The sequence below is a fragment of the Miniopterus schreibersii genome (genome assembly GCF_964146895.1).
Source record: "Miniopterus schreibersii genome assembly, chromosome: 5".
In the NCBI taxonomy this organism is placed as follows: Eukaryota; Metazoa; Chordata; class Mammalia; order Chiroptera; family Miniopteridae; genus Miniopterus; species Miniopterus schreibersii.
The window spans coordinates 38078260-38222438 of NC_138106.1; the positions used below are offsets into that span (position 1 = coordinate 38078260).

General features: G+C 43.3%; 2 protein-coding genes and 1 long non-coding RNA gene across 3 annotated transcripts; 2 read left to right on the forward strand and 1 right to left on the reverse strand.

The window, feature by feature from the left end:
• Nucleotides 1-26046: 26046 nt before the first annotated feature.
• RTP1 (receptor transporter protein 1) lies at nt 26047-29999 on the forward strand. Its single transcript, XM_081138730.1, has 2 exons — nt 26047-26328; nt 28114-29999. Exons 1-2 carry the CDS (start codon nt 26057-26059, stop codon nt 28631-28633), a joined length of 792 nt encoding a protein of 263 aa, XP_080994856.1. The 5' UTR covers nt 26047-26056; the 3' UTR covers nt 28634-29999.
• Nucleotides 30000-38806: 8807 nt separating this feature from the next.
• MASP1 (MBL associated serine protease 1) lies at nt 38807-97066 on the reverse strand. Its single transcript, XM_081138729.1, is given in 17 exon segments — nt 38807-41930; nt 42375-42474; nt 44414-44481; nt 46246-46431; nt 47287-47400; nt 49144-49287; nt 58012-58086; nt 58922-59059; nt 65282-65360; nt 66342-66460; nt 67733-67880; nt 69290-69486; nt 71614-71745; nt 72527-72704; nt 91324-91512; nt 96901-97021; nt 97023-97066. Coding segments are annotated over 17 exon segments (2208 nt in total). The 5' UTR covers nt 97052-97066; the 3' UTR covers nt 38807-41739.
• LOC308557853 lies at nt 96510-106361 on the forward strand. Its single transcript, XR_013998906.1, has 5 exons — nt 96510-96822; nt 97482-97521; nt 100549-100708; nt 104034-104123; nt 105852-106361. It is a non-coding gene; the product is annotated as an uncharacterized lncRNA (long non-coding RNA).
• Nucleotides 106362-144179: the final 37818 nt, after the last annotated feature.

A 144179-nucleotide genomic window follows, 5' to 3' on the forward strand; every position in this document is an offset into this window, starting at 1 on the left:
TAAATTATGGCAGCACAGTCTTACTGCAAACAATGTTAGAGACATGCAAGCAGTATGAATCTTTTGTGACAAAGGTTTTTTTTTCCAACCCTAAAGTGGCAGGGGTGGTGATAGTGTGCAAAAATTATAGCAAGAAGCCGGCAGCCTGGCAAGTCTCATGATCAAGAAAACGGTTAACTGCATGCTGGCTGAGTGCTGAGCAGTGCGTGGCTCCTGCTGTTTCCGCTTTAAAACCCTTCTGCTTGGTCTGCAACTTCAGAGGTGGTCTTTGGACATTAGTCCACCATCCTCCCAAGCTGCCGGTTTCCTGAGTAAAGCGACCTTTCCTTTCCACCCCATATGTGTTTCTCGAGTAATGGTTTTGGAGGAGTAAACAGCTGAACTTGAGTGTTTCAATAACAATATTATCCATCAAATGCTTAGAACTTGACAGTAAATAAAGTTTGGGCATTCCATATGCTATCCCAGGGAGAGACCTTCCTAGGGATAAGAGTACAAGCTGTCTGTGCTTCCAGAATGTGGTGTTAAAGCCATGGAACATTTAAATTTCATAGAAAGTGCCACGAACTGTGAAACAGATTCTGTTCCAGGCACACCTCTGCATTCTGTGAGGCTTTCTGCGGTTGTGGGAGGCATTCCTTGGAGCCCACTAGTAAATATCAGAGCGCTCTGGCGTGGTTAAAGGTCCTAAATATGCAGCCCTGGGAATCTTCTCACAAGGAGAGGTTTTATACAAAAACCCTCCTGTGTGTCCAATGTCTGGGTAAAGTTGTAAGCTAAAAACAGAAGTTTTTTTCAAGGATATACTAGACATCCATGGATTCTTAATGTTTTGAAAAAAACCACAGTATATTGAGAAAAATGCTATGCATTAATCATTTATTTTTCAGATTTCCCATTTCTGGTAATTATGGCTCAGGTTGTTTGCATCAGTCCTACAGCTGAAAACAATTAAAAGACTGAATAAAATGTATTTAAATGAATCCTTTTAAAAGCATCAAAGAGATTATAAAATAGTAAACAATTATCAGGCCAAAAGTAAAGTAGATCAAGAGACGTAAACAGGCCCGAAGCCACCTTTTCCCTGATAGCACTAGCTCATCCCAGAAGAGTGGAACCTCCATTCTGATGGCCTTTCAGGACACAGAAGGGAACAGCAAACAAAACGCTGGGTCTACACAGTGGTGGAGTCTGAGGGGAGATCTTCCCCCCCAACAATCTGGGTTCCAGGATCCCAGAGTGAAGGTGAACAAGAACTGGAATAATCTGAAGAGAATTTTAAAAATAGCAAGAATCCCTTGTGTAATCCAGGACATAGCAAACTTTGAACAGGTGGTACAGGCTGGTCGTGCCTCCAGGTGCCTGGAAGAAGCAAATGCAAATCCAGAACAGTCTGCAGCAAAGCGTTTTCATCACAGGCCTCACAATTGCTCTTACAAAATAACATTTCAAATGGAATAACTAGCACAGAGTCAAATATACCCAGAAAATTAGAATCAGTGAACAAATTAGACAACAGCAGAAGGTCATCAGAAACTCTAGGTATAGGGCCCAGCATCTTTGTGTTTTCTCTTTTAAAATATATCTTTATTGATTTCAGAGTGAGGAAGGGAGAGGGAGAGAGAGAGATAGAAACATCAATGATGAGAGAGTCGTCATTGATCGGCTGCCTCCTTCATGCCCCTGTCTTGGGATCAAGCCCACAACCCAGGCATGTGCCCTGACTGGGAGTTGAACCTCGATCTCCTGGATCTTAGGTCAGTGCTCATCTGCTGAGCCATGCCCAGCTGGGCAGCATCTGTGTTTTAATAGGTCACCTGGGTCATTCTGATATAAGCTAAAGCTTGAGGAATACTGCTTTATGCTTTAATCACATAAATATTCATCCCACAGAAAAATGTGTAAGTGTATTAAGTTGGGGAAGGGCCCAAGACTTTGCATTTCTGACAAGTTTCCAGATGATGCTCATGCCAGACCATACTTTGAGAAACACTGGTATAAAAAAGGGAATTACTATGCAGGTCAGACTTGTGGTCACCTGTGGGGAGGAAAAGGGCTGCAATTTGGAAGCAACATGCAGAAATTTCCTGTAATGCTGGCAATTTCTGATTACTTAATCTTGGTGGTGATTACACAAGTGTAACCATTAAATTATATGTTTATATTTTAAGGCATAATGAGATCGGTGGTTGTCCTTTTCCCATTCAATCATATAAGTCAAATGCCACTGTACTAATCCCATCCACTATATCCCCCTATCCTCATTTATAAGCAACCCCCAAAGTAAAAAGTGTAAAGGGTTTTAAAGTTCCAAGCTGTAACTTCCTTCACGTCAGTTTCTAGTGTAATTAGCTCGTAAAAATAAACTAGCTTTAAAAGTTAGGACACCAAACTAGCAAGCGCCAGGTAACAACCAGCAGGAGGAAGGGCAAAAGCATGGAGAGAGGTCCCTTTGTGGTGCAGGTTCATAAGGAAGGCTAGACTCTGACAGGGAAACAAACACATTGCGAAAAACCCTCCAGCCCACACTGTAAACACAAGGTAACACAAGAGGGAACTGAAACCAGTGGTGTACTGAAGGTGAAACAAAACACCCAGACCCAGCTTAACTACTGATTAGATTGACTCACTACCCCACATTACTGACCTAGAAGAAGAAACATGCTTATTTTAAGGCATACATTCTCTTTCTCTTTCTCTTTTTTTAATCCTCACCTGAGAATATGTTTTTATTGATTTTAGAGAGAGAGGAAGGGGGAGAGAGATTGATGTGAGAGAGAAAATGTAATGGGTTGCCTCCTGTACGTTCCCAGACTGGGGCTGGAACCTGCAACCTAGGTATGTGCCTTGATTGGGAATCAAACCTGCAACCCTTTGGTGTACAGACCAATGCTCCAACCAACTGAGCCACACTGGCCAAGGCCACTCTCTTTATCTTAATCTCTATTGTGGTACACAAGATGCCTGGCATTTAATGAAAAATTGAGAATCGTAAAAAAGGAAGAAAAATCAACACACTGTCATCAAAATAAAACGCAGTCAACAGAACTGAACTCAGAGATAAGCAAGTGTTCGAAGTAGGAGAGAGGGAATTTAAAATAATTTCTTCCACATCATGTCAAACAATGCAGTCTCCCCTCTCTGCACCCTCTGCACCCACCTTTCCAGGAAGGAAGAAGTCCTGGAGCAGCCAGTACTACATGGCCAGCTGAGCCCTCACCTGCAGGCTCTCTTTAGGCAAGGAGCCAAACATTGTTGCCCTCAGAGGTGTGGCACTTCCACATTCTGCACATTTTTCAAAGGCCCTGAAATATAATGGGTGTGGGAGTGGGGGGTGAGCTCTGGGTCACAAAGGTGTCATAATTTCAACAACTCGGTTTAGTAATAGAATCTTTTCACTGTCTCTTGATGTCTTAACAGCTATTGAGAAGTCCAGAGAAGAAAGAATCCCTTTTAACTACTTTTAAAAAAATAATTGAGTGTCATCAAAGAAGGCCTTTGGGAAAAGATGAGAGTTGGGGCCAGTACCAGGGGCATAATTTACTGGGCCCAGTGAAAAATGAAAATATGAGGCCCTTTGTTTAAAAAAATTAAGAGCTTCCAGATTGCACCCACAGAGCATTAAAGCAAGCACAGAGCTGTCTCAGCACAGTGTCCCCCTGAGCATGCAGGCCCCTGTGATTGCACAGGGTGGACCTTCAGGAGCTGGTCCCCGTTAGGCTGGTGTCTCTGGAGGAAGCAAGGACGTGGTGAGATTCCAGGGCTATCGCAGAAAACCGGCCGTTACAGGGGACTCCACAATCCCATCTACTGGATTCCCCGAGGGAGAGGCTTTGAGCCGGTGAGAACCCCTTGGAAAGAGGCGGCAGGGCTGAGGGGGTGGGAGGGACGCTCGCCTTTGTGATTAAACCGACGGTTAATCGGCGCCGGGTAGTCATCGGGTGAAGCGCCCGTGGGCCGCGCGCGGGCCGGCAGCACGAGACTGACGCCTGCGAAGGGGAACTTGGGGGCCTGAGCAGGAACCCTTCCGAGGCTGCTTGAAGTCAGCTTTCCCCTCCAGCCAGAAACCCGCGGCGACGCAGCGACCCCAGGAGCCGCTGCTGCGGGAGTCGGAGCCGCGGCCTGTTTCCAGCCCCGGCCCGGCCGGGCCAGCCCGGGCACGGCCACAGCGAGGAGCCCAGCGGCGGCCGTCCGCGCTTCTGCTTCCCTCTCCTTAGGGCGACGCAGACCTCGACTGCAGGAGATTGCGGGAGGGGGGGCCGGGGATGGCCGCCAGCAGGGGCGGGGAGCCCGCCCTAACCCACCCTAACCGTACCCATCGTCCCTGGGACCCGCGGCCGCGGCTCCAAGGGAGGCCAGGGCCTCGCTACTGCCCGGCTTTGGCCTTGTCGCGGCCGCACTGTCGTAGGGGCCTCGGTGTCCTTGGGCCACGAAGACCCCATTCCCCCGACCCCGGGGACGATTGCGGGTGCGACGCGCTTTGGGTCCTCCTGGGCCCCGGGTTACCCCTCAGTTCCCTGTGTGGCCGCAGCGCCTGTGGGCCCCTTGGCGAGGACGCTCGGCGCGGGCGGCTTATCTCATGTGCTGGGTCAACAGGGAAAGGTTCGCGAGTAGGGCGGGCAGGGGCGCGCAGGGGCGGGGGGGGGCAGGGGCGGGGGGGCAGGGGCGCGCAGGGGCGGAGGGGGCAGGGGGGCAGGGGCGCGCAGGGGCGGGGGGCGCAGGGAGGCAGGGGCGCGCAGGGGCGGGGGGGGGGCAGAGGGGCAGGGGCGCGCAGGGGAGGGGGGTAGGGGAGGGCGGGGCCTCGAGTCAACCGGGGAGGACCCCCTCCCAAGGCCTCCAGGGGGCGCCCTCTCGTCCATCCTGCGAACGCCGCGCTCTCAGACACGAGGACCAACTACACCTGCTTCTGTCTCTTCATCTCTCACGATTGGCTCCTTTCCCTCCTGGAGTCAAGATGCCGGTCTCACATCAGGTTTCTTAGCGAAATTTTAAATGAATCACTCTGTTTAAAAATATTGACAAAATAAGATTCCTGTTAATACAATGCATTAATTTAGTTCTAAGTTTAAAGGCGTTGCAAACCTCTGTTCCTATTAACAGCTTAGGTGTTGCTCACTTTTGCAGTAGCTGCAATGGTACGTTGAAACCTGTTTCAAACAAATACGTAGTTGGACAGGTTTTTGTAATAAGTGTATTGTCCTTCCAAATAAGTGTATATGAAAGTTTATGTTAGCCCAGCCGGGCGTGGCTGAGCAGTTGAGTGTTGACCCAGGATCCAGTAGATCGGGGTTTGATTCCCGGTCAGGGCACATGCCCGGGTTGCGGGCTCGATCAATGACTCTCTCATCATTGATGTTTCTGTCTCTCTCTCTCCCTCTCCTTTCCTCTCTCTGAAATCAATAAAGATATATTTAAAAAAGAAAGAAAAAAAAAGGAAGTTTATGTTAGATATTTCCAATTACACTGGCTAAATCATGAAATGATAGAACAGGTATCATATCTACCTATGTTATCCAGCAAATACTGACTGAGGTTGTTTTAGACGATCACAACAGGATAAATCGCACAGATCTTAAATCAATGTGATGATTTAATATGTATACATTGTGAAAGTTTCCCTCCATCAAGTTAATTAACAAATCTATCACATATTTACGTGGTTTTTTGTTTGTTTGTTTTTTGGTGAGGACATTTAAGTTCTATTCTCTTAGTAAATTTTAATAATACAACACAGCAGCTAATTTCAACCTGTATGCAGCAAGAATTTTTTAAAAAAAATTTGTCTTTATTGATTTCTGAAAAAGGAAGGGAGAGGGAGAGAGAGAGAGAAACATCAGTGATGAGAGAGTCATTGATTGGCTGCCTCCTGCACGCCCCCTACTGAGGATCAGCCCACAACCCAGACCTGTGCTCGGACTATAATCAAACAGCAGTCTCCTGGATCATAGGTGATGCTCAACCACTGGGCAAGAACTTTGAAAACATGCTGCACCTGACTAGTCAGCGGCACCGACTTCTTTTCCCTTGGATAGGCAAATAAAAAAATGATGCCAGCCAACACCACAATAGCCAGCCAGTGTGAATGAATCAAAATTACACCTATTTTTGTGTGTCAGATGGGCAAAAAATATATTGTTTGGTGTGCCACAGAATTTTGGTAATTAGTTTATGTGCCCTGAGATGACAAAGGTTGAAAATCACTGCAATACAGTGTTAGCAACTATATCCACAGCATTACACGTTAGGTCCTCAGATCTTATTTGTCTTATAATGGAAGTTTCTACTCTTTTACCAACCTCTCCCTATTTAACTGTTGAGTTTTGAGAGTTCTTTATATATTCTAAATACTAGTTCTTTGTCAGATATGTGTTTTGAAAATATTTTCTCCCATCGTGTAGCTTGTCTTTTCATTTTCTTAACAGCATCTTTCACAGAGGAAACATTTTTAACTTTTACAATGTCCAATTTATCAACTTTTCCTTTTAAGGTGGTGCCTGTGGTGTTAAGCCTACAAACTCTTTGCCTAGCCCTACATCTTGAAGATTTTCTTATATTTTTCCTCAAAAAATTGTATAGCTTCACACTTCACATTTAAGTTTTGACCCATTTTGAGTTAATTTTGTGTGAGATGTGAGACTTACGACAGGATTCTTTCCTTCCTTCCTTCCTTCCTTCCTTCCTTCCTTCCTTCCTTCCTTCCTTCCTTCCTTCCTTCCTTCCTTCTTTCTTTCTTTCTTTCTTTCTTTCTTTCTTTCTTTCTTTCTTTTCTTTCTTTTGCCTATGTATGTCCATTTGCTTCAGCACCAATTAAAGTTCTATCATCTTTTTCCCCCAAACTTTGTTTAAAAGAAAAAACTTGTAAATTTAGTGAAACAACAAAATTAGCTGAAGATTTGGAAATTAAATCTTATTAAGAGAACTGTATGTTAGCTATAGAAAAATTAATACTATTTTTGCATTAAGTATGACAATAGGAGAAGGGGAGTTTTTGAACTAGTAGGCCTCATAATGTATCCCGCATAAGTAATCCAAAAGGAAGGGGGTGCTCTATGTAGCATTATTTATACTAGGGAACATGTACATTCTTATTCTTCTATATTCTTATCTTAAAAGTATAACATTTTAAGACCTTCCCTGAATGCTATTTTATGCAGTCATTAAAAGGAATATATATGGGATTATTATAGCAACGTGAGTCACGTAAAAATGTTTATTGAGATATAATTAACATATAACATTGTATTTGTTTTAGGTAATTTATCATTTTTTAAATCCTTAAATAGGTGCACAGCAAAGCTTCACTCTCATACATTATCATTCATGATGCTTTCATGAATAGTAATGCATTAATTTGACTACAGTTTATTTTTGGATATCTCTCACCCTGTCATTGATTTGTCTCAAAAAATATGATTACTCAAGACAATACAAGAAAATACTTAACTTGTATTTCTTTCCATTGTTACCCTGCTACACTGTTGTACAGCTTGTAAAATGAAATTTTATCCAGTACTGTGGGATTTACATTTGTATTTTATTCTTGATTTTAATGAGAATGTTTCTAATCTGTTGTCATTTAGCATACATGCTGCTTTGAGGATTGAGAGAAATATATTTTATTATATTAATAACATACCTACAGTTTACTGTTTGAAAGTTTTTATCCAGAACAGGTATTCAATTTTATCCAATGCTTGTATAAAATTATAATGTCCAGATGGTATAATAATTTTGTTTTCAAATTTTTATTATAAATTTTCAGTTTTTATTCTTAATAAAGTTTATTCAGAGAATGTTGTCTGTAGTATTTATCTATTCAAAAATTTTTTCTTGTGCCTAGTATGTGATCAATTTCCATGACTCTTCTCTTCCATGATTTCTTGGGGGAAAGGTGAGTTGTTTTGTTTATGTTTTTCAGGATGTTTAATTTGATATGAAATATATCAATAAATCATTATGCTAGTTAGTCTTCTATATCCTTATTTACTTTTGTTCACTTGGAATTTCTTGGACTGAGAGTAATGAAATCTTTATTTACTAATGCATTTTTATTCTGTTTCTCCTCATATGTAACTCCTGCAATTTTTGTTTATGATATTGATGTGTGGTGCATACATATTCATAATTGTTATTTGTACGCTTTATCATTATGAAGCACCTTTTGTGGCATCTCATTTGATAATGTTTTCTTTAAATTCATGCTATCTCCTCTCCTTATTTTTTCTTTGCCTTTGCCTAATATACATTTGCCCACCATTTCACTTTCAAAGTTCTCTGACTTTTCTCTCAGTCCCTCTTTTTACGTGTGACTGGCTGGTCAAGATGCTTCTCAATCTTATTTCATCTACATTATTCCAAGTTTCTGGTCCATTGGTGACACTCTTCCCAGCTATTATAGATGATCACTGGGTACTGATATACTTTTCTGTGTTTTCATGAAGTTTGGGTGGAAGGGGTGATAAGAGTATGGACTCCAAAGTGCATCTTGGTGGGGACACACCTTGGCAGGACCCCAGCTCCAGAGGACCAAGGGGGTGGCAGTTGGGTTTATGCTTCCCATAGTTCTGATTCCAACAGAAGCTCCAGTCCCTGCTCAGGGAAGCACATCCTTCTTTGGCTGCCCCCTCACAAAGTTCCTGATGGCCCAACAGAGGACATGGGTTGTCTCCCTGTAGCACCTATGCCCTCACTCCTTGGCCAATGTGACCTGTTATGGCTCAGGCCAAGATTTGAATTTTGGCTAGAATTATTATTAGATTCCTCTAGGAGAAGGTCTCACACAACAAATCAGATAGGGATTCAGGTCCCCAGAGTTGTGTCTTTAGATAAATTTCCTTTGTGGGGAGGGTACAATTTAGACAGGAGAAAGAGGCAGAGTTCATCTAACTCCGATAAGAAGCAAAAATGACAGTTTTTAGATTCTAACTCTTAATAACACTGGGATTTTCCCAAGCCATAGAAACATTTGTTGTAGAGAAAAGTGAGTAGTGATAAGGTGCTGAGGAACGTGACTAAAGTCCCTGCTTAACTGATTAATTTACCTGCTCATGATGTAATTTCGAGTGAACATCTTCCTCTGAGCAATGGGGTGGAACGTGCCTTGACCTGTGCCACCTCTTCCCCCACATGCAGACTGTGGATGTCTCCAGGCATCAGCAGTGTGTCCAGCTTGCCCCTTGAGGCCTAGGGTTCCTGCCAAGTAACCAGTAGTGTGGGGATGGGAGTGGGTAGGAGGAGAGAAAATTATAAACCTGAAAGTAGTCAAGCAAAGAGAGAGCGAATACTGATAGAGTTTACATAAAATTCCCCAGTGAGATTGGAGCTGTGAAGTCTTGTGTCCGGTGCTTTTGATGGATGTTGGGGATCATGATCCTTACTTTGACCCCACCCCTGCCTTTCCCAGCCTTGTCTCATACAGATCTGCAGATAATGAACTCTTTGTTGATACTGAAAGTCTTTGGCATCATCATATTCTAGTTGCAGCCCACTGCGAGACATAGCCTCCCTGAGGGCTCAGGGTGACTGCCCTGATCCTTTGTCCTTCTGGATTCTCTAATTAATATTCCCTCCCAGGAACTGGTTGTCTTCAACCCTCTTCACCATCTGTTTCTCCTGTCATCTTTGATCTCGTCTCTTTATTTTCCTCTTTCTTTCCTGATCTTTGTTACTTATATATTCTCCCTCACAAAGCATTAATGTAAACCTTTAGCAAGTTATTATAAATTAGGCCTTATGTAACTTCTGCAAAGGTGAAAAATAGGTTATTGCAAGACCTGTAGCCTTCAGTCTGTGCCATCCTGACTATGAGCCCCTCGGTCCTCACAAACTTCACTTTTGTGACTATTATTTCTTTGTTTTTCTTTATAGTTTGACCACCTATGTATGCCTCCTAAACAATATAGTGTAGTTTTCTCTGTTGAGTGTTATATACATGCAATTATACCATATATGTTCTTCAGTGTCTTGCTTCTTTCACTAAACATTATGTTTGTAAGATTCATCCATGTTGCTGCTTTCATCTATAGTTCATTCAGTTTTATTGCTGCCCAGTTCTCATTATATGGACAGACTGAAACTTGTCCAATCTATTGAACATCAAATTGTAGTGAGAAGAGTACCTAGTTCACTGTTAAGAATAAGAGTTGGATTTGCTGCCCCCTTGTGTTTTACAAGAACTATAACAATATTATTTATGTATCTTTTCTTACTCCTTACAGGCAAACAAAAGGCTCTAAAACCCAGCTAGAGTTTCACCAAAACAGTTTTCTCAGGTTACATGTAGGGGCTGGGGAGACAACACCTGTCAGTTGCAAAGGGCCCCCTACTGGGGGAGAGGCTTTAATTACTAGCTCCAAGCTCAGCTCTGACTCCGTTGAGGTTTGAGTCACCAGAACAGAAAGGAATTTGGCATAAAGAGGCTTGCCAAGATATACTTGAGAGGTGCTCAGGTACCTAAAAGAATGTTTTTGAAAAACGTATCTTTTACAATATTATTAATTCAGATGCCTAGTCCTACTCTGGAAGTAGGCTGGGGAAATTTATTTCAATGGATCTTCCATTCTTTTATTCAACTGATGTTTGAGTGCCAGACGTTGTTTCTGGGCACTAGGATATAAAACTAAACAAATACAGTACACAAGTAGGCAAATAATTGTTGTAGTATGCTGTTAGTGATAAGTACTAAAAGGAGACAAATTAATAGTAAAGAAATTGAGGGTAATGGGCTAGCCCATGGAAAGCCACTCAGAGAAGATGATTTATAGAAATGTGAATGAAGTAATGGAGCAAGGGGGGTGAAGGTCAAGGGGAAGAGTGTAGGTAAAGGGAACTGCAAGGGCAAATGTGCTGAGGTGGGGAAAAACTTGGTATGCTTGAAGGACAGCAAGAAGTTCAGTGTGACAAGAGTAGCAAGTGAGATGAGATGAAGAGATAAGTAAGACATTGTAAGTATGGTAAGAAAATTGGCTTTGACTCTAAGAGCGATGGAAATCCGCTGGAGAGTTTGAGCAGGGGAGTGATATGATCTAATTTTGAAATTATCACTCTGACTGCTGGGTTAGAAAATTGACTTTAGGAGGACAAAAGTGGAAGCAGAGAGGTAAAGTAGAAAACTCCTACAAAACCTCAGCAAGAAGCAGGATGGCATTGGACTGGGTGAAATGGTGGAGATTGCGAGAAGGAGTCATATTCAGGGTGTAGTTTGAAGATAAAGCCCATAGGACATGATGTATTGGATATGTGGAATGAGGGAAGTAGGAGTTCGGAATGACTCCTAATTTAGGCTTAGTCGGTAGAGGAGGGGTAGAGGTCAGAGTAGTCAGGGGGGGAGCACATCTCAAATTCTATTGTGGTGCATTAACTTTGAGGTGCTCATTACTCATCCAAGTGGACAGGTGTAGTAAACAGGTGCTATGTAAGTCTCGAAAAGAGATTAGAACTAGAAGCATACATGTGGAATAAATGGAACTGACTAGGAGTGAGAGTAGAAGAAAAGAAAGCTGAGGATTGAACTCTGGGGCACTCATCATTTAGACAGCTGGAAGAGAGGGTGGGGCCAGCAAAAGAGACTGAGCAGGAATGGCCAGTGAGGTGGAAGGGAAACTAAGAGATTTTAGTGTTCCAGAAGTCAATTTTTAAAAGTAGTTAAAAAAGAAAAGTAATAAACTGCCCCCAAAATGCTATTGAGAGGTCAAGTAAGATGAGATTTGACAACTGACCGCTGGATTTTCCAAGATGGAAATGATTGATGACTTTGGCAAGAATGATCTTAGTAAGGGGTGATAGAATGGAAGCTTGGTTGGGAAGGATTGAGTTAAGATGAAGAAGAAGAGATGTAGAGATTCTGAAGAAAGTTTTTAAGAAAAGCCTTGCTTTGTGAGCTGGTGAGACGGCTCCTGGACACCACCAGCAAGGCAGATGCCCTGGGTAAGGAGAGGAGTAGGCTTTGAGACAAGGGCTAGGACAGTAGGTGAAGGAGATAACTACCCTCACCTCTTTTTAAAGAAGTATTTTAAGACAAGCAGTTAATCTTGTCCTAAAGCTCCACAAAAAAGAGACTGAAGGAATTAAGGAATGAGAGTGAACTGTAGCTTAGGATGACTTGGAGGAATAAGGTTATTGTCTTCAAATAAATGAAGAACTATTTATTTTTAAAGAGGGATTAAAATTGTTTTGTGAGCCTCTACATATAGGGAAAAACTAAAAAGACGGGTAATATTTACAATTTAAAGCAGGAGAGAAGTTTTTGTCAGTCCTAAGAATAGAGTCGGTTGCCTTGTGAAATGGGCTCCAATTACCAGAAGCATCCAAGCAGAGATGGTAGATGCCTCTTGGTGGATGCCAAACTCCAAGATGGCACCCAATGATTCCTGCCTCCTGATATTCATGCCCTATGGAGTGACCTCTAGCATGAATGGCCCTGACCTATGCAAACAATAGAATATTGTAGAAATGACAGTGTGGTTTCTGATCCTAGACCATAAAACACATTGTGGCTTTCACCTCACTCTCACTTGGATCACTCTTTTGGGAGGATGCCAATCATCTTGTCAAAAGAATGCTTAGTAGCCTCCTGGAGAGGTCTGTGTGACAAGAAACTGAGGCCTCCTGCCAAGAGCCAGCAACATGAACAAGCTATCTTGGAAATGGATCCTCCAACCCCACTCAAACCCTTAGATGACTGCAGTCCTGGTCAACATCTTGACTGCAACCTCTGGGAGACCATGAGCCAGAAGGACTCAGCTGAGCATTTTGTTAATTATATTATCTCACATTAACTGTGTGAGATGATAAGTTTATTGTTGTTAAGCCAAGAACTTTTAGGATAATTTGTTATACAGCAATAGATAACTAATTGAATGCTGTACAAGAAACTCACACATCAGTTGGAACTTAGATCCCTGGCTGTAGAACACAGACAGACTGTAGCTTGCTGAGCAAGATGCTCAATAGCAAAGGGGCCATCCATGTCTGGGAACCATGAAGGAGGGTGTTCCCAGTGTTTGGAGGGAGTGGGAGGGAGTTCTCAGAAAGCCTGGCTGTACTTTTTGGAAAGTAGACAGGGCATATAGAGTTTACCTAGGCTTCTCTCTCCCCTTTCCACCCTCCAGAGCCTTCAGTCTACTTTTAAGGGTAGGAAAGCTCTGGGTGGATTCAATGGAGGTAGATATATCAAAGCTCCAAACCCCTTAACTGAATCAGCCTGTTCACAATGCCAATGACAGGTGGACCCAGAAGCTGACATGGGAAAATGTGGGCAAGGTAGGTAACATTATTGGACTAACTTAAAGAATTGGAGTAGCCTTGTGTTACTCTTCCCTTCAACCCTCTTCCTTCTCTTGCAGGAAGCATCCCTGATCCTGATTCATGAGAATGCTGCTGAGGCTTTTAAATAACTTGGGACTTGGCAAAATATTGAATGCTCTTCAACTCTCTTCAGCCCCTTCTTCTACCTTGTATAGCATTTCTTATCCTCCTGTCCTTCATTTCCCCCCAAGCCCTCTCTTTCCTGAACTGCCTTGGTTCGATGCAAATAACATTGTGCGTAGAGTAGATGATCTAGGGCCTGAACCTTAGTTCTCTCCTTTGTGGTAACTCTGTAATCTTGGGAGTCACTTTACCGGTCAGGATGCCAGTTTCCTTACTTAGGGAAATATCTGAGAAGAAAAGAGCATGATCAAAGACATGCTGTGGGCTTGGAGGTCATGTTCAGAAAGTGAAGAGCTTAGATCTGGCTTACCTCTCTAGTGTTTCTTGGAAACATCATTAATCATCCTGAAATAAATATATCTTTGCTTCCAGATCACTGTTTTCTCTGTGCAGTCTTTGTATGCCATGCTTCTCCAGATTAGTATTCGTCATAGCCTTTCATTGTATTTCTGTTTCAGCCACCCTGAAAGATAACTATTTTGTTCCCTTTGTTACTTAAGGACCTTTGTAATTTTTATATATAACAGTCAGCCTCTAATTTAGATCAGACTGTTCCAAACAGACCATTCAATTTGGTAAAAATTTGTCCACATAGATTTGAATTCCATAGTGACAGATTTTATTTTATTATTATTTTATTTTATTATTATTTTATTTTATTTTATTATCTTATCTTATTTTGTCTTATTTTATTTTATTTTTAAAAATCCTCACCCTAGGGTATTTTTTCCATTGCTTTCCAGAGAGGGTGGAAGGGAAGGGGAGAGAGAGAGGGAGAGAGAAACATTGATGTGAGAGAGATACATCGATTGGTTGACTCCCACACATGACCCGACTGGGGCTGGGGATGGAGCCTGCAACTGTGCTATGTGCCCTTGGCCAGAATTAAACCTGGGACCCTTCAGTCTGCAGACTGAGCAAAACAGGCTAGGTCTTCATTTTCTTTTTAGCTGGACAAATTACTTTAGGTAAAGGGCATGTTCAACATATTTTTAACAGAGTTCAGTCTGGAAACCATTGTAAAATTGAAAGCATGAAGCATTTGAGTCCTTGAATAGTCCCCTTAATAATCCAGTCCACATTTTTTCATTTGGAGAGTATTATGAAGGACCGACTATGGGCTCTGCAAAGAATTCCCAGTGGGGAAGAACAGAGAGCCATCCTCAGTCCCGAGCACTCCAGAGAAAACAAAATGAAATGAGTGGGTGATATGTCTCTGCTGCTTCCCATGGTTGAGCTCTAGGCAGTTCTGAAGGTCACAGCCTCACAGAACTAAGAGCTAGATGGTGAAGTGTGGGCCCGGGAGGTCAGTTACAGCCCCAGGGAAGCCTTGCTGGGTTTGTTGTGAATGTGTTGTTGAGGATAATGCTTTTTGAACACCTCTCAGTGGCTCTCTAATGAAGACCCATAGGAGAGGTTTTGCTTAGGACTTAGCATCAGAAATGGTGCTCTACCCCAAAGTCTTGTTTGTATTTGCTGTATAGTCCCTGAGAACCTTCTCACTATTCCCATCTCATATTTCACATTGGTGGCTACATACGTAGAGCTAGTTTTGTGGTCACCCCTGTAGCACATGTAGAGGAATACATGAAATTCGTTTGTGCACAGACTTCAGTTCTGGATCTGTCTTATTTATAGTTTTACTCTTTTTTACCTTCTGTTTGTTTTTACTAATTGAATTGTTTTTTAGTGTGAAATTTCCAAACATAGTTAAAAGTAAAGAAAATAATACAATAAGCCTCCATATATCCATCCCCCAAGTGAAAGTTATCAAGATTTTGCCATATTTACATCATTCATTCCTCTTTTATCTAATTCAGTCCATATCAAATTTCCCATGTTGTCTCAAGCATGTCTTTTATAGTCCATTTGATTCAATCAGTATTCAAAGAAGGTCCACACATCACATTTGGCTGCACATCTCGATTCTCTTTTAATTTCTAATAGTTCCCCTCTCCCTTATTTTCCTTTTGCTGTTAATTTATTTGAGGGGGGAAAAATCATGTTTCTTGTAGAATTTTCCACATTTCGGACTTTGCTGATAGCATCCTGTGGTGGTGTTTCAGATATTCTCCCCAGATCCTGTATTTCCTTTAGATTATCTAGAGGCTTGATCAGATCCAGACTTAATTTTTTGATATGAATATTACATGGTCAGCATTGTACAATTCCTATAGCACTATATCAGGAGGCACAGAATGTCTGGCTGTCTTTCTATTCATGATTGAGCCACCCTGTTTCCTCCTTTCCTAAGAGGCAAAAATGTTCTTTTTCTTTTTATCCTTCCATTTATTTTTGACATATGTAAATATTTATCTCTGATCCTTAGATAAAAGATAGCAATCTGTATATACAGTTCTGCTCTTTAGCTTTTCCGTTTTCTATTTTTTTAAGTTAAGAGTATACCCTGGCGATTACTCTATAATAGCTTACAGAGACAATCCTCATACCTCTGCTCAGCTCCATAGTTTTCCATTGGGCGGGTGTTCCATATTTTATTCATCTAGCACCCTACTGATCAGCATTTTGATTGTTTTCAATCTTTGGCTACTACAAGTAACATTGCAATGAATAGCTTTTTGTTTACATCATTTATATTGTTGCCAGTGTATTTTAGGCAATAGATTTTTAAACCTGAAACTGCTGTATTGAAGGGAAATGCTATATTATTTCATTACATGTTTTTGGCTGTTTTAAAATATAGCACATATTGTTATATTTTACATATCTATGAAAGATACTTCACACTCTTTTTCAAGAAAGTTAGGGCATAAATTTATTTTTATTATTATGATAATGCCCTGTGAGGCACTAAATAAAATAAATTTATGGTTGCATCTTTATCATTTATAAGCATAAGGCTCTTGTGAAAGTTGATATTAATCAGGAATGATCCATATACTTTCCTCTTGTGGCAGCCAGCCAAAGTGAACACCGTAATGTCAGACCAACCTTCCCCAGCTTTCCCTGTGCTCCCCCCATCCCTTGCACTCTAAACTCACTGCCAGCCCAGTTTCTAGACTTTTGTAAGAAAAGAATTTCACAGCAGAGAAAAATGACCTAGGGAGAAGGATAGGGGGGTGAGAGGTGAGGAAAGTGGCCACAAGGGCTGGAGGGGGCCAACCTGGTGGAGAGGTGGAGGTAGCAAATGAGAGGAACCAGAAGGCACAGAGGTAGAAAGCAGCGGGGAGAAACAGGAATGTGAGAAATGTTGCTGCAGCTTGTGACTTTGAAGCTTTTGTCTTCTTTTGGAGAAGCAAGTGAATATAATTTTCGAATTACTCGTCCAGCTCTTGTAGTACTCATCTTGAACACAAGGCCATCTGGAGTTGGACCTGTGTAGAATATGGCACCAAACCTTCATAGTGCAAACCCCTAATGCCTTACAGACAAACACTAAAGTTTAACTTGGCTGTCACTGTGAAGTCACTTATGCATATGAATTAATATATAGGTACCAACCTAGCTACTAACAGAAGCCCATCCACATACTTACCATGTAGGTATGTCTCTTTCTAATTGTAAGACAAGGCTGAGTCACACCAGATGTCCACTATACCTTAATGTTTAAACCCAGGTTTCCTGAAACAAAACTACATGAGAATCACTGGCAACATTTCTAAAAAAGAAAAAACAACATAGCAGCAGAAAAGTAAAGCCTGACTCTACGCATAGCCAATGTATTAGCTAATCAGAAACTTTGTCAAGTGTGGCTGTCATTTAAAGAGAAACTGAGGTCAGGCTGCCCCTGGTCGAAGCCTGAGGAACAGCCACTTTTACCCTGCACAGGATTCTTTCATAGGAAAGGAGCCTTCTGGGTTTGGTCCCTGATGTCTTGGGGGCTGACTGGAAACCCATTCCCTGAGGGTGATGCTTTGTAGTCCTCTATTTAGTTGATCTCCATCTGTGGAGAACCTGGGGCCTGAATTCAGGATTCTTTCCTCCAGAGAGGTTCTATTTGTGGTAGCTTGGGGAACTTACAGACCTACTTCCCATCAAAATGTGCTAAAACACACCAAGGACACAATTACCACAGCACTGGGGAAATAGAGATGGTGATGGACCCTTTGCCAGTGTCTGGGAAATTTTCTACTAAGTGAAGTGTGGGGAGGCTTAAAATAAACTTTTCACACTGAAACAGAATGGCAAGGTTGGTCATGATGATGTTGGAAAGCAGATTTGACACTCCCCTCCCTCCATTCCTCTCTCCAGGCCATGTCAACACCTCCATCTCTAAGTCACCACATCCACTGGATACAGCGATTCCCTGGGTGGGAGAAAAGAGAGGAAGAGTCTGTGTTAGTTTCTTCCTGGCACAAGATATAAAAATAGCCTGGCGGAGAGGGAGCCTGGGGTGGTGCACTTAGGGGCTTGGTTCTCTGACACAGCGCTGCCCTGCTCCTTCCCTGCACAGGAGTAACGGAGAACTAGTAAGTCAACAGGTTTGGTTGTGGGAGGTACTGAGGAGAGCCAGCAAGGGATGTGTTTTTGTGTGGTTTGGTTTGGTAGAAGAAAAGAAAGATTTTAGAGGGATAGCTGCTATGGTAAGTGGGAAGTGTATAGATGAAAAGGAAATTAAGGACATTTTGTTTTGTGTTATACAATGTAATTTCCCATCCAACACCTCTCTGAAAGATGCCGATAAAAATATAAATTATTTTTCAGTGCCCTCTTGGCTTTTGTTTCTTTTCATTGTGGCTCTGTGTAATGAATGTCCATAAGGTGGCCCAAACTTATCTCCTCTTCATAGTCACACAGTCGGGCAGTGGAAGAAGTGAAGGATTCCTTCTCGGTCTGGGTGAGTTACTCCTGCTGCGTGCCCACAAGACGGTCACCTCGCTCTGGGGTGTCATCTGAATGAGGGGAACCCGGGCCACCTGCCTGCTAGGAAACATTGGGCCTCTATGCATCTTCTTTCAAATGTGAGCAAATAGGAAAACAAACAAAAAACAAACCAAATCAAGCCAAATTAAAATAAAAACCCAATCCAAATGCAAGCTATAAAAAAAAGCTACAGAAAAGCATAGGAATACTCTAAAGATGTAAAGGAAGTACAAACTTAAAAGCGGGCACTATGGGAATTAAAAGCATGCTTTAAAAGAATCTGCTTCCCTTCTTTTCTCTCCAGCTGTTCCTTCCTTCCCTTGGCTCCCTTGTCCCTCTGAGCCTCTCACTATTCCATACCCTTTCTCTCCTCTTTCTTCCCCTCTACTTGCCCTCCCTCCCTTTTTTCCTCCCTTTGCACCTTACTTTCCCTATTTCCCTTTATCCCTTTCAGTCTAGAGCCCCTACTAAGGATGACATGGTTGATGATTTTAAATATCCCCTCCTTCTCCATCCCGTACCATGGCGGGTATGTCGGGGTCTAAAGTTCCAGGTCCTCTCAGCCCCTGGGCCCCCTGAGGAAGTTTCTCCTCTTTGCAGTCCCCTCTCTTTGACTTCATGTCTTACATCAGATTCCCTAGGTTCCATGTTCACTTGTTGAGGCTTGTAGAGGAAGGCAAGATGCACCCGGCGTGTGGCAGTACTGACATCCTATGTAGAGTTTAAGGGTGCCTTTGGGGGTGAGTTTCCTGGAAGCGGACTCCCAGCTGGAGAGTTGCACGCAGAATGTACTGAAAATCACTCTCAGGGGTTGCACCTGTAGGCAGGCGAGGAAGGCAGAATTGGCCAGGCAAGAAACCGTCATGCAATGTAGCTGTCACTGAGACTCGGGTGGTCTTAGGAGGAGCTCTGAAACCGAGATAGCCCTGCAAGTTGTCCGAATTCTGCTGTGAAGGGCAATTCCCAGGGAGCCGTCAGCATTCCCAGTATTCTCGGCTAAGGGATGAGGGCATCTGCAGACAGGAGGAATCTGGGTGGAGATCTGCAGTGATACCAGGAGATGTACACAGCATGGGTGTTCTGTCTTCACCCACTCAATCAACTCCTTCATTCTGCAGCCACAGTGATAAATGGGACAGAGGCGGGTCAGACATGGGCTTGGCCTTCATACAAAGTACAAAGAGATAATGACCAAAATAATAAAGGAGCCAGTAAAATACTTAGGATAGTATTTGGCACATAGTAAATGTCAAGCAGGGGAGATATCCTCAGCAGAGAATCTGGGAGGGCTCCTTGGGGGAGGTGTCTTGAACTGGGCATGAGATGAAGGCCAGGTTTTGATAGGCAGAGATGAGGAGGGCAGCAAGAATGTAGACAGAGGGAGTCATTTTGAACTACTTCAAAGTCTGTCCAGGTCTGCAAGCCCCACAGCATTATGAATAAAGAAGTCCTGATTTCCCAAAGTAAATGTCTTTTACAGACTTGGGATAAAGCATAGAATGAAAACAATGGAGTGGGACAGAAGTCCAAGGGGTCTTACCCTGGAGATGTTTTCATGTATTAATACCTTGAGGATAGCAGGGAGCTGCAGGTGTGGAGCTGTTCCCTGGAGACCTCATGACTTTAGCATTCTGTATTAAATTAAAGTTTAGTCACAGAGCCAATTCAGAGGCTATGTCTTGAAAGAAGGACTGGAAAAGCTCTAAGGATTGTGTTAGCTGCTGCCTTTAAGTATCTGAAGGGTGTTATAAAGTGAAGAGGTAAGTGTGGGTGTGGTATGGCACTTAGTTAAAGTGGGTCCAGAAGACCACTAAGATCACTGTATGAATAAAATAGGAAAACAGATGACTCAACTCATTGAAACAGTTTGATGAAAGACAGTGTTTCTCAAAATCAGACAGGTTATGAAATAATGAGTTAACTGTAAGAGGAGATATCCAAGAAAAAGCTGGAAGTGCAGATAAGGTTAGAGAGAACATTCTTTGTTTGGAATTGGCAGTTGATCTAGATGAAATTTGAAGCGCATTCCAGTCCAGAGATTACATAATAACTAAGTTTACTCAACATTTACTATATGCCAAATACTATCTTAAGTATTTATCTAAGCATATTATCTCATTTAATCCTCAAAAGTATTTTTTGTTCACTTTATAGATAGGAAATTGAGACTTAAGGAGATTAAGTCATTTAGCTAATTGTCACACATCCAGGAAGAGTTGAAGCCAAGATTTAAATGCAGACAGGCTGATTCCAGAATCCAGTCTTCATCTCTTGTAAGACCGAGGTGCCTGAATCTGTGGCATCATTGACAGCAGGTGTGACACTGAGATAGTCAGCAGGAAGAGCCCAGGAGCAACATTGACGCACTCTAATGTGTTAGCAAATGTCCCCTCCACTTGATGAGTTACTTAGCTCAGTAATCTATAAAATGTCTACAGATCTTATTACCCAAGGGACACATCATTGCCTCTTACCTCAGAGTGAAAATGAGATCATCAAGACCTTGACAATCTCTAAGTGGTGGGTTACTCAGCAGGTGGAGAATAAGTTTGCATATGTTTCTTAGCTTCTGTTCTTAGCTTCTGTTGTCAGGGGGACCAAGGATGTGTGACCTCGTTTTCCTATCTGAGTGGAGGTTCCTGAGGGCAAGAAGTGCAGTCAGGTTTCTTGGGGCTCAGAGATCCCTCCTCTCCTGCTGTACATCAGCCTGGGTTCCCAGAGGAGAGAGCACTGGGCCCTTGTGGCTCTGGTAGACACAGTCTTGCCCTTAAGAGACATGTAAACTATTAGAATTGCTATCATAGTCATAGCTCACTCATACTCAAAATAACATGGCAAGTGTACTAGAGGCACCAGAAAGGATTTGTAGTGGCCAATAAGAGAGAGGGAATATTCTCACCAGGAACAGTGGGGGACTCTTCTCAGTACAGGAAGGATTGCAACTCATTCATTCAACACCAACTTTCTTTGATGCTGTACTCAAAGTGCCAGTGAGTAAACCAGAGGAGGAACTTAATCTCAGAGAGATTAAAAAGTTTCTTTTCTTGGAGGAAGGCAGATAATCCTGCCATTACCTGGCACAGTGGTTAAGAGAGTGGGTACTGCCATTAGACTGTCCAGGTTCAAATCCCTCCCTTACCACCTGCTGGCCAAGTGACCCAGGGTAGGCTTATTTGAGTTATCCACAAAAGGTAGAAAAACAAGATCTACCTTATAGGGTTGATGTGAGGATAAAATACGAACCTTTAGCAGGGTGCCTACTTGACATACAGTACGTGCTTACTAATGCTAGCAATTCTTATAAATGTGGTATGGAAAATGTGGGCCACCACAGAGAACATAAGAAATTCCTGCCCCCATCCCAGAATAGGGGACTGCGCATACCAGGTTGGGTAAAATGATGCTCTGTGAAGATGGGAACAAGGCAATTCAGGTGGAAGAAACAGCAAGAAGAAGAAAAAAGTAGGTCTTGTTCTGGGAAAAGAGTCATGGGTAGGTGGGTTAAGAAAAGATAGGTGCTAGGAGCTATGCTTGGCATGTTACACTGAGACCAGATCACGGGGAAACTTGAGTGCCTCACTAAGTAAGTAACCCAGGGTTGTGGCCCCACAGTGTGAGGGCAGGGGTTGATTTCCCTGCCCTCACTTGTGCATCCTTCTTTTGTAGACTCTGTTGAGTTTACTTGAACAGAAAAACTTGGAGGACACATTGATTCAGGTAAAGAGACAACCTTGCATGATGGTGGCACACAGAACTAAGAAAATGGCTCAAACAACAAATTAGAGACATGGCTTCCTTTCTTTTGATTTTTATCACTCTATTTTCTAGTTGGAATTTAGTTTTAAACCATTTTATGAACTTAAATTATTCAAAACTTAAACTTGTAGAAATTGGCCAAGGTGAGGCCATTGGTTTCAAAGATGTCTATCTAGACTGGCAATCTCAAAATTGTAGATTTCAGGGCATCAGAGCTTATTTGATAGAGAGCAAGTTGCAATACCATAGGGTTATTTGTCTTGATTGAAATATTATTTTATTAGATAAAACGTTTTGCTACATGGAAGGATGCATTATATTGGCCTCTGCGTAGCAAGCTCAGGTTCTAAATTAAACTTAATTTGTGCCACTGGGGGTTGCATCAGCTGGTTACACACACACACACACACACACACACACACACACACACACACACACACAACTCTGGTGAGTCTTACTTTCTGTGTTCTTGTTTTTCATCATAATGTTTATTGTAGCAACAAATGCAAAACACTTTTAGAGAATTTGCTCCTGGTGTTGGATAATACACTCTGGCCCCAAGACAAGTTCCTCAGCTACATGCTTTCTGGGAATGTCCCCAGCTTCCATTCTCACCTTAGCCCACGGCTGCAACCTGAGGCATCTCCCATCACACTTCTGCCTGCGGCTGGTTAAATCGCTTTACTTCTCTGGGCTTTGACAGCCTTTATTCAGAGGCAAGGATACTGACTTGAAGGATAAAAAATTTAATAAACTTAAAAATCCTTTCCATTGTTAGCGTTCAGTGGCTCTGATTCCATTTCCATCCTTCTTACTGTGTGCAGTAAAAGCTAGTGGAGTGACCCTCCTCCACTTTTTAGCTACATAGCAGCCCTCAGAGAGACAAACCCCCCTCCTGGCACAGCCTGCAATGCCCCATTAAAAGCTTCCCTCCTCTACTTAGTGGCCTCCACCCTACCGCTTTACCTCCAAGGATTCAGGTTTGTAAGTATAAAGCTCTTTCAAACCACATATGGTTACAGTCAGAAGGGAACTCAGCATCACCATCTACTCTAATTCTTCATTGAACAGCTGGACAAACTGAAGCCAAGAGAAGTGACTTGCTGGAGGTTATAGAGCCAGCCAGTAGCAGAGCCGAGATGTGCATTTATATCTCCTGACTCCCAGTTAAGTGCTCTTTCCACTGAACCAGGGTGCCCATAATCAAATGATTATGGCTTTGCAGGAATGGTGTACCTAGAGATGGCTTTATGTACTATGTTTTCTTTGGTAAGATTTCAAGTTGAATTTTTCTTTCAGCTGTAAAAAGTTTATGCTGGTCATCAGGAGTCTGTGGACACTGTTGCTCCATTAGGTTCAGCAGCAGAGGTGGCCTCCATAGTAGGAACAGGAGCCTGGCTGCTCAAATACACCTCACTCCTCTTCCTGGGGGCCGTGGCCTCAGTGCTGCCTAGTGAACCATTTGCTGAACGAATATGAATTTCAATTCTCGGAGTCTGGAATGACCATATCCAGCTGGTGAGAAAGCAGAAAGACACATTTATTTAGAAAATGTTTTTAGATTCCATGATGGGCAGTTCAGTGATTATGCTGGGGCTTTGGGTCTCCAAAGTTATATAGGTTCAAAGTTCCATTAATTATTAGCTGTTGAATCTCAGGCAAGTTATCTAACCTCTTTGCTTAATTTACATATGTGCAAAATGGAGCTGCAACTGCTGTTACCTACCTGTAGAGGTTATTGGGATAAAATAAAATAATATGTATTGAGCACTTAGGACAATGTCTGATATATAGTATGTACTATATAGTGACTGCTGTTACTATACAAATTTAAAATATATTCATATAAAAAACCAACACACGTTTTCCCAGAATGAAATAATACACATTACATATATTAGCATAGCTACTTAGGAAGATGTAAGGGAATTACAAAAACATACACAACTCCCCAAAAAACCCCCAGGCACATGGTTCCAGAGCTCGTGCTTTTAATCACTCTATATACTGCTTCCTAATTATCCCATTGCTAAGATGAGTAAGCTGAGACTAAAATAAAGGACATCAAGGAGTCAAGCATTCATACAGATGAGCACTTGGAAGATGGTCTCCAGTACCAGACGGGAGATTTAGACCCTTTTATTTCATCACTAAACTTCAGGATCTGTAGGCTGTCCACAGTCACTTCTGCAGAGAGCAAAGAGATATGTTTACCAGCTGCAGGAAGCAGTGTCTCTGATGCCTGGAATGCAGGTCCATGAGCATCATCAGTAAATTTTATACAAATAGGTAGCAAGAGTGTAATTGTGGGGGATTAAAAAAAGTGTATGTCCCCAAACAGAGGACTGGCTAGATAAATTATGCCCAACCATATAACAGAACATAGGCAGCCTGCAAGATGGAATATTATTAAAGGCCTAGAAAAATACTCATGATATATTGTTATTTAAAAAACACATTACAGTGTGGTATGTAGAATGTGTATACATGTACAGACATATATGCCCCCCCACACACATACACACATATATACACACATATATGTACAGGAAATGGCAGGCAAGGTGTACATATCATAATATTAATGGTGATAACCTTGAGCATGGGTATTGGTAAGAGTCTTACTTTTGCCTCATTTTATCTATATTTTACAATTTTTCTATAATAAACCTGTATGACTTTTATAAAGAAAAAACAATTTATTAAAAAATAAATGTTTTAGCCACACCTAATAAGATAAAGATGTCAGTCAATAAATACGCTCCTGTATATGGATCATTGATAAATTACTTTCAGGAATATTCTTCCATACAGATTTTGCTCTGATGGGCTATTCTGTAGCTGACTTGGTTAGATTCCCCCCTCCTTGGCATCTTATCTTCACCCCACGTCCATCCAACCCTCTCAGACATGCAAGAGGAATAGACTTTAAAACATTACACTTTAAGAGCTGCAAAATGCACACGCTAAAGTCTCCATGTGCATCTGAGGCTAACCAGGGATGGAGCTATCATGCTACTGTGGAAAGAGAACTGGATAGGGATACAGATGAACTAGTTAAGTGCTAGTAAATAAGCTATCTAACCACTCTGGATTTCCATTATATAATCTGTAAAATGAGGTTCATAATGTCATATCACAAAGCTGCGGTGAGCACCGAATGCAAAAGGAAAGGTATAGGAACAAGATTAAGGGATTTATTTAAAAAAAAAAAAAATAGCAGGAGAGACACCTGTTGTAAAGGCTGCTTTTTCTGTGGATATTGTGTTCCTCTTCTACAGTGAAGTTGGAAATCATCTTCTGTGCTCCGCCTGGCTGATGCAATGGCTCCCACCTTTGCGCACAGGGTTGCCCTTGTAAATGGCTGTCACGGCACAGATCCTGCTGCATTCAGGCCAGGGGGTATATAACCAGTTACAACCACCAGGCAGAGAGCCCGGCACATGGGTATGTTTGAAATGAATAAAATAATGACTTGGTAGGGGCTTGATAACTTGAATTTGGATAGGAGCTCTACCATTTATAAGCAAGGTGAGTCCCAGGCTCCTAATCTGTACAGTGGAAATAAAAATTGTGGGTCAAGAGACCTCCAATAGTTTCTGTAAATGGCAAAGTGTTGGTCACAAGATAGGCGGGGGTACAAAGAGTTTATTATTATTGCTTCATCTATTAACAGGTATAATCTTCTCATCCCTTATTTCTCCTGGGCTCCCTAAGGCATCGTGGTTGCCATAGCAGACAGAGGCTGATGACGCCCCCAGGGGCAGCAAGGTGAAGCTGAGCGAGCTCCCAGGTCCTCATCTCCGCGTGCCCTTCGCAGGCCAGAGTGAGATGGTCTGAAGCTCAGCCTCCTTTCAGGACCCCCACTCTGTCTTGGGTCACTTAGACACACAAACCCTGCCTCCGCAGCCCCAGGGCCCTGAAGCATTCTTCTGGAGACTTCCTTCTCCCCAAGCTCTGTCTCTGGCGCCCTGCCTGGTTGCCGTGGAAACAGGTTCCACTGCGGACAAAGGAGGGAGTTGGGTCCTGCTTCCTCCTGGTCCTGTAGATGAGGATTTTTAGACCGTGGAGACTGCGCTGCCCTGCCCTGCACCTGCCCTCACTCTCCGTGTTCTCGCTCAGGTGCAGCTTGCCCTCCCTCACCACTGACGAGACCATGTGTAAGAGCGTGACCACAGGTGAGTGGAAGAAAGCCTTCTACGAGAAGATGGAGGTGGCAAAGCCGGCAGACAGCTGGGACCTCATTATAGACCCCAACCTCAAGCACAATGTGCTGGCCCCCGGCTGGAAGCAGTACCTGGAACTGCATGCCTCAGGCAGGTGAGTAGTCCAGTGAGCAGGGGCCCTGCAGGCAGCAGCTGGGACACCTTCCAAGAAGAGAGAGACAGGGAGAACCCAGGCGCTAAGAGTTAGTCTTGCTCTTGGGTCTGTGTCGACTGGAGGCAGAGAAAGGGCCCCTAACTGGGGGTTGGGGCACTTGAAGTTGACTCCCGTTTTTCCACTGAGCACCTGGGTAATCTTCCCCCTCTGAGTCCAAGTTTCCCCTTCTAGAAAAGAGGTTGAATATATTCTTTAGTTCTAAACTCTGACATTTTACATACTTTCAGATATAATCTGAAATGGTGAAGAGAAGGATGGCTTGAGGTCTATTAGAGGTCAAGTGCTCTGGTTCTGGGACAGTTCCATTTCAGTCTATTTAATTCAGCTTGACTTAATATAAAATACTGAACACAAGAAGTGTGCTAGAAACTGGCTCTACTCTTAGCTCCATGGCCCTTGAGCAATTCAATTTCCATCTCGGACCTCACTTTCCCATTTGCAAAAGGAGGGGTTAGCCTAGATCCTTGCTTTGTGCTTTATGGACCAGCAGCAGCAAAATCACCTGGAACTTGTTAAAGATGAAGAACTTGCACCCCATTCTAGACCTTCTGAGTCAGAATCTTCATTTCAATAAAGACCCCTAGGTATGTACAATAATATCTGAGATGACTTTCCATCACTCTTGTCCGTAGGTCTATTATGTAAAAAATTACCTTTGGGACATAAGATAGGGAGGCTGAGTGGGGCTCTCTGAGGATCAGAAGCAAGGCCTTCCTTCCTGCCCTGGTTCAGTCTATTCAACTCAATTCAAGAAACTTCTATTGGGCACCTGCACTGTGCTGGGTACTGGCTCTGCATCTAACTAGCTACATGTATATGGATTGCTTTCTTATTTTCTCTGCCTCAGAGTAAAACAAAGGGTTAATTAGGTAATTTCTAAAGTCTTGATATTTTCTAATCCAAGTTTTGTAGTTTGGTCTGAAAGAGGAGAAATAGTCCTCAAAGGATATGAGTAAAAGAGAAGAGATGAGAATGAAACTGTGAAGCCCTTAAATTGGCTGATGGGAGGAGTGCAAACAGCTGGACACTTGCCGGGGGTGCAAAAGGCTAGACACTTCCTGGCAGGACCCAGGAGCTTCTTCAAGACTTGGAAGGCTTGCTGCTCTAAGTGGAGAGGGCTTGTGGCTCCTCCCGACCGGCTGGTGACCAGTGACCTGTGATCCCCAGCTGGCCCCAGTGAGCTCACTCTGGGCATGGATTGCCTGCACTTCCAGGCCTTGTGATACATTAATCCTGTCTCTGGCTGGAGGCTGAGAGGCTATAATAATATTTTCTCTTGATTTGGGCCTAGCCTTTTCACAGTCAGTGTTGATAGGTAAGAATATGTGGATAGCTCATGAGATTCCTATATGATGCAGGCCATCCCAACTCATCTAGTGCACTTTCCTCATGTTTTACAGATGAGGAAAGTTGCCCAGAGCCAAAGGCCCAGGGGCAACGCCCGAGGGCATTGGGATGGAGGGACCGAGGCCTCTGCAGAGCACAGAGGAGGTGGGCCTGGTGACTGGCAGAGCATTGCTGGATGCCAGGTGTATCGTAAGGCTCGCTCTGGGCCTAGCGGCGCACACACAGGGGCAGGCTGGGCAGCCACCTGGGGAAAGCTAATGAACCCAGGGGACCACAAATACACCGCCTCCACGCCCTGCCTGTTGACCCTCCCCGCTTCCTGAGGCTGTTTCCACTACTTCAGTTCCTTCCTCTCTTCCTCCCCCCGTCCCCCCGCAGGTTCCACTGCTCCTGGTGCTGGCACACCTGGCAGTCGCCGCACGTGGTCATTCTCTTCCACATGCACCTGGACCGCGCCCAGCGCGCGGGCTCCGTGCGCATGCGCGTCTTCAAGCAGCTGTGCTACGAGTGCGGCACGGCACATCTGGACGAGTCCAGCATGCTGGAGGAGAACATCGAGGGCCTGGTGGACAACCTGGTCACCAGCCTGCGCGAGCAGTGCTACGGCGAGCGCGGCGGCCAGTACCGCATCCACGTGGCCGGCCGCCAGGACACCCGGCGGCACCGCGGCGAGTTCTGCGAGGCCTGCCAGGAGGGCATCGTGCACTGGAAGCCCAGCCAGAAGCTGCTGGAGGAGGAGGCGACCACCTACACGTTCAAGCCGGCACCCAGCCCCTCCAAACCGCAAGCTGAGATGGGTTCTGGCTCCAACTTCTGCTCTATCCCCTGGTGCTTGTTTTGGGCCACGGTCCTGCTGCTGATCATCTACCTGCAATTCTCCTTCCGCAGCTCAGTCTAAGATTCCCAAGGCCAGGGACCCAGCCAGCTAGTGGGAGCAGGGGAGAGAGACCTGGGTTGGGTTGGGAGTGGGGTTAAGTTCTAGCACTGGTGTTGCCGCTGACTCTGCGGGTTCCCGGGACAGACCACCCAGCTTTTCCACCTATGATATCTCAGGTTTGGGCTAGACCATTGGTTTTGCAAAGTGAAACCCAGGTCCCCAAATTTCTGCTTAAGAGCCTCAGGGACTTTTGGATTTGGAAGGTAGATTGAGTGAGTGGGTTTTTCATCCTGGTCAAACCACCCATCCCCAACTCCTACCTCCTCCTGCTGCTTTAATCAGAACAGCTCCACCTTAGATGGTGTTCCATTTAAAAATTCATATGAGAAAAAGGTCAACTGCTTTAAATAACATTCGAAAATCACAGGACTAGCTGATCTCAAAAGGCCTTCCCACAGCTAGGCGTGCATCCTTGCTTTCTTGTTAAGCCCCACCCCTACCCCTCACTATCTCCCACATTTGGAGCTGCAGCCTAAATTAGTCTCTGTCTAGTGTATGAGCCTCAGCCACAGCTCTGCCTTGATTCACACAGCAGAGGTTCCTTTTGAAGAGAGAGGCAGGGGCACTAGGCTGTCATTTTGCTGCTGGGTCCACGGGGTCCCCGCTTCCGGCTTCCCTCTGCTTAGGGAGAATTCTGGGGTCTGCCTGGATCAGAGATGTTGCTTGGGGTGGAGTCCCGTAGAGCTAGACTTCCGACCCTGTGTTTTTGAACTGGCAGAGAATTTAGGGGAGGTTTAGAAGGTAGAGTGTTAGAAGCATAACAAAATACCTAAGAAACAAATGTAATGACTTCCCATTATAACAATGCGTCTTCAGAGTTCAGGGACCAAGTGTGATTCTCAGAAGTTCTGATGGCTGGGACACAGGAGCAGGAGCCTGGTCTCCTGGGCTCTTTGCCGAAACCCTCATCGAGAGGTCTTCTCACATGGGCCATGCATGGACCCTCTCACCAAACATGAGCTGTCCACCTAGAACCACAGGGATGGGGGTCATTAGTAAGAGAGGAAGCATTAGAGATGTGCCTATGCACAAGTGCAGAGATATGTGGGAGGACCTTACATCTCTTTAAAATGGGATGCAGTATGGTTTGGAGTGGGAAGAGAGAAGACTTCTGATGGTAGGGGTGTGGGGGGAGGCAGAAAGGAGAAGTGGGATGCTTCCCTGCACTTTTGAGGTTCCTTACCTCATCTCTCTTAATAACTGGACTCCTTTTTCCCTTTCTCCACTGGTCCCCTTTTTAATGGAAAGTCACCACCATCTATGGTGGTGGAGGGTAGAAGTCCACTTATCTAAATATGGGATACGTTAATAAAGATGGGATATCTTCAATCAGGCTTAGTAGTCATTAATGTGTGTCTCAGATTCACCATACTGTTCCTGATCTGTAATGGGCTGCTGGATACCTCTCATCCCCTCGCTCTCTTTTCTGGGGTCCCCACATTAGGCTTTATCTTCCTCCAGCTTCAAAGCTTGGGCCAATTGTGTCCATAGTCAGTTGGGATGCAGGCAGCCCTTGGTCAGGGAACCAGTATAAGGTCAGTCTTAGTCCTGCCCTTGCTCTGATTCTAGTAACGGACTGGTGACTTCCTTTGCTTCAGTCACACAGCATCCATCTCTTTGTTCAGGCCACATATCCTGAGTGCCCTCTATCTGGAAAGCCCTGACTTGGGGTGCTGGGATCCAGTGGGCCCTGTTTTTCAGAGATCTCTACTTAGTGCAAAAGTTCTCAGCCCTGGCTGCATGTGGAAAATCCTGGGGAGCTTTTAAAGAAATATCATTGCCCAGTTTCCACCTCAGACCAATAGAATCAGAATCTCTGGGCGTGGGTCCTGAGCATCTGAATTAGAATAAGACTCCCAGGTGATCCACCTGTGCTGCCTGGTATACTGCCTTCGAACTGAGGAACAGGCTTCTGTCCCCAGCTGGTCTTATAATAACAAGCCCTGAGGTTTTCCCCGCTAACCTGCCTTGGATTCTCTAGGACTAGGGATCAGCTTCCTTACTCACTCTCCCTCCCTCCCCTGGGGACATGACCCTTCCTCAAGCCTTCCAGCTCCTGCCTGCAATGTTGGCTTTATCTTGCTCTGAGAGTCTCCATTTTTGGCTCTACCACCTTGCAGGATGTTTATCAAACTTTGTTATAATTACTTGTCTATGGCTATCCTCCCTGCTGGAACGTGACCCCAGTGTGGACGTGACTTACCCCAGATCCCACTGTCAGAGAGTGTCAGAGCAAGGAGTCCAACACTGACTTAGTTTTAGTTTTAGTCCAGAACTCTTTCCTAAAGCACTAAGTCTCTTCCTGCTCTGTAGGAAGATGTCTACAATCTACGGAGGCCCCTCTGTCTCCCTTGTTGTCCCTTATACTTGCTACAGATGGGGATTCTAGGCTTGCTCACCAGCATAGCCCTGTCTTGGCAAAGACTTCTCTGTGACAGCTCTTTCTTTGCACACATTGCCACATGCCACATCAATGAACTTGTAAGATGTACCCTACGTGCTATAAATGAACTCGGGGACATTCCAGGATCCTAGGCCTCTCCCAGTGGAGCTTCTGTGCACTGGTCTTGATGTTCAAGCCAGGTGGAGACCTACAGGCACTGAATTATAGTTCTGGAGGCTGAAATCCTCAGTGTGAGGTCAGCAAGAAGTGCTGCCTTGATCACTTCTCTCAAACTCATTGGGACCAGAGACCAGCCCAATGGGAGAACTCTTCCTGAGGGTCAGGAGCATTGGGAAAAAAAAAAATCACTAAGGTGAATTCCAAACAGACCTTATACCATCAGAGCTGTAGGACATATTAGAGATTCCTTGATCTTAGGCCCTTATGTCATGGATCAAAACTAAAGCCTAGAGAAAGTAGGAACTAGACCATGGTTGTACAGCATGAAGTAAGGAAAGATCATGAAATCTGGGGTTAGGAAACACTTGATTCCAGGCTCTCCTACTTACCACTTATATGGCCTTAGGCAAGGTAAGTAAGCTCCTCGAGCCCCATTTTCCTCCTCATCAAAATGGAAATAATGCTATCTGCCTTGGAGGGTGATAGTTGGGAATAAATCATACACTGTCTGTGATATTGCTGATAAGAGCACATGCTCCTCCTCTTCTTTTTTCCCCCTTCCCTTTCAATTGACAGCCTCTCTCCATTTTGAGTCCTGAAGGGCTCTTTCTCTTTGTGGTTTAAGCTCTGCTGGTAAATGCTTTAGGAAAAAAAAAAAAAAGGGAAGGCATAAGTTAATTTCCCAGCATAAGGCTGAGACCTGGTCTATTTTAATATACGTAGAGTCTTTTTCCCCCCCTTCATATATATTTCAAAGCAATGACTTCATTTTCTAGCAGCACTGTAGCCCCTATTCATTCTTCAAAGACATATTTAAAAAATCTCCCCAAACAGAAAACACCAGTGATTTCTGGGCTCTACTCCATTGGCTGAAATACCCCAGAAGGAATTTAGTTGTTTTCCAAGTCCCATTCTGGTTCTCAGTAGGACTCCCAGCTAAGGAATTTCCTTTGGAGTCATTTTTGGCATTTGTGGATACTGCCACATGCAGGAGGGAAATGAAATCCTCCTGTTGTATGGTATTTGGTCATAGGGCCTCTTTGTGAGGGTGGGTGAGATTAATATAGGAGCTGGGCAACCTGGGTTTCAGCCCTGGTTTTGCTGTTATGTAGATATCTAGGCTGCTTATCTTGGGTGACTTAGTCTTTTCCCTCCCATGGGTCTCAGTTTCCTCATTTGTAAAGCAAAGAGGGAAGGTGATCTGAAGGATCCCTGCTAGCTCTGACGTTGTCACAGACTGCTGCTTAGCCCTATTTGTCCTTGAGCATTTGAGGTGGTGCCCTGACCCTGACTCCTCTAGCAGGTCATCTAGTACCGTAGGATTTCAGTCTGCTTAAATCGGTTTGGAATTTGACCCTTTTAACCGAGTGGCCATAACATCTTTCTTTCTCCTCCTTCCTGGAAACAAACTTTTATAAATCTTACTCTGATTAGACTTCTCTAAAGTTATTTATATTTTGAAAGGCAGTTACCTTGGGAGGTACTGCGTTATACAAGGACTGGGGTGGTAGTGATGGAATGTCAGTCTTTATTTTATCTCCTGATTTCTAAAATAAGCCCAGCCCATCTGGCTTGGCTCAGTGGTTGAGTGTTGACCTATGAACCAGGAGGTCATGGTTCAATTCCCTGTTAGGGCACATGTCCAGGTTTCTGGCTTGATCCCCAGGGAGGTGGGGAACATGCAGGAGGCAGCTGGTCAATGGCTCTCTCTCATCATTGATGTTTCTATCTCTCTCTCCCTCTTCTTCCTCTCTTTGAAATCAATAAAAACATGTTATAAATTAAACAAACAAACAAACAAACAAACAAATAAATAAATAGAAATAAAATCCAATAGCCCTGGCCGGTTTGGCTTAGTGGTTAGAGCATCAGCCCATGGACTGAAGGGCCTCAGGTTTGATTCTGGTCAAGGGCATGTACCTCATTTGCAGGCCTGATTCCTGTCTCTCCCTCCCTTCCACTCTCTCTGAAGAGCAATGGAAAAAAATATCCTTGGGTGAGGATTAAAATAAAATAAGCCCAATATTTTCACATGTCTTAATAGGGTCATAGTAATATTTTGAGGACATAATATATTACCTATTTCCAAGATTGATTTATTCAACACATGTTTATTGAGTATATATTATGTGCCAGGCATTGTTCTAGGCACTGGGGATATAGTGAAGAGCCACGACTAAATCACTGACTTTATGGAGAGTAGAGGAACTAGACAATAAACAATATAAGTAAGATGTGTGGTATATTAGATGGTGTTAAGTAGTGAGGAGAAAAATAAAGTAGGCAGAAGGAATAGGAAGGGCAGGGGATAGAATTACAATTTTAGATTAGGTAAGTAGGAAAGGTCTTGCTAAGAAAATGACATTTGAAAAAAGATGAAAGAACTGAATAAGAGGAATGATATGTGCAAAGGCCCTGAGGTAAGAGCAGTTGGAATGTTCAACTGTGAGGAGGCCCATCTCGTTGGAGTACAGTTCAGGCTTAGTAGTCATTACTGTGTGGTAATGGGGGTCAGAGCATTGGTTTTTAATTTGAATGAGACAAGAAGCCACAGGAGGGTTTGAACCCTGGAATAATGAAAGAGGTGTATTCCAGGGTGGTGACCTGTACCAGGGTGATAGCAACTGGGATTGAATCTGGATCTATTTTAAAGATAAGCTGAGAAGATGTGCTAATGACTCAGACATGGGGTCAGAGAGAAAGAGAAATCAAAGGCCCCAAGTATTTTTGGCCTGGGCAATTGGAAGAATAAATACAGTTACCACTTTCTGAGATGAGGAAGGCTGTGTAGGAAAAGATCTGGGAGCAATATGAGGAGCTCAGTTTTGGACATGTAAAATTTGAGAAGTGTTTTGGGCATTCTGTTAGGCATTAAATGTGAGAAATGCCAAGGTGACAGTTGACTGCTCACACCTGCAGGTTAGAGGAGAGGCCCAAGCTAGAGATAAAATTGGAGTTATCAACATTTATATAATATTAAATGTTATGAGGTTAGGTAGGATTATTGATTCAGAGCACTGGGGCTCTCCATGTAGAGAGGTTGGGAAGAAGGAGAATCCCACAGGGAAACTGTGGAAACTAAGGCACAGAGAGCATGGTTCACTTGAGCTTTCAGAGCCATTAGGCAGCTGAGCTTGGACTAGAGCCCAGGTCTCCAGTCAGGTTCAGAGCTCTTTCCATTGGACCAAAGCACCTTCTCTCTCATGGTACCAACTTACTGTTTGGATTGGAATTCTGTCCATGTCCCTTGCCTGGGACATGTGGTTTCATCAAGTCTGCAGGACGTGGATTTTTGTTTCCATTTTTCTCAGTGTGTTTGAAGTATTTAATAATTTTTAAATGCATTAAAATTAAAGACTTAGTGGGAGGCCTAGACTGTCAACATGGATTTAGGCATCGGACATGCAAACTGAGACCAAAGGGAGATGTTGTTTGAAGGAAAGATTCTGTTGTCTTGGATCCATCCCGGTGACAGGCCTGGGGCATGTGTGAACATTTAATGAGCAAGATTAAATAAGCCAGACAGTCCCAGGAGATGGGCAAGATGGAATAATGTCACAGGATAAATAGCTCAAGGGGAGACGAGAGTCTTCACTTCCAAAGTAGGTCAGCATCTTCTGAGACTTGGGCCTGGACTGCGTCTATACATACCCCTCAGGTCCCCGGAGCTTGCTCTGGCTGGTGCTGGCCTGTTGGTATGGATTTGGGGTCAGAACCTGTGACTTTGCAGAGGCCTCCACTGGGACTGGCAGATGTTGGTGGGGGAGATATGTCCCCCCCCGCCCCGTCCCCCTACCGATCTGTTCATCATTCAGCATGCTTGCATGGGCATGGTCCAGACCTGACACACCTTCTTGTTGTAACACTGTCTTGTCTTAACACCCCATTCCCCAGAGGGAACTCCCTTGGAGGCTTTGTGATCTGCCTAAGTGTTGAAAGGGTCTTGGCTCTTTTTCCTGTGATCAGAAGCTCATTGCTGGGAATTGAGCCTGTGTTTTTGCATCCAAATGACATTTTCCTTATCTTGAAAAAAAAAGGCCAACACATACCAGATGCGGGAGATGGTTATAAAAGGCCTTGTTTGTCTCCTTCCCTCAAGTTCAGAGAACCCTGTTCCTTCCTTTCTGGAGACAAACAGTGACGCCAGCAGGCCACAGAGAGATCAGGGGCCTGGAAACCATTACCACCTTCAGGTTTGGGTCCCTGTCCTGTTTCCTCTCTACTTCTCTACTAATTCACCCTGAAGTGTTAGCAGAGGTTGGGAATCTGTTAAAACTGGCCTTTTAAGGTCCAGCCCTAGGTTCTCAGAGCCACAGGAAGCAGATTCTTGTGCTCTCTCCCCACAGGCCTGGCCTAGTTCAGGGTCAGCCAAGTCCCTTGCCTGATGTTCACAGGCCATCTTAAGTTTCCCTACTTTGAACCTCTTCGCCTTCAGCTTACTCTGCATGAATGCTTCATTTCATTACATCTCTCCTTGGTCCCCAAACTTCAAATGTCTCCCCATTTCCAAAACCAAGCTGCGCATCCCAGGCTGAGACTTCAGCTCTTCCACATGGTGTTCTTTTTCTCTCCCAATTTGTCTGGCTCTCCAAAGACACCAAGTCATGCAGTTTCTCCCAAACACCACTGTCTTTTTATCTCCTTGCTTTCACAAATGCCATCCCCCCAAGCCTGGAATGCCTTTCCCTTCTTCCGTTTACCACTGCAAAGTGAAAGAGACTCTTTTCAGGAAAACACAAATGTAGAAATTTCTGAGCAGGAGTGTTGCTGAGAGCTACAGGGAAGTTCTGGATCATGGCCTAGAGCAGCAGGGTGCCCACATCATCTCTGCTTCTCACCGACTGTGTGACCTGAGTCAAAGGCCCGAGCTTGGGTAATGGAGGCTACCAACATTCTTTAGGAGTCAGACACCAGCAGGGCAGCCTAGAAACGTGGTTCTCAAAGTGTATGCACCTTAGAATTATCTGGGGAACTTCAACCCTCCAACCTCAATGCTCAGGCCTTGCTCCTAACCGATTATATCTGAATCTCTGGGGGTGGGGCCCAGACATCAGTATTTTTTTAACTTCCCAGGTGACTTTTGTATGTAGCTTACTTTGAGAACCCTTGGTGTAGAACCAATGCAACAAGAGCTGCGGCTCCAGAGCCCATCAAAAGTGGTTTCAAATCCTGGTCCCTCTACCTCCTAGCTGAGAGATCACACTTTTTAAATATAAACTTTTAATTTTAGAATAGTAATAAAGCTCTCATACAACCTGCATCCAGTTTCTCCTATTATTAACATCTTACATTAGTATGGTACATTTGTCACAATCAATAAACCAACATTTGTATATTATTCTTAACCAAAGTCCATACTTTATTCAGATTTCGTTCATTTTTGCCTAATGACCTTTTACTGTTCCAGGATGCCATCTAGGACACCACATTGCATTTAGTCAGCATGCCTCCTTAGGCTTTGCTTTAGTTTCCTAGGGCTGCCATAACAAAGCAGCCCAAACTGGATGGCTTAAAACAATCAAAGGCATTCTCTCACAGTTCTGGAAACTAGAGGTCTGAAATCAAAGTGCTGGCAAGGCCAGGATCCCTCTGAAACCTGTAGGAAAGAATCCTTCCTTGCCTGTTCCTCATGTTTGGAGTTTGTCATCTCTGGCACATGGTGCTCTTCCTCCTGTGTCTGTGTCTCGTGTCTCCTCTTCTTATGGGAACACTAGTCATATTGAATTAAGGGCCCACTCTACTCCAGTATGACCTTGCCTTAACTAATTACATCTGCAAGGACCCTATTTCCAAATAAGGTCACTTTGGGATGTACTGAGGATTCAGACTTCAACATATTTTAAGGGGATACAATTCAGCCTATTAAGCCCCCTTTTGGCTGTGACAGTTTCTCTGACTTTCCTTATTGTTGATGTCCTTAACAATTTTGAGGAACATTGGTCAAATATTTTTAGAATATTCCTCAAATTTTTTTTTCTGATATGTTTCTCATGATTAGACTGGGGTCATGAGATTTGGGAAAGAAGGAAAACACAAAGGTGTAGTGTCACATACTATCAAGGTCACATACTATCAACATGACTCATCAATGTTGATATTAACTGTGGTCACCTGGTTAAAGTAATGTTTAGTCAGGTTTCTCTACTATGAAGTTACTTTCCCCGCTCCCCCACTTTCATATTGTACTCTTTGGAAGGAAGTCATTATGTGCAACCCACACTTAAGGGATGGAGAGTTATTCCAACTTCTTTAGAGCAAAGTATTTACATAAATTATTTTGCACTCTCCATGGGGGTTTATCTATTCTCCCCCATTCATTTATTTATCTAGTGATTTATTCATGTAAGTACGTGCTCATGGATATTTATTTTATGCTATGGGTTATAATCCAATACTATTTTATTTGTTTGTTTTTCAAATTATTCCAGTTTTGGCCATTGGAGCTCTTCCAGTAGGCTCCTGTGTCCCTTTGGCATACCTCTATCAGTGTTTGACTTCCTTACTTTCTAAAACAAGAAGCTCTAAGCTCATCTTGTACCAGAAAAATACCCATACTATTCCTGCTCTAGTCCTAGAATCAGCCATTTCTTCAAGGAGTTTCTTTTATTGGAGAATAGTATTTGACACCAAAATTTGAACGCTAAGTGTGCTTATTGCTACGAGGTGTTGCTCTTTCTAGGCTGGGCCACATTTTTAACTTTGTTGTGCTTCAGTTTGCTCACCTGTAAAATGGGGATAATAAAAGTACTTTCATCACAGGTTATTGTGGGGATTAAATTAGGGAATTGTGTAAGAGCTTAATGTAGTCTCAATCAGATAGTAAATGCTCAAAAATGTTAGTGATAATTTTCCATAGAATTTCTTACATGTGACCTAAGTTTAGTTGCCAAAGTTCTTTCCTATCTGCTCATTTTTCTGAAGCAACAACCCTCAGAGAAGGGCAAGGCAAAGATTTGCCTGCCAATTTTTAGATGGAGGAATTAAGTGGATAAGAAAGTCAACTTATGCTACTTTAGAACCTAAGTGTCTTGGTCTCAAGATCCATTCTAGACCCAGGTTGGCCACCCTCTCTGCCATCTGAGTGGTATGGAATTGCCCTTCCTGATTCTTGCCTACCTTTGCTTGAAGGACTTCCTGGTGGTGTTGATTCTTAGATTCCTGTCACCAGAAATTATTAACTCATGGCAGAAAAGAAGTACTCCAACCCGTAACAGGCCACTTATAGACATGGTGCCATATTTTCTGAACCAAACTACTGAACACATTATCCTGAAAAAAATTTTTTTTTCTATTTTGGGTTTGGATGAAATCAAGAAATGTAATTTGGATGTTGAAAAATTAGCATCCTGAGATATTCTTATAATTTGCAGGAAACTCAGGACAAGGTTTTTAATCAGAATTGACCTGCAAAACTTAAGACATTCTATTGTGTAGATAATGTGATCTTCTCATCATAGTCTCTCTCTTCATGATACAGTGATCTTAATCAGATACAGAGAAATGTTGATAAGTGAAAATACAGCTCACCAGGATCATCAGTGCATGAGAAACATACAAGCCAAACAGGATGCTCTGACTCAATGCAGATGTTTATTGAAACAAATGTGTAGTCACCCACAAGAACAACAGCTTCTGTTGCTAATGAAACTGGCATGCTCGTTATTGATAATAACAACCTTCATGGTATGAAATCATAGCTTTAGATATAAAAACTATCATCTAAAGAGGTGAGTTTTGGTTGAGTAGAAGAGACCTTTGTAAGAGGTGGCTCAATTTGAAGTTGGAATGGGCTACATTTGGAGGTAGTGAGTTTCCCATCTCCAGATACGTTCAAGAAAGAGGTCATGATGTTAGACAAGATGGTCCTAACAGACACTCCAGCCCTCTGCCTTTATGACTGTGAGAGATCTCGGTTTCTTGGACCTGAGCAGCAGCTGATACACCCTTCCATAGCACAGCCAGACATTTCCTTAGAATAGGGGAGAAGCTGTAACTGGGAGAAGGGAAGGGATAAACTGTGTCCAGCTGGAAGTCAGTACTGATATCCCTGCTTTTTGAAAGTTTGCTTTACCTCACTTCACTTTTACAAAAGACCTACATTAGCACCTGTTTCACTAACCAAAAGAAATCAGGAGGATTTTCACTTTTGAGAAAAAAGGTGAAAAGCAAAATTAACAGCTGTTATAGAGGCAACGTGCACCCTGAGTAGCACAGGTGACCCCCCAAGCTCCTTCCAGGAACCGCACTCAGCATCTCCTCATTGAGGTGCCATAGCTTTGAACTGTGTCTGTGAAGATCGATTTATTTTGTGCATCTGTTCGCAAGATGTGTCCTAAGGTAATTGTTTCTTCACTTTACACAATTTTGGCTTATGAGAGGTTCCATAGGAACCCTCTCCTTTTGATTAGCGGAGGGGAAACCCATATTTGTATACAAATCCTGAGGCTAAGTCCAATTGTTGTCTGACTTTAAAGAGAAAGTCCCCTTAATTGTTGGTTCTGATTCCAGAATCAGAACATTGGTCTATGAGACATGTCGTTTTTGTGAGAGAAGATAGTGTAATCTGAGGAAAGCCGGAGGGAACGTTTACTCTGTTCTCCTTCCACCTGGAAGGCCTCCCGCCCTACCTGTGGAAGTGCCCACCCTCCTAAAGGTTCAGCTCCAACATCAGAGTGCCTGGGATGCCTTCCTGATTCCACCTCCAATGCCTGCATGCTGCTCCAATACATGGCAGTGGATGGGGTTCATTCTGATCATGGTGGTCCCTTGTGTGTGTGTCAGTTCCCCTGTTGGAGCTTCTGGAAGGTAGGAGCCGTGCTCCCTTCACCTCGGTAGTCTCCAGAGCACTCAGCACAGCCTGGTACCTGGGGACTCCCAGGCAGTGCTGCGGATCAGGAAGGCATGGCATTTGGAATGTCTTAGGACAATCCCAAGCTTTGCATCACACTTCTTCTTAGGTGTATAAGTAGAGCTCCAGCTTGCTTGATGCTGGAGTTGGGTACCACCATCATCTTCCCTTTACAGAATAAATTGTACGGCACAGAGAGGTAGAATGACTGCCTCACAGAACTCAAAGCAGGCTGTGAACTGCTGTCCCTGAGCACTCAGCCTAGGGCTTAGTGTCCATAAGTTTCATTCCTGTATCTTCTTTCAGCAAGAGACCCCGAGTGACTCTTGCAGCAGCAGTGCAGGTCAAGTACTGAAATCTAATGTGAAGACTAATTTTGATAGAACCAGATAGGGATTTGGGGCTCCTGATCCCTTGAAGGGTTTAAATCTCAGAGGAGATGAGGTCTCTGGGAGCTTCCTGAGAGAGGAGATGGCTCTCCGAGGAAATTCTGTGTGGGAAACACTTATGACTGTTTGGGGCTCAGGTGTGCAGGGTAAGGAACAGGGGTGAGGAACTGGAAGAATGGCTGCATGGGGTCCACTGTGGACACGGGGAGGGAGGGTTCAGGGGCCTGAGTCTAGCCTATCAGGGCTGACCTTGTGCAGCTCAGGTTCTCAGGAAGGGAAGGAGGTTGGGCCTAGAGCAGATGCTCTGCTTAGGAATACGGGAAGATTCCTTGACTAGCACTTCGCCTGGGCTACATCTTTGGGAACTAGGGTGTTGGTGAATGAGGGTGGGTGTTGCTGCAGCAGCAGTATTTTCTCTGCATCAAAACTCTATTGAGCCCTAAGGTAGTTTTTTCCTTTTGGTTGCTTTGGCTTTAACTCATGTCATCAAGGAAAAATGGCTTCACTGGATTCTAGATTGTCAGAACTGGGATGAGGGGAAGGGACTTGCTTAGAGTCACACAGGGAGCTGGGGGAAGAGCTAGTTCTAGAACCTGGTGCCTGGCTTCCCTGTTGGCCATTCCTAGTCTCCTTTCCTGCCCTGTTTTGAGCAGACACTCTCACAGTTTGGTGTCTAGCTCATGCATTGCTGTGGGACATGCTATACGAATAAGAACCTGTCTCTTACTTTTTTATGGGGCACAGGGATTGGGGTTGGGAAAGGTGCATGGTAGCATTTGGGAGCAGATGAAAGAGATGGTCAAGGTTGAGGGGAAGGGTACACACTGATCAGACCTAAGGCCCAGCCAGGATTTGTAAGAGAACTTTACCTGCCTGGTAGACACACTGAGGTTCTCTGCTAAGTCACATTTATTGAGCACTTTCATGCCTGCTCTGTGCTAAGTGCTATGCACATATTAATTAATTTAATCCTCATCAAACTTTATGAGGTAGGTAAGGTATGCCCTTTCTAGAGTATGGGCAAAGGCACTGAGGTTCAACGAGGTGAAGTCACCTGCCCAGTGTTGCAAACCTAGTAAGTGATAGAAGCTGGATTCAGCCTTGTGTTCTGATCACTCACTACTCTGCTTCTTAAAAGAGAATGAAAAGGGGGCTGAGATGCCCCATTATTGGCCGGGCATGGATAGGCTGAATGGCAAGGGTGTCTTGCATCAGATAATTATCCTCTGTTGCTGACAGACCATGGACAGGTCGTGAAAAACTGAATTCAATTTCTCTTACTGGTGACTTTCTGGATCCAGTTCTTGTTTCTGTAGATGTCAGAATATACTCCATAGCGGTCCTTTTTTCCACAGTCATAGCCCCAGGACACCGTGCCCACCAGATACCACTGGCCTCTGTCATTATCCAGGGTCACCATGGGGCCTCCAGAGTCACCTGCACAGGCGTCCTTCCCCCCTAGATGTAAAAAAGAGATGCTGGTTACAGTAACCTGTCCCCTTCCCTAGCCCCAAGTCCAAAGGAGCCTCTTTCTCCCCACCGCTGACTTGTAGTTCAGAGAATTGGGCACAAGGGGGCACAAGCAGATCATTTGACTCAAACATGGGCTCTGCGCAGTTCTAGGTGAGGCTTCCTCAGAGCACAGTGATTTTAGAAAGCGCAGGTTACGGACCCTCTTGTTTCATAGTGAAAAGTCAAAGTTGGAGAAGGGAATAATGGAAATTTCTTAGTACTCTTCTCTCTGATGCAGTTTCTCCAGGAGAATCCTTCCTCTCATGACCTTCCTCCCCCTCCTGCACTGTTCAGCCTAACAGACTCTAAGGTCTCCAGCCCTTCCCTTGCTGGGCCCTGCACCACTTCCTGGCTGGTGGTGTGCTATTATATGTCACCCTCTTGACTTACCTTCCTTCAACCCAGCACAGATCATGTCCCTGGTCACATTCTTCTTTAGTGGGGCATAGGCCTCCTGGCAGGTGTGGTGACCAACAATTGGGATTTCGATCTGAAACACAAGGCCATTATAGGTCACCACTCCTGGCTGAGGAGTCCCTGATGTTCTGACACCCCCGAGGGCTGGCTCCTCCCCATCCCCATTCTGGATGAGCCTGGGACCACATTAGACCGGATCTCAGAAACTGTCCTAGGCTGAAGGTCGAGAAATACTGAATGGAGAACCAGACGATCCATGATCAGGTACAGTCTCAGTCATGAACTTGCCTGTGTGACCTTGGGCAAGTCATTTGCCCTCTTTGCGTTTCAGTTTTCTCATCTTTAAACTGGTGATAATAATACTTGCCTAGCACATGCATTATTTCAAATATGGCAATGTATGCAAAAAACCTATGGTGAGTCTTCTTTCCCCCCATCCCTATCATTACTGGCTATGGGGCCTGAGGCATATGGCTTAATCACTTTTTTTCAGACTTCTGAGACTCTGTTTTCTCATCTGAACAATGGAAATCACAATATTTGACATACTAATCATACAGGCTTGTACAAAGAGCGGATGCTGCCTGTAAACTACAAACACTGCATAAATATTAGGTACTGTAGGGTCACTGGTGCTCGCATTGAGGCAAGCATTAATTTACGTTCTCCCTCACTACAGTCTGAGCTTTCAGACACTGGGTCTGTATCTTGTCCATTTCTATCTTACGTAACATGGAACATAGTCAGTATATACGTGTTTTTACATTGAGGCGATAAATTGATGTATGAAAGTAAGGTATTGTCATTATCATTGCCCTTGATTCAGGTTGGGGCTAAATGTTGGCGCAGATGTCTGAAATAAAACAAGGAAACATATGAGTCTAATTCAGCCAAATCAGTAACTGAATGGGTCATATGGCCCAAAGTACAGCTCCTGTTGGCCTCTGCTGGTAGGGGACCAGAGGACATTCAGGTCCCTCTTAGGCCATGGCCTTCATGGATAAGTGGAGAGAGGAGGTCAGGCCAGAGTGGTTGTAAGCACATATCCTCAGCAAACAATCAAGTGCTTGATTAACCCCTATCTATTGTTCAGGTGTCACTTCCACTGGGAAGCCCTCCTGAACCCCTAATATGAGGTCAGATCCCTGTTATACATTCCAGAGCATTCCACACTTCTCCATTATCACATTTATCACATTGGCAACTACTTTTTGTATCTCCCACTTGACTATCAGCCCAAAGAGGCCAGGGACCAGATCTGTCCTTTTATGCCCCAGCACACCTAGTAGCTAGTACCGTGTCTAGTACATGAGAGGCACCACATAAATGCTTGGGTGTTAATGAATGAAGGATGAATGGTTGTTGCAAATTTGAAATTTGAAAGTACATTAAAATAACATATGTTAAAGGGTTTACAAACTAGCTGTGGCAGCCATGGAACCTGGTAATGTCAGAGCCAGGCAGATCTTGGAGGATGTCGAGTGTTGCCCCTGACTTTGCATCTTGAGACACTATACTATAGTCTAGGTAGGCAAATTGCTTGTTTAAGATCACCCAGCAAGTTGGTAAGAGCCAGGACTTCTTATTTCTAGTTCAGTGTTCTTTTATGTAATGATATGAATGTGAAATCCTAATTGCAACAGTCCAGTTCATTACTGCAAGGACTGCAGCTCTCAAGAGCCTATTTTTTGGCTCACTTTTATTTAATCTGCTATGTGAGTCTTTATCATGTATAGATGGATCTTCCTTTTGGGTGTCCATGAGCTGTCTTTAATAAGCTACAGAAACAGTCAACAATGTTTAGAGATTAGAGACCCATGACATGCAGGACAAAGAGATCAAGCTTATTGGGATTCAAAGTCTCAGTGAACTCTGAGGTGAGTGTGAGCCTCTGGTATCTTTCTCAACCACCCCTTACCCCAGCCTCCAAGTCCCTAAGGGACAATATGGAGCAGGAAGGTCCCACGCAGGGCAGAGGTGTCACTCTCTGTGGGGCATAAGTTGAACTTTACCTCCATCAGGGTCTCTGGGAACCTTTGCAAGAACTGCTTCCCCCAGCCACTGACGATGACCATGGTGCCTGGAAGAGAGAAGACACAGTGAGGGCAAAGAGACTGTCTGGGGGTATTCAGAAGGTTGCATCTTGCAGCCCCTCATCCCCTGCCTGAGGAGGAAGGGCTGATTTTGCCCCCTCAGAGAAAGGCAGCTTGGTGAGGAGGAAGACTGCGGGGTTGGGCGTTACCTGCTGCAGAGGTCTAAGCATTTGTTTCTAAGTATCAGTAGCTGGTTTGTTTAGTTATCTGTTTTCTCCCACTCTCAACTAGCATGGAACCTAGGCTCCGTGAGAGCAGTCATTTCACCTGTCTTGTTCACTGACGTATCCCTACACCTGTAGCAGTGCTGCTGCATGGTAAGTGCTCAGTAAATAATTGTTAAAAAAATTAAAAGTCCAGCTTAGTCCACGATATGCTATGCTGCCTTCAGCAAGCCCTCACTCCTCCCTCCCGTTCTGAGCCTCAATTTTCTTGTCTATAAAATGTAGAGGTTGGACTTGGTACTCTCTAACTCCCCCCTACCCCAGGCTCTGATATTCTAGAAGTCTATGAAATTGGCAAATCTCGGAGTGATGTGGAAGTGGATTGAGCACTGATGGAGTACTTGTTTCTTTATTTGAAAAAAGCCTGGGTTCTGAAAACAGCACTGGGCTTTAAGATGAAAAACCTGGATTCTAGCCCCAGATCTGCTTCTTGAAAGCTATATCTTGGGTAAGTCATTTCAACTTGCTGACCCTCAGTTTTCTCATCTGGAAAACGGGACTACAGTACCACCTCAAAAGGCTTTCATAAGTGGTAAGTAAATTATTGAGTGTGAAGCAACTGTACATGATGAATCAGAGCCACACCCATGCCTTTCCTGTTGGCTTGCTCCATCTAAATATTTCTCAACTTCCATTCAGCCATTTTTTATAAATTCTTTGAACTAAAGGAGTTTAGCTGTGACATGGCACCACTGAACTTCTAACAGAATAAAAGGGAAGCCAACTGCCCTGGTTGGACTCTCACTCTATGTTGGATATATTTTAGTATAGTATTTCATTCAAATATCACAACCACCCCATGGGGTATTATCCTCAGTGTACAGGTAAGGGACTTGAGGTTTGACAGCTTCCTCAAGGTCAACCAGGTAAGAAATGGCAGCATGGGAACTTGAGTCTATGCTGGTGATTAATGTATTGTCCCTCAGCTCCAAACTTATCCTTCTGTACTGTGCTTTGTAACCCTACAGATGAGACTCTGAAATAGCACTTCTGCTGTTTCAAGGAGGATCCTGAAAATAGGGGGCACTTCCAGGAAAGCTTGCCAATACTGTTGGCATCACCCGGCAGTGGCGGTCGGTTCCAGCTGTTTCCCTAGCCCAATCAGCACGGGGCCTCTTCCTCAGGAGCCTGAGTTCTCTCTCCACAGGGTCCCTGTCCAAGTTTCTAGGATCTATAACTCCAACCTCTTCCCTTTGTCCCTTCAGCCCCAGGAGTGGTGGTTTCTTCCTATTATGTCAGCATTCCCCGTTTACTTCTCCAGTCCTCCAATACCCTATGTTCGATTCTCTCTTTTATAATAACTAGTCTGGTTTCTGTTTCCCTATCTGGGCTCTGGCTGATATAGCACTTACAGTGCTGATCAAGCCTGCCCACTTACTATGTGCTGCCTTGGAACCAGTTCTGAAAGCTGTTTTAGGAGGGCAGCTGAGTAATCACGCTGCCCAACCAGCCTCACCAACACTGGAGAAGTCTCTGTGGAGCCACCTGTTGTTGTTCAAAGGTGAGACCAGGGGTGGAGAGAGGTACCTTCCTCTGGGGGCCCCTCTGGCAGACAGATGGGCATCACGAAGTCATTCAGCACTGGGTCTTTCGACAGCTCCACCAGAGCCATGTCATTTTCAAATGTGTTGGGGTTATACAGGGGATGAAGGAAGATTCGTTTGACCCCAAGATGTTGTTCAGTCTCATCTGACCGGTGCCTCCAATGCTTACCTGGGCAAGAAGAAGGCACATGAGCCATGGAGGTATGCAGGCACAGAGGATAAGGTCACATCTTGCTCCCTGTCAGCCCCCTGTCCCATCCGGCCCAGGTTTCCAGCCTTAACTTTTTTACTTCCCTTCACACCTTTTCCCAGCAATCCTTCCCCACATATTTGCATGGGCTTCCACCTCTATCTTTCTTCATGAGCTGATCTCATTGCTAATAATACTCATTCCAATGCCCATTGCCACATGTTCAAATCATGTATCACCCTTTAGTACCTGGATCATGTGTTGCCTCCTCCATGAAGCCTCTCCAATTTTTGAGCTAGAGTCTTTAGTTAGAAGTCTTTTCCCTCTGAACTTCCAAGACAATTTATCTGTTTCTCTCCAGAATTTACTGCCTTTTTTATTATACTAGAGGCCTCTGCACTTATATTTTATTCCTTTATTAGACTCTAAGCTCCTTGTGGGCAGGAATAAGATCTTAATTATACTTGTGTCCTTAAATCCTGGCATAGTGTCAGTAAGAAATTGAATCAGCTGGTGGTCTTGGGGAGGGGAAGCTTGGATTGTATGTGTATGATCCACTTGGGACCATGGATTCATAGAAACTTGAAGCATCTTTGGAAATTATCCAGACTGGCCTCTTTATTTTCCCATTATAAAACTGAGGCCTAGACTTGAATGACTTGCTCATGGTCCTTGCACCTGGAAATCACTGCCTTGGGCTTGGGCTCAGATCCTTGGACTCCAGTCCCAACTGGTTTTTCATCCCAGGTGTCCTGCCCTGATGAATGAGTGAGTGGATACACCCCATTCCCAGAACCACAACCGACTTCAGGAATCAGCTTGCCTCTCACTCACCCACGATGATTTTGAAATCAGAAGGGCTGATCTTGTAAAAGTCCTGGAGGATTGCGTCCTCTGGATCGAGCGAATAGTGGAGGCAGTGAGCCGCGGTCAAAACCCAGTTGGGGCCTGAGAACAGAATTGTGCACACACACTGCTCTGCACTGCCCCACCTGCCTCAAGCTGAAGGCCTCCAGACCACTCTAGGGCACCCTTCTCCACTGCATTTCAAAGCCCCAAGTCAGACACTCATATCCTAATCTGAAGATGAGGAGTGAAATCTGTGGTTTTATCTGCCTATTCCAACCAAAGCCAAGGCTGAGCATCTTAAAGAGGGTTTCAGGGATCCCTTAAACCCATAGGACTGGTGAGCTCCAGACAGCTCAAGGTGGATCCACAAAACACCTAGTGCTCACTGGCCACCCGTCCTCACCACCCCGCTGCCTCTCTTCTGACCCTTCCTTCACCTCTGGTTCCTCTCTGCTTTTCTCTTTCCTGATTTCTCCTCTCTCTTGGCTATCTCGTGCCCTGCCAGTCCCTCTTCCTTTTGTCATCTTTGTTTACTTTTATTTTCTCCTTTATCTCTGTCCAGCCCCCTCTCTCTTACTTTTCAGGACTGTCTCCCTTTCCAGGCCTCTCTCATGTTTTCTGTTTCTCTTTCTGTCCTCTCTATCTTTGTCCTTCTAGCTCTGTCTCGGTCCTTCTCTCCCCTTCTATTCCTTGGTCTTCTCCCTTGTCTACTCCCCACAGGGCTGCCCCTATCACCTGTACTCACTCCCGTGTCCCTTTGGGAGGCTCCATAGGGTGAGAACATTCATCTTTGTGTTTGTGGGAATGTAAGGATCCATTCCTCACAGAGGGGGGCTGACTCCTGGCTGCCATTTCATATATCCCAGGGTGTCCAGCCTGCAGCCCTGGTCCAGGCCTGGTGCCTCCCTTCAGGGATCCCTCATGGAAAGCTGTCCTCACCTGACTGCCCCCTGGAGGTGAGTCAGTGAGAAGCGAGGCCAGCAGCCTCAGGAGCTATCCAGGCAGATGTGGACCCATCCAGAACTTCTTCCTCTGTGATGGGATCAAATCAAGAATTGGCAGCAGACGCCAGGGTGCTATTACTTTTTCTTAGGATGTCAGAGCTGGAATAGACCTTAGACCATCTGGACCCAATCGTGGCAGGAAGGTCTGTCAACCATTCCTGTCCTGCCCTTGCTCCTACTCCCACCATATTTAATCCATTACAAAATTCTGACTATTCTGTTTCCCAATGCTTTAGAATCTGCCTCATTTCCTTCCCTCATCCCCTGTTCTTATTCTGAAGCTAATGACTTCCCTCCCCACTCCTGCAATAGCCACCTCACTAAACTCCTGGCCTCCTGAGTCACCCTTCTTTTCAATTCACATTGCCTGTGGAGAGAACTTTCCAGAACATGCTTATAAACCTGCATTAGTGTTCAGCATAAAATCTAAATTCCTGAGCAGGGCATTCAAGGTCTTTGTAAGTCTCTCTTCCCTAACTTCTCCAAGGTGAATTTCCTGGTTCTCCCTGATCCTACAGCCCTGGCACATCCTGCCTTTGAGCCACGTGTTGTAATCCATATTTGAGGGGCTGACTCTCTGACCCTTCCAAGTGCCAGAGACTGACCAGGATTCAGTGGTGTTTGTTGACTAAAGTAGCCATCTAGAACAGGAACACATGTCTTGTGGCTCCAGCTAAGGACTCTTTCTACAACACTGTACTTCTGGGCCCTGCTTCTAGTGTAGACAGTTGTTCTCAATGGAGAAAACCTGATCAGTCTACAGAAAGAGGGTCAGGTGCCTTCGCTTTCATCCTGGCCCCTAACCCTGGGTTCCCCACCCCTTCTACCTTCTCCTTACCTACAAGGGAGCCTCCACAGAAGGGCTCCCCATTCGGATGTGACAGCATGGCAATCCAGGGGGTAGTGCCCTTCTCGGCTGGGCGTCCATTGAGGATCCTGGCTATCAGTTTCCGGGAGAACTTGGGGAGCCCACACACTCCAGCTAGGGGAAGAAGGGAGGAAGGGAGGAAGACATCAAACTCTTGGATCCATCCTGCCTTTTGCCAGAGCTGCCAGCTCATTGCTCCCTGTTAGGAACATCTGTTATTTTTTGATTTCCCAGCATCCATTGCCCCATTCAGTGACAGCACATCAATTTTCCTCTGGGATCCACTCTTCCCCTGTTCCCAGTCCATATACCCTGAGTTGGAATGACTTTACCTCTGATTTTAGGGGTAGGAATGTGACCCAGACCTGACTAATTAACATCTCTCATCCTCTGGTCAGGGAAATTGCTCAGAGATGGGAATGGAACCCTGGCCAGGCCAATGAAAGCCTGAGTTGGGAGTTTTGCCAAGCATATTAGAGAGAAGGCCTTTTTCTGCTGGGGCTGCTAAACTACTGGCTATAAACCCAGTAAGGAAGACAGAAGGAGGAGGAGAGAGGAAGAGGAGAGAGGGAGGGTTAGCTACTTTAAACACCAGCATGGGGCCAGCTCCCTGGCTATTCTTTCAGAGTTGACAATAGACACCGAGATAGAGACTGGGTCCCTGTCCCTGGGGAATGTCCAGCCTTAGTTCCTCTGGACTATCCTGTGGCATTTGCACTGTTAACCACTTTTCATGTGTCTTGACACTTTCCTTCCTTGACTTCTGAAGCACTTCTCTTTCTATGTTTCTAATACCCCCTTTTGTCTCATTCCTCTTCTCTCTGTGCCTTCCATACTGGTATTTCTCTTGTTTGGTCTTTGCCCCTGGCCCCTCCCCACCTCTTTTCCTGTAAACTTAATGGTAGATAATACCATCTCCTCCCCTGCCATCACACCACTATACCCTGATGAATTTCAAATCAGTGTCTCCAATCTGCCCCTCCTCTGAAATATCCCCTTCCATGTTGCCTGCTGGGTGTGCTCATAAATCCCTTAACCACAGCGAAACCAAGCCCTGGTCTCTACCCTTCACCAGCTTTCTCCTCTTTCTTATTCAGATGTCTGTTAATGTCTGCATTTAATTTCTGCATTGGCCTCATCTTTGTTGCCTTCCTTTTCTTCACCCCCATATTCAGCCACTAAATCAGTAAAAAAATCACCAGTGGAAGCAGAGAGTAATGTGTCTTTCCCACTCCATATCACAGTGTGCTCTCCACATAACCTCATGACCCCTCAGTGTCTCAATATGCCACAACACAGCCCAAATATATAGGAGAAAGTAAAAATCTGAAATGTAATGGAATACAAGACATGGTAATCCTTGAAACCAGCTACATATAAAGTGTAAAACATAATTTAGAATGGTTTCAGTTCTCAATGGTGTAAAAAGCGTGACATTGTCATTACAATGCAAACTCCAAACAAAGGCACAGCATGAGTGCATTTCAGGGCGAGCCCTCACCACCAGGCTAGCTTGTGCTAACCCCATACTCTGCACCTGCACTATTTCTATACTTAGACACCAAGCCCTGCTGAATCCACTACTTTAATGTTTTTAAACTTTCCACCCCCACATCTGTGCTATCATAGCCCTAGGTTTGGTGGGTTTTCATCATCTCCTTCCAGAACGATTGCAGTAGCTTTCCAACCTCTTTTTCTAGGTCAGTTCCTTCCCACAAGCCACTTTCCACACTGTGCTGCCCACTCTCAGATCTGCTGATTCAGAATTTCCCAGGGGAGACCCAAGAATCTGCATTTCTAACAAGCATCCCAGGTGATCATGATATACCTCAAATTAGAGAGTCACTAGTTACAGGACAGGATGCAAAAAGAGGCTTCTAAGACTCTTTCTGCTCTCCCGTAATCCCCGCTGCTCCCACTTTATTCACCCACACTTTCCTGCTTGACCTTTTCCCATTCTGCCCACCCCTTCTATCTCACAGTGCAGCCTTTGCAACCTCTCTGCAAAGCTCCCCAGTCCCCCTTCAGCTGTGTGGATTTCTTGCTCCTTTTAAGTTCCTTTAATACTACTATCTCCACTCCTCTTACGACACTTAACTCCTTTTGCCAGTGTGAGCCCTAGATGCACAGGACCTTGCCTTGCATGCTAGTTTGAATTCTGTGAAGTCAAGGACTTAAATAGCAGACCATGCAATGAAGAAATGCACAGCCTCTGAGAGGGCACATGTCAATAACCAACCCTATTCCTCATTACCTTTTCTTGGATGATGTCTAGGTGACAAATATTGTACTTTTTCTGTAATGGGAAAGGTTTTGGCTTTATGAGGGGAAATTTTGTTTTAAAGAGTCAAAACAAATATCAGCAATAATCAAACCCCCGAATGAAGGCTGTTGATTATCCACAGAGGTTTTATTTCCACTTTAGACCCCTGACAGGAGAAACAGAGTGCAGAGGCACTTTACAAAGTAGTGAGTTTGTGATATAAAATATACAATATATAGCATCCTCTATATGCAGCATTCACAGACACAGGAGTGTGGTTTCATGAATCCATTAGAAAAGTGGGCACTTCCCAATTGTTCTCTTGGAATCCCTCTCAGGGTCTTCTCTGACTGCCTGTCTCTGGTGGGAAATACCAGGAAGACCATCAGCCCTGTGAGGGCCAGGAAAAGACTGCTGGTGATCAGAAGCACTGAGTGCTGGAGCTAGAAGGACCCTAAAGGAGATCTAACTCCTTCCTTTTACAGATGGGAACACAGGCCCAAAAAGGGAAAGTGATTTGTCAAAGGTTATACAGTCAGGGGGCAGAGCTGGGGCTGGAGCCCAGGACTCTTGGCTCTCTGTCTCTTCTCACTGCCTTTCATGGGCAAGTCTCTGCTGCCTTTTACTCTGGCTCCTGGAAGCTGGAGGAGTGCTTCCCTCTGAACATTCACAATGGGTGGGTTTTCTGAAGAACTCAGACCTTGGGCATGTTGGGCAGCCTGGTGGGAAGAGATCACTCCTAATGTCTTTAGCCCACCCTTCCATTTTCCTTCTCAGAAGCACAGCGGGCCATGGCCTGGGCATTCTCTTTTTCCAAGCAATCCAGAAGAGTCTCTATGCCTGGGGCTGGGGCTCAGGTACTCAGGTAGCCTTTTCAGATGATACATTCCAAAGCTAGAAAGTTCCTTCATGCTTGTCTGGAGCATCCCATGTTGTTAGCTGGTATTAGAGAGTGACATGTGGTCTCAAATAACATGTTCTGAGTTGACAATAGGAATCTAACAGGGTTGGGGAGCCTTTCACTGCTATTCTCCTCCCCCAGTCACACAAACATTCCCAGCTTTCTCTTTGTCCCTTGAAATCCCTTTAACAGAACCTAAAGGCTAAGGCTTGGACTGCAAGAAGCTTTTGGAGAGAAACCTCAGGGATAAGAGGACTGTAGGGATTTCACTAGGAGAGGGGGGCCTCAGGGTGTGGCCCCCATCTCCCCAAACCTGAATGGTTTTCTCCTAGAGGACAAACTAGACTTGCCTGTGCCCAGAGGACAGAACTGGGAAAATATATGGACTCGGAGTTCAGCTCAATGCAAGGAAACATTTTCTAACAATCAGGCCCAGTTATACCAACAGTGGATTTGGTAAGTGAATAGAAATGAATAAGGCCCCTGGGGTAAAGTGGTACTGGGGAGGAATGCTAGGACTGGCCCAGACATCCAGCTCCCTTGTATTGCTGAAGAGAGTGAAGCTGGGGAGGGGAAAGAACTTGCCCAGGGCCATGGACCCAGGTCTCTTGTGTAGAGACTTTCCCCTGTACCACTCTGCTGCCTCTCAGGGTCCTGGGCCTGTCTCAGGAGGATGGGAGCAGCATGTTCCATTCCATCTGGTCTGGTGAGTAACATGGAGTGTGCTGTCGGAAGTGCGGGGTCAGCCTCACTTGGGCTGAGGCAGGGTGGCGGGCCCTGAGGAGGTCAGTCAGCTCACCGCTCCACCTGGAGCTCCCCCAGACCTTGTGGAGAGCCCATCTGCTCCCACACCCAGTCCACGTAGTTGGAGACCTTTGTGTAGACCCCATAGACTTGCTTGCTGCCACATTCTTCAGGGCCTCCCCAGGACACCAGGCCTTGGGCCACCCAGGTTTGGCTCAAATCATCAAGGATGACAAACGCCCCGCCGCTATCTCCAAGGCATGTGTCCTTGCCGCCTTCATAGTAGCCGGCACAGAACATGTTCTCTGTGACGCTGTAGTTGCCCAAGCGGGACTCGTAGCTGGTCTTGCACTCAGCGTGTGGTACCACAGGTAACTTGACATACTGCAGGACATCTGACAAGGTCCGTGTACCACTGCTGATGATTTCATCCACTGTCACATTAGGATTGGAGATGCCCCAGCCTGCCACCAGGCCTAGCATGTGGGGTGCTGGGCCTTCGGGTTCTGGCTTTGGCAGGCAGATGGGCATGACATGGGGTCCCAGGGGCACGGGTTCCTGCAGCTGTACCAGAGCTATGTCGTGGTTGTAATTCTGGATGTTGAAGTCTGGGTGGAGCACCACTTGGGCAGCTGAGCTGTTGACAGCCCCAGATTTGTCCCGCATGTCATGGAGGCCTAGGTAGACAGTGATGTGCTCCTTGGAGACTGGTGTCACTGTGTTGTCTCTGCGCTGGGAGCGCAGCACGTGGGCTGCTGTGAGGATCCAAGACTCAGAGAGCAGAGCCCCACTCCCGAACCACTTGTCATTTGGCACCCTTGAGGTGTCCTCCACCACTATCAGGGCCTGCCACGGGAAGAGGCCGGGCTCCGCATTCCGGCCCCCGATGATCCGCTTGACCAGGTTTGGCAGAGAACGGGAGGGCTGACCACACACTGTAAGGAAAAGGAGGGAGTGGTCAGGTCAGCCATGTGAAAAGAGGCACTAAGAGAAATTCACATCTGACCCACTGTAGATTACGCCACCACAGGACCCCACTCTACATCATGGGGCCACACTAACCTGGGAGAGCCCCATGAGGGGTCATGTTTGGCTTAAGTCTTTCTAGTCTCACTGAGCTGTAGTCTGGACCTTCTATAGTTAGGACCAGACCATTTCACACATGGACCGTTACCATCTTGAACCATATCTAGCCAGGATCACTTTTGGCCTAGACCATCTTGAACCAGGCCTGTCTATAACAGTGATCGCCTCTCCATTTTTCTTTTTCCTTCTCTAGAAAGACATCTCATATTGCAGAAGTAGTCCATGTTGTGGGCACTTAGAAAACTTCTGAAAACAGTAGGTTATGGGCTTTGAGAGATGAAAAAAAAACTAAAAGACTTGTCTAGTAGGTCACAGAAAACACTGGACTGGGAGCCAAGACACCTGAAAACTTGACCTGGCTTTTCTCTCCTATGTCCTGTGTGACTTTGGGTGAGTAAATTGACCTCTGTGGATTTTAATTTTTGATCTGCTAAATGAGTCAGTTGACCAAGATTATCTCCAAGGATCTTTCAAATCCCAAATTCCTTTAATTTCTATTTCATCTGCTCTGGTCACCCCCATTTTATGGTGAGTAAAACTCTCCAGAGGTTAAGTGACTAGCCCAAGGTCACATGGCTATTAAGATAAGTAGCCGGGGTTTAACTTGATTCTCAGATGAATATCTTGTCCTAAAACCCACAATGCCTCATTACATGTAAAGATTATGTGATGGACCCTCTAATCTTTTCTACTCTAGCATAAAGTACTACCCCAGGGCATCTAAGGATAGGGAAAGGTGGCATAATCTACGAGCAATGATGCATGGGCCTTGTTCTGAGCCACCCATCATTGCACCCAGGAACTCTGTATACCTTCAGGGGAAGAAGAAATGTCTGCTCAAACTTCGTTCCACTGAGTTGCACCCTGAGCATGCACATGCACCACCAGCCTCCTGCAGCCAAACACCTTTGGCTCGTGAGCAGAGAGTCTTCAGTACCAGGCCTCACTGGCTAAGAACAAGTTCACATGGGCACTTCCCAGCATGTTTCCTAGGCCTGGGAGGTAAGTCTGGTAGGAGCTTGGGCCTCCTCTTGGTTGCAAATGGCCAGGCTATACTCCTTGGCCCTGGAAACTATCAACAATCCTTTAAAGACCAAAGAGCATTTGAGTGTTCTTGGCAACTTTAGGAAGCCAGGCTTTCAGAAACCTAATGCTTTTCAGATGCTCTTCTTCCTGATGCCAAATGTTTTTTACATGATCCTGAGTTACCCTGTTGTTCACCCCAGCCAGATGTAAGCTGGCCTTTTGCTAACTCTGTGCGTTTCACAGTTGAAGGCCAGACTCCCAATTACAAGCAGCAGCCTACAAGGTGACAGCTCAAGACAGGTCTGTGATGAGCCCTGTACAATGACTCATCTAGTGCCAAAAGGCCCTCATCTGGTAAAAGACATGCTTGTGGCTTAGTGCATGATTACAACAAAGCCACTGCTGAATGGTGCCCTTTTCCAACCAAGGTGCCAATGGCATAACCCAAGTCACAGAATGTCAGAGTAGGGGAAGCTTGGAGAACAGCTAATTTACAGATGGAGAAACCAAGGTTCAGAGAAGGCAAGTGACATAGTCAAAGTCATTAGAGGCAGAGCCAGAAGTAGAGCCCATTTCTTGTGACTCTACTTCCATTTTCTCCACACAAAAAACTCTTTTTCTTCTTGATATGCTCATGTACTTTTGAGAGGCTGAATAATGCAACAAACCTTTGAGAAGTTTCATGAAAATGGGGCCATTCTTTTTGGCTGACACCATTCTATATCTAGTCTTTCTAGGGAGAAAGGAATCTTCTTGAAATACTATAGCTTCAGCTGTGCTGAAGCCAGATTTGACCTCTAGAAGACTGGAGGTACTGAGGGAGCACTTTTAAAACAAAAATGTGGTATTCTAAACTTTTGGGTTAATGAAGATGGCATAAAATATAATCAGAATCAAGAATGACTCAGCATCTCTTGTGTTGACATCAAAAGTCTTGGGTTCACCTTCCAGCTCTGCCCCTAACTTTCTGTGGGTAGCTTTGTATAAATCATATCTCACTGATTCTTAGTTTTCTCATGTGTAAAATAAGGGGAAAATAATATTTGCTTAGCAGTTTTCTTGGAAAGGTGGATATTATAATATTTGATGAAATGGTTTTCTCCATTTTAGCTTGCTTCTGGGTCCAATCTCAATGTTTTAGGAGGAGAGAATTTATAAATTTCTGGCCTAGTCCAATGATATACCATGGTTCTGTCCAACACCAAGTGTTAAAATAATGTTATGACTCATTGTATCCAAGATGTTTTGTATAAGTATAGAGGACGATGCCCATTAAAAGTTATAGAATGTCATGGATCACATGGTTCTGCTCTGTCACTTCTGAGGTATGGAACCCTAAGCACCAAGGAGGTGATATTACTTACCAAAGATCACAATTAGGAAATGACAGCACGAGGACTGGGACCCAGGCCCCTGATTCCCAGCTCAGTGCCTCTTCCCCTTCCAGAGGTTGCAACATGGCTGTCCAGGATGGAATCCACCTGCAGTGCTGTTTTCTTTGACCCCCATGGTATTTTAGCAAAATAAAGATTTGACCCTCCAGTTTGTCACAGCTCCACCATTCCCCATTTTCTCTGAGACTCTACCAACTTCGTAAAGCCTTGGCTGTCTTTCTGGCTAAGCCTAAACGAGACGATGGGGATTAGTAGAGTGTGGGTGGATTGACCTTTTCCTTGTTTTACTCCCTCAAGAATTCTTTCTTAAGCATAAAGCCCCCCTAAGTGAAGTCTTTCTAACCATTCCTCAGCCCTCCACTCCCAGACAACCACAGGTAGTGACTTCCTCCTCCTTGGGGTCTCATAGTTCCTGTGATGGCCAAAACTGATTCCCAAATGCTGATACTTTCTCCGGTTCTTAAGGTTAATGGTAGATGGCTCCATAGCTTTTCCATTTTAATGTTCAATCTAACATTTAGGAGTCTACTGAGTGATATTGAGGGTTACTAAAATGTAGCAGTCAAATAATAACACTATCTCAGTCTACCTAACACTTTGACTCAGTAAAATACAAATGCCACCCACCACTTCACCATACTGTGAAACTCCTACTGCTGGAGCAAATGAGCAGACAGAATCAGTACTGCTCCTCAGTGCTGTCTTGAATGGTTTTGTCTTTCAATTACTGCTATTCTTGCTTTCTTTTTAAAAGCATAAATTCTGCCTTCTGAATATTAAAAATAATTTTGTGGGTTATTTGTTTAACCCTACAGTGTGCATTTAGGGCTATAATTTTCTAATAAGTCTGTTTCAATATATACATATATGAACCATGATTGCAATGCAGATAATCCATATTTTTAATGCTAACGCAACTATCCACAGAATATCTCTTAAATCCATATGCACAGTGACACTCCTTGTTACTACAAGTCTTTTTTCAATTTAAATTGGTTTAGTAGGTGAGCCATGGGGAGGCAGCAGTCAGTAAGATGTGAACATATTGATTTTTGAAAGAAGTTACTCTGATGTTGTTTGTTTCCTCCACAGCACAGTGAGGACTTAAAGGTGGGGTGCCTACTTTCTTGATTTTTCTGATACACACAAACTGTGTAGGATAAAAAACCTGGTGCAAAGGTTGCTGAACTGCAGAGAGAGGAGACAAAAAGGTTCCTGGCCTGATAGAACAGGTGAGTATAGAGGCTAGTTTGTTTGAACAGGTGTGGGGCTGGGCTTCTCTGAGTTTTGAACATCTGAAGGTATCTTAAAAAACAATCAAAGCACCATTCCCCCAACTCCCCCCTCTATTAACAGCTAGAGCACCTGTGGCCTTATGGCCTTGAATAAGAGACTTTGAGGCAGAGGACTTGAGAATGAGGTACCTGGCAGGCAGGTGGTCTGGTTTTCCCCCAGCACTTCATTCATCCAGACTCCTTGGGCGGAACAGGTATATATACCTGAGAGAGTGAGGAAAGATTGAAGAAAAGGGAGAAAATGGTTGATTTACAGCACATGGAAAATGGATCTGGGTTCTTAATTCCTCTATTGTGGATCATTGCAAATCTTTCAAATTGTCTTGCTGATGCCTTCTCCTATGAGCCAGTCCTCTCTGCAACCTAAAGGCTCTTTCTAAAATGAGAATCTGACCATGTTGCTCCTCTGCTCAGTATCACCAATAGCTCCTCATTGCCCTCAAAAACAAACACCACATGCTTCAGCATGGTGTCCAAGGCTCTGTGCAACCTTACTCTTACCTGTCCGGGGGCTGCTCCCTCTCTGTCCAGCCCCACCCAGCCCCTGGCAGGCACTTGTCATTAGTCATGCGGGCCTTGGTTCACATAGGGGCTCTGTGGCACAGTTGCCCTTCTCTTCCTTTTCCACTTAACAAACTCTTTAATGAACCACACTCATGTCTACCATCTCATCTGAGTCTTACAACAGCTCTGTGAGCTACATCACTGGTCCCTTTTTAAAGTGAGAACTTAGAGGCTTTGAGAAATTAGGAGAATTTTCTTAGTGCTAGTCTGAGGCAGAGGCAGAACTGATCAGCTTCATCTCCCTGAGTGTTCCTTCTCTGTGGGAGGCTGTGAGTGTGGATATGTGGATTATCATGTGACCTAGCTCTTGGGGTGCAGGCCTGAGCCAGGGAGAGGAAAGACATGTCTCCAAGTATATTTCTTCCCCATTTCTACCAAACTGTGGCCAACTGACTGGCTTTTTCAGCCCTCAACCTAACCCTGAGACACAGAGGGTGTGAGGTGGGATGGGGCTGGTTTAGCTTGCAGGGCTCACCTGAGATATTGTGGTACATCTTGTAGTAGGGTTGCTGGCACGAGTATCTGATCTCAGATTTGTATGTGGTCAGGTTGTTCCTTGTGGAGAAGGTAACCAACCCATGTTCCAGCTCTGCCGGGGCTCCACAGTCTGCAACTGAGAGAGAAGAGAGTGATATCCCTCAATTACCCTTTGCTCTTCTTCTTGGGGCCATCTGGCAGGTCTGTCCCATATAGAGGTGTGGGTTGTGTACTGCACACAACTTCAGTAAGTCATATGATAGTCTATGAGAATGATGCCCCAAGGGACTGTGGAGGTCATGAACTGTGCAATCACCAGTGGCTTTGCTTTGAGGTCTCTCCCACCTACTGTGTGGTCAACTCACCTAGCCTGATGTCAACTTCAGGGAAAGGACAGGTTTGCTGAGATTTAAGCAGACCCTTTTCTTCCCCACCACGGTCCTTTCCTTGACATCTAGATCTATTGTGCAATCCTCTTTGCTTCTTCCGCCCAAGCTAGAAGCCTGTGGCTCAGCAAGAAATTCTGGCTGACAAGAACCAAAGAATATTCAGTTCTTCCAGACCCAACCACATGCTGAGTAAGAGACATTAGTGTGCTCACATTGGAACTTGGCAAAAAAAAAAAAAAAAAAGAAAGAAAGCAGGAAGAAATCCAACATAGCCCCACCCTGCTGGCTCTCTGTAGAAACAGAAGTCAGGAGGTGGGGTCAGGGTGGACCTACTTATTTTCTCTAGTCATTGATGACTGGAGATTGGGGCTGGCTGTAGGATAAGACCAAAGATGCCTGTTCCTCAGAGGTGGTCTTAGGGGAGATTGCAAGTCCATCCAGGTCTCAGGAAAGTTTCCAGAACTGGTAGAGTCCATTACAAGTTTGCCAGGAGCCAGGTCAGAGGCTGAGGACTCAAATTGGCAGTGTCTCTTCATCGGTCTCCATTAGCGGGTGGTGTTCATTTCTAAGGAAATCCTAATCTTAGGCCTAACAGCCCCTGCCAGGGTTGAACCACAGAGGAATCACAGAACTTCACAGTTGCAAAAGACTGTTAAGGCAGGTGACCTAGAATGTCTTCTTTACTTTACAGATGAGCTCAGGGAGGAGACTTGACTGGTCTAAGGTCACACAGCAAGTTATGGTCAGGGAACTAGACCTGATCTTAAATTGAGAGTTTTTAAAAAATAAACCAGACTGACAGTTTTTAAGGATCTGTTTTCTAGTTGAAACTACCCATAATCAGTATTAGCTGGGTAATGGTGGACATTAGTTGTCCATCTTTGATAATTTTAGAGGACTGCATTCCAAGGCCTTGGGAGAACTTCCAATTCCTCTCATTCTGAATTTGACCTGCTCATGTTGGGAAACAGAGAGGGGGAAATTTACACCTGAGATGCTACTTAGGTATTGTGACTTTTAACTTTAGGGCTCCAAATTAATCTGTTTGATTGAACAAAGAGTTGTTAAATGAAACTACATCTAACTCCAAGGCTTTCCAGGATGGAGCAGAGGGCTAAGGATGGGAATAAATGTAGGTCCCTCCTACCTGCTAGGATGGCAAAAGCCAGGAGAACTGTTTAGTGTTTTGTCCTGACCTCCAACCCACCTGGACAAATTGTTCCCATTTGTTTTGACCACTCAGAGTAGATACACTTCTACTCTGCAAGAAAGTATGTGGATGTCAGTACTAGGACAAGAGGTAATCATATTTATTATTGAAAGCTATCAACAGTTTTAAATGTATTATCCTGCTGAGTCTCAAAGCAGATTTTTCTTCCTTTTTTAGGAAATACCATTGATTGGTTGGTGCCTGGATCTTGGTATGACTCTTGTCTCCCTTAACTTCAGTCCAGCAGTTCATTTTGCCTAGGGTAGCCTCAAGGATACCTAGTTCCAGGTGGAGGAATTCCAGGATTGGTCTTAGACATGGTGAGATGGTCAGGCTATGTGACATTGCCAGCACTGGTGAGAAATTTTCTGGGTAGAGGGCCTGCTTTCACATCACTCCAGAGAACTAGCCACTGCTAAAGCTGGTCTTACAACCATATAGAGGAGGTGATACATAGTGGAAAATGGAGGCTACTTCAGCTTTAGTAGTGAGCAGGGGAGGGGTGTGCCTTCTCCCCAAGCTATGGAGGCAAGCAAAGAGCCATGTCTCTATGTGGCCTGGAGACAACTTCCCTTTTTGAGAGGTCCTGAGCAGCTCTGCCTGGCACCATCAAAGAAGTTGTATTCAGACCCTGCCTCCTTAGCTAGTCTGTCTTCTTTGCTTTAGGAAGAGCTTCATCCATTTCTCTAATGTTTCCTCTGGCTACTTCCACACTCTGGAATCAAAGTACCCTTCTCTTTCCCATTCCTTACTCCTCCCTTTCTTCTTATTCTCTGGGATGGGATGTACCACCCCATGTCTTGTCTCCATTGTCACCTTCTGCTGCCATTTATTTTCTTTCAGGCACATTTTCCTTGACATGCTCTCTTTAGCATACTTTTTCTTAATTTGGGGGCTTCTTAGAGATCTCACACTTGGCTCAACCCAGGGATGAAACCCTCCCCCCCATCATCCTTCCCCCAGGATTATTTATGCTCGAGCATCGAAGACCCCTTCCTGTGCCTCTCTCTCACCTGCTGCTTTCCCCACATGGGAAATCCTGTGTCCATGCCCTGGCTTCCCTTGAAGCCTTAAACACTGCTTTTTCTTGAAAGCCTGTTCTCATTCTTCTAACTAGAGAGGTCTATCGACCTCTCTCATCTTATGTTGCCTGGTATTACAATTATTTGGGTTCATTTCAAGCCTTCTGCCTAAATTATAATTCTCTCTATCACACTGAGTACAATATCTATTATACTTTGTGGGCTTAAAAATATTGATTCAATTGATACTTGTACTTAATGACCATCTCATGTCCTGTCTTAGGGGCACCCCTGCCCTAGGCTGGCACTGCAGTCTCCCGACTGCTCTTTGTCCACCCTTGCAGGATTCTGCCCTCCTCCAGAGACCAATTCATCACCAAATTGATGGGTAGTCACAATGCAGTGCAAGGCTTCTCTGATATGTGTGTCCGGATTTTGTTCAGGCTGAAGCATAGATTTTTACCGTGCTGGCTGCCACTCCATAGCCCTTATCACTACTTATGACCAGTGATGCCCCAGGGCACCCAAGCTGAGGACCGCTGCTTTCAATGTGATACCTATCTTTTGAAAAACTTTAATTAGTGAATTTTCAGAAATTCAAAACATGTAAGCCCTAGAATAAAGAACCCCTGATGATGGGATCTCAGCCTTGTGTGAGGTATGGATGGAAAAGAAACTTTTAGGCATGAGGATATATTTAGACTCCCTAAATATCCAGGTTATATGAGGTATTCCTAGTTTCACCTACCATGTTAAGAAAGTAGCAACAGGTAAGAATATTAAAGCCATAAAGTCACAGGCATTCTGGCCCATTTAAACTTGGAGAGTGGAGTGGATTGGAAACCAGGGCCCACTTTGACCTGGTCAACCTAAGGTCATGTGATTGTATATTAAATCTTGCGTCTCTAGGGCCAAAATCATTTTTCTTTTGAGAAGAATACAGTCCACTTAGAGGTGCTAAAATAAATAAGTAAATAAATAAATAAATAAATAAATCTCCCATCTTTTTTTTTTTTATTATTTTCTAAAGTAATGTTTGAATAATGGGTGAATCCTCAAAAGGAGAATTGTTCTCATACATGCAGGAGTCTCAACTGCTTGAGACTGTGCTTCCTTGTTTAGTGTCCTTTCTGATACACAATGAAATGGGGAATGGAGTGTTGACGGGGTGGGGAGGGGCAGAGTAGCTCTGGGGCCCTGGGGTCTTGTGAGTGATCCATTCCTGGGTGTCTGCAAAGTGTGGGGTCCCGTCATTCACTCAGTCACTTGCTCTGACTGGAGTTGGCTTTCCACATCCTTTTCGGTTTCTGTCACCATGGTGAAGATCAGAGAGGGATCAGTGGGTCCAGAGAAAGGAAGCAGAGAGAGGAAGGGAGAGAGAGGGAAGAGAAAGAGAAAAATTAGCAAGCTAAGCAGAAGCAGTTTATGCAGGAAATGCAGAAATTGCTCCACCAGAATTGATTAAGAACGCACAGTTTAGGCACAGCCAGGGTGAAGGACAGTTTGGGATTGTGGAATTTGTACCATTTAGAGAATTGGCACAGTCATAAATGCTGGCTCGTGAGGATTATAACATTCTGCCCTGGAGCAAGCTTTGTGTTCATCTGATCCAGACCCTCATCTGACAGATGGCATTCGGAATGGAGCAGAACTTGTCTGGGGTCACTACAGCAAGGTGGTGGCAGGGCCAGGGCGACATAATTTCTACTTCCTGTTCTGGTGCAGGTTTTCTCACAGCGCACACACTTCCTGTAGGTTCCCACCCCCTCGCCCCACAAGATCTGGGGACTCTCAACTTTTCAGTTTTGTTCATCTTTGCATCTCACTCCCCTAGGACTTGGCACATGCCCAGGACAGAGAGATGCTTGATAAATACCTACTCCGGGATGAGCAGAGATGCTGGGTGTGTTTAAATAAGGATTCTAATAATGCCCATCCAGCCTGTGCTGGGAGAACCAGGTCATATTAGGGAGAAAAATATTCCTCTTTTCTGTGGCACAAAATGACAGGCATTCTTTTGTATACTGACAAAAGTCGCATAAAAGAGTAGCATCGGATATAATAATGCCTAATTCTATTAACACTTCTGTTACAATAAAAAGTGTGTGCATTTCATCAGGGAATAATACTATTATTAAAGCCTCCTGCTTTCCAAAAGCTTGAATGAGAGAAACAAAACCTCTTCCTAGTGAGGGAGTTGGGTGGGGGGAGAAACAAGCTTGTGTTGAGCTTTTATTTACTCCCGGTGCTCCTCCGCAGGCACGCTATATACATTAACACGGTCCCCAGGGCAATCAAGAATGTAGGAAACTGAGGCCAAAGGGGTCTGAGTAAACTGCTTAGGGACCTTCATCTGTTTGAATCTGGATTTGAATCTAGAACTTTCCGATTCCAAAGCCACATTCTGTCCTCTGTACCCCACACCCTCCTTTAGCTCCTCCTTCCAAACCCCCCATTGCTTGGTGGAACCCAGCCACAGCCCTACACATATTAGCCAAATGCGGAGGAGGTGGCTAATGTTTCTGCTGGCATTTGAGTTCCTCCAGGTCTGGACCTTGTCTTTTCCATCTGAGTTCCCTATAAACCTCTGCACAGGCATCCAGTAAATGTCGGTTAAAGCTTTTTGTTGAAGTCATGACATGTCCCCCTCCTTTTTCCCACGCTGGGCTCTGTCTCCAGCCACATCATCATATAAAAAAGGAAAATTTAAAACAAGCATCCTCTGCTCCAAAGATCTGCCTGGGATTTGCCTCAAGGGCTTCCCACCCTGACAGAGTCCCCTTGGGGCAGTGGGAGTGGACCTCAGACCAATGGATCTGAGCCTTTTAGGATATGGTGGGGCAAGGACATCACTCCAAAGCTTACATGAAGTCATGAATTAAGGATGGGTGAGACCAATCCTGATTCTTGACTCCTGACCTCTCCATCCTAAAGCAAACACTCCTTTCCTCCCTCCCTCACTTCTTTTTGTCCCTTTTCTGTCACTCTAGATGAGTTTCCTAAAGTTGTGGTCCTCACAAGTCTTGCACTGAAATCACCTGGATGGGGGGGGGGGGGGAAGGTAGTGACTGACAATTTGTATTTTTACAAAGCTCACTAGGTGATTTAGGTGGACTACATTATGTTAGAACCACCAGGATATATTATAGAATATTAAAGCTAGTCCAAACTCTTTATTTTATAGTTAAGGAGAAGGATCCTGTCCATGGTCACAGGGTTGGTTAGGAGCTGAGACAAGGCAAGAACTCGGTCCCAAAACTGTGTCCCCCACTTCACACACGTCCACTGAGCTGACCCCACAACCCTAAAGCATAAGCTATCCCAGAAGACTTAGTGGATATGGCTGACGGCCACATCAAGACTGGCAAGGTCACTTGGCTCTGGGCAATGAGGCCAAAATAGTTTCCTGAATTAGCTGTTGCCAGAGCTGGTTTCAAACCTGGAGACATGTTATTCCTTTAGCAAGTTTGGCAATCTGTCTGCAGGCAGAGGTAAAATTAGTATTTAGAAAGTAAACTGGGACCCACAAAAGTTTCTTTTGGAATCCTAATGTCTTATTACTGAAAGAAACATTAATGGCCTTTTTTTTGTCCAACCTTCATGTGTCTGCTGACTTCTTGCCTCTTTTCTCTTAAAGTGCGCCTACCAAGCTGTCCCCATTGTGTGGGTCTCTGCTCGAATCCCACCAGTGCTGGGGAGCTCATGGTCTTTATGATCAACCGATTTTGTTTTCTTACTTTTACAGGTGGGGATCTCATTACTCCATGTGCCATCCTTCCGACACTCGATCTGGAATGTGTCCATCTCCACATTACCCTAGGAAGAAGCATGAAGGAGATGTGGGGAGAGACAAGAGAGGTGGGGTTGGTGGTGGTTTTCCAGTACAAACAGCTCAAACAACAAACCTGGGTGTCCTAACATGAGATTTTCCAACCATAGACCTCTAAGGGCAAGCTTGAAGATATGGGAAAGATAGATGCTGAGTTCATATTCTCCATTCTTTCCCCTGGCTGGGCGTGAGAAGGGGTTTGGGCAACTGTGTCTGAAGGGAAACCTATACCCTTGACTCCTTTTTCAAAGCAGTGGCTCTCAAACCTGAGCGAGCATCAGCATCCATGAGGGCTTTTGCACAGATTCCTGGGCCCTGTCCCTAGAGTTCCTGATTCAGTGGGTCTGGCCTGGGAACCAAGCCTTTGCCTTTATAACAAGTGAGATGATGCTGCATTGGGGACCCCACTTCGAGAACCATTCCTTGAGAGCAGTGGTCCTCTAGCTTGGCTCACATCAGACTCACCTGGGCAACATAACAGAAAAACCAATCACTGGGCACCACCCCAGAGATTCTGCTGTCATTAAGTCAGACAGGCCCCGGAGGTGATTTCATTTTTTTAAGTTAAGCAGGTGATTCCTAGGAGAACCACTGTTTCTGAGGGTGGGAGAGTGAGCCGTACCTGTCTGCCACTTCTAAAATCTCTGCTTTGCGTCCCTGTTTCCTCCAGTAAGACTCAAATTTGTTAAGGTTGTTTGTCCTGATTGTAGGACTGAGTAGACCTATATTTTTTTGAAATTCGAATCAGCCCATGCTCTGGTAAAAGACTTTTGTGCCATTTCCAGAAGTGGGACACATGCTTTGAATTTTCAGAAGACTGGAATTTCTGGAGTGTGTTGGAGGATTATGGGGAAGCTAGAAAATACTCTGGTGGGACCATCACTAGCTCTGGAAGCCCGTCTGTTCTGGGAGGCTCTGGAGAATTTCTCTGGCTTGGTGGCTCCCACTCCCCAGGTAGGACCCTGTACCTTCAGCACTTTGTAGCCTGTGTCACAGCTGATGAGCACCTGGTCTTTGAAGAAATACTTGGCTTGCAAGGGCTCGATTTTCCCGTGGACAGGAGGCTTTAGCTCTGGGCACTCCTCCCCTGGTGGGGAGCAATGGGAGAACAGCAGGTGAGAAAACAAGGAAAAGTCTGGCAGCGAGAGGCCAGTCAGTAGACTGCCAGGAGGGATGGAGATGCAGAAAATACAGAACTGGGGACTAGGGGCCTGGACCTAATAAGCCCTGAGGAAGACTTACTGGAACCTTGAGCAGATCACTTTTCAACTTGGACCTCTATTTCCTCTTTTGTAAAATGAGGTGATTGACCAGATGATTTAATCAGAACTCAAGATTGGATAGCATATTAAATGTCATTGAGTGCTTTGATGCTTTTTTTTCTTTTTAATAACATCTTCCATGGTAGACATCAAACATCTACTTGTATTCCTACAGTGACAGGGGGCTCAAAACCTCCCAAACTTGGACCTTTCATACTGGACTCATCTGATTAAAGGAACAGTAGTTTCCTATTCAACTGTAATTTATACCTTTGTTTTTGCCATCAGGTATATTCGCCCTCTTGGGGAACTCAGGATGACTCCAATTGCTCTTTCTTCCCAAAACCATTTCTCAAAGTGTTGGCTGTGATCATATGCTCTGAGCCCTCTCTTCAAAAGGCTAAATCAGACAGGATTCCTAGGCCTGGGGCTATCCCTGACATTTTTTTCCTGGACAAAATCTCTTTTGTTAATATTTTTTTCACTTTTCTCCCCAGAACTGGGCACTGAATTTGATAGTGCAGGCCAGACCAGGCCAGGATATTGGAATCTGAACTGGATTAGTCATGCCCAGCTGTGGTCTTGTCCACCCTCTTCTTTTTCAAGTTATTGCATATCCCTTGGGTCAAATGGCTCTGTCAGTGTTTGGACCGGGACTGGCTGACTTGGGGTTTTGGGGAATGAAACCTGTGGGCTTTGCCAGTCTGGGGAAAACACATGGAGGCAAACTGTCATAATGGAATGTTTTGAGTTACAGGCCCACACCCAAATTCCTGCCTTAGACTAGGAGAAGGCTGAAGCTGGAAGGGTCTTTTCCAAGCTCAAGGAATCACAGCGGGAGGGGTTGTGGTTCAAAAACCAAGTTTTGTTTTGTAATCTCCCCATGTGATTCTGAAGTTCAGCAAGTTCAAACACACCATCATTGCTGCCCTTCACCCCATTTGATAGATGAGAAACTGAATCAGAAGAGAGAATGTGCCTTAGTATACTCCGTGGCAGAACTGGGAGTCCTGCCACAGTCCCAGAGGAGTCCCAGACCTGTGCCTTCTCATCCCTCAGCCACCGCTCGTGAGGGCTGACCATGATGACCAAGTTACCCGTCGCACTGTAGGAGAGCTTCCAGCCCCGGTTCTCGCCTGAGTTGTCACTGCGGAATCGGATTTGGACGTTGTGAGTCTGGGTATTGATAGGTTCTGGGGCTTTCTCTCCACAGAAGCGTCCCAAAACCTTTGGACCAGCTTTAATCTGTGAGGGGCAAGACGAAGAAAAAGGGGGTCACTTCAGAGCAGCAGTGGGTGCTGCAGTGACCACCTCTACACTGCACCTGGGGTTTTCTGGAAGCCTTCGTATGAACCATAATATTCACTTACATTTCTAGTGGACACTGCCATTCATTAGATAGTTCCATCTCCACTCCTGAATTTATAATCTACAATGGCCCTGACAGTGGACAAGGCAACTAATAATCCTCTGCTCAAAGATGAACATATTATGACTCAGAGAGGGGCAGACCTTTTCCACGTGCACAGGATAGAAAAGGCCTCTGTTCTCAAAGAACTTTCAGTCTTGTTGGGATATCGAACAATAAATATATGCTATACATTTATAATTTATGCAGTAAAATCTATGTGACCTATATAATTCACCATTAATATGATCTATAATAACTCTAAATAGGTGGCCAGGGAAGGTCTCTTTGAGGAGGTGACATTGGATTTGAGACATGTAAGATGAGTAGGAGCTTGTCATTGGAGAGGGAGGGAAGAATACTTTCCAGGCAGAGAAAACAACACATGTGAAGGTCAAGGCCAAAGGTGGGAAAGAGCTTGGGAAGCATTAAGCACAGGAAAGAAACCAGTGTGGCTGGAACAGAGGGAGTGCCATGGCATGAGGTTGAAAAGGCAGGCAAGGGCCACATCGTGTTGAGGAATTTATGTTTATTTCCAAGTGCAACTTTGATCTAATTTAACTTTTATAAAGATCAGCCTGGATGTTATGGGAAAACAGGTTGTGTAGGCCAAGAGTAGAAGCTAGGAAACCAGCTAGGAAGCTTTGCTGTTGAGAAGGGGATAACAGGGTTTGGACTAGGATAGAGGCAGTGGGATGGAGGAAAGGGAATAGCTACTATTCACTGATCCAGATTTCCCAACCCCCAGTCCTGGGTCTTTCCCATGCCTTTAACTCTTTCCCTTCCATCTCTGAGGATGAGAACTCCTGAACCCTCATTTAGTGACTTCTACACCCCTGGGTGATATCTGCATCTTGTCACCCTTACTGTGGAGAGGGGAAAAATAAAGCTGCAAGAGGTTAAGTACCTGAATAAGGGTCACAGCAGAGTTCCTGAAAAACTTTTTGTGGTGGGCAGAATTCTAAGGTGGTCCCCATGACCTTCACCCCTGGTGTTACTTCATGATGATGTTACGTTACATGGCAAAAGGGATTTCTCTGGGGGCCAAGCAGCTAGTTTTGGATCAGGGAAGATCCTTAGACTGGATCTGATTAGGCTGGTAGATGTTATTTTAAGTAATAACTTTTTGGGAAGTAAGCTGCTTGGCCCCCTATCCTGGGAGAAGGTAGAGGGCAAGAATATAAATTTTCTCAATTCAGCAAGATTTTCCAGCACCCCCCAGGGCAAAGGTCCATTGTAGGCTTACCTCGATGTAGTCATAGGGGCAAGGCACCTCTGGATGGTCCTCAATGTCGAAAATGTCCTCAAACTGCAGGCTGATCATGAAACCTTCCTCTAGTCTGATCTCATAGGAGCATTCGGAGCTCTTAGGGTAAGGGTTGGGGAAGTCAGGGCTGGTGATCACACCAGTCCTCTGGGTGAAGAGGTTGCCACTGCACTCCACTGTGGGAAACATACCAGAGCAAAGTGACACACCACACCATGGCCCAGAAACTCCAGTCTTACATGTTACTCTCTGGTTTCCCAGTGGTCCCGAGAAGAAAGCAGGAAAGGAATCATTATCCCCATGTCACAGATGGAGAAACCAAAGTTCGGTGAGGGAAGTGATTTACCCATGCCACACACCTAGTAATTTGCAGAGTCAAAACTCAAAGCAATGAGTGTGATAAGCCTTCTAATCAGATTCTCAGGTATGGGGTAGGGGAAGCAGGGTCTAAGGTGGAAAGGTTTTGAGATGGAGTAGTTGTGGTGGAGGGGGATGTCTGGACTGCTTTTGTCCTGCTCTCCCCTCAGCCCAGAGCTCCATTAGGTCTCTGCTCAAAGCCTGCCTTGATCGCTCCACACACCCTCACCTCTGGCCCCTGGCCTTGCTTTGTTTCCCTTCATGCTGCTGACCACTACTTGCCACTATGTGATAGATTTATTTGTGGATTTTCTTGTCCCCACACGACTGTAAGTCCCCTGAGCTCAGAGATTCTGCTCTGTCCCCACTGCATTGCTGCACCAACAACCCAGTATCCTGGGATCCTGGCCGTGGCTTAGCTCTGCCAAGGTCCTTTTATTTGCCTCTGAACCTTTGGCCTTGGGCTCACCCATGCTAGGTCTAGATGTCAATCTTTTCTAAGCACCTGTTCATCCTGTTCATTTGCAAATGAGTAAACTGTGGCCCAGAAAAGGGGGCGTGACTAACTTGAAGCTCCAACCCTCTGAGCTGTAGAACAAGGTTTAATCCAGGTCACTTGAATTCCCATCTGTTTTCATTTTCTACAGTACGCATTCTCATGGTGATGATATTGACCCAAAGGCGGTAAAAATTGGTTCTTGGTGGGGGAAAGTCTTACCCGTTTTATAAATGGTACGTAGATAGGCATGCAGTACATGAACAATATATACAGTGTATTTCTGGTATTAAAATTCCATGGGGAATTTTGTTAATATTTCAGGGGAAGATATTAAGAAGATTAGGAAGATAATGTTTTAAAAATTTCCTGGAGGCACAGGTAAACATGAAAAAAGAGATCAAGAAACCTTGCTCAATCTTAGCCTGCACTGTACTCAGTGTATAGTAGATACTCAAGAACTTACTGAAGGGAAACCATAGAGAGTCTAACTCTCTAGAAGAAAACTCCTCTCTGTGCCTGCTCTCTACTGATGGGTCATATAGGGACCTTATTCAGAAGCACGTAGAAGCTTTTGAAGGAGAAAGGAAAGGAATTCTTGTTTCCAACCTGCCCTCCTCCAATGATCCCTCTCAGTTCCAAGGGATTGTTCTAGAACACAGATGCCTACGCTGCAGTCACACCACTCTACTGGTAATTCCCCAAACAGTCCAAATTCTACAAGGCCTTGGAAGGTTTGTGGAAGCTGTTCTCTCTGCCTGGAACGTTCCTTTTCTTATTCTTTTGGGACGTGCTGCCCACTCCTCAGGCAGACTCAGGTCTGATGGAGCTGTGGCCACGCTTCGTGTACAGCATTTACTACTTTTCATCATTTGCTAGTGTGGCTGTTTCCCAGTAGCCAGGATGGTCTTCATGGAAAGTAGCTAAACCCTTCTGCTTGTCCACCTCTGCTCAGCCCAGAGGCTACGGCGGAATAGGCATGTTGATGAGAGATGAAAACAGAGATAGCAAGGAGGAGATATTCTCTTGCTCTCTCTGTCTTTGCCTCTCTCCTCTCTCTTCTTTGCTCTGGACTAGGGTTCTCTTTATCACAGAGGAACTCAAGAGCCACGGGAGAGAAGAGAAAAAGGAACTACTGAGTGAGGCCTAGTTCATGGCTCAGAGAGAGGACCGGGAAAGCCTTTTTCCTTAACTTGGCCAGATCGAGTCCCTGCCGTAGGAGAGGAGATCGGGAGAAACGGGCAGGGACTCCTGCTGCCCAGGAGGAAAGACAGCCCGAATGGGCGGCTGGGCATTTCGATAGCACCATCCACGTGGCACCTAGAGGCCCAGCTCTGCGACTTCGCCTGCAGTTGTTCCTGCGGCATACCTGCCCTTCCTCCGAGCCTCCCTAACCTGACTGGAAAGCATGGCACATGGTGGCAGTGAGTAGGGCGTCCCCGGGCCGCACCTCGGCACGTCCTGTTGTCCGCGTGGAGGAGGTAGCCGAAGCGGCAGGAGCAGTAGCAGCCGCCGATGTAGTTGTGGCAGTAGTGGTCGCAGGCCAGCTCCTCGTCCTCCCGCTCCCGGCACTCGTCCACATCTGCGGGCAGGCAGAGGCTCTCGGTCAGTCAGGCCGTGCGGGATGCGGGACAAGAGCCAGCGCTGCCGCGGCACTTAGCCTGGGCTAGTCGCTATTTTGGGAGATATTTGCATTTCATCATTAATGCTCACACGAAGCCTGGAACTGGCCATTATCTCTGTTTACACGAGGAAACTGGAACTCAGAGAGGGGAGAGGCTTACCCAGGATTACAGGGAGCCAGGCTCAAACCTAAGTAAGCTGACTCCCGGTGGTGCCACTGTCCTCTAGCAATTATGACAGTAGCAAGCAGGACTGCTACTCTCCCCATTCTATAGATAATAAAAATGAGACATAGAGGCACTAATTAACTGACTCCAGGTCACACAGATAGTAAGTGGTGGAGGGAGCATTCAATCCAGGTGGCCTGTCCATAGCTTGGGCTTTTCACTTCTACTCCAAGCTGTCTCTCTCTTTCTGTGTTGCCTCGAGGGGTCAAGCCCTGTCCTAAGCATTGGAAATATAAAGATAAAAAAGTTGTATGTGTTCAATCCAATTAAAAAATTTGAACATACATTTCCCCCCAAAGGATATATAAATGGCCAACAAGCACATGAAAAGATGCTCCAAGTCACCAGTCAGCAGATGGATAGATATGTGATAGAGCAAATGCAGTAAGACATTCATGGTAGAATCTGTGTGGTGAGTATACAGCTATTCATTATAAAGAAGAGAGCACAAGGAACTTTTAATCTTTAGTGAGAAAGGGAGGCCTGGGGAAGAATCACTCACTTCTCACTTACCCACAGCCATGTAGTGGGCATCGAAGCCTGTGAATCGCTCCTCATCAGAGAAATCTGACTGGAAAGTGATGGACATGAAGGAACCAGGGGAGAGGACCACTTCCTGGCCAGGGGTATGCTCAGTGTCTGTATTCTCGCTGCCACAGAAGATTGCCAGCAACTGGTCTTCAGTTTCTACCTTTGAGGTCAAAGAGAAAGGGAACAGGATGAGAAGCTTCCCAAATTAGCTTCTCTGCTTGTCTCCAGTAGGAAAGAGGGAGGGGCTGCCCATGCAGCCTGGGACACCCAAAGAGGAGGGATTAAGGATTCCGGGATTTAAAGAAAGACACATTACAGGTTAAGTCAAAGTGGCGTGCAATCACTGTTCCAACCATTTTGTTTAGGTCCATCAGGAGTAGCTTGACCTTTGTCATTCCTGTTGACAACCAAATGGCTTATTGGTTGAAAATAACTCAATGTTAAAATTCGAGGGGAGTGAGATCACCTCACAGATGGACTCTATATACAAGGGAAACTTACCACGTTTCCAAAGAAAAAAACCCTTATATACAATATAGGTCATTCATTGAGCATTCAGTGTGTGCCTGAAACTGGGCAAAGCAGGTGATGAGGATGGTGAGAGAAGAATGAGACATAGAACGGTGCATGGGGAAACAGTGTTCAGGCTGATGAAAACATACACAGAACTATTATACGGTGTGACAGGTGGTTTAATGGAAACAAGCACTGGGAATGCACTCAGAAGGAGGTGAAATGTCCCCATTAGAATGTAAGCTGCAGGGCAAGAAGACTTTGATTTCTTTACACATGTGTCTTCAGCGCATGGAACAGGACCTGGCACAGAGCAGTTATTTTTTTATCAAAAACTCAAAGTACAAGACCCATTCTGAGAACAGTAAGAAGCCAGATAATATGGGGAGACTGTAGGAGATGCACTTAGAAGGATAGGCTGAAATTAGATTATGGTTGACCTTGGTTGTCATAATAAGTGACTATTCTGTGAGTAAAGGGAAGACATTGAAAACTTTTGAACAGGGAAGTCATGTCATCAGAACCATATTTAATAGGTATTCTTACTAGTACTCAAACTACTGAGATCATCCAGAAATAGTTAATTTTGTGTATGTTTGTACTAAGACTCAGATGTAAAAATTGCCTATTTGCTAAAAGAATTCACTACATTGGAAGAGCCAGAGGCCTAGTGGAAATTCAGAGACACAAGCAGAGATCTTAAACTGGTTGCCTAGTGGTGATTGTGTGTTTTGATTTGGGAATCACAGGATGGCAGCTGTTTGATATTATTTATTTGACCACAAATACTTGGCCTACCCATGACTCTATTGTTTACACCCTAACCAATTCTTTTAAGCTTGTATTTGTATTTGCAGCTTCTAGACTGATGTTTTAGTCAAGATGCGTAAGAAAATCTCTCACCAAGAATGATTTCTGCTTCCTTTGAAAGTCATTAAAGGAAAGTTCTCAAAAGCTGCTTATCTCTAGCAGATCCTAATGAATTCATTGTTTTGTTCATTAGTTTAGTATGCCAGAGTATCTTGACATTTGACACTTCTGTTTTGAAACTAATGATTTATTTATTTAAAATAAGTGGGAGTTTTAAAGAAAAACAATTTGCCCTGGCAACAAAACACAAAGACAATTAATCACTAACTTTGGGAATTGAAGTGTAAATAGAAGATGAGATCATGGCTTTGCTATTTATTTCTTTTCTCTGTAGATACTAGCCAAACTTTACCAGACTTATTACTGTAGAACGTGCCTATCTGCACGCAGCTGAAATGTCAGTTCCTTGAACATCACAGCTGGTCTGTTATTTTCATTATCTGAGTTTTCCAGATAGCTGAAGTTCTACTTAACTATAATTAAAAAAATTTTTTTTGGTGTAATGCTTCTTAAAGTGCTTTATACAAATCCCTGCTTTCTTAGGTGAAGCATGCTAACCCTTCCTTGGAGACCCAGGGACTGCTATGGACATCGACCATATTGGGGATATTGCATTGTATAATGATGCTTGCTCTACATTGATTATCCCCAGACTATAATGCTTTTGCAATTCTTAAGTGTCCTTTTTTTTTTTAAATTGTTGAAAATATTAGAGATGTCCCCTTTTCCCCCACTGACCCCTTCCACCCTGTACCCACTCTCCATCCCAGGCCTTCAGCACACTATTGTCTGTCTGTGTCTATAGGTTATGTATACATGCATATAAATTCTTTGGTTACTCTCTCCCCACCACCCTCCCACCCCCACCTTCCCTCTAAGATTCGTCATTCTGTTCCATGTTTCTATGTCACTGAATCGATTTTGTTCATCAGTTTATGATGTTGTTTAGATTCCAGATATAAGTGAGATCATGTGATATTTGTCTTTCTCTGACTGGCTTATTTCACTTAGCATAATATTCCTTCCATATTGTCCCAAAGGGTACAAGATCCTTCTTTACGGCTGCGTAGTATTCCATGGTATAAATGTCCCACAGCTTTTTTATCCACTCATCTACTGATGGGCACTTATGTGGTGTCTTATTTTGTGTATTTTTTTGAGTTTGTTAGCTGAAATATGTTGTAAAATAGAAAAAGTTAAGCTGCTTTTCTTAGAACTTAATAATAACAAGACTAAATAGGTTTAGAGTAAGGATCTGGGAAAGGGCTTCTGCTATGAGTGGGTAACTGAGCTGGAGTGAACTATCTTGGTGGCCACTGCTTTGGAGTAATGCAAGGTGTAGTTAGCGGTCCTGAGCCTTATTCCTGATCTACCATAAACTGTTATATGCACGCCTCTTCTTTAGTTCTCAGTTATCCACCTAATAAAACAAGGGTTTGAAATAGTTGAGCTCTATGTTCTCTTCCAATTCTGGCATACTATTATTTAGTAAGTCATCATATCCATATATACAGATCCATCCGTACATACTAGAAGATGGTCAGCAGGAGTTTCAACACACAAATTGCTTCCTGCTAAAGGATATGATAAACTTCAACTTGTTTGTGGTCTATAACCATATAATACAAAATCAATTACTCATGAATAGTGATGTCTTAAACATTAACACTTCCAGACACAGTAGTCTTCTTCCTGTAATTTAGTATTCTCAAGGTCTTTTGGTTTCTATAATGCTTGTAGCATGGACAATTTTAAGTGAAACCAAGTTAGATAGGATTAGGGTGAGACCTAATGAAGGTCTGTGATAAATAACCTCCCTCCTCATCTATTCCAGGCTTAAGGACCTTTTCGTGATGGCAGATAAAGTCACCACCTGCAGAGCCACACTATTTTAGAGAACAGGTAAGTATGTTCCAGCTGAGACCCATGGAAAAATCTGAACCATATATACTTTTAGAAGCAGGAAAGAGAAGGCCCTGGGGCCCTGGGAATTTAGCCTGCAGCTCAGAATAGAATCCTGGAATATCAGAGCTGGAAGGGAGGGACTTTTAAGAGCTATTTCAGTTGCCCTCCTAGAGGAAACTGAGGTCTAGAGAGGGGAAGTGACTTGCTTAAGAGTAGAGAGATAATCACAAGCATTTCCTGATATCAATTTTGCTTTTGGAACTTTTCTGACCCTGGAGAAAGGAACCCACCAACTCAGAGCGTCCGTGACAAAAGACATAGACACTTTGACAAACAACTTTTCTGGCTCAAGGGCCTCTTGAAATCTTATCTTGAGTGTATGGACTGTCTCCCAGAGAGGATGTAGCTTAGTGAAAGTTCCAGCCATAACCTAAACAGAGGGGGTCACTGGCCTTGGTTAATATTTGCAGCTGCTGCTATGAATTGTAAAATTCTATAAAAATAATTTAGCTCTGAGTACAGGTGGAAGATTGAGCCCTGGTTTCTGTTTGGACTGTCCTATTTCTAGGGTCATCATATTAACATGATGTAGGGAAATACCTTATCACAGGAAGATGCAAAATTCATAATAATAGTGAACCAAGAACCACCTGGTTGGAAATTACAGACTTTTCATTTTTCTACATCTTACTATGGGCAACCATGTCCTTTCAGGCTATTGTTATTTAGGGCACTGACTCACGGAAGCATGTCCTCAGTTTGTTTTCTTTCAACTTAATTCAACAATTATTTATACACCAAGTTCTGTCTGGACTGTAATGTGGAGAATTTCAAAAATTACTTGTTTGTTACATGAGCTAAATATGCAAGCCCCCTGCTTCTGGGAATGTGAACTTCAGTAGGAGAATAAGGTAAGGACTCAAATGAGTATGTGTTAAGGGATTGCCAGGGTATGGTTATTGCATTGAAAAACAGGAAGTCCTGGGGGGTTAAAAAGGGGGAAAAATAGCATCCAGTTGAGGGGACTCAGAAAACGTTTAGGAAGAAGAGGTGGAGACTGAAAGGTGAGTAGGATGTAGGCTGGTAGAAATAGTAAGTGGAGGGTTGAGAGCATCCAGACAGAGGGAATCGATGGACTGAAGGTATTCAGGGTCTCAACCACCCCTCTCTTCCCACCACCACAACAGATTTCTATTGAGGACAGAAAGCTGGAAGAGAGACCTAGGGAGGAGGAGCCAGTCTGTTCTCTATGAATTTTCTACCTTAGTAGAAACAGCACAAATTCCTAGGTAAAACTAAGGCAGTGCAACAGAAACATTGGTGAAATTTCTGTGAGAGGACAGCTGCAGCTGCTCTCCACATATCTATAAAGTTATCAGAGTTTATAGGCAGCTACCCATTGGTTTCTCATAGCAATGTATGGAAAAGGTAGCTTGGGAGTGATCATTCTCATTTTATAGATGAGAAACCTGAAGCTCTGATGAAATGAATCAGACAAGGTCATTATTTAGCAGGTGGTGGCTCCTGGTCCACAAGTGCAGCATCATGATTCCATAGCCAATGACACTCAAGCTCTTTTAAGGCATGAGGCCAACCAGCAAAAGGCTGTCCTACAGACCCAATGGCTCAAGGCTTTGCTTGTCACTGCTCAAAAGCTATATCCTGGGGTCCCTCTTATATCTTCTCTGGGCCCTTGAAGAGCTTTTCAGAGTTAATTTAGGCAGATCTTCAGAGAGTGTGCTGGATTGTTCTGTCATCAATTAGTTACCTGGGAACTACATTCCCCAGAGTCTCCTTCCCTGTATAGTTCCAGGGTTGTGTTGGCTAAAAGAGGAACTGGTGTGAGTTTAGAACACAACAGTCTTTTTTACTCTCTGAATGTTGTTTTGTGATCAGATACAGACGTGAACAGATGTAGAAGTATCCAATATGCTATACCTTGCCTCACTCTCTTGATTGTGCATTCAGCTCTTCTTTTCAACTATTGGCTCTGATGACAACAGCGGCCCAAACCTACCATCAGATGCTTGCTGTTGGAGCCACAGGGGTGGTAGCTGCTCAGAGTCAATAGTTTCTCATAGACCACTCCCCATGGGTTCCCCCTTCATAGTCCCACTTTGGCTCCTTATATGGGCTTGCTTAAATCTTGGATTCCTTAGCAAATACCATCATTTCCACCCATTCCAAGGTTTCAGGAGAACTGATTAGTGACTTTTCTATGGTCCTCCAACTGTCTGTGACAAGCTGGGGCCCTCACTTTCCCAGCTCCTCCTATAATTATATGAGTTCTAATGCCCATCAATAGCTGTTATCTCACAATACTCATAGAGGCTCTGCTTTCCTGACTGTTCTCTGACAGGTACCATTATTGGCATCAAATTAGGATGATATCTTCATCCTACTGCAGCGATAAAAACTAGAACATGTGGCTTCAGTCTGGCCAGTGGTGAGGAAACTGCTTCAGGAGGCTTGACAAAAGGTGACCTGAGTCATGTAATGATGAAACAAGTGGCAAAATTGCCTGTGGCAATTTAGAAGGTAGAACAATATACAGTAATAAACTTGTGGATCTGATAGAGGGACTCTGTGTGTAGAATGTTGCAAGTGTCAGTATGTACTTCTAGCTGCATATGACAAAGTACTTCAGGAAAAAGTAAGTCTTTGGTGTACAAGCAGAAATTAGAGGAAATACAGAGGGCCCAGGACTAGTAGGGTTGGAAAATAAGACTATTTCTCATCTCTAGCCTCTATATTAGCAAAATATTTTAAAAGCAAAAATGACCTCAGGGTAAAAATTATGTTAAAGTTCTGGCTGTAAGACCCTTCATTAAAATGTAGATTTAAGGCAGTGCCTAGAGCTGCATATCAGCTAGACAAAAGGACACTAAAGAATCTTAAGAGCACTGTCCCAATGCACCCTAACATGCTCTTCAAAGTAGAAAGAGAGAGAGAGGTTTATTTTGAAAAGAACTGTGGGTGTTGTTTTGGCCTGGTGGAGTGTACTATATTTAGATATATGAGACACCAAAAATTTTTTTAAAGAGAGATGTACCAACCGGCTTGGACTAGAAATGACTGAGACACTTCAAAATAAAAAAAGGCCTTTAGACCCCAAGTTTCAATGCACAGGAAATGGGTGGAAAGATCTACTCAGCTGCAAAATATGCCATTTCTTATGGAAAAAGAATGTCTCAGAGGGCGAAGCTGAGGGGGCAGAGACAAAAGCCATAGAGAGCAATGGATGGGGAACCACTCTCAGGGAGCAGAACTGGGCTCTAATGCAGAACCTGTCACTGGTCTCTGAAGCAGGCAACATGCGCCTGGCTGTATTTCAGACTATTATGCAGCAGTAACTGTGATATGCCTCCCATTCCTCCCAGTTTTCAATGGGAATTCTATTGTGGTTATCTTGTGCTTATGTCACCAGGACAAGAAGATATTGGGTTTGTGTAAGTGGATGGATGAGGGGATACAGAATAATTCCTTGGTGTGCAGCTCATAAAGACTTCTGGGGGTAGGAAGAGGAGATGATAGATGATAGATGATAGATAGATAGATGATAGATAGATAGATAGATAGATAGATAGATAGATAGATAGAGATAGAATCAGTAGAGGAGGGAATGAACATTTAAGAATGTGATAAGAATATCTCTGCCCTGTTTTGTTTATTTCTCAAGAGAGTAAGTTGATTGTTAGTTGCTTTCAGTTTTTAAGTTTCTTGTTTTTTTGGATATAACTCCATACTGACACTGAATCATGTGGGACCTCATCTTTATGAGTTGAACACGAGTCTTCACCAGTTATTAGATGCTTGGGAAATTACTTAAACTCTCCGTGTTGTAGCTTGAACTGTATTCTCCAAAAAGATATGTTCAAATCCTAACCCTTGGACTTGACCTTATATGGAAATAAGTCTTTGCCGATGCAATTAACTGGTGTCCTTATAAGAAGAGAGAAACTTGAACACAGAGATACACACAGAGGGAAGTCTGAAGACAGAGGCAGAGACTGGAGATACACTGCCATACCCAGGGAATGAATGCCAAGGAGTGCCAAAGCTAGAAGGGGCAAGGAAAGATCTTTCCCTAGAGCCTTCAGAAGAAGTGTGGCCCTGCCAACACCTTGATTTCAGACTTTTGGCCTCCAGAACTAGGAGAGAATAAACTATTCTTACAAGCCACCTGGTTTATGGTAGTTTGTTACGCGAGCCCTGGGAAACAAATACACTCTGAATGCAGGCTTTCTGATCTGTAAAATAGTGAAAATAATAGTATCTGTATCACAGGAATGTTGTAGACACAACACGAGTTAATATACATAAAACATTCAGAAAGGTGCCTGAAGTATAGTTAGCACTCAGTAAATTAGTGAGAAGAACAAGACCACTGAGATCCTGCCCATTGAATTGGCAACTTTTGGACTCCCAGCTAAGTAGGGCATGGGTAATTTACCTGGTTGAAAGGGAATTAAGAGACTGGAACTGCCGCCTCTGGATATGTTTTTGTTTCCAGGCTCCACTCCATTCCTAATCTTCCTGAAACCATCAGCACAGACTTCCCTTTTCATGAGATTCCCCAGGTCCCTGGCTGATGGACCAGAAAGGGAACTTAGAGATCCCTCTCAGCCCAGCCTCCTTACTTGGCAGGTGGCGTCTTAGATCATTTTGGATTTCTGCACTTTACAAACCTCCTAACAATCCTGGGAGGTGGGTGACAGGAAAGGACGTTGCCCTTATTTTATGAGAGAAGATCAGAGTAATGTATGGAATCTATCTCTAAAAGCTTCCATCCAGAAGAGAACAGTATGAAGTCCAGAATCTCTTTACTTTCCTATTTTTTTAAAGAATTTTGCAAGATATGTGGATTTAGGCCAGCGATTCAGTGATAGCCATGGGCCCAACTCCTGACTTAAAGGTGGGTGCTCTGTGCTACTGAGATCAGCCTCACCCCAACTCTGTTACTTCCTGGGACCGTGCCAGGGGTTAACAGCCCATTTTACTACTTTATCCAGTTGTTCAAATTACAGTTAAAGATGATGAAAAGAAGCCAGTTAAAAGTACCAGATGCCAGACAAGAACCTGGCACTAAAAAAAAAGACGTGTGTGTGTGTGTGTGTGTGTGCTGTGTACTGTGTGCTGTGAGTGTGTATTCTGTATTTCAGAAGCTCTTGAAAGCCATGTAAGTACAAACAGCACAGCTGGTGGGTCTAATATTCAAGGTGGCCTCACCTGAGAAGGGGTGGAGGTTGATGCTTCAGTCCTGGCCCATCACGTGGCCATAAAAGCAATAAAAAATAACAGCAATACTAGTAGTAATAACAGTCCCCCGCTCTGCATGTAACTTTTCAGTTGGCAGGATATTTCACCTTGTTTATCTTATTTACTTGTGATGGCAGTCTTGTAATGAATGCACTTCAGGTAGACATTGTGATTCTGGGCCCAGAGAGGTGGTGTGAGTCCCTAAGGCCACACATTCTGGGAGTAGCAGACCTGAGACAAACTCTGGATGTCGTGTCTTCCAAGCCTGGTTCAGTCATTGGAACCACTGAATGTCAGAGATAGAAAAGAAATTAAAGGCTGTAAGTCTATCTCTTTCCTTTCTTAGATGGGGAAACTGAGGCTCAGAGAAGTGAAGCGACTGGTTCAAAGTCACATGACCCACTAATGGCAGAGCCCGGATCAGGGCCCAGGTATACTGAATATCCAGTACAGTGTTCTTAGTTATTTGTTAGTCAGAGTAAAAACCTGCTAACAGAGCTGGGGGAGCCCCTAAGAAGGTATTGTGTACATACTGACACCGTTCACACTGTGGGAGCCTGAGATGCAGCGCCCTCCCAGGTCCTTAGAGCCCAAGATGCCCACTGATGCAGCAGGGGGGGCTCTGGACAGAAAAAGGGATGGTCTCCAGGCAGCAAGAGGAGCGTGGGGAGAAGAAAGAGCTGGCTGGGAAGGAGTCACTGGGAGCCTGGGAAGCAGGCATCCCGCAGGTGGGAAACTGGCAGTGCCCACCGTCTCAGCAGGAGTGGATTGGAAGTGGGGAGGGGGGAGAGTCTGGGAATCGAGACTGGGAAGGCGGGCCAGGAAGGATTTACACTCTTGTTGGCCTGTGAATGGCTCTGACGCCCCACCTGACCCCTTCGCTGACTTCAGGCCCATTCACATGCAAATCCCTTCAGGGAGTAGGAGGCTGAGCCCCAAACTGTTGAGGACAGGAAAATTGCTGGAGGACAGCTAAAGACAAAGCCTTGCTGTGTTCTTCCACAGCCAGGCTCCTGGCTCAAGGTGCATCACAGTCTGGACTGGAGTGAAAGTACTGATTAAGTAAGTGTTGAGTGAAGAGAGGGACCCGCCAGGGGCCAGTGTCACAGAGCGGTTTCCAGGAATGTGTGAGCTGGTGTGCTGCTCTGCCAGTGCCCAGGCCCCTGCCCTGCCCTAGCCCAGTGCACCCCCTCAAATTTTCCCACGTACATCCTTCCAAAGAGCTGGAATAGGGACCAAACAGTCTGGGTTCTGGTCACTGCTCTGCCACTCCTGTCATGTGTCACTTTAACCTCTCCAGGCAGTGGTGTGCTGGAGCTGGCTTGTACTAGTTTACAGGAGCCAACTGTCAACTTTTCAGGGATTCTTGTGACCCTTTTGTTAAACACAGCCATCATGAAAAATTAAGTTTCATTTACATATAAATAATATATATTTAAAACAAACTATATAAAAACTCATCTCCTGCCTGGCCGGCGTGGCTCAGCAGTTGAGCATTGACATATGACCCAAGACATTGCAGTTTGATTCCTGGCCTGGAGCACAAGTCCGGGTTGCTGGGCTCGATCCCCAGTGGGGAGCACGCGGGAGGCAGTGGATTAATGACTCTCTCATCGTTGATGTTTCTATCTCTCTCTCCCTCTCCCTTTCTCTCTCTGAAATCAATAAAGATATATTTAAAAAAACAAAAACAAACTCATCTCCTAACTATTTTAGCATTTTACTATTACTTATGCTCTTGAAATATTAATGTCTAGTATATGAGAGGTGAGTGGTGTGCTGTTGTGCACCTCTCCCCCACCCCAACTCCCGCCCAGTCCAGATCCAGTTGTTAATCATTAACAAGCACATCACTGTGTTCAGGCTGAGTTTTCACAAACATGCAAGGTGGACATTAGGTCTGTCCTCTAAGAGTCAAGAGGTCAAGTGAAAGAAACATTGGTGTGAAAGCAGCTTGTAAAGTCTGCCACTGCCTGTCAGCATTTAGCAGGGACCTTCTTTCCCAGCCCCTCTGATGAGCAGGCTCTCCTTTCCTGCTCCTCACTGCACCTCTCTATTTCTCATCCCTGTCTCTCCTGCTACCATCTCTGGTATTCTTCAAACACACTGGGCACTATCCCACCTTAGCGCCTTCTCTCTGGTGGAAATGCTTTTCCCCAGAAAGCCACATGGCTAACTTTTTCAGCTTCTTCAAATCTTTGCTCAGATGTAACCCTCTCAGTGAGGGCTACCCTGACCAACATATTTCAATCATAACTCCCACCCTGACTCACAGGACTCTTCTTTACCCTGTTCTATTTCATTTCTTTGAAATGACTCACTATATAATTTACTTATGGATAATGTTCAGTGTTCATTGTCTGTTTCTCCCAGTGCAAAGTAAACACCTTGTGGGCAGGAATTTTTGTCTGTTTTAATTACTGCTTATACCCCAAATTCTGGTAAATAGTAGGCACTGAATAAATAAATTTGTTGAATAAATGAATACCCCCAATTTCCTAACTTTTTCCTCTATGAATGAGCACACCAAAGTAAATTCAAGTCCTTTGTTTTACTAAGGTGTATCTGAGAGCAGCCTGTGTACACACAAGCACACAGATTAGCATACCAGGTGAGCCCACATCCTGGAGCACTCCCCCCTCACACTCCTTTGCACTTGAGCACATTCTCTGCCCCAGCACTACGACCTTCCTTTTGCTTCCCATCACCCATAGCCTGTGCTGTTTGCACTTCCTGCACAAAATAAGCTTTTTTTCACACTTTTCTGAAGCTCATTTTCACTTCTCAATTCTCCTGAATCAACTAGAATTGGTGTTTGGGACCCAGTAAATTTGGAGTGAGACAATCCCACCAGGGACTACAATTAAAATTCCCGAGAAACATATATCCATTTCTCATGTCTCTTTTCTCTCAGGGTTCAAGGTCTCCTGTCCACTCCCACAGAATTAGCAGAGTTCCTGAAGCAGCTGGGGTCAGCCACTGCCTGAAGGTCGAGGGTATGTGCTGAGTAAACACACAGCTCTGCACAGAAATAGGGTAGGGGTCAGAAGAGTCAATTTGGAGCAAGGCCACAGTAGGGACTCATCTCTGTTATGTAGCAGGATGCAGATTGACCAGCGAGGCCTGGGGAAGGGGGCAGCAGACTGGGGGATGCAGACTATCGGAACTGGAAGGGCTTGCAGAGGCCAGCTAGTTCAATTTTCTCACTGGGCAGATGGGGAAACTGAGGACCAAAGCAGAGAGGCAACTTGCCCAATGTCTCAGCAGAAGTCAGTGATTGATTTCTAGACCAGAGTCCATTTCTTTATGCTCACTACCAGGAGACATATGCCTTTTTCTCTTCTGCCCTAAGACTATGCTCACTGCTGGGAAAAAACACAGACATGGGCCCTGAACTTATGAGGCTGATAGTCTAGTAGAATGAACTTGCGTTCACCATTAGAACTTGTGTACCACAAACAGATAAATCGAGCATTTCCCATCCTTCATAGCTCAAACTGCATTTCCAGTTATTTTTTGTAAAAGATTTATCCTCTCAAAATTGAGATAAAGGAGTTCTTTAACAAAATCTAGACAACACAAGACCCTCAAGGTCCTTCTGTTTTACTAAATTTTACTAAATTACCCTGCCAGGCTTTGTTGCCTTAGAAAAAATGCATAGGCAGGAAGCATATTAAAGTCCCTTCATGATAAAACCTGTTCTGAGAGGGGTCAAGTGAAGATAAAATCGTGACTTGGGAGTAAGAAGACCAGGAATCGAGACCTGGCTTTCTATGGAAACTTGGACAAATCCATTTAAGGTTTTTGTGCTCAGTTTTCTTTTCTTTAAATTAGGTGTAATAATCCCTGCTCTTCCTATTCCATGACAATGAAGTGAGGCAATAGATTAAAATCTGCCATAAATTTGTGTTGCTACAGGTAAACACACAGGAGATATGCCTCCTGTATTTGAACAGTCCTTTCAAAGTACCTTTCTATCAATTACCTGACAAGAGCAAGGTCATGGATAGCCAGCTAGTGGTAGAGTCAGAGTAGATGAGAAAACTGACATTTATTGAGCATCCACTGATACCAGCAAGCACTTTATTACTCACACCATTGCCCTCATTACCACTATAATAGCATTTATTGAGCTAATCACACATGTCTGGGACAGACACCATTAAAGCATGTGTCTCATTTGGCATTCACAAGAAGCCCACGAGATAGGCATTATTATTATCTCCATTTTACAATAAGATGTGGAGGCAGGACCTGACCCCAGGTCTGACTGGCTCTGAAGCCTGACTTCTGAACCCTTGAACTTGACTGCCTTTTGCAGTGTTGATTCCACTTACAGCCATTATCTCATTTAAACCCCCCCACAACCTTCAAGAAAAGCACTGTATCATTATAAGCTTTTTTCTGTCCTGATGACAAACCAATGCTTAGGGAGACTGAGAAGCTTAGGGAATTGCACGGTTGAATTTCTAGTTACCCTTCAAGACTTATCTCAAACATTAACTGTTTCCAAAACCTTTCCTGAACACCCAGAAATGACTACTCCCCAACTTATATACCCCTTGTGTTAATTGCCTAGCTGTAATTTATTAATTATATACTTGTCTCATAATACACTACAAAATTGTGAATTCCTTGAGGACGGGTACTATCTTACTCATCTTCGTGGGCCCTGTTTTTGATGCAGTGTCCAGTTTATCGTAGGTTTTCAATAGGATTCTTGGACTTTATTCCATAGATGGTGGGGAGACATTGAAAGATGTTGCGAGTGGCATAATCAAAGCAATGCTTTTCCTTTGGACACATATATAGGGTAGACTGGATGGGGAGAGACTGACAGCTGGCAGAGATTTAGGAGGCTATTGCAACAGACTAGGTGAGAAGAATAAGAATTGGAACTGAGGCGGTAACAGTGGAAAGAGGGGAAGAAATGTTGACTCCATCAAGGATATAGAGTTAACAGAAGACAGTGGACTTACATCACATGAGCATTTACAGATGTCAATTGAGCTATATGCATTCAATGAGTAAAAGAGAGAAGAGAATAAAAAACCAAATGCAGGTTTTTATTGTCTCCCTTTCCAATGAACAGATGCCATGGAGTGAATTTGAAAATAGGATGTGTGCATGTGTCATTCCCTCTGTGGTGCTGGTTTCTAAGTACCTCTTTTAGTAACTATAGTGCCAGTGCTCCTTTCTAAGTACAAGTTGACCACTTCATCTGATGCTGAATTTGCTGCATTTTTGAGGGAGAGAAGTCTTTTTGGATATACTATAAGACAGTGCTCTACTACATATAAGATATTGAGTAAGTTTGACTGTAGACAATGTTTGCCTTACATTATACTTATATTACATTACACTTAAAAAAAACACACACCCAAAACCCTAAGCATCCACATTATGGAACTTCACTGCCTATTAATTTTTTTAAAAGAAGAAAAAGACTGAGAACCTTGAGATATAAATTTTGGTCTCAGTGTGACCTTGGCCAATGAATTGCCCTTCCCTAGGCTTTGATCATAATGATGGCAGAGTTGAACTATGATTTTTGAGGTCTTAGATGCATATATGTGAGGACTACATTGGCCTTAGAGACCATCTTGTTCAAGCCCTTCCTTATATTTGAGAGAGGAGGAAACAGAGTTCCCTGTAGAAGTAGTCACTTACCTAAGGTTTACCTTGTTAGTAGAAAATGGCCACAAGAATCCAGGCCTACTGACTCCCTGGCCAGTATTTGTGCTCTGCCCCTCGCCTACAGCATTAACCAGCTGTGATTTGTACGCCTCATGTGTGAGCTTCAGGAATCCACACATTGCAGACACATTCCAAGGATGCAGATGCTGTCGTGCAGATGTGTATGTGCCTTGAAGACCAAGGACTGAGGGAAATCAGGTCGGAGAGAGGAATTTTCATAAAATGAGAGCATCTGGACCACAGCTTTGTGGTCTTGCTCTTCTTTAGCTGATGTGCAGTGTCAGCAGTGTGGTCATCATCACTCTGATGGGCCAGGGTAGGAAGGGTGGTCTGTGAGCTTGGGCTGGGCTGAAAAGGGTTCCTGTGAACTGGAAGGTTCTTTGAACCCACTTCAAAGTCTGCCAAGGGAATTTACTCACAGAGTGATAAAGCCTCAAAACAGAGGATATTATATGAGCATCTAACATTCCTGGATAGAAACCACCAACTGGAAATCAGTGATTAAAACTGCTTAGAAAAGGGCAGCAGTGGCATGATATGTTTACAAGCTTTCTCTAAATGACATGTCACTAAGGCATCTCCAGCAGACTGTAGGCTCTTATTGGAGTGCTTATGGCCCTGGAACCTTGAGAACTGGCTGTTGTAACATATTATTACCGGTTTCTGGCCTTATTCTAACCAGGAAAATGAAGGTTTGGTGGGGTCATCTGGAAAGTTTTGGCAAGAAGGATTAGGATTAGAATTCTGGAATTTAAGGGACTTTAGTGATCATCTCATTTCAACCCCTCATGGAACAGGAAAAAAGCAGAATTTTGTAGAGGGGTGTTGACTTATCCAGGGGTGGTGTGGCATGCTCGTACTTCATTCAGATGGAAAAGGAAGAGCTTCTCTCTCATTTGAAGCCAGGAAAGACACATATTTTGGGGATGGGGGGCAACTAGAAAAAGTGAACGGGTTTCAACTACATGTGGAAGGCTTCTGGTTTTGTGAGTTCAGAGGCCAGAGTACTAGTCTTGTCCCTGAATTCTGAGTTTCAGTCCCCTCTTCTGTCCAACTGAAACTTAAACAACAGTCAAGATATAACTCCTGAAATATGTGACCTTCAAGGGGATCAAGGAGGATGAGTGGGCAGAGTGAGCTCACTCTGCCACCTTCAACCTGAAGTGAGCAGCCCCACTTCAGTTTTCTCTACCGGGCCCACTAGAAGATTTCTTAGAAGAAAATGTTCACTGGGGAGATGATATTTGAAAAACAACACTAACAAGCAACAGCATGGGACTAGGTGAGTCTCCAGAGGGCCTCAGCAGCCTGACGTTCTGTGAGTTCTTAATTCTAGGAGGGGAACTCTGCCGGGCATGTGTGGCCAAGGGCACAGGGCTTGTCTCCATGGGAGCACCAGTTGACAGCTGACTAAGGCACAGTGTCCTGCAAAGGAAGGCCTGCTCAGGCCTCATGGCTGCTGGACCTCTGCAGGGAGGCTAATGCTAATGCTGGGTTGGTATCCTAGAACTGAGTCACCTGGGCAAGCACAAGGGAGAAATGCATCTTGCCCTCCCTGCCCAATGTGTTAATCCCTTCCTCCAAAGATTTTGGGGAACTGTGTCTGGATCAGAGATACATGGACTGTAGGGTACTTCAGGTAGGCTGCTCAGTCTCCGAATTGCCTCAAGCAGACTACTCTTCTGGTGAGAAGTCTAATTTTGGAGCAGAGTGTTACAAGATTTTCTTGTCCACTCCCAATCATTTGGGAATTAATGGCAGATATGAGAGAACAGGCATTTCCTGAAACCTAGGCAAGAACCCAAGACCATGTTGCCCTTCCAGAAGGTCTAGTTCCATCTCCTTGGGCTTTCAGGAAGGTGTCTCACCTCCCTGGATAGAAACTATCAATCAATTTCCAAAATATTCTCCAGCCAGAAAGGTCAAACTTTAGGTAGAAATGTATTCCAGTGTCCTTAATTCAGTGTCAGACAAGGTCTTCAGATTCTATTGTTGCCCTTGAATAGCACCTTGTCATTTTTTTCCCACTATGAAATGCAGCTGATGTCAGATCCTTAATCTGCTTTGCCAGGAATTTATTTGGGGCAAAGGAATAAGTTAAATTCTTTATTGTGTGTTTATCATCTTGATTAAGGAGTCCTAACAAGGTCAAGCCTGGCATCTGTCTGAATAAGAGGAAAACTTGTGAGAAATTACTGCTCAATGCATATAAACTGAGAGTCAATTCTAGGGATGGAGAGGGGGGAATGAGGAAAATAAGCCATTGTTGCAGCTAAAGAAAGAAATTCTGTAATTTTTGTGGTTGTGAGGCTTCAGCTACCAATAAAAGTAAATGTTTTCACTGACAGAATTTCTATATAGTTGACATATTTGAAAGTAGAGAAAAAAGCAGTTAGGAAGTTCATAGCTAGCCTTTTCTAAATCTATAGAGCATACTGTCTCATTAAGCCAATGTTTGGTTATTTTCCTTCTGGTTAAGTCCACTTTCTAACCCAAATATTCAAGAATGTCTTAGTTTTATGACCAATATTAGTTGGGGAATTGAGCTGGAGGATTCTGCTAACCTAATGCCTCCCAACCATAATCTATCTTCTTCTGAAGTTTGGTTCTGGCAGAGGCTAGATTATATCCTGAAAGACATAATTGACCTGTTTGTCAGAAATTTCAATTTAGGATGATGAGCACTTAGGGTTTTGGTCTCTGATCCTTGCTTGATCATTGTGACACTGAGAGGCTGGCTCCATTTGTCAGTCTTTTATTGTCATTACTCTTTTCTATCTTGTGCAATTGCTATTTTCTGGGCTCAACTTTCTTTGTAAGGGACCAGATCTGTTGTATACCTAAATTCTCATAGTCCTTAGCACAAAACATTCAAGTAAGGGAAACATCCCAAAGATCAGTGGTTCTCAAATAAGGAGATTTTGCCTCTCTGAGGATATTGGCAACATCTGGAGACATTTTTGGTTGTCACAACTGGAGGGGGAAGTGCTATTGGCATCTAGTGAGTACAAGCCAGGCATGCTGCTAAAAATCCTATCATTCTCAAAACAGCTTTCCTCAGCAAAGAATGGTCTGGCTCAGAATGTCAATAGCACTGAAATTGAGAAACTTTGCCATGGACTACCAATTTTGGAAGGTTTTTTAAGTCACAGAAACCTTGATACAAGTGAGATTTTTGAAGCAGACCCAATATAAATAATAAACAACATCTAGCAATTAAATGAATTTAAGCAGAGTAGGCGTTCACAGCTCCATTTATCAGGCCTCCCTTGCCTCCAGTTGCCTTGTAAGCCCCTGCAGTATCCTGGGGCTCAGTGGAGCACAGCTTGTATAGCCAAAAAAGCATGGGATTTACAGTCACAAAACAAGAGTTTAGAACCTTGATTCACCACTTACTAGCTACACAACCTTGGATGAGCTGCTTTACCTTCCTGGGTTTGTCTCTTGGCCTGTTGAATGGGATAGTAGTACCTGTCTTGTAGGATTGTTTTTAAGGTTGAGTAAGATTATAGATGTAAAAGCACCTTGCAGGCTTACTACTTTGTTGTTGATCAAAAATCCTGGTTAACACAAGGTTAACTCTTGTTGAATTACTGGCTATGGAAGAGTTAGACTCCAATAATCCTAACAATATGCAAAGTCTACTTTGGAGTAGTTTGATGAGAATCCCTTCCAGAAAGCCAGAGAAAATTTAGAGAGAAGGTTCTCATCTTTTTGAACCAGACACAACCTTAATAGATGCAATCTCTCAGAAGTACTCCAATCATATTTTTTCATTCAAATTAAAAGAAGAGCAAACTTCTCTAACCTTTCTTAGACCTGCTCTTAAAGAGCAGCTTCCCACCCATGGTCTTGTTTGTGGGTTCTCTCTAAATTCCAGGGAATATGGTGTTGATTATTTCCTGTCCCATTTCCATGTGATTTTTCTTTATATTCCCTTCTGATAGTGACTCCCACCTGTGCCTATACCCTTTGCTGATTAAATACAAACTCCTTAGCATCACATTCAAGGCCCTTCAGAATCTCTTCCTAATCCAACCTTCCAATCTCACCTCCTACTGTCAGCTACTTCCAAAACACTTGATCATTACTTAGGGAACTAGGTAGTACTTTTTAATGCCTCAGATTTGGACATAATTATGGATATGCCTCAGTCTGATTAATGCTTATGCTGGGGTCTCTGCCTTTTCTACCTTTTTGAATTAAAGGTAACCTTGGAACAGAGGTTAGTGAAAACATTAAAGACTCTGAGAACAGAAGTAAGAAGGGGAAGCTGTGTTTGGCTGAGTTGCACTTTGCCAGCCTCAGTTTTCCTCATGGTCCTTTCTAGGTTTATGTACTCAACCTGCACCTAGCATGCCACCCACATCTTCATTCATCATGTTGTAATCTTGTGTGTCTCCCTCATTGGACTGCCACCATGGGAGGGGAAGCACAGCACCTAATTCATCTAAGCTTCCCTAACTCCCAGCAGATTCTCCAGTAGAGATCCTGGCCCAGTTAAGAAACATGGGGGGCGGGGGGAGGTGTCTCACCTTCACATAGTCATATTCACAAAGGTAGGAGGATTCCAAGTTGAAGTGCATGAAGTAAAGCTTGATCCGAAATCCTTCTGGGACAGTGATATTCCAAGTCACTTTCGAATCTCTTGGGTAGGAGTCTGGATAGCCAGGCGACTGGATCTGGCCAAACATATTGTTGAGCTCCACAGTGTGGGCCAAAGCCTTCAACAAGGAGAAGCACAGAGCATGAAAAAGAGGGAGCCACCTGAAAGACATAAATAAGTCTGCTTACAACCATGGACACAAGTCCTCACCATTTAACTAAATCAGCAGCCTGGAGACCAAGTTCTCAGTATATCTCTGTCACTGACATTCTGCCATTACCTCTCCCCTGTGGGCCTTGTTTACCCAGTCTAGAATACAGAAGACAGTAACTCAGTGATTCCTAAGGTTTCCTTCAGTTGTGCTCTTCTAAAGATTTGATAATAGTATTCCACTTTCCCAGCAAGTACCACACTTGGGACTCTGACACATATCATTTTTCTGTTGAAAATGTAAATTTCATAATTAGGTAAAAGTTATCATTTCTTCAGCTCAGCTTAATTTAAGAATCATAAGCTGTTCCATTTCTAAAAAGTAAGTAATAGTAACAGTAATGTTGGGATGAGGTTTATACTCAATGATGGGATCTGCAGTACCTTAAACAAATTTAATAAAATTAATCAAGGTATGCAAAATTTTGAATTAAGAAAGAATCAGTAAATCAGTAAAAAAATTTTCCCCCTTCTTGGTAAGTGTTCTTATGAAAGGATCAAAATCCTACAATTTATTTCCAGCTGTAGGAATCAAAGTTAATGGATTGTTGAAAGAGTTGGATAAAGGGCAAGGAAAACTCAATAAAAATTACAGAACACGCCCAAAGTGACTGATGCAATAACGAGGCAGAATGTCCAAGGCTGGTTAAAACCTTAATGGCCAATATATACCACACCGGGCATCTAATAGATTGACCCCTCCCCTCCCTAAGCAAGACCTAAGGACCTTGAACTCAGACATCCCAAACCTGGCTCATCAAGTTCTCCCAGAAGTCCTGTTTATTCTGCTTCCCATGTTCAATTAATTTAAAAGTTCTTGTATGGACGACTGCTATTGCATCCTAAGTGATCTTCCTGCCCTCATCTTATACCATTCAGTAATCTTCCTCTAAAGTTGATTTTCTAAAACACAGATGTAACCATGCTGCTCTACTGTGCCTGTGGAGAAAAGCATCTGCTCCTGGAATGGCTGATGAGCCCTTTTTGATCTAGTGCTGATCTGCCTGCCCAGCTTCGTCTCAGTGCCAGCCATGCTCTGGCATGTCATTCTGGGAGCACGTCATGCCCATCCATACCTCAGTCCCCTTGCATATGCCATGATCATTCCTCACCTGATTGTCTTATTTCTCCCCTGTCATCCAGCTCAAAGCTTCCCAGGCTATGGAGTACCCTTCACTTCACAGATCTCCACAGTACATGCTTCTATTAGAGCAAGTATCACACTGCACTGCTTTAGAGTCACAGCCTCTGATGTCAGATGCATTTGGGTTCAAATCCCAGTTCTTCTGCTTACTGGTGATGAAATCTTGGGTAATTAGTCTCTCTGAGTTCCAGTTTCCCCATATGTAAAATGAGGATTATAATCTCTAATTATAAGACTCACATGAGCATTCAAGATAATATATATAAAAGGCCTAGTTAGAGGATAATATATACTAGATGATGACTGAATGACTGAATGGATGAATGAATGAATGAAAGTGGGGTCACAGTCTTGTATAGCCCAAAAAGTTAATGCTGGGAAATTATACCAGCATTTTAGGATTAATAGTTATATCTTTGCTAATCAGGAAGCTGTTTCTCCCCAACCTTCTGTCCTAGTATACAGATGCATATATGTGTATATATGCATATACATAAATTTTTGAGTGTGTAAAGACAAGATAACTTTAAACATAAATTATCTAGCCTTTTCATATAATATTTACATAAAAGGTAAATAGGTAAGTGCAAAACGGCCTAGAAGGATATCAGCAGGGTGTTAACAGTGGTTATCACTGAAGTGGGAATATGAGTGTTTTAAATTTTATATTTGTTTATACCAAATGTTCAAATTTGTCTAGAAGGACTTGTACTTTTTTTTCAATAAAAAGAAAACAATAAAATTATTTAATTTTTTTCCCCAAGGCCCTTACAATAGCAACTTGTGGGATGCAACTAAGGAAACCAAACATTTTAATCCAATTGCCAGGGTCAATATTTTTTTAAACCAATCTGTTAGAGGAAGGGCCTCTGAGGCAGAGAGAAGGGAAGGCATAAGTCCCAGTCTCTAGTGAATTCGTAGGAAAGTTGAGTCCAGAAACTCTCATTCACAGGGCCCAGGCAGCCCCACTTTCAAGGGCAGGGAGTTCTAGTTCAGTGCTGCTTGGGGAGGGGAGAGTGCTAGTCTTGAGTCAGAAGAACTAGGTTCAAGTCCAGATTTTGACTTCATTTATCTGACCCATCTTGGGGATGTCATATAAGGTTTCCGTTTCTTCATCCATTCGGTGATAATAATGACTTCCCACAGAGCTGCCCTCAGAAAAAAGGCGGGTTGGGAAGTGCTTTGTTAACTGCCCAGCCCTAGGCAAACATTAGTTATGATTACTCCATCATGCTGCTTCCCGAAAAGCAGGGGGTTTAGGAGAGAGCGTTGGCTCCCAAATCAAACTTTCCTGCAATAGCACATCCAGACTCTGCAAGGCTCAAAGGTCAACTTTCTCCATGTCTGCTTTTTCCAGAGCACATGGAGGAGCCTCTGAGCCTCCTACTGCGGGGCTGTCAAGGGCCGGCTGCTGACAGCCCAGAGGCCCAGGACCATGTGGGGTAGACAACTGGTTAGTGTGGGAGGAAGGCCTGCGAAGCTTTCTGTTCTATTTTGTTTGCATCTCAAAACAGTCGAACATATGAAACAAATATCTCCTTGCACATAATGGGCTTGAGCATATGCTTGCTTGCTTTAGGGGCTGCAAATCAGAAGATGTAAGTGGCGGCTTTCATTCCCCTTCACACTCTCTGAGTGTTTTTGGCTTCTTATACACCAGGCACCGGCTGTACAATTCCAGACACCTGCTATCTATTCTCTAGCTAATCAAAAAAGTTGAGCTACATTTGCTCAAAATGTCAAAAGTAATGTCGAAAGCTGGGATTTCAGAGGCTCCAGTGTGGGAGCAGGCGACTGGAATGACACAAATGCCCACGTAGATCAGTGCCTGTGCAAAGAGCAGTAGTTTCTACCCTCTCCACTCACTCCCCACATGACACCCAGACTGTTTCTGAGTGGAAGAGTTGAGAGATGCTGTATAGATCCCTTTGACAACACCCTTATTTGACGCATGATGAAAAGGATACCCCAAGAGGTGACATGTCATAGCCAACGCCATATGGTGAATTAGCTTCAACAGAAGAGAGGAATAACTGAAGCTCTCAGAGGAAGCTGGGTCCATGCCCATATCTCCAGGCATCTAGCCAAAGCAATTAATCCTGTGGAAAATAATTCAAAAACCCACGGCTTTATGTGAAAAAAAAAAATTTAAAGATACTAATATCATAGCCCCTCCTCAACAGATTCTAGTTTAATTGGTCTGGAGTGAGCTCTGGTCCTCGGCACTAAAGCACTGCAGATGATTCCACTGTGCAGTGAGGACTGAGCCCTGCCCGTGCAGAATGTTACTTGGTGGAGTGTCTGGTAGACTATAGTAGAAAAAATCCTGGATTTGGAGCCCAAAGACCCAAGTTTAAGTCTGAGTCTTTCAAAAACCATGTGTGTCTTTGGGTAAATTGTTAAGTGCTTTTATTCTCACTTATCCATAAATCCTTACCTTATCCAAAATCTGAAGACCAGAAGAGGCAGTGCCCATAAAAGTGTTTTTGCAAACTCTAAAGCGCCCTTCTGTATGAGGCAAGACTCTGAAAACTTCTAGTGGAGCACTTTTCCAATAGTACTTGTGCTCTTTAACAACTGAATTCAATTCAGCCAATATTTATTGAATGGCTAACAGGAAACAGATATTCCCCTAGGTACTGGGCACACAGATATGAACAAGACATAGATTCTGTATCTTAAGAAACATTCAGTCTTGGAAGAGGAGGTAGACATTTAAACAAGGAAATGTTACAAAGACAAGAAGAGATGTAGCCCCAGAGGACAGAGGCAGTGCAAAGGTCGGGATGCTTAACTTTGGGGATGTTGGCTAGGGAAGAAGAGGTGATGTTTGAGTTGGCTGGAGCAAAAGGGTCCCCTCGGTAGAAAATAAAGGGAAGGGATGCTCTGGGTTAAGGAACGAGTAAAGGCAAAGACACAGAACTGTTCATCAGCCCTGCAGTTTGGTATGACTGGGGCATTTGGGTGGAGGATGGGATTCAAAGAGTGACAGATCAATCAAATTGTCATTGCATGTAGATGGCATACATTTCATCTCTTTTAGGAGAAAGAAACATGAAGTTAAATGGCAGATCTAAAATTACAATGGGTTTAAAAAGAACAGAATGATTGAATTCACCTTAAAGACCTGATTACCTCTCTGAACCACAGGTAATCTGAGTTCAAAGAGTTAACAGTCGGAAGCCCCTTATTGACCCCAGACCCAGAAAAGTTGCTAGGTGACTTTGCTAAAGAGATACAAATAGAACTCCCTTTTTTCAATTGAGAAGGAAATTAATGGGAGCAGAGGGGTTTAGGGACTTAACATCTTGCAGTGTCTTGCTTTCCCGTCTTCTTTCTTTTGGTATTCTTAACAGCATTAACACTTATAAGTAGTAAAGATAATTACGGTAGTGGGGTTTTGAGACTTGCAGAGGAAATTTACAAGGCTCAAGTAATTCTAACTATAAGCTGAGGAACAGGAAATGTTGAAGAGCATAAAAACAATTAGAATTTAAAGTCCTAGGCTCAGAACTCCAAAGGCTCCTTAAAAAATTTTTTTAAAAATTGTGATCTCCCTGTAAGAACCATTTGGTGCAATTGGTAGCCTGATTCATGCCACCAGCTGCCTCTGATTTCAGTGAGAAATTCAGAAATTTATAGAAAACTGTAAAACAGGGACAGATTTTTAGTTTTTTAAATTGAGGTTTTTAACTGGCCAACTTCTGAAGGTTTAAGAAACCACAGAGCTGAGCTGTGGGAAGCTGGTTTCTTTTCCGGTCAGAACAAATAAACACACAAACACATATCTAACTCACAAAGTGTTGGGAGAGATAAACCGTTGCTCTTTGCTGAGGAGGAAAGCAAAAAATGAGCCTGTGGGCAACAGGAGAAAGTCACATTCTCCAGCAGGCAGCACCCTACGCGGGCAGAGGGGGAAATCTGAGCCTCAGCAGCCCTGGGCAGGATTTGCACAAAGTCTCCCGTTTCAAGTTGCATGTCTCCGGAGTCCCGGGAAGGCGCCCAGCCCACGTCTCCCTCTCAGAGCCCCAAGGATTGATAAGAAACCCTTTGTACCACCCGCAGGACACAAAGGTGAGTCAGCCCAGAGGCAAGGTCAGACCCTGCAGGGCTACCTGACACCTGAAGGGACACCCCTGCCCTGGCACTCACCTCATTTTCCTGCCTTGGGTGCTCCTGGCTGCCTGGCCTTGGTCTCCCCGGCCTGAGTTGTCTGGGAGCTCGTCCCCGATGTGGTGTCAGCGATGCCTTATCTTTGTTCTGAGGTCCCTGTGTGTCTCTGGAATTGGCTGGCATTCTCCATTCAGGTCACGCCTTCCCCTGCCTGCAACAGATCCCCTCTCCCCCTCTCTCCCTCTGCCTTTTCCTCTCTCTCTCTCTCTCTTTCTCTCTCTCTCTCTCTGTCTCTCTCTCTCTCCCTGCCCCCCCCCTTACACATACTCTCAGAGGAACCTGACAGAACAGAATCTGTCTTCCTGAAGAGATCTGCTCCCCCAGTTCCCTCCTTTATCCTGTATGGCTGGCTCCAGTCCCTGGGAGAAAATAATTGAGAGGCTCAAATAGGTATTTGTGTCACCCTGTGTGTGAGTGTGAGTGTGAGTGCGAGTGTGTGTGTGTGTGTGTGTGTGTGTGTGTGTGTGTGTGTGTGAGTGTGTAGAGGGTGGAGGGGGACAGAGTCTAATTTCTCTTCAGTCTCCCTTGCCAGATGGCTATAGTTTTCTGCTCTTTTTCAGGACACCGGCAAAAGGACACCAACTGAACAGAAATAACCAAGTAAGAAGGCAATTCTAATGTGTACACTGGGAAAGAAAACAGATCCCAGTCCCCAGGTCTGTGGGCACACACTACAGGCTTTCCTGTGAGCAAAGCCGCCGGCCCGGAATGTTTGGAAGCACAGGTCCTGCAGTTGGTTTGTGGTTCCACTTAAACACAGAACTTGTGCTGTTTACCAGCTCAGAGGGTGTGGAGGTCTAATGCAGCCAGAGGGGATCCTCCACAGCAAGAAAGCCCCGCACCCTGGGGTGTAGGAAGAGGCAGGCCGTATACATGTCTATATGCAGGTTCCTGGAGAAATCAGCACCAGATCTAAACTGAGCTGAATAAGAGAATCACTCCCTTCACAACAATGACAACCAAATGGGTGTAAAAACTAGATTTTACTGAGACCCTTTTCTGCGTTAGGCACAGAGCAACGCACAAATGTCATCTCAATTACTCCCGTGAACTTGTGAGGGTCACACTATTGTGCTCATTTTACAAATGAGAAAACTGAGGCTCAGAGAGGCTACATGACTTGCCAAGATTACCCAGCTCTTTGTTACTCCTTACTGCTACAACTACTGATAGTTAACATTTAGTGAGCACTATGCGTCAGGCACTGTTCCTAGTAATGTGTTAATTTCCTCCAATCATCTTTATACTTCATCTAGGTGGGTACTAATAGTGTCTCCATTTTACAGATGATGACACTGCCCAGATAGGTTAAGTAATGTACCCAAGGTCACACAGCTAGAAAGCAATGAGGAAAAAATCTGAGCTCTAACTTATTATATTGTACTGCTTCTCACTAATATATTATAATGAATATGATATTTCAAGTGCACACAACATTCACAGAGGAACTCAATTTGTGGCATTTGGAAAACAGTGTTAGACTGAGAGTCAGAACTTGATTGTGATCTTTCCTTTATATCTGTGCAATTTAGGCCCAGTGCTTAACATCTTCAATTCTGTTTTCTTATCTAGAAAATGGGGGTTGCTATAAAACTAAATGAGATTAATCTTGTAGAGTGCTTTTTTAAGCTATCCATTGGTGTACCCAAGAAAGGGCTACCACCGATTCTAACCAAGAGGGCACTCACATGTCTTCCCAGCTTTGCTTTGGCACATTTTAGGGAATGGTGGCTCGAATCTCACTGAAATTCTCCTTGCTCCATTTTCTCTCCAGTTTCTTTATTTTAACACTTTCAAATGTCAGCCGTGCCAACTCTGGCCTTATTAAAAGGCTGTGGTCAATAATGTGGGTGCAAGGACATGGGATGAGAGAATAGGTTTGTCCTCAGGCACTGTTTCCACAAAATGTTGCTTTGTGTTTCAGGCATAATAGAAACTACTCCTTAAAGTCCCATTAAGAAGACTCACAGGCTCCTTGAACATCAAATAAGTCTCACAAAACAACATTTTAACTATTTAAGTGTAAATGAATCAGAAACACATGGACTACATTTCTTTTGGAATACACAAGGGTTTTAAAACTGAAGGAGAAAGAACTTGGCGCAAGGCACACTACGCTGTGCAGAGGGGCCCTGCCCATTAAAGACATTCCCTCCATTCACGCTGCAGCTGGACCGCCCTCTCCTAATTTAGGGCACATACAGGGAAATGCAGTCATTTGTCCTGGGCGTGAAGGGGAGAGCTTGGGAGGGAAAGCCATCAGCTTCTCCTTGTAAAGTGTCATAGAGCAATTGAGTGTCCTGGAATGATTTCCTGGTCATGTTTTTTCAAGGCAGCCAATGTTCAATGGGAGATATTTGAAATATGTTCTAAGCCAAAGTTCTTCCAATATACAGCAGAGCTGATGTGTTCTTCCCTGGGGGTGAGCCAAGGCTCTGGTGGAATCTAAGTGAAAACAAGAACGAGGTAGCTCAGGAATGATCTGGGTGGTCTTCAGAGAAGTTTCCCATTGGGTTGACCTACATTGGTGACATTGCCCTGTGCTTTTGATAAAACTCCCTGTCGTGTCATTAATAGATACTGGAGTGGGAGCAATGGAAAACAAGTGGTCTGGAAGTAGGCTCAATATCAGTAGGCTAACTTGTATGTGACCTTGGGCAGGTCACCTAGGTTCTCGACCAGGGGAGGGGGAGGAGAGGCATCAGTTTGTTCCACTGTGAACACATATGAATGTGGGCTTGAGGACTATGGGATGCTATTGCAGTGAAGGTGGTCACATGGATTGCCAATGACCTATAAAACAAGTCAAAGAGTTGAGTGGTCTTCTAACCTTGATAATGGCTTTGTCTGTTGTCATAATAGCATCCCATTAGTCAGGATTCAAACATAGGTATTCAGAACAATAATTTTTAAGAAGATTCAGCTAGTTTCTTAAAAAGTTTCACCAAAAAGTTTAAAATCTGCATACAAAGAACTAACAGTATGTCATTTAGGATCATAAAAGTATAGAATGGCAGATGCAGGCTCAATACCCCCAAGTTACAGTCAGGGTAAGGGACCAGAAAACTTCTACAAAGAGGGTAAATAACACAGCATTCCTACCACTAGAAAGGACTTAGTTTACATGTTCTGCTGGAGTATTTATTATATGCAACTCCTGAGACGGGACCTTCTGGAATTCCATGAATGTGTAAGAAAATGTAAGGAATTTGGGCAATGGGTTTTTGTTGGCAAAGTCTGAAACCCAAGCTTCCTATTGAATATCTAAGAAACTGATAAATAGCCCCAAAGATCACAGCTTAGAATTACAATTTGGATTATTCAACACATTGACTGACAGTATACCGAAAGCCATTGCTTCAGAGCATATCAGATTATCAGAATCATCTGGGGAATTTAAAAAGTACCAATTCCTGAACTCCATTCCAGATTCAGGAATCTGGGCTCCTAAATCTGTAATTTTAAAAACTCCCAAGATTTCCATGACACAATCTTGACATCTTGGGCATATATAATATAATGGTGCATCTTGTAATTAATGACATTTTGGATTTGATTAAATATCCCTAATATGTGCCAGAAACTTCCACATACATTATTACATGTAATATTTCCATCTTTTTACAGATGATGACACTGAGATTCAGAGATACTAAGTGTGTCAGCAAGAGGATGACCAATATTTAGAGCCCAGGCTTCCTGGCCCCAAATTCAGGACTCTTTACCCTCATTGTCAAATTCCTGATCCTGCCTGTCGACTTTGAACATCCATGAGCCTTGTTGTCATGTGAGTGCAAGATTTCAGGGAAGGAAAAATAGCTTCTACTAAAAAATAAACTGTTAGGTTTTTTTATGGGCTGAATTGTGTCCTTCCAAAATGCATGTGTTGAAGCCCTAACCCACAGTACCTCAGAATATGACTGTTTAGAAATAGGGTCTTTAAAGAGGTGATTAAGTTAGAATGGGAGTGTTAGGGTGGGACCTAATCTAATATAATTGGTGTCCTTATAAGAAGAGGAGATTAGGGCACAGACAACACAGGAAAAAAACACGAGGAGACGGCAAGAAGACAGACATCAGTGAGCCAAGGAGAGATGCCTTGTTCTTGAATTTCTTTAAACCACCTGCCAACACCTTCAGTTTGAACTTCTAGTCTCCAAAACTGTGAGAAAATAATTTCTGCTGTTTAAGCTGCCCAACCTGCAGTATTTTGTTATGGTAGCTTTAGCAAACTAATACAGGCTCTCTTACAGAAAGTTCTTCCAAAGCATGAAAGACATACCACCCATGGTGTCAAGTTGGTTGCAGGTGCCATATACATGGAATTAATAAACACTGGGTCAGTTAAGATTCTGTTTGGTAGGTAATAAGAGAAACCTTGACTAATGTTGAAATAAAGATAATTTTTTTTCTTTACATAGCAAGAAGTAAGAAGGTAGGTAGTTCTGGGGCAGCTGCTCAACATTGTTTTCTTTGTTTCTGGTCTGCCAGTCTTAGGATTTGGGCTTTTATTGTCATGCTTGTCACTTCATGGTTGCAAAATTGCTGTGGTAACTCCAGATGTCATGTCAGCATCTAAGCAGAAAAGAAAAAGGAAGAGGAAAAGGTAGCACTGGAAGACTTTTCTTTATATCTCACAGGCCATAGCTGGGTCCTACAATCACCACTAACTTCAAGGGTTTTACCAACTTATAGAGCGGAAGCAAGCAGTAAAGAAGATGAGCTAGAAATGGGGATTGTATGAGTTGACCCTCAATGTCCATCACCATCATATGCCAAAAAAGTCCTGCCTTTTACATTTCTTCTTCACTCCTGATATTATAAAGAAGAAAGTCTCAAGGTGGTGCCATTATGCCATGAATGCTCTTTTCCCTTTTATGAAGGAAAGGGCAAGTCTCAGGTTCAGTCTTGTGGTGGGAATAGCATTCTGCTAGAATTTAACAATTTTTTAATTAGTTATCTTTATTTTTACATTTATGGCAGTACCATATTTTCAAATATGTAGATTTTAGTTAAATAATCAATCCAGAGCTGACTTATTTATTAATATATTTTTATTGATTTTAGAGAGAAGAAGGAAGAGGGAGGGAGAGAAACATTAATAATGAGAGAGAGTCATTGACTGGCTTCCTCCTGCACACCTCCTGCTGGAATTAGGCCCAAAACCCAGGCACATGCACTGACCAGGAATTGAATCTCCATCTCCTGGATCACAGGTCGATGCTCAACCACTGAGCTATGCTGGCTGGGCCAGAGTTGATTTAAACACAAAATTTCAAAAAATAATAATATAGGTGGTACTTATGCATATGAGAGAAAAAAAGTAAAGGCACATGACTATGTGTTAGAAGCATCGATCTAGAGGGTGGGCTCATGGTGGAAGAGGATTCACCTGTGAGTTAAGACGTCAAGAGTGGAGGGCATGCTTTGCCCCAACCCAATGTGAAGCCTTGAGCTTTTTGTCTCTCCTCCTGAGTTTTGAGTTTCTAATTCACAGTGATAGTGTTGGAGTAGGTGTTTTGATTTGTTTTTTAAAAGTACATTCCTACTCGAACACTTTATGGCATCTCTGTTTTAGTGTGTGGATCGATATCTATTGCACCACTATTGAGACTAAAGCTTAGGAGATCTCAAAATAGTTTTAAAAAGAGAGTGACCTGTAAGATGAAACAAAAAAGGTATTCTCAAGAAGAATGCTTCTGTTATGACTCATTTTATCCTCAAAATAGCCCATAAAGGCCATACATTATCATCTCTATTTTACTTACATGGTTAATAATATTGAGATGAGGTAATTTCATCCCAGAGGAGATATATGCATTGCCCAGGGTTGCATAGAAATTAGTTGGTGGGGCTGAAACCATGAACTAGGATTTCCATACTCCCTTGCTCTTTTATGTAAGGTTGTATGCCACTCTATCTGAGACTAAGCATTTTAAAAAGAAACTTACTTGTGTGTTTTTTTTTAAGACCCTTGCCTGGTCCACACAACCTGGCTCTCTACCACACAGTATTGTCAGATAAAGAGGTATTCTAAGGTGTCTTGACTTCTCCCGGGGGGCAAAATCTTCATGTGTTCTCAGATGCCTTTAGGCTTACGGCTTATAGAACCTCCTTTGGGCTCTGCAGGAGGGGAAACCTGTCTCCTTTACCCACCACTTAGCCCAGCTTCATTTCTGCCCTCTTTCTCACTCTTCTTCAAGCCAGAGTCAGTTTACTGGGGGGAGTGAAAGTGAGTCACCCAGGCACACACATCAGCTCTCGCTTTCTGCCCTATTTTATTCAGTGAGAAAACAACTTGGAGGCAGCTTCTTTTAGGTAATTCTGGCTCTCTCTTTGACCTTCTTTCTCATGCACCCAGCCAAAGGATGGGAGGAGAAGAGATTAAGATTTAAACTAGAAGGAGGTGGGGATGCTTCCCTTAAACTTCTAACCAAGGGGAGCCTTGTCATTTAACCAAGCTCTACTGAAGAGCTTGATTCTATGAACCTGGTCCTAGCCTAGCTGGTAGCACAGAGTACCTGGTTTACTGTTTGGTTGTTTCTCCTCATGGTAATATTGGGGGGGTGGGGGGGAGGTATGTGTATAAGAGAGAATCCTGGGACTCTTGAGAACTTGAGACATACAACATTTGTTATGGGCTGAATTGTGCCCCTCCCCGATTCATATGTTGAAGTCCTAACTCCTAGTATTTCAGAATATTACTGTATTTGGATATAGGGACTTTAAAAAAGTGATTAAGTTAAATGAGGACTCTTATAGTGGGCCCTTATCCAATATGACTGGTGTCTTTATAGGAAGAGTAGATTAGGACACAGGCAACACTGAGGGATGACCACATGAGGACACAGCAAGAAGGCAGCCATCTGCAAGCCCAGGAGAGAGGTCTCAAAAGAAGTCAAACCTGCCAACACATTGATCTTAGAGTTTTAGCTTTCAGAACAGTAAGAAAATAAAACCCTGCAATTTAATTAACTTAATTTGTGGTATTTTGTTATGGCAGCCCTAGGAAATTAATACACCATACACACCTCTCTTACCTCTGCTCACCCAAATTTATTTTATGTCAATTATAGTTGCTATCCATTCATATTTGGTCTCTTCTCTCCCAGAGGTTCCCCAGATGCTAAGGCCACATGGATCAAGCAGATCAAACCATGAACAGAGGTGACTAGGCCATAAGAAACAAAAGAGAACTGGGGGTAAGACAATGTGGGGAACAGGACTCTGATCATAAAGAAATCAGGGTTCTCACTTTCCTAACTCACTACGGTTGTTTCATGACCACTACTTTCCCATCCTCCCAAATTCCCCTGCTCTTCTATCACTCTGGCACACTTTACTCACCTCTGTTAATGACCTTCCAACCTCTTCATCCTAACTTTCATTCCCTTCATTAAGAATTCAGATACAGGGCACTATTGCTTACCTTTCCTTCCCAATTCCTCCTGATGTCCTGAGTGTTGTCAATATCATTCCATGACCTCCTCATCTTAAATGATGACTTTTTCCATTTCACCTTAGCCATATACTACACCCATAGCCACAGCCACCTCTGAAACCTTAAGCTCAGAACTCCCCATTCTCTAACCACCATCTTCTATCTTTCTAGGTCTTTTGCTCCTTCAATAACCTTATATCTAGACTACGACCTTGCCAAGACATCCAGTCATTTGACATCACTCCATTTTCTTCCAATTCATCAGAGCCTCTTGACTTTACATCTTTTCTGAATATCACAACCAATCACCAGCACTCCTTATAGATTATTTTTTCTCTACCTGTTTCTTGGCTCTCTTCAGAGCAATGATCCTTCAGCTAGGTGAGTCATTGAGAATCTAATGAAAACTAGATTCTCTCAGTCTGAAATACCCCCAATAAAGCCTCATAGTTCACTCCCTCACCTCCTTCAGTTCTTTTTAAATATGTCACCTTTTCAGTGAGGTCCTATCTGACCACCCACAGTTGCTATATTCATATCCTGTTTCTTTTCTTTTTTTTAATGGTACTAATTACCACCAAAGATACTATTTATTTTACTTTAAAAAATCTTTTGTTGTAACTATTTATTTTAATTATTTATTTGTTTGTTGCTTCCTTCCCACTCCTTAGAATAACTCAGTCTCCAGGTGGATAAGTATATTTGTACTTTTCGTTTACTGCTGCATTCCCTGTACCAAGGATAGTGTCTTTGACTTGCATACAGTAAGACCTTAATAAACATTTGTAAAATAGGTCTTCTTCCAAGAAAAATTTAAATATGCACATATTCTTAAAGCTTGGCATATAATTTCAGGGCCTTGATGGCCCTCCTGAGGCCAGGAAGCTTAGAAGCTCAGTTTTAATAATTTTTTCTGAATATTTTGCATACATTCTATGACTATAGTATTAAATACTGTTACATACCTGTTACTTACAAATCTATTCTTTAACCTAAAATCCCCCCATAGTTCTTCACCCACAAATCAAATGTCTATTTGTACCTCCATCTGAAGGTTATAATGAACAAAGGTCATTATCTTTTCATTCCCAAGTTGTTCATTCTGCTGTACCAACTGTGTCCATAAATCACCACCAAATCAGAAACCAAAGCCAGATATTTGAGTGTCATCCTGATTTAAGTTTTCTATTTGTTCTCACATGCCATCAATCAATGTCCTATTGTTTACTCATAAGTATCTATCAAATCCATCATCATGCATATGTTCCATTCCCCATGCCCTTGCATTAGTAGAGGGCTTCACTAGTTCTCACCGGATTATTTCAACAACCTCTTAATTGGTTTCTATACCTTCAGTCCCACTATAATAAAAATGTAATTCTTATTAATTCTCTTTCTTTACCAAACTTTCCAGAGTGCCCCTTTGCTGACAGAATAAAATAAAAATGTCTTAGAATAGTATTTTAATCCTGACTCATGTTGACATTAGGTGTCATGAGACTGAAGGAAACTGCAGTGTTGAGCCAACATGTGGAAAACAGCTGCCCTGAAGAGTTGCCTAGTGCCATGGCAGACTTTGTATGAATTCGAGAGAACTGTTGTGTGAAGCCTTTGAGCTTTTGGTATTGTTTGTTACTGCAGATAACCTAGCCTATCCTGACTGACAGTCTACTGATATATGAGACTGCTCTTTTACTTCTATATTCTCCCTCACAATGGGCACACTTCGACATACTGACACTTTAATGTCTAGAACTGGGACCAAACTAGTTGTGTATTCCAGATTCCGTCATGCTCTCTCATATCTGCATGCTCTTACATACCTGGTTCTCTTGGTCTTTAATGGTATTCTCTTCCTCATCTTTCTGTAGAACTCCCTCTTGTCCATCCTTTGAAATCTTGCTCAAATGTCAGCTTTTCTGGGAGATCTTCCTTGATCACCCAACATAGAAGTAAGCACTATCTTGTTCCTTACATGTACTTTAAATTACTGCATGTGTTAAATTATAGAGCAAATATTTGTCTACTTGTGTTATTCTTTTACTATAATTCAAGAGAATGAACAATATTTTTTGCACATTGGAATCAATAAATGCTCTTTAAATAAATACATGTTTAAATAATTTTTTAAAAGTCATGTCATCATCAAGACAGGTAAACACACAACTGAATCGATAATTATGAATTGGGATAAGTCCGAAGAAGGAAGAGAACAAAGTTCTACCAGAGAGACTAATAGGAGGGCCTCATTTATACAAAGTGGTCATCAAAATCATGGTGATGTGGTATTTAAGGTGACTAGAATGAGTACAAGTAAACTAGTGAAGAGTTGGTGTTTTCAAATGATGGACTATATTACCTGGATTCAACACATGTGGAAATTTCTCATTTCTATATCCAATTCATAGAAATAATAAGAAAGATATAGAAATGAGATTAATAAATGAATAGCTACACTCAGAATCAAGAAAAGGAATTATCTGTTGATGAAAAAATGGAAAGGTTTGTAAAAGGACAATAGATGAGAAGCTATCTGTAACTGTGAGCTGAGGCTACGTTGAGAACTCATCCTGACCATGTAGGAAGCCTTCACTGTTCCACTGGGAAGCTGGAAACTCATGAGGCTGTAGCATAAAGTTACTTGGGAAGGAGTAGGAACAACTCACAGAATGGTTGTTAAGCAAGAATTAACAAATATATTTTTTTAAGACTGAATATAAAAAAAGAGATAATAAACTCAATAAAAGAAGAATTTCATGAAAAAAAAGAAGTTAGTAGTACCATAGGAACAGTAGTTTAAAGTAAGCTATCTCCAGAAACCTAAAAGATGAATATCATTTATGAAACAAGAACAGGAGGAAGATTGGAAATAAGAATAGGTTAAAATGCATAAAGAAGCAACTGAATAATTAGTGAAATTAAAGCAACAATTTTTCATTTATAAAATATGATTATGTTAAGTATAATTATTAAAATTAAAAATAAAGTGCAAACATAAATATAAACAGCTAACTGGCCCCAATTAATTGTTTGGAAAATTAAGCTGAGGAATTTCCTCAGATAAAGAGATCTGAAGTATACAAAAATAAAGGAAGTATAGATTCAGAAGGTCCTACATATGTCTAATAGCATTTTCATTAAAAACTAAATAAAGAGAAGGGAAAGGAAGTGATCACTGAAAAAAATTTGGTCTCAGTTTTTCAAGAATTGAGAACATACATGAATTCTCAGACTATAAGGATCTATCAGGCCCCAAGTGGGATGCATGCATAAAATTATACCTAGATTCCTTGCAATGAAATTTCAGCATATTAAAGATAAAATTAAAATCTAAAAATTGCCAAAGGGAAAGAATGAAAATTAGATTCACATTCAGATTTCTCACCAGCTACCCCGCAAGAAGAAGGGAGTAGAGAATAGCTTATGTGCAAAAGGAAAATACCTTTAAACCTATCATTCTACAGTCAGTCAAAGAATTGTGTAAGTGAAGCTGAAATAAAGACATATTCAGCCTCTAAAAGCTTACCATTTGCTGGCTCTTTGAGAAAGAGGATGTTAAAGATTGTTAGTGTTGGTGAAACTGTGAAGAAATGGGCACACTCATGCAATGCATGTGGGAGTATAAAGTGGCACGAACACTTGAAGGGCAAACAGGGGGTATTAGCAAATTAAAAATGCACACATCTTATAAATCAAAAATCTTACTTCAAGATATCTGTCTTAGAGAAACACGTGTGCAATTATTCTCATTGTACTATTCTTTGTGAAGGTGAAAAATGTGCCTCAGTAAAGTAATGGCTAAATATAACATATTCATACTATGAAATATGGAGAACCAGTTAGAAGGAATGAGAAAGATCTATAAGCATCGATATGGATTTACCTCCAGGACTTATTGTTGAGCGAAAAAGGCAGGTTGAAGAATGATATGTGCCTTAGTATATCATTTATTCAATGAAAAAATAGTAGGCTCACCCAACACTACATATTTAGTACATATCATAAATATTTTGTATATATTTTCCATATATCATAGAAGAAACTATGAAAGGAGATATATCAAACATAGCCAGTTACTTGTCTGGAGGGTGCCTTTAAGGGAAACTTTGTGTCTATAATAATGCAAAGCCTTTAGTGTCTGGCCTTGTAGGTCACGGTCAGGGATATTTAATCAGGGGAGCAGCACACTCCAATTTACAATGATAAAAGATCTCTCTGGGTGTTTTAAGGAGAATGAATTTAGAAGAAGGGAAACAGGGAGGGCAGTTAGGAGTCTGCTGCAGTATTAGGACCAGGGCTTCTTCATCCATCAGGTGCAGTGGGCACAGAGCCTGGGACCCATGAAAATGTTTAATCTTAATTTCTTTTAAAATCAGAGTAAAACTCATAAAATAATAAATACAATAAAATAATAATATAACAATGAATCCAGCCTGGATCATATTTGCCTCTTATAACAATGCAGCACTAAAATATAATTTTTATTTTATCTTTTTTATGGATGAAGGAATCCATAAAGGCGAGAGGGCCTGGAACCCATGAAAGTCATAAAACAGGCCTGATTAGGAGCGAGAATGGTCAGATGGATCAGAGTGGTGGCAGTGGACATACAGCCAAGTGGACAAAGGCAAATATATTTTGTAAGAAAAAAAAGCCTGAACCTAGGCATAAATTCAGAGTGAGGAATGAGAGGGAGGGAGGAAGCAAAGGTAACTCCCAGAATTCTGACTGAAGACAGTGTTGGCACCATTTACTGAGAAGGGGAGAGCTGGAAGGCAAGCAGCAGTCAGAATGGAAGGAGTCCAAATGCCAGGCAAGATATGGAAAATTGATCACTGATCCAGAAGGTTGAAAGGATTGAGGACGGCTGATTTTTTAGGTAATGGGGAGACAGAAATGATTTTTAAGTGGAGAGTAATATGATCAGATAGTGTTTTTAAAAATTCACGTTTGATAGCAGAGTGAGAGATGGAGCTGAGTTGGAGAATAACCAAGGAGCTAACAATACCTAAGTACCCAGGCTTCCCGATTCTCCCATCACTCTCAGGCTCAGCAAAAATGTAATGAAACTGCAGCAGTTTGGAAAAGAGCAGGGAAGACCTCCCGGCTACACCCAGCTCAGAGTTGGTCTTGGCTGAAGCTTAAGGGCATGTGGAGCGCATGGGCCTCGTGGCTGGTACTATCTTTGGGCCAAACCACAGGGAAAATTTAGACACTTCAGTTGTCACAACACTGAAAACCTGAGTGACAACAACTTTTTTAAAAGCAGGATTTTAAAAATAAAAATACTTCACACACACACACACACACACACACACACACGCAAGCACACACCCTCAGGAAAGCTGGCTACTCCTCAGGCACAATTATTTATTGAAAACTTTATTTTTCAGTTACAGTTTACATTCAGTATTACTTTGTATTAGTTTCAGGTATACAGCATAGTGACTAGACATTTATATAACTTATGAAGTGATCCCTCAGTAAGTCGTAATACCCACCTGACACCATAGTTATTACGATAGTATTGACTATATTCCCTATGCTGTACTTTACATTCCCAGACTATTTTGTAACCGCCAATTTGTACTTCTTAATCTCTTCATCTTTTTCACCCAGTTCCCCAACTCCTTTCTCATCTGGCAACCATCAATTTCTTCTCCGTATCTTGTTTGTTCATTTAATTTGTTTTTTTAGATTCCACATATAAGTGAAATCATATGGTATTTGTCTTTCTTTGTCTGACTTATTTCACTTAGCATAATATCCTCTAGGTCCAAAGATGTTGTTGCAAATGATAAGATTTCATTCTTTTTTATGGTTGAGTAGTAGTCCATTGTGTATATGTACCACTTCTTTATCCATTCATTTCTTTTTTTTAATAGAATACATATTTGTGTGTTATAATTATCAAATGCATGCTCCACACACCTAATTGCAACTACAGCATATTTCTATACCAGGCTGGTGAAATATCTAGTGAAAGGAAATTATGGTCTAGTTGCTTATTCCCAAGAAAAAGTTCATTTACATTTATGGATTGAATAATTCATTTTCTAGCTATTGAAAATGTCATTTGAAACAATGAATTAAGCTTTAAGAAGCTTAATAAAGAGAAAAGTTGTAAAAATAACATCAATATCAAAAATTTAAATGATTGCTGGTACTTTTATTTAACTTGGGATTTGTCAGTGGCGAATTTCAGATTGAAGAAAACTTGTGTGATCTTGTAATAGAAAGAGCAGTTACCATGTTGGGACCCCTTTTTTTGTCCTGAATATGCTTCTTTTTGGGTCCTCTTTCTTTCCAACTTAAAGAATCATTTCATTTGTGAGACTAAAGGTCCCAGATTTGTCTCTATCTTTCTAAAATATCAAAATGCTAGTCTACCTTACTCTCCTTCTTGATCATCCTTTTTTTTAAAAAAAAATTTATTTTTGTTTAAAATATTACAGATGTCCCTTTTTCTCCCCAATGTATCCATTCATTTCTTGATGGACACTTACGTTGCTTCCACATCTTGGCTACTATAAATAATGCTGCAGTGAACATAGGGGTGCATATAATTTTTTGAATTAGTGTTTTGGGTTACTTCGGACAAATGCCCAGAAGTGGAATTGCTGGGTCATTAGGTAGTTCTATTTTTAATTTTTTGAGGAACCTCCATATTGTTTTTCATAGTAGCTGCACCAAGAAGTTATCCTTATTCATCATTTAAGAAATATTTTCTTTCACTTGTTCATACACCCACTTTCTCAGTAGCTCATGTTATTTTATTTTTTCAGATTTGATTTTTTGAGGTATAATTGACATCAAATAAGCTACATAAGTTTAAAATGTACCATCTGATAAGCTTTGAAAATATCTATACACCTATGAAACTAACACTACAATTAAAATATAAACATACCCACCACCCTTCAAAGTTTCTTGTGTCTCTTTGTAATCTCTCTTCACTCCACCTTGCCCCTGCTTCCCTAGAGAAGGACTGATCTGCTTTCTGTCAGTATATATGAGTTTGCATTTTCTAGAATTTCATGTAAATAGAATCATACAATATGTACTCACTTTTGTCTGGCTTCTTTCACTCAGTATGACTATGAAATTCACCCATGTTGTTGCATGTATTATATTCCATAATTTATCCATGTATCTGTTAATAAGCATATGAGTTGTTTCCAGTTCCAGCTATTGCAAATAAAGCTGCTGTGAACATTCAGGCACATGTCTTTGTTTGGAATGACGCTTTTATTTATCTTGGGTCCATCTCTAGGAGTGGAATGGCTGGATCATGTGGAAGGTGTATGTCTAATGTTTTAAGACACAGTCAACCAGTTTGCCAAAGTGGTTGTGCCATTTTACATTCCCACCAAGAGTGAATGAATGTTCCAGTTGTGCCATATCCTTAGCAATCCTTAATCAGGTCAGTTTTTTTAAAAAAATTTTAGCCATTCTCATATGTATATAGAAGTATCTCATTGGGTTTTAATTTGCATTCCCCTAATGATTAATCATTTTGAACATATTATGTGTTTATTTGTTACCCATATATCTTTTTTGGTAAAGTGTCCATTCAAATCTTTTGCTTATTTTAAAAATTGTGTTATTTATTTTCTAATTGAGTTCTCTATGTATACTGAGTCTAATATATACACAAGTCTATTATCAAATGTATGATTTGCAAATATTTACCCTAGTCTGTGGTTTGTCTTTTCCTTAATGTTTTTTTTTTAGAGAAAAAGTTTTTAATTTTGATAAAGTACAATTTATCAAGTTTTCTTCTATAGATCTTGTTTTGGTGATGTATCAAGAAAATCTTCGCCTAACCCAAGTGTCTGCCAAACTAAAATATCAACTACTGCGAAAAAAATCAAGTCATTTGAGACTTGTTTCAGACTCTTCATAGGACAATGGTCTTAACCGGAAAATCCTGGAGCCCTGTGAATCCATACGACTCCCCAGAGACATGCTTATAGCAAATGCAACCAACAAAGCTCCACAACACAGCTAGTTGGTCAAGGCCAGCCCAAAGTCATTCCCAGAGCCTGAGAAAAAATCTGTAAAATCAGCCACTGGGTGTTGGGATGGGAACTTATCATATAAAAGAGTCTTTCCCACAAAGCCTCAGGGACATGGCTATACAGTAGTGGGATGGGGAATGGAAGATCTGGGTTTTGGTCCTGCCTTTACCACTCTTTCTGGTGGTGTGAACCTTGACAAATAAAAGTTTTCCTCCTTGAACCTCAGTTCCCTTCTCTATAATACAATTATAATATAATAGATTTCCACTCCACCCTTTTGGGTTTTCCTGGAAAATCAGGGAGAAATGGAGCAAACATACTTGAAAAATCTTCTAAACCTCTCATTTGTCATCTCTCCCAGGGAGCCTCCCAGCACCCTTCCTATCAGGGGTGCTGGGACCAGTTGGATAAACTCCTTATCTTCAGATTCCTGTGCACTGAGGATGGTGGGGTGAGGCTCTCAGTCTCTCTGGCAGTGTGATCTTAGGCTGTTCTCTTGACTTCTCAGAACATTTATTCCTCACATTACTCTTTAGACAATCTCCAATGCCCCTTCCAACTCTGACATAGTTTTGATTCTAGGGAGACATTTCCCAGTGTATGGCTTGTATACACCCATATGAAAAGCGAGCTTGCTGATTTGGGGTGGCGATGGGCTGGTGGTGTTGGGTAGGCTGCCAGCTCATGTCTCAAGTGTTCTCTGTAAGCTTATGGTACAAAACTAGGAGCACTGTGTCTGCACCTACACTGCCTGGGAGGGGGGGCAGAGCTCTAAGAACTTGAGTACCCCTTATAACTTGCCTGGGCCGGTTTCCTCATCTATACTGAAGAGCCACAAGCCACTGTTCAGTCTCCCATTTGGCACTGTAAAACTGGGAAGGATTATTATTACTGTCTTTATTTCTCTGAATATTTCAGAGTTCTGTACAGAAGACATTGTATATCACACACTGAAACATGAACTATACCAAAAACCATTTTGCACCAAGTTAGAGTTGGAAACAAAATTTATTTATCAAACAAGCATTGCTACTGGGCATGTTTTGGATTTCAATTAAGTTCTTTTTTAAAATTCTGGCTCCATGGTGTAATAGTTTTGGAATTAGTAATATTAAAACATTAGTTACACTGGTGAGTTTTTATTTAAAACAGGATGAAAATGTTAACCCAGTGGTGCCCAGAACCAAATGTAAGACATCTAAGTGGCTACCCCTGTGGGTGTCAAAGGCCATGGTCACTGCTCTTGACCTTTAAGTGAGTGGTTGAGACTCACACAGCAACCTCCATTTCACCTAGCAGTTACACCTCACTCTTTTATCTATGCTTTAAAACTCTTTGGGGAGTATTTGCCATCCACTTTTGTTACTGGCAGAGAAACCGCAGCTCTGAAAAATTGATTTGGTCAAAGTCACACAGCTTGTTGGGAGTGACAGACCCCAGGAGGTCTTGAGGCGGTGGAGAGAACAAGGTTGGAGGTCAGGCTTTAGCCGGCGTGGAGGAGGTCCCTGCTCTGATCTCCCAGACTCCCTCCCATGGGTCACCATCCCCCAGTCCTTATGCCTTTCTCCTTCTGGGCTCTAGCTGTTAGAGCCCAGCTCCCTGACAAGTCTGCTTTTTCTCTGGAACATGGAGCATGTAGTTGTCCCCTAGGCTTGCAGACAACCTGACAATTTGCTAGAGAAGCGCATCTCTGAAGTTCTGTACCAGAACAACCCAATGAAAACTCTGGGGGTGGGGCCCAGCAATCTGTTTTAAACAGCTCCCCAGGTGATTTGGATGCATCCAGAGTGCGAAATTCACTGTCCTGGGGAAACAACTTAGGACCTGAGCATCCCATTTAGCTTCTCCCAAGCTAAGTTAGAACCTCCCAAGTTGCTGGTGAGGGCTGCGCTTGCTCAGGGCTCAGGGGAGAAGAATAGGGAGGGGAGGGGTGGAGAAACTCAGACTTGGCCCTGCTCTGCGGGAAAGGCCGGGGCAAAGAGGCAGGAATCCAACTCTTCCTGGCTATCTAGTATGAGGCAGGCACTTGGCATCCACTGGGTCCTTTCATAATTAATTTAACAATTTTTTAAACTTAATTTTGTTTTTCCCTACGTTACAGATGGAGAATCTGAGACACTGGGCTGGGGAAAAGATAGAGAAGACGGTGAGAGTTACACAGATATAGTACCACAGATGGGACCATAGATGGGGTAAGATATTATCTATGAAGATTGTCTTGTCCAGCACCTTCATTTTACAAATAGGGAAACTGAGGGCCAGAAAGGACAAAGGACTTGCCCAAGGTCACTTAGAAAGTCAGTGTCTACTAGTTCCTCATCCAGCACTCTGTCCCTGCTTTTAAACTTTTTATTTTGAAGTAATTGGAAAAATAGTTTAAAGTGCCCTTAAATTCCTCATTCTGCCTCCCTTAAAAGTAACATCTTACATACATATTCATAGTCTAATTATCAAGAACTTTCAGGGAGTTTAATTAGACTTTTTTATTTTGAGGTAATTGTAGATTTGCGTTCAGTTATAAGAAATATTACAACACACCCAACATCAACAAAAGATGAAATTATGAATAATATTTCTTTTCTATTTCTGCTTTTCTGTATTCTGCACATTTATATAAGAAAATAATGTTCTCAACATAAAAAAGAGAGAAATAATACAGAGAATCCCCATGTATCCTTTATGCAGTCTCTTCAATGGGAACATTTTATCCAGAATTTTAAAGTTTGTTTATGTACTTTTGTCTTATTCTTTAGGTTCATCCTCACTCAGAAGAAAGTTCTCAGATCTTTTCTGAGGGCACAAAGACAGAAAATAAAAATAAATAAGAATGGCCCGGCTGGCATGGCTCAGGGGCTGAGCATTGACCTGTGATCCAGGAGATCGCCTTTGGATTCCGGGTCAGGGCACATGCCCGGGTTGCGGGCTCGACCCTCAGTCCGGGGCAAGGCAGCCAATCAATGACTTTCTCATCAGTGATGTTTCTATCTCTCTCTCCTTCTCCCTTCCTCTCTCTGAAATCAATAAAGACATATTTTTTTTTAAAGCAAGAATGATAATTTTTTTTTTTTTTTAGCAGGAAAGACAGGCATTTGCTTTTTCTGGACTCACTGTCATTTCTCCAGGGACCGCCCAGGCCTCCAACAAAAGTCTCTGGCTCTGAGCTCCTGCAGGTGCCTTCCAAAGAGAGTGGTGCCAGCCGGAGGCAGGAAAGGAACAGTGGCACTGTTCCAGGCACTTAAAACCTCATGAAACCCTGTACTTGGGAGATGGTCAGCCGCCCATTCTTCACCTGACACTCCAGTCTCTATCAACATCTGCTTGAACACCATCAGTGCTGGGAACTCAGCCTTCTTCAAAAGCTTTGATCACTAGGAGTGCTAGAAAGTTCTTTCACAAGACAGGAGAGCAGGCTCTGCTTTCTTGTTCACGGTTACATTTCTCCCACTCCCCCCAGGGTGCCCAATAAACACTGTTGAATGAGTGGAGGAATGAATGAAGTAATGAGCAGACATCCTGCTCAGTTTGTGAGGTTGGAGGCACAGTGTTCCTCTGCAGGGAGGCAGCGGGGAGCCCTCTGGGGTGCTGCCATCGCCACTGAGCCCGGCCTGTTAGGGACAGAGCCTGGCGTGCCTGTCCCTAGGAGGGCAGGGGCCCGTGGATCTTGAGAGACTGGGGAGCTGCAGGGTAAGAAGTCTCTGGGGGGTTGTGGGAGGGAGATGAGTCTTTCAAGTGTTTGGAGCGTTGTGGCCTAAGTGGCAGCCTTACTCCGCGGCCCTGACTTATTACATTCCTGGATAAATTGAGGGAAATTCAATCCATATGTTTCCGAGTTCTTTACACGATTCTCAGCAAGATGCTTCCCTTGTGTAAGAGCCATTTGACGTCGATGGCGCTGCTTTCTTCTTTCCATTCTGAGAAGAGTCCCAGAAGAAAAGCCAAGTCCACCGTTCCTGAAGAGGGAGGGGCAGGAGAGCAGGGAACAGTCATCTGGGAGCAGAGCGGGGCCTGAGGAGGCTGTTTTCAGGGAGTCTCCAAGGGGAGACGGGAGAGGGGGAAAGACAGGAGCACCTGGGGCCCCTGCCCAGCCGTGTGTCCACATGGGCTCTGCCAGCAGAACCTCAGTGCAGGGAGGAAAGGTGGAAACAGCTTAAGGAGTTGCCCAAGAGCAGGGAAAGACAGTTGGCACAGTGGGAAGGGCAGCTGGGTTTGCATTCTGGCCTAGTCTTAGATAATTTACTTCCTCCTCATGGGCCTCAGTTTCCTCTTCAAAGAGTGAGGCTGCATTCTCCTCCACGATCTTTACGGGTCCTCATAGCCTATTCTAGAACCCCCTTTTTTGGTGTCTTATTGTGACTATTGTGTAGCACTGCCCAGACAAATATTTTTCAAGAAAATCTTTTTACCACTATCTTCAGTAAGAAATACATTTTGCACAGTAACCTAGTATACGTAACTGAAACCAAGGTTTCACAAATCAGTGCTTACCCTTCCTACAAGGATAAACAAGTAGATAATGGAACAGAAGAGAGACTATGGAAAAAAAGCTACGCATCTGTGGTCAATTGATTTCCAACAAAGGTGCCAAGGCAATTCAAGGGGGAGAGACATCCTTTGAAAATGGAGATGCAATCGGATATTGATATGCAAAAATACATACACACATAAATACATTTAAAAAATTTTTATTGATTGATTTTAGAGAGAGAAAGGAAGGGGGAGACAGAGAGAAAGAGAGAGAGAGAGAGACAGGGAGAGAGAGAGAGACAGAGAGAGAGAGAGAGAAACATCGATTTGTTTCATTGAAACTTGACGTATGAGGATGATGCTCTAACCAACTGAGCTGCCTGGCCAGGGCAGTATAAATATGAAAACTTAGGCACTTAGTTCACACAATACACAAAAATGAATTAAAAAATGGGTTTTAGACTGAAATGTAAGGGCTAAAATAAGGAGTGAGCTCTGTGTTCACGTAACCTAAAGGATGACTTTCACAAACATGCTAAGTGAAAGAAGATACCCATGAAAGACTAAATATTTGTGTTTCCAGTCACATGAAGTTTCTAGAAAAGGCAAACCATTAAAAACAAAAAACAGATTGAAGTTTTACTTGGGCTTCAGGGCTATTAACAAGGGTGAGCAGATTTTGTGGGGTAATGGCAATGTTTTAAAGTTGGTTATGATTGTACAGCTATAAAAAATGCTAAAAATAATCAAAGTGTACACTTACAATGGGTAAATTTTATGGCTCGTAAATCAGAACTCAGACATAACAACTAACACACTTAAACCTAAAGAAGAAAGATGATATGTGCTTTGTTCATTTGTGTTGTGTTCTTTAGTCATGATGAGTTAGTTCCAAACCACTTCTTACGACTTTATTGATGTCTCTTCACAACATCCACAGCATTATTATGCACACATTTTTGCTCATAAATGACTAGTCATTTGAAAAGATTAGAAAAGAATAAATATATAGTGATTTATTTATACTAAAAACTGAACTTCTTTAAGAAAAGGATTTTATAAATCTAAGCAAGTCTTCCCACATTTTTATGTGCAACACCAACCAATGCCGTTAGTAGACTATAATTAACCACAGTTTCAAGTGTGTAAGTTTGTCATCCTCACTAACAGCACAATCTAGTGGTTCTCAGTGCTTGCGGACCTCAAGGAAGAATGTTCTGTCCCTCCTTAAGTTGGGAGCCAGAAACCTCCAAAGGTTTCCTAACCAGTTTAGTGGCTTCCAAACCTAACTGGCCATTAGAATGATTCAATGACAGCCCCTCCCCTCAAGACTTACGCAATCAGCCTCTAGGTGGGGAGGTCTTAGGACCTTATTCTTGCAAAGATTTCCCTGGTGGTCAGAGAGACTTGTGAGTTTCATTAGGTGAAATCAGTGCATTCAGTTTTGAGAGAGACCTCAAAAGCTGGTTTCTAATATAGTTAAATATCAAGGTTTGCAAATGAGTGACTTTAAAGAAAATACTATAAAGCAAAGTATGGAAGAAATTATCTCAACAGTCGTGCTGCCCACCCCTCCTTGCCTTCACACCTTTAGAAAGGGTAGAGTAAGTTGGGGTAGAGTAACAGTTGGTAGGCTAGAATTCTGCAAACCCCTGGGGTTGATCCCTCATCGATCATTTCAGATTCTTAGTTTTTAAAAGCCTCATAATCCTTTTTTAATCAAATGAAGAGTATCATCAATTAATTTGTTAAATTGTTGGCTGCTGTTAGGTTAAGTCGCCCTCCTGTGTTTGCAGAAGCTCATTTTTAATTGAGTGAAGTGTTTACGTTTGCACTGTTGCAGCTAATTTTTAGCTCTTCCCTCTAGGCTCTTCACTTCTTTTTGACCCTTCATCCAGCTATTTAGAGAACTCACTATTTCTCCCAGATTTATATGAACTCTAATTTGGACAAAGCGAATCTATATGGTATTTGTTTTCTTTGGCTCTTATGTTAATCATCCTGCAAACCTAGTTTCACTCACACTCTCCCCCCTTTCTCTCTCCACCTGCCAAAGGAAAAGGGGGGTCCTCTTCCTGCTGGGGGGGGCTTGGGACATCTCCTCAACTCCTGCTTGCTTCCCAGGAGCCTCCCTTCCCCGGCCACCTCTGCCAGGGACCCTCTGCTTGTGAACCCAGCCTCTCCTCCTCCCCAGCGTAGAAAAATAATCAGGGCTTTCCTGTCTAAAAATCAAATCCTTCTCCAGCGCACGAGTCCCCTTCCCATCGAGCTCCATCCTTTCTCATTTCTTTTCTCAAGCTTCTGGAGGAAAGGCTATCTCCTGAGTGCAAGAGTTTTCCTTCTCCCCTTACTGCCCATTCCTCTGTTTCTGGCTTTGCTCCCTACTGTTCCAGTAAAACCCCTCTTGGGTAGAGTCGTTAAAAATCATGTAGTTGCCCAAATCTAATAACCCTGTTTCAGTTCATACTTAATTTAACCTTCCTGTTGAGTTTGCTCTTGGGAACCATTCTTTCCTTCTTAAAACAATCTTCAGTTTTTCTGGCTCCGCTTCTTCCCTTTTCCCTTTCCACCCCTCCAGCTGTTCCTCTGGGCAACCACGGTGAGCAAGCGTCTCTCTCACTTCCTATCCCTTCCCTGTTGCCTTCTCCCCTCCTATTCTCTGGTGGTTCTCCAAGTGTGGCCCTTGAGCTGTTTTTATCAGAAGTACCCAAAGAGCTTGCTTCTGGCTGAAAATACAAATCCCTGGGGCCCTAGCCCAGACCTAATAAACCAGAATCTCGAGAGGGGACCTGGGACTCTGCATTATATGCTGTCTCTCCTGGAGATTCTAAAGCACAGTAAAGTCCAAGGACAATGACTCTAAAGACTTTCCATGGGCCACACTCTCTATTTTGTTTCCCAATTCATCATCCCCACTGTTGCCCAGACCCTGTCTCATTGCTCCTAAAATCTTCCATGGAGCTCTCACTCCTTGAAATGGATGCTAAGCTCCCATAGCCTGTCATTAAAGGCCTTGGGCATCTGTGCCAGCAGCTCCAGGGTTAGACTCCCCTCTCCCCCAACCCTCCAATGTACTGTGTACTCCAGGTATACCCTTAACACACCCACTTGCTCACACCTCGGGGTGTGGCTGTTCCTGTTGCCCCAATGCCCTCTATCAAGGTTCATCTGAATTCACCTTCAAGTCTCAGAAACTACTTTGAGCTTCACAGCCTCATACCCGTGTTTTCTTTTTGCCCTTCGGGCACCCATGGGTAAGATTGTCTGCACAGTATTGTGATCAATGACTGACCTTCCAGGCCTTCTACCTGACTGGAGCTCTGCACAATGTCTTGTTCCCTCCAAGATCCCAGAAGCACAGGGGCTCTACAGCACAGGGCAGGAGGGCAGTGCACGTTGGCAGGCATGGTAAGGGTGCCCCTGCCCAGACGCACACTGTGCCACTCGCCTGGGTGATGGCTGACTTCACTCATCATGGGCCCTGGGGTGAAAATACAAGCAGTCCGTGCTCTCAAGGGTCTCCTGCTGAGGGAAGAGTACAGAAAGGTAAGCCAGGGTAACTTGGGAAGAGGAGACCGTTGCAGAGGCAAATGCCAGGAACGGTGGGAGCATGGGGAAGAATGGGAAATTCCTGTCCAGGGAAGGAGCAAAGTGGTAGGAAGGGTTAAATGTGCCGATATTGCACAAGGTGAGGAGCCTAGAAGAAGAGAATGAGAGCCTAAGCCTCCATCTTGGCTCTGAGGCAGGTAAACTATGGGACACATCGCTTATTACAATCCCGAGCTGTAATTTACAAATAAGTAAAGGAAGAAGTTTGAACTTAGTACAGGTTGGAAAGCCTTGAAGAGATTAAAAGCATACACATGGTGCCCTGGCCACTGTCGCTCAGTGGGTGGAGTGTCGGCTCGTGCACTGAAGGGTCTCTGGTTTGATTCCTGGTCAGGGGCATGTACCTGGGTTGCAGGTTCCATCCCTGGCACCCAGGAGGCTACCAAGACACATCAGTGTTTCTCTCTTTTGCGCTCGCTCTCTCTCTCTCTCTCTCTCTCTCTCTCTCTCTCTCTCTCCCTCACATACTCATTAATTCTCTCCCTTCCACTCTCTCTAAAAAGCAATGGAAAACCTCAGGTGAGAATTAACAACAAATATATGTATGAATGTGTATACACACACACGCACTCGGTACAAATATTGATGTGAAAAGTACATTAATAAGTGATAGCCACCAGGTGGCAGTAGAGGATCTCTTGCCACAGAAACTTGGGGCTTTTCCTCTATTACTGAAGCTTAATGCTAGGGGTTGTCCATTAGAATTTGGGGCTGATGGGTGCCACCAGCTCCAGGTCTGGCCTTTATGTAAAGTTCTTCTGAGACATATGAGCAGAAACTCTCATTAAAAATCTCACTTTGGGTAATTATTTATTAGTTGCCTTTGAATACACAAATTTAAAAAGCGGCCTCTTTGATGCCAGCCGATGCGTTTTGGAGGCTATCTCAGCATTTCTATGCCACATCTGGTTCTGACCAAATATGCTGGACATGTGGAAAGAGACCAAGTCCTAATGGGACAACCTGCCCTTCTGCTGGGGCAGGCATTGATCATAAGAAATGGCATAAGCTGCCTTGCAAAGGACTGATGTTCCGTTTCTGGTGCTTTTAGCAAAGCTGGGAAGATGGGAAGCTAAAGTGATAATTCTAGTTCCTTATGTGGCTGGATTTGAACCAGAGACCCTGTGAAGATCTGATAAAATATCAGAATATTCATAATATGCATGTTATTTCAGCAACTCCTCAGACCTTCTCTCTAGGGTCCCAGGCCTTAGACCACTCAGAGTTCCTCTTAGCCTTAAGAACCTAATGTCATGTAGTCACTCTGATGGTCAGCTATGCACTTTAACTCCCCAATTTGTGGAAAGATTAAAATCTTGGTTATTTTCTCTGGAGAAGAAATAGTGGTGATGATGAGTCCCGAGTCTTACCATGGTTAATACCTAAGTAGTAAATCATGCAAGGGTCAGTGAGACAGAGCTATGTTGTGTTTGGGTCTGGGTTTTCCAGGGAGCATTCCAGCCCCACAGAGAGACTGCATTCTGAAGCTCTGCTGCAGGGGAGGCTGAAGAGCCGTGCACGTTCCCAGCCCGCACCTGCCTGCCACCGGGCATGTGCCTTTACTGCACAGAGAGGACTCGCTCCCACATTTCTGTCCTGAGTTTTCTTTGTAGATCTTTTTTGTGCTGGAAAACTCCAAAGAGTCTGCCTGCTTTTCTGTGCACTGTACAACTGCTTCATATACTCATGCCTCTGGGCTTCTTTGTTTCCTGAGGCTAGTGACCTAGAAGCATAACAGGACAAAATAAATAGCAATGATCTTGGGGTTGGGAATCTCAGTCTGGTCTTGGCTCTGCAATTTATTAACTGTGCAGCTGTTGGCTTCAATTATAAAATGGGAATAATGACCCCTCATAGAGTTCATTTATTCAACAAATACGCATTTAGTGCCTGTTAGCTGTCACTCGCTGTTCCAAGCACTGTGGATACATGAGTAGGACAGATACAATTTCTCTGTCCTGATGAAGCTGATGCACTTGCCTCCTGTTTTTGTTTGAATGGTTTTGCAGCCTATTTTAGCAGGAAAGAACCTCAGGTTACAAACATTACAAACTGAAAGAAGCTACCTCCAAGCACAGTTGAAGGCCTCACCCCTGGTGGGTGGGAAATTATAAAGGGGCTGGCTCCTCCTGTCCGTGGTTTCTCCATTATAGTCTTTCTTCTAGAAGATAAACTGCTTAGGTTGGGACCTGAACTATTCAAACAAAACACAAAACTCTCCACTGAGCTTTGGGCAGACAGGCATGACCTTGCAGAGAATGTAGGCAGGACATTGTACCCTTGGGCATCCTCCAAGTCTCATGTCCCTCAAGGGCTTCTCCCTCTGACCCAGCTTCCCTCACCATGTCTAGTGCTGAATGCCTGGCTTCATGCCCTTCTGCATCCTGAACCCTCACCTCATGTTTTCATTTATTTATTTATTTTTATTTTAAAATTTATTTTTAACACAATTAATTCAGTATGGCATTGGGAAAGAACTTTGTTAAAAATGAGGGGAGATGAAGAAAATGATAAGCAATATAAAATGAGTCATGTTTTTAGAGAACAGAGTTTTGAGCTGAAGAATCTACAGGGACCTCCAAATCTCTTCTCCAGGAACATCTACTTTCCAGCACCCACCTCCACCTGCGGGCTCCCAGCCGCCCTAGGATCTTCCACACAAGTCCCCTTACTGACACCGTGCAAAGCTATTTCCAGGTCCTATTGTCTCCTGGTCACTCAGGCTTGGGGTAAGTTGACCCTATTCAAGGACAAACTCCAAGTGACCTGAAACCAAGCCTTTCCCTGCCTCAAAAACTTCTCACTCAGTTTAATTATTGAGGTGTGTTGAGGTCACAGCTGATTTGAAAGCTGCTTCTGCCTTTCTCCCAGGATTTCTTGTATCTATCCTCTCTCCCAGCTCACCTCTGTACAGGGTTGGTTTCCAGGCCTCCCTCTATCTGTGCCCCTGGTTGTGTCTCTCGAGTGGAATTTCAATTTGGCTAAGACACTTACTTTGGAAAATGGGATAGTAGCAAACTCAATGATTAAGCAGAGGTTTTAAAAAGTGCTTGATTTCTCTCTTGAACTATGAGAATATGCTTCGGCTGGGCTGCTGGGGAGATGTGATGAACACATGGAGAAAAGCTGACCAGTGGGCCCTCAGCCAACCACTGACATATAAATTAGCCCAGTCAGGACTGGCTGAGTGAGCCCAGATCAGCAGAACCACCCAGGTGACTTGTAGATTTATGGAAAATAATAGATGGTAAGTTTTAGGGTGACTTGATTCCCCGGTAGTACCTAGTTGATGCAACTGTGTTGCTTAGGCCATTGTCATGTCTTTCTTAGGCTGTAATTCATTGGAAATTCTATGGTAACTCACCTCCTGGCTTCCAGGCAACATTTTTCTAATCCAGGCAACATTCTTTTCATCCAGCCTTCACTCTGATATCAGAGTGATTCACAGACGAGGAAACTGAGTCCTAGATCTGGAAAGTGACTTGTTTACAACAAAAAGATTCAGTGGCAGCCCCAGTCAGTCCCAAGACTAGAATCAAAATCTCCCAACTATGTGTGGGGGGAGGGGGAAGAGGAAGAAAGAGAGAGAGAAACATCAATGATGAGAGAGTCATTGATCGGCTGCCTCCTGCACGCCCCAGACTGGGAATCGAGTCCCCAACCCCGGTGTGTGCCCTGACTGGGAATCAAACCTCGATCTCCTGGATCATAGGTTGATGCTCAACCGCTGAGCCACGCTGGCCGGGTAAGAGTGATATTATTAAAGAAACAACCTTGATGGCATGTGAATTTAGAAAGCAGGGAATCACTGGAAAACTTTTCAAAGCAGCACCCCTCTGAGTGTGGCCACAGCACTGCCCTTGAGACCCATGGCTGGGTGTAGGGTGTCTCAGAGGTCTCAGGGTAGATCCATGACTCTCTCCTGGTCATAAATGAACCCATTTTGGGTGTCCTAGGCACTGGCAACAACCTTGTTTTTATGTAACATGCATTCTTCCCCATAAGCCTGAGCCTCCTAGGCAAATTGATTCCCAAAAACAACCAGCCAAAATTTCCATCTGATCTTACAGCTTCAGGTGGTCCTAAATTCTCACAACCATAGGAGATTATATATATATATAATAGGAGATTTTATACACACACACACACACACACACACACACACACACACACATATATATGTAAAGTAAGTTAATAGTAGTTAATAGTAGTAATGGGGAGCTGGGAGACTCTGGATCCACATTTCCTACTCTATTCCCTTTTCATTTCCAACAAGGCCCTTCCTCCTGGTAGGGCTCTTCCCCAGGTGAGGAGCTGTCTGTGGATAGGCTAAAACTGAACAGCTGTGGAAGTCCACAGCCCAGGGGACTCTGGGCCAATAATGGGGCTCCTCTTCACCTCAACTGATTAGAAATGTAAAACATAATCTCTCTGCTTTCCCCAATACACTTCTCAGTCATTGAATACCTTCCTCTTGCTGGGCTCAGCTTTAAATAAACACCAGGGCTTTCAGAGAAGACCTGAAAGTTCAGGGTCTGAGTCTACTCAGGAGGGTGTGGATGGTGGATGTCACTAAAATCTGCATTTTTATTGAAGACTATGTTAAATTTGAGTTATTTTGTTCTGTGAAAATTACTCAAAAACCTAATATCCCTGGACAGAGTAAAAAAGCAGGGAAAAGAGGAATTAGTGGTTGGGAATTCTGAAAATAAAACCTGTTGTTTCCGAGAAAATTGAAAAAAATTTGTCTGTTCTGCTTTAGAGAAAACATATGTGCAATGTTTATGTACAAAACAATCAAATGAATGCAACCCTTCTCCTGTCCCCCTCACATTCTTTGAATACCAAGGGTGTCCCGTGGGTCTTGCGAGGTGCTGGGAAGGCTCCCATCTTTCCAGGTGCTCAGTCCTAAAATGGAGCTGTCCTCTTTGACCCCTTTCTTTCTCTCATGCCACAGATCCAACAGTCAGGAGGTCCTATTGGCTCTACTTTCAAAATGTATCTACAACCTAACCATTTCTCAGGTCTTCTACTGCCGCTGTGGCCTGAGCTATCCGCATCTCTCACCAGGATCGTCACAATTGTCTCCTAAGTGGTCTTCCTCCTTCTGCCCTTGTTCCTTGCCTCTGTTTTCAAAATTACAGCCAGATTGGTCCTGTAAAACAGAAGTCACATTAAGTTGGTTCCCTTGCAAACCATTGCATCCCCCCCCCCCAAAAAAAAAATTAAAAACCATTTGTATTCTTGACTGATTACCAAAATACCCTGACAGGCTGTGCAGAATTCACCTGTCCTTTGTTTAATTGTATTAACTACGGCAGCTCTTGGGCTTGGGCCTAATTCTTTTAATTCCTCTTAAAGACTAAAAAATCTTGGAAATGAGGTAATAGCAGAAATAGGCTGAGGTTTCTTTGAGGTTATTAATTTTTACTTCCCATCAGCTAAATTGGACCTGAGTTTCTCCTGAGGAGCGCAGAGCAGTGATTTTTAGCAGGGCCCTGCCAAGGTAGGTCCAAAGGATCCATCTAAGGCTGGCACAAGGGAACAGTTACAGGAGAACAAAAAGAGACCATGAAAATCAAGTGGAAATAAATGAGCCTTGGATACGCTTCATTAACCTATGAGTTTCCCCCTCTCACCCAGTGTCTTTCCTTCAAGGGGCACTGTGCCAGCCAAGTTCCTAGATTTTCATGCTGAACAATCTGATCTGGATAATGAGAGTTAATATAGATGATGACTAATAATTATTAAACACTACTTTGTACCAGATACTGTTCTAGACATTTTATATTCATTCATTCAGCAAATATAGGGTGGGGCAAAAGTAGGTCTCCAATTGTTTGTATGGAAAATGATACAATAATTGATAAATAATAATATAAGAATAAATACTGTGTGTTGCATACTCACAATTGTAAACCTGCTTTGCCCTACCTTGTATTTACTGGGCACTTACTACACATGAAAGTAAATAAAACAGAAAAATAAATTCCTGCCCTCCAGAGCTTACATTCTGGTATAGGGAGACATAAAATATATAACCATAATGAATAAGTAAATTATATTGTATATTAAGAAGTGATGGGGCAGGGGAAGGGAAAGAAGGTATTTGAGAGCAGACAAGTGGTCAAGGTGGGTCTCACTGAGGAGTGACATCTGACCAGAGATAGAAGTGATAAGGGAGTTATCTGTGTGATTATCTAGGACCAGTATTCCAGGTAGAAGGACTACCTGTGGAGGCTGGGGTGAGAGCAACCTGGACAGTCTAGAGCTAGCAAGAAGCCCATGACTGGAGTGGAGGGTGTGAGAGGATAGGAGTGATGAGGTCAGAGATGTAAAGGTAGGCAGAGGCCAAAAAGGGCCTAAAAGCCCACTGAAAAGGCTCAGCTTTTTCTCTAATCAAGTAGGGAGCCACTTGAGGACTTGTCTTAATGTGACTTATGTTTTACAGAATTTCTCTGACCACCGTGTTGAGGATAGAACATAGGGTGCAAGGGAAGACATAGAGAGGCTGATATCGAACTCAGGTTCGGCTGGCTGCTGCATCAAATGACAATACTTGAGAGACAGTCACTGACATAAGGAAAGGCGGTTTATTCAAGTGTGAGTAGTCTGAGAAGATGTCATACTCCTGTCCTAAAGATCATCTTCACATTTCAGTGTAGGCAGGGTTTTTTATTAGGAGGGAGAGGGAAAGCAGTACAAAGAAATCAGGGAAGGGGGGTTGAAAGTTCTCTGCGTGTAAGTCAGCACAGTCTATTCCAATGATTATCTGCAAAACTGGTCAAGTGGAGGTCTGGTTTTTATGGTTGAAAGTCAGCAAGTCTCCTGGAGTCAGAATGTCTGGTTGTGGGAGTCAGCTTCCTTTGAAGTTCCTGGGACTCTTACATAAATATGCTGTTTATCTATGGCTTACATATTTGTTCACAATTTATCTTTTACAAAAACACTTCTAACAGAAATAGCGTTAAAAGAATAGAGGGGTGGGTTACAAGACCAGTGAGGCAGCTATTGCAACAATCCTGGTGAGAGATGATGATAGCTCAACAGGGGGCAGGTGGAGAAACATTTAGATTCCAGATATATTTTACATGTAGAGTCAATAGGACTTTTTGAATCGGTGTCATAAAAGAAGGAGTCAAAAATGAATACCAGGCTTTGGCCTAAGCACCTGGGAAGATGGAGTTGCCTTTAGCCAAGATGAGGAAGAATGTTGATGAACAGGCTTTGGGAGGAAGGTCATGAGTTCATTTTGGGACATGTTAAGTTTGTGGGATCTATTATAATGGGCAGTTGGTTGTGAGTCTGGATTTCAGGGCAGAGGCTGAGCTGGAGGTATCAATTTATGAGTCTTTAGCATATACATGGCAATTAAAACCTTGCGCTTAGATGAGCTAATCCAGGGAATGTGTGCAGATAGAGACAAGCACCAAGAACAGGGCTCTGGGGGTCTTCCATATCCTGAGTGTAGAAGAAGTTGAGTAACCACCTAAGGAGAATGAGAAGAAATACGTAGTCAGAGAGGAATGGCAAAGCCAAGAGTGTGTAACCAAGGGAACGAAGCCCCTCGAGGAGGCAGGAATGATCTGCTGCTTCAAATGTTACTGGTGGCTCAGATAAGAGCAAGACTGAGAATTGACCATTGGGTTTAGCAATGTAAACATTGCTGGCGACTTTATGTGGAGTAATGGTCATGAAAGCCTAGCTTGAGTGTGTTTAAAAAAAAAGAAAGGGGTAAGAATTAAAGACAGTGAGTACATCAGCGCAAGAATTTTTGCAGCAAATGTTGCAAAAGAAAAGAGGCTGTGGAAGGCGGGACAAGCAGGGCCAAGGGAAATTAAAATATATGTATTTTAAGATGGGATGAATAACATCTTGTGTGGACTCTGATGAGAATGGTGCCGTAGAGAGGAAAGACGAATGCTATTGAAGAAAAAGGCTAGGACTGCGGGAACCGTGTTATGGTAGCCTAAATGGGACAGAATCCAGTAGTCACTTTAGGTGATCTAGGATTGGCTTTTGTTGTAGTTTTCGAGAGCTGCCATAAGAAAGTACCACAAACTGGGTGGACTAAACAATGGAGAATCATTGTTTCACAGTCTTGGAGGCTAGAAGTCCAAGGTAAAGGTTTCAGGGTTGGTTTCTTCTGAGATCTGTGAGGGACAATCTGTCCTCAAACTCTCCCCTTGCTTCTGGTGGTTTGTTGGAAATTTTTATTATTTCTTGGCTTTCAGGGACATCACCCTGGTCTTACCTTCTTATTCACATGACATTCTTCCTGTGTGCCCATCTGTGTACAAATTTCCCCTTTGTGTAAGGACACCAGTCATATTGAATTAAGGGCCCAACCTACTCCACTATGACCTCATCTTAACTAATTATATCTGGAATGACACTTGTTCTAAATAAGGTCACATTCTGAAGAGCTGAGGGTTAAAATTTTAACACATACATTTTTGGAGGACACAGTTCAACCCATAATAGCTTTAGATAGGAGATGGACAACTTATGTTTAGCAACAGGAGGAGAGGTAGAGCACATGTTTGAAAATGATGGCAGGTTTATAGATATATTTGTGGAAGTTCATAGAAATGCTTTAGACATGTGGAAACAAGGTCATTAGCTGAGAGTGTGAGCAAAAGCAGAATGAGAAGAGAAGTTGGGAAGTTGTTTCTAGCAGTTGGGAGAGTGAGTTAAGAGAATACCATATGGCAGCTGGGTAATCTTAAGGACATACCTGTATCTAAAATAGGGCAGTAGGTATTGCCATGAGTTTTCTCAAACTAAGCCACATGGGGCCAGGCACAGAAAGTGGGGAGAGTGGTGATTCACTAGGGTTGTGGTTTTGCAAAGCGAGTACAGTGCACAGAGGAGCAGGAGGGGCAAGGAAGTTGAGAGTGAATGCAAGGAAGTTATAATGATAGACTGAGAAAATAAAATTCAATAAGAAGACCCTACATGGAGGTACTATAATTACTCTGATTTTAAGAATGAGAAAAGTGATGGATGAAAAAGTAAAGTACTTTTGGGGATCCAATCTGTGGCAGAATCAGAATTCAAACCCAGGCTGACAGCTCAGAGCCCTTGTGCTTAGACATGGAACTAGAAAAATGGTAGAAAGAGGTAGAAAGAAGTAGAAAGGACGAAGCCTCAGGGTAGAGTTATGAGACTGTTCGTTCCACTGACTTGCCTTGTAATTATAAGTAAGGCATTCCTGTTCCCATAACACAATGTTCTCTGATCCCAATTATTTCCCTCGCTTTGGAGAAGGATCTTTTCTGTTTTATTCTGACAGATAATTCTTTTTTATTTAGGACAGTGGTCCATTTCTCTACTAATCTCCCATCCTTCCTTACTTTTTTCTCTTAAATATATCCAATGTTTTCTTGTTCATAAAATTCTTTTATATTCATTTTTACACTTTGTGTCCACAGTCACACTGCTATGGCAGTTATTATTTCTATTTTCAAGGTAAGATTATAAGGCTTAGAATAAAATGATAACTCCCACAGCCACTTAATAGCAGAGCTGGGATTAAAATCTAAACCTTTAATTTTAAATTCAATTCTCTCTCAAACTCCTAAGATACTTTCTTCAAAAAATTTTGTTCTTCTGAATTCAAAATAAGGTGAATTGGAGAGTGGGTATATCCCTGACCCTGGAGAAGTTCAGGAACCTAGATTAGCACAATTTTGGGATTCTGCAGAATGAATTCAAACAATAACTGTGGTGTGAGAGTAAATAACCCCTCACAAGCCCTCCACCCTTGACTCTGGAGTAATTTAGGGGGTAAATGCCTAAGTTAATAGAAGAATGGATAATTAAATGCTAGTTATGGAGTACACTATTGTTTATATTATGTTGCATATGGTAGGTGAAGTTGTCACATTTTTTCTTGGAGCAGGCATTCTTTCTTTATCAACAAAAATGCTTCATTCATACATTCAGTCATTCATTCATCAAACTTTTATTGAGCCCTTGCTATGTGCCTGGATAGTGTTAGGTGTTAGATCTTTTCCTTTAAGAAGTTCATAATCCATCAAGTAATACAGACCTGTAAACCAACAAATACCCTATAAATGCTTTAGAAAGAAATGTACTGACTGCTAAGAGGCACAGAGCTGGGACTGATCAAATGCCAGGGCAAAGGAGGGAGGACTTCAAGTTGGAGGTGACATTGAAGCTTCGTAGAGGAGTTTTCCAGGTAGTAGAGGGGCATAATTGCACAGCCCCCACAGCTCTCTCCTTTCTTCTCCCCCAGACTGGTCTTAGCATGGTTTCCACACCTGTACTGACAAAGCACATGCCACACTAAAACTTTAAGACAAGTGAAGAACAGAATGATTTCTTCAGCTCTGACAGACCATGGAATTCAAGAGACAGGCATTGCTGTGACCAACATGATTATGGACAGAAAAGAACATAAGCAAGCAGAACTGAGAATTCATCTGGGCTTCCTGTGTGAAAGAGTAACTCTACTCAGGCTTGTGTTTCTCTAGCCAATAGGAAAAATGCAAAGTAACTTTCTGTTTCAGAGAGAAATACAGTGGACTGGTATGGAGAAGACTTGGCAGGTGGCTGCTGACAATTTCTGCCCCCTGGGCCACAGTTCAGAAATTAAAGAACTGATATTACTTACCATGATTGGACAATGGAGGAATATTTTTATTTATATTATTTTACTTTTTCTGTACTTTCCATATTTTTTACAATGAAATGTTTTAATTAACCTAAAACAATAAAAATGAAAGGACTGAAGTAAATGGCGGTTGAGACCCATTTCAATTCAAAATCTGATTTTAAAGAAAGATTAGAGACAGGGAGAATGAGCAGACTGCTTATGACTTCTGGTGACAGTAACACATACTGTTGACAATATTTTTCACAGTAGCTCCCATTTATTGAGTACCAAGTCTTGTGTAAGACACTTTATTTATTTAAATACATATTACATATAGTATAAATATTTAGATAGATAGAGATATAGTATAGATACAGATATATCCCTAGAGTAAGGGGAAGTAATGTAGTAAAATCTTTAAGGTCCTTTTGATTTTGAATTAAGTTCTGAATGGGTCTATATATTCCCCATCTGTCTCTGGGCCCAAGGCTAATAACATTCAAACAGAGGCACACTTCCTTATTGTGTGAGCATCAACCCAGTGCCAGCAGTGTATGTCCTCACCGCCTCCCTCCACTGAGCCAAGTATCCAGCTGCACGGTGAGTGCCCTTAGAATGGGATGGTGCCCCTGAGTGCCGGGGCTGCAAGGCAGGGCAGTACCTGTGACATCCTAGAGTAACTGGGAGTCCCCACATTCAGAAGCCTGGCCCAGGCACAACTTATTGCCTTGGGCATATCCCACCCCTCCACCATATGGCTAGCGTCAGATTTTCTTAAAGAAAACACATTCTTATGCAACCTCAAAATCAATCTCTCATACAAAGTTGAATATTTTGTCAAGAATTGCTGAAGATTTAAGGAAAACAAACATTAGATAAGAAAGGAACAAAACTCAACAAACAGAAAAATTAGCAGACTAGGAAAGAGAAAATGGAATAAATAAAAATTGAAAAAATGTAATTAGTGTTTACATTTATAAAACAGTAATAGGACATTAAGAAAAAATACCAGTTAGAGATGTTATAAATAAACAATGTTTGTTAAAAAAAAAAAATAGCCAATAAATGAGATATGGAGCACAATGGACATAAGTGAAGAGAAAATGAGTGTGTTGTAAGACAGAGCTGAGCAATTCTGCCAGTTCTTAGAACAGAAGGACCAAGAGATAAAACATATAGAGAAAGCTAAGATACTTGGAGGACAGAGGCAATAGTTCAACGCGTATATAATAAGAGTTCAGGATGGAGAGAGTATAGACAAAATGAATGAGAGAAAACCACAGATATAAGAGAAGAAAATATCCCAGTGGTGGAAAAGATGTTTTAGATTGAAGGGGCACACCAGGCTCCTGGACAGAATAAATTTAAAATAAAATTAACCCTAGATACATCCTAGTGAAATTTTGGAAAATGAAGGGGGGAAAAAATCTATCTAAAAGCTGTCAGAAAGAAAGCAAAGATTATTCACAAAAAAAGAATCAGATAAACAACCAACTTCTGATTGTCAATAATGGCTACAAGAAATGATGGAATAATGTCTTCAATGTTAAGAGAGGAAATGATTTTGAGCCCAGAATTCTATAATGACCCAAATGATTATTAAAATGTAAGGTCAAAATGAAAGCATTTTAGACATGCAAAGTCTGTACAATTCTCACTATAAGAATTTCTGGAAGGTCTAGTCTGGCAAAATGAAAAAGGAATCCAATAGAAAATTATTACAGAAAGAAACATTCTTGAATAAAGAAACAAAGATACTTTTAAATTAAATCTTAATAAATGTTGGCTATAAAAAAAATCAATCAATGATATGTTAAATCACAAATCCAAAACGATCCCTAAGTTTAATGTGGGGAAATAGGAGGTTAACATTTTTGTTGCTATAAGTAGGGGGAAATACAGATACCATTCAAGTTTAGATTATAGAAAAATATTTATTGTGTTGTTTGGATTGCAGTAATAGTGTGAATTGCTCTTACAGTCTGAGCTGTAAGAGTTGGTAAGGAGGAGCTCTATGGGCCCTGCCGAAACCGAGGAACTGTGATTCTATAAGGTCAGTTTCAGAAAGAAGAGAATTTATTTACTCCCTTCTAAAATGTAGCACATGGGACCAGGATGCATACAAAGCTCACCTTCTACTGTTTGTCAGATCTTGTATACCCACACTGTTTGCACTGTTGTAGCCAAACATGACCCCTTTATCATTAGGAACTTATTAGGTGACTGTCCATGGCCATAGGTAAAAAAAGCCTATATTGAAACCTATTATAATGGTCAGCAATCTTGCTGAGCTCAGTGCCAAACCTTGCCAAGCCTGAAATACCTTCTTTTTTACCCACTGATTCAGGACACTCTGGCTTCCCTAGGAAGATAGTGCTTCTTTCTCTCTACTCCTGGGAAATATGGTCTTGGCTCTTAAGTAGATACCAACCTCCCAGTTATCATTTCTTTTTAAAATCCAAATACTTGTTTGATCCTAAATCTAGTATGATGAAGAAGTGTTTAAACCTGCAGTCTCTGAATGCATTCCCACCATAACCCATCAATGTGCAGGTTAGTCTTGCAAATCCTTTTTCCTCTGACATGATGAAATCTACACACCTTTGCATGGCAGTCATACTCTTCACAATGAAGGGCTCATCAGCCTAACAAAACACTGCTCTCTCTGCCTTCCAGTAAATCCATTCTCCAGAAGTGTCTCCAAGGCTCCACACCTTCACCGCTGGGAGAACATGTTACTCATAAGAGTTCTCCATTAATCTGCTCTGTGAAATGCTCCTGGACTCCCCATTCACAGTTAAGTTCACCTACCTCTGTGATCCCATAATATTGTTTTCCTCCCTCTATGATGACTGTCATCTCTGTGTATTATAATTCCATTTCTAATGCATTAGTTTCTCTTACTAGACCAGGAGGAACCAGAAAACAGACTACCTATCTCTGTACTCACTTATGACTAGCACAGTGCCTAATGATTAATATTTATCAGACAAGTGAATGAATCAATGAATGACATGATCTGAGACCCTAACTGACCTGGCAGAACCAAGATATTGAGCTTGGCTAGAAATTAGAATTAAAACCAGAGTTTGTTAAAATGCTTATTCCCAAGCTTCAGTCCAAAAATATTTTGATTTAGTGGAATCAGGCCTGGCAATCTGCCTTTTCAAAAGCCTGCAGCCCAGTTGAGTCTGATTTATGAGAGCTGGGGATCCATGTGACCTTGGGGTTCCCTTCTTGGGAAAATGTGCTTTTGCCAATTCATCCGGTGCTCATAACCCAGAATGACCTGGCTGAGCCTGGGTCTGTTTGGCCTCTCTCCTTCTCCAGGAGGGCAGAAGAGGCCAGCTGCCCCTCCAGCATGCTGACCTTGCATTAAGAAGTCTTGACAGCTTAAAATTTTCTGAGGGCCGTGCCCTGAGCAAGGCAGAGGCATGAACAGTCATGGAGCCCGACCTGGCAGCAGATTTGCATTTTGACTAATTTCCATACCCAAGAGGTTTTGAGGAAAACAGAGCAACATTTTGCTGTCGAGGTCTTATCATCCTGTTATTTTTCTAATGTGATTGACAACCCCGGTATGAGTAGTCTGCTTTTAAGCTTCCATTTTCCTCTAAATGAATATCGATGCTGTGTTTACCTTTAATTAATATTCATTGCGATAAAGGAATTACACTCATTCAATTTTAATTATACATTTCTTGCATAAACAGGCTTTTAATAACAGATTTTCTAGGATGGAAAAAAAAAAGTTCTCTGCCCTCAGCCTAGCCTGATGCCAGGAAAGCGGCCTCTGTGATTGATAAAGGGGATTTCAGTGTTACGTGGTGCAGTGGGAAGAGCCATGGGTAGAAAGTTAGCTCTTCTAAGCTGTGGGTTCTTGAGCTAATTCCTTTCCCTCGGCTGTTTCACCTTCATATCTGAAAAATGGTGATTGGACTAGACCAATCGTTTTCATCTATGGCTGCATATTGAGCTCACCTGGGGAAACTATTGAATAATACCAAAGCCCAGGCCCCATTCCAGATGAATTAAAATAAAGTCTCTGTGGGTTGGATATAAGCACTGGTATTTTTAAAGAGATCCTCAGATGTGCCTTTAATGTTGAGAATTTCAGGGTTGATAACTGCTGATAGGAACATCATTCTTACTAAACTTCTAGTTGCTGTGGCTTCTGCCAGGGTTGTAGCTTGCACAGGACCCATAAGGAAGGCCAGCATGGACCTCAAGAACCAGCTCAGCTCTGCCGTAGTGCTCCCTTATGCTGGGGGCTCACATCCTGGGATGGGCTCAGTGGTATTTTCTCTAGGAGCAGAGAAGGAAGAATATTCCCTAGGTACCTGCTATGTGCCAGACCCATCCAACATCCCAAGTGTTGGTCCTCAGACACATGCCTCACATCTATCATGTTGCAGGCATGGGGGATTTAATGTTGGTGAGCAAGGCAGGTTCTGCCCTCATGGACTTTATGGTCTAGCAGGGGAGAGAGACTTTAAGCTGATAATTCATATAAGGAGTTGCAAAGAAAAGTACAGGTTGCTATCAGAGCACATAACGGTGGTGGGAAAATGTTGGTAAGGAAACCTGCTTTATGAAGCAATGTCTGAGACCTAAGTCCTGAGAACAAGTAGGACTAGTTTAGTTAGTAGATGCATTTAGTTAATAGAAGCATTTGAGGGAATCTCTTTCTCTCTCCCTCTCCCTCTCAAAATCAATAAAAAATCTTTAAAAACTAAAACCAACCAATCAAACAAAACACACACACACTGGATTATAAAGCTACAGTTTAGGCTTTTCTCCCAGGAGGCAAGACCTGACCTTTCTCAACCTGGACAGTCTAATAGCCTCCAATCCATTTCCTGCGCATGTCACCAACATGCCCCTAATGGAGACTAGCAATAAGGCTAAAGGGGGCAAGTAATTAGTGGCCTAGAGGCATAAGTGATGTGTGGACAACTGGCCGGCTGGCTGCAATGCATTTGGCACCCCAAGGGCTCCAGAAACTGGAGCCAAAGTGCCAAGCACATTAAATTCAAGTGTCACCAAGGTCTGAGCTCAGCTGCTCCTTAGCATTTGCAAAATGTCCTGCCCATACTTTCCCCCTCATATCCTCCCTTGGCCATTTTCAGGAGCAGATGAGCTGAGGTTATATGCAGCTGATCCCAGACCTGCTGGCTAATTATCTTGGCCTGTTATTAGTGTTTTCTATTCCTTGTTCCTTGCCAATTCCCCCAGTTAATGTATCATTTTTTGCTCTGCAGAGACTCCACTGGGAGGGCTCCCAGGCCACAGAATAAAAATTTTTGGTGTTGGCAGCCGTTTGGAGATGTTTCATCTGCTGAGTGCCCCAAAGCCCCTTGGTGTCTTTCCTGATCTCTCTTTGCACCTCAAAAGTTTACATGAATCACCACATCTCCAGTTCTCTCCTGAACATTTTTTTAAATCCTCAACTGAGGACATGCTTAGAGAAAGGAAGGGAAAGAAAGAAACATCAATGTGTTGCCTTCTGTATACTCGCTGACAGGGGATGGAACTCGCAAGCCAGGTATGTGTCCTGACTGGGAACTGAACCTGCCCCCTTTCGGTGCACTGGATGACTCTCAGCCACTGAGCCGCTCCAGCTGGGCTCTCCTGAGCATTTCTTGTCTCTCCATCTTTGCGCCCTCTGGTTTCTAAGGTCTCATCCTCGCTCTTTGGACTCCTACAGTATTTTCATCATGGGCCTTCCTGTCCTGGTGCTGCTGATGTCTCCTCTACAATAGAGGCAGAGAAATCTTTCTAAACTTCCAGTCAGCCTGTGCTGTTCTCCTCTCTAAAGCCCAACCTTTTCATACAATGTCTTGTGCCATGTGGCCTGCCTGGTTTCCAAGCCCTTCTTTTGCAAGGTTTTAACACTCCACTGATTCAGAACTGCTGTAATTCTCTCCTCTCCCTCCCTTACACATCCCAACATGTATGTACATGTGCATGCACACACATGCACACCATCTGTCCACCCTGCTCCATGATGAGGAAAACAGAAGGTGGGGCAGGAAGGGATCTGACGGACCTGGGCAATCACCCACCCTAAGAACCATCATGAGGAAAGAGACAAGAGACTCATTCTATGTGACTTTGGGAGATAGGACTAGAAGCTATTAAGTTTGTTTTAATATACAGAATAAATATTCAATATTTGAAGCTGTTCGAGCACAAGCTGGGCTCCCCCAGGAAATAGGGAGTCTGCCACTTGGAGTCAGGCAGAGGCTGTCTGTCCACAATGCTGTAGGTGGCATGACCTGCACTGGGCACCGTCTGGGAGCCTTTGGCCCTCAAACGACATTCTAATTCCAAGATTCTGTAAATCTCTAATACAAATCCACAGCATGTTTTGCTGTTTCCACAAAGACTTTCTGTTTGGGAAAATCTCTCACCTCTCTGCTCATTTGTGCCTGAATCCCCTACACGCACCTACACACACTCCACACACACCGGACAGAGACAATCTCTACTAGGCACAGAGAACTTGACCGCACACTGCTTCAAATATCTGTGCAGGCACATGTCACACCCACTCAGCTATACAAGCTTGAAGGGGAAGGAGAGCAGGAAGATCATTTGAATAACATGGGGAGGCCACCTGGCCTTCCACCATAAGCTGAGGCCCCAGGGCAAGCCGAGGGTGCGATGGGAAGTGAGAGCCTGTCATGTCCTCAGTGTGTCTCACTGCCTATGTGCCACTCAGAGTTGTAAGGCATCTTGAACTACATGCCTGCTAAACATACCCCGCTGGTTCACGTGAGGCATCACCAGCATGCAGAATCAGGCCAGCCCTGAAGGGCCCGCTGGTGGAGTTGGATTCAACGTGAGACATTAAGTCACCTTCTGCTGTGGGGCCTCCCTGAGGGGAATGAAAGGGAAATTGTGGTGCTGTTTGATTTTCCATTTGCCTACTTTAGAGGGTGTTAATACACAACTCCACTGCAGAAGGTCTATCACCATTTTAGTGTAGACCACACGATGGGAAGGTACCAGGTCTTCACTGCTCTCATCCTCAATAGAAAGCACGGTGCTGGGCACACAGTGTTTCAGGAATTAGTTGCTGAGTAATTGTTCAGAAAACAAGTTACTTTAGTCTTTCAGAATTGATGTAGTAGAAGAAACATGAGTCTAATGGTTAGTGACTCCAACTATTCTCCCTTAACAAGTTTTGTGAGTTTAGGTAAATCTCTTTCTCTCTCTGGGGCTCAGCCTCTTTGTGTGTGTGTGTGTGTGTGTGTGTGTGTGTGTGTGTGTGTGTGTGTGGCTGGTGGGTGGGGATGAGAACGAGAGGGGGTTAAGGGGAGGGAAATATGAATTTAAGGATCTCCGTTCTTCCAATGTGAATATGCTGGAATTCTTTTATTTTTCTATTTTAGAGTTTGGCAAACTTAATCTGTAAAGGGCCAGATCTTTCAGTGTCAGCCCACCACACAGTCTGTAATCACCGCTCAGTATTGCCATCCTTGAAGGAGAGCAACAATAATGAATGAATGAGTGTGGCTTTGTGTCAATAAAACATGATTTACAAAAGTAGGTGGCAGGCTGAATTTGGCTTGCTCACCCCTGATTTGTTGACCCTGTTTTAGTCTATTCTATCTCGTCCCCACATAATTAATAGGACCTTTTTACTCAGCCTGAAGTGAGTGGTGTGACTCCATTCTATACCAGCCCATCTCATGAAGGGACTTTCCCAAGGCTCCTGATCCCTCCTTTCCAGAGTCAAGTGGTTCCAACTTACAATAAGCTTTTCCTTAGATCATCTCAGAGTTTTGCTGAATGTAGAGTTGACCATTTTTACCTCTGTCAAAGAAATCTAGATTTTCAAGATTTCCCAAATCACTATGATGAGTGGAAAATTTAGTTAGTGACAGATTGGTTGAATTTTTTCAATAACAAGATCTAGATAGAATATCTCGAGAGCTGGAATATTGATCTCCTAAGCTTGGCATCCACTGTCTCTTGCTCTAGCATAAGGGTCTTTTACACAGTGTCCCATAACCACAACCAGTCATTGTAACAATTCTATCACTTCTAAGCTGTGTGATTTTAAAGAAGCAACTCAACCTCTCTGTGCCTCAGTTTTCTCAATCAAGTGAAATAATTTATTTAAAGAGCTTTTCATATCACCTGGCATATAGTAAGCACTTGATAAATACCATGTGTTAGGCCCTTGTACCATGAATATTCCTGCCTCTGGGCCTTGGCTCACCTTTATCCTAGCCTGTCTGTATACTTCCCATTCCTCAAGATTGAGCTCAAGTGCTGACTGACCAGGAAAAGTTCCCTGATTCTCTTGGTAAGAAATAACCTTCCCATGTCCCACTTGTTCCTTAACTGAACCTCCTACTTCTACTTGTCATGATCCTTTTTTATTTGTCATAGTTTGTTGGTACCTTTCACCACAGATATCTTAGGACAGAACATGTCATCAGTTCTCTCCTGGATACCCTCCGTGATACTGAGCCAAGGGCCTCAGCACATAGATTCTCGGTAAGTGTGGTTGAATTGATGTAAAGCAAACAAAGTCTGAACAGCGGGGCTGATATCCCTTTCACTTTGCATTCTGACACTTTGCTTTCCTGAAGATGAGGCTCTACTGTCAGTTTCCAGCAGAAGTGTAGAAAGGATCATTAATTTTCAAAATATGTTAGATATAAAAACTGACAGAGATACAGTTTTCGCTCGGTTTTCATTTGAGCATGGGTGGATGGCTTTTCTTGATAACCTGTAGCCTATGAACTCATCCATTTATACCACGTCTAGGCACAGACTGGAGACTTGGAGTCCTGAGCCTAGGAGGAAGCAGGAGCAGGTGGCCTTGGAGCCCAGGGCTCGAGAGAAAGACTTTGTCAAATTTTGCTAATTAAGTCTGGGATCTCTCTCTCCCTCAGCCTGCCAAGATGATGTCAACGGGCTGCAGCTAGATATTTTACCAGAGAATTCCCACTGTAGTTTGTTTTCTGTTATTAGTGAAAGAAGAGTCTGTGTGCTTTAGCTACATATCAAAGCCACACTTTACCCCAATTTAGAATATAAATTTTCTACTTGATTTAAATTCATGGAGTCGAGTTTAACTTCAGGGAAATTGCGGTTCCCAGGCCTATGAAACTTCCAAGTGCTGGATGAACCACAGACTTGTAGAAAATTAAAAAGGGACTCAGAGATTAATAATTGTAATGTCCAGATGCATTCATCTCCCCAAACATGGCTAAGAGAGGGCTTTGCAACTTTCTTATGAATGCTCCCAGTGACAGGGAGATCTATCGCTACATGAGGCAGCCCATTTTTTTTTTTCATCATAACTCTCATTTTTATGGATATTAATGGTAATGTCAGCTTGCATTCTCATGGCGATTTACTTCCAAGAAAATATCTTCACACTTGTAATGTTTGATTTTTACAAGGTTGCTGGGAAGAGGCCCAGGCCCACTCCATTGCCCCTGCTTCACTGATGAGGAACGTAGGCCTGGCTGGTTCCAAGCTATGAACCTTGTGCAGGGTCTCTGACTCCACAGGTGAGGTGATTTCTATTGTGCCATAAGTTCCCTTTTTTAAAATAACAGTCATCCTTACCTTCAATTTTTAAATAATGGAGTATATTTTCTGAAAACGTAGAGGGAAAACGAAATACTCTGTTTTGAACTCACTCCCTACCTTAGTACTCCTCGGCGATAGATTAACCATGTGGCCAATGTCCAGAGAAGAAAGGAAGCGTGGAAAACACCCCCCTGCCTGACTGTAGCCTGTTTCCACGTGGAGATGATTTCAGGCAAGTTCCTGGGATCCACGTTCGGCAGGTGGTGGCTTGTCTCTCGGAGGACGAGGAGCGGAGCCTGCGAGGAGCCAGCCGGTGTCAATGGCCTGTGGCTCCAGGAGGAGCTGTGTCCTGAGGGCAGCAGCTAACCCCCCTGGCCCAGGCCTGCTAAGGGGGACTATTCTTTCCCCTTCCCTCTCATGTGCCTGCTCAAGTTCAGGAGCCTCATGGCTTTTTCCCTTCCTCAGCTGAGTGATCCGAGCCCGTCTGCCCGCTGCTGCTGATTTCCCTGGAAGGAACCAAGAGCCTAGACTTAAGAGCGTGGGGGGGCCTTCCACTGGTTGATGGTGCTGGCAGGCCCAGGGCGTGTTCCTAAGAACAAAAACCCAAGAGGAGCAGGAGGAGAAAGATGAGGAAGGGCCAAGGAGGAGAAGGAATACTGAAGGTCTCAGGGCACGAGAAGCCTAAAGGGAGAGTTATAAAACCGACAAGTCAAAACAGCGAAAAACCTGTTTAAATAGAGTGCAGAGAAGAGAGAGCAGGAAAGAGAACTTTCTGGTACAAATTTTCAATGAGAGTCAAGAAGATATTACAAAAGAGAAAGCTGACAACAAGAAAGAGCTCTCAAAAATTAGGAAGAATCATTTAATGACAATTTCTGAAATTAAAATAATCGATGGAAGGAGTGAAAATATATGGAGGGGCTGAAAACTTAGACCGAAAAGATAGACTTGACAATATACTCCAGAATATGGAGCGAAAAGACAAATCAGCAAAAATTATTGGTGAAAATGAAAGAGAAGAGGTCAGAGTCAGGGAACATGACTAGCAAAGACGGCAGCTCCAGAGGAGAGAAGGAACGGAATAAAGAAACAGGAAAAAATTAATTTCCTGGAGCTGATTAAAGATCAACATTTTAGATTAAAACTCAAAATTATGTACATGATTAACAAAAACAATAAAAACAAACATTTTTCTGGTAAAATTTTAATTTCCAGGAATTAAAAGAGCATTTTACAGGTTTTTTTTAAAAGAGAGCACATGCTACTTTATAAGGGAAAGAGAATGATGTTGACAATAAAGTTCTTAACTGCAACACTGGAAACTAAAAGATGTTGAAAATATTTCAAGAATATCAGTGGAAAAAGACTGTGATTCCTTTGGTTTTTCAACCAAGGACTTCCAGGACTCACAAAGTATGCACACGTGAGTATCTTACAAAGGACTTGATGAAATATGTCTTCTAAATTAAAATTTAATCAGGAAAAAGAGATCGATTGGGGTAGAGTAAAAATATAAGAGAAATACTGATTTTTCAATGAATTCAGTAAATTTTATCTTTAAATATAAACCAAATTTCTTAAAATAGAAGCCGAATGCTGAAATAAATTTTTTAACAACTCTGAGTAAATTTTCCATCATGTTAGCAAGCAAAGGAGGGTGGACTGGATGGGGGAAAGCATTCAAAAGGTCACTTCTTGAGGAAATATAAACATAGTTAGTATCTAACTTTTAAAATTTGTATTTGGATAGGTTTAAGTCAATTTGTTAAATGTTTAAAACTAACCATTAGTAAAATATAAATGCATAGTACAACTAAAAATAATCACAAGAGGATGCCCCAGCCAGTTTTGCTCAGTGGTTAGAGCATTAGCCCTCAGACTGAAGGGTCCTGGGTTTGATTCCAGACCAGGGCACATACCTTGGTTGCAGGCTTGATCCACAGCATTGGTCAGGATGCATGCGGGAGGCAACCAACCAATGTGTCTCTACACATTGATGTTTCTCTCTCTCTCCCTTCCACTCTAAAAAGCAATGGAAAAAATATCCTCTGGTGAAGATTAAAAAAAAAAAAAAAGGATCACAACAGGAAAATAATGATATAAAAAAGACAGTCAAATCAGTTAAAGTAAGGAAAGGAAAAAAGGTAACTAAAAATATCCTAGAAATGGAAAACACAAATCAGGTAAAAATTATCTGTCAGATGCTAACAGCAAAATTTATATTGAATATCAAAGCACTAAAGATCTTTCCATCCTACAGTTTTATTTCATTTTTCTTTTAGGGCACAGTTTTAATAACATTTTTGGGAAGTGCAGACATATGTACTGAGTTCTTACTTATTAAGAATATCTTTTCCCCCTTGCAAGTGAAAATAACTTGACTAAATAGATTTTTCATCCTTGAACTTTTTCCCTTTAAATTTTGCACAATATTGTACCAGCAAGAAAATGTTACTGTTCTCAAAGAGCTTAAGTCATAGAAAAGAAGATAGCAAAGTTTTATATGTGTGAAAATATTTTAGGAGAAATACCATCTGCTTTGGGAGCACACAGGATGAGCACCAAATCCAGGCATGGGGAAATAGTAAAAGCTTATTTATTAGACAAAAGGCATTCAAGCTAAGACTTCAGGAATGGGTGGGGGTTTCCAGGGTAAGGAGGTGATAAAGGAGTCTTCTAGCCAGGGAAAGCAGCATGTGGGAAGGCCCAGAAATGACAGAGCCTGCAGAGCTAGATTCTAGGCTAGAGCACCTGGTTTTAAATTCTGGCTCCCCACTTAGCAGCTATGTGATAGTAAACAAATTATTTAAGTTCTTTGTGCTTCCATCTGTGAGACAGGGGTAAGAATGGGAGCTACCTCACACAGGCTTTAAAGTTATCTCCCCCTTCTGAACGGTTCAATATCTTCACTATGGGGTCACCCCTCCCTATCACTACAACCCATTCCTAGAAGAGCTTGGATTCCAATCCAGGTCTTTAATTCTTAGTCTGTCCCTCTTTATGTTACGTGGACATTCCCAGGAGGCCACTAGAGAGAGGGAGCTGGTGGCTTGGAATGAGTTTTGTCCAGGTAGCCCTTATGTTGAGTGAAATGCTGTCCTTGCAGCTTCTCTCCTGCATGTAGTTCAGCTCTTTGGAGTTAGCAGGGATAACCCTGCACCCTCTTGAACATGACAAGTTTTTGGTAATTCCAGGTAGCCATCTGTCTAGAGCACCTTCCCTTTCCCACTGTGAGTTAGTCCCATTGCTTTACCACTCTTCCCTCTTCCCAGGCACTGACATATATACCATCCTCTTCATCTTCCAGCAGGTGCTTTGCAGATCTCCTCATCAGTTTTACCTACTCCCCAGTTTTCTCTGAGGGAAAAGCAAGCTCTACCAAGAGGTAGGCTTTTGACCTCCCAGAGAACTGCACTCAAGTTCATTACTCTCCTACACGCTTGGGACAACCTGATGCTGCCAACAGCACTAACAGGGCACCAGGAGGACTCTTTTGCCTCCTTTGATGTAGATCGGAGCCCCGTTCCATCCACAGAATTCCAGA

Bases quoted from the DNA above. Each gene is read 5' to 3' on its own strand.
- RTP1 (XM_081138730.1), top strand. From the start codon at position 26,057: ATGAGGATTTTTAGACCGTGGAGACTGCGCTGCCCTGCCCTGCACCTG. The intron at 26,329-28,113 runs GTGAGTAGTCCA...GTCCCCCCGCAG, and splicing joins GAACTGCATGCCTCAGGCAG to GTTCCACTGCTCCTGGTGCT.